The 141726-nt window shown below is 46.0% G+C and overlaps 9 protein-coding genes, 1 long non-coding RNA gene and 1 other non-coding gene across 11 annotated transcripts in view; 5 read left to right on the forward strand and 6 right to left on the reverse strand.

Moving 5' to 3' along the window:
* Window positions 1-2895: 2895 nt before the first annotated feature.
* vash2 (vasohibin 2) lies at window positions 2896-21303 on the reverse strand. The gene is made up of 9 exons (XM_068753745.1): window positions 21158-21303; window positions 16860-17185; window positions 12461-12549; window positions 12170-12226; window positions 9833-9907; window positions 8682-8919; window positions 8453-8596; window positions 6667-6785; window positions 2896-3388 (listed from the first exon to the last, which is right to left on the reverse strand). Exons 2-9 carry the CDS (start codon window positions 17178-17180, stop codon window positions 3319-3321), a joined length of 1113 nt encoding a protein of 370 aa, XP_068609846.1. The 5' UTR covers window positions 17181-17185; window positions 21158-21303; the 3' UTR covers window positions 2896-3318.
* Window positions 21304-27295: 5992 nt separating this feature from the next.
* Window positions 27296-31563, reverse strand: LOC137909565 (gap junction beta-7 protein-like). The gene is made up of 2 exons (XM_068754029.1): window positions 31458-31563; window positions 27296-28112 (listed from the first exon to the last, which is right to left on the reverse strand). The coding sequence occupies exon 2, from the start codon at window positions 28091-28093 to the stop codon at window positions 27296-27298; it is 798 nt and encodes a 265-aa protein (XP_068610130.1). The 5' UTR covers window positions 28094-28112; window positions 31458-31563.
* A 1475-nt stretch (window positions 31564-33038) lies between these two features.
* rad51 (RAD51 recombinase) lies at window positions 33039-38860 on the forward strand. The gene is made up of 10 exons (XM_068753525.1): window positions 33039-33178; window positions 33779-33873; window positions 35288-35425; window positions 35634-35751; window positions 35971-36062; window positions 36177-36271; window positions 37026-37139; window positions 37507-37636; window positions 38140-38261; window positions 38415-38860. The coding sequence occupies exons 2-10, from the start codon at window positions 33790-33792 to the stop codon at window positions 38536-38538; spliced, it is 1017 nt and encodes a 338-aa protein (XP_068609626.1). The 5' UTR covers window positions 33039-33178; window positions 33779-33789; the 3' UTR covers window positions 38539-38860.
* Window positions 38861-40294: 1434 nt separating this feature from the next.
* rmdn3 (regulator of microtubule dynamics 3) lies at window positions 40295-52592 on the reverse strand. The gene is made up of 12 exons (XM_068753714.1): window positions 52118-52592; window positions 48983-49148; window positions 46503-46646; window positions 45497-45821; window positions 44866-44968; window positions 42724-42784; window positions 42567-42642; window positions 42412-42489; window positions 42222-42320; window positions 41478-41531; window positions 40831-40905; window positions 40295-40716 (listed from the first exon to the last, which is right to left on the reverse strand). Exons 1-12 carry the CDS (start codon window positions 52308-52310, stop codon window positions 40645-40647), a joined length of 1446 nt encoding a protein of 481 aa, XP_068609815.1. The 5' UTR covers window positions 52311-52592; the 3' UTR covers window positions 40295-40644.
* Window positions 52593-53939: 1347 nt separating this feature from the next.
* Window positions 53940-55467, reverse strand: LOC137909707 (uncharacterized). Its single transcript, XR_011106005.1, has 3 exons — window positions 55275-55467; window positions 54716-54791; window positions 53940-54201 (listed from the first exon to the last, which is right to left on the reverse strand). It is a non-coding gene; the product is annotated as an uncharacterized lncRNA (long non-coding RNA).
* A 288-nt stretch (window positions 55468-55755) lies between these two features.
* On the reverse strand, window positions 55756-55946 carry LOC137909719 (U2 spliceosomal RNA). Its single transcript, XR_011106008.1, has one exon. It is a non-coding gene; the product is annotated as a U2 spliceosomal RNA (small nuclear RNA).
* Window positions 55947-56967: 1021 nt separating this feature from the next.
* Window positions 56968-65172, forward strand: cfap206 (cilia and flagella associated protein 206). Its single transcript, XM_068754031.1, has 12 exons — window positions 56968-57075; window positions 57147-57230; window positions 58624-58714; window positions 59608-59790; window positions 60286-60453; window positions 61550-61764; window positions 61860-61979; window positions 62591-62789; window positions 62867-63007; window positions 64404-64597; window positions 64670-64813; window positions 64904-65172. The coding sequence occupies exons 1-12, from the start codon at window positions 56968-56970 to the stop codon at window positions 65123-65125; spliced, it is 1869 nt and encodes a 622-aa protein (XP_068610132.1). The 3' UTR covers window positions 65126-65172.
* Window positions 65173-68405: 3233 nt separating this feature from the next.
* Window positions 68406-72724, reverse strand: LOC137909027 (gamma-aminobutyric acid receptor subunit rho-1-like). Its single transcript, XM_068753435.1, has 8 exons — window positions 72619-72724; window positions 71723-71790; window positions 71425-71648; window positions 70297-70379; window positions 70051-70191; window positions 69824-69976; window positions 68783-68979; window positions 68406-68693 (listed from the first exon to the last, which is right to left on the reverse strand). Exons 1-8 carry the CDS (start codon window positions 72716-72718, stop codon window positions 68406-68408), a joined length of 1254 nt encoding a protein of 417 aa, XP_068609536.1. The 5' UTR covers window positions 72719-72724.
* An 8751-nt stretch (window positions 72725-81475) lies between these two features.
* ube2j1 (ubiquitin-conjugating enzyme E2, J1) lies at window positions 81476-96772 on the forward strand. The gene is made up of 8 exons (XM_068753792.1): window positions 81476-81506; window positions 85311-85384; window positions 85709-85840; window positions 86937-87021; window positions 88000-88105; window positions 91251-91380; window positions 92699-92827; window positions 95285-96772. Exons 1-8 carry the CDS (start codon window positions 81476-81478, stop codon window positions 95561-95563), a joined length of 966 nt encoding a protein of 321 aa, XP_068609893.1. The 3' UTR covers window positions 95564-96772.
* Window positions 96773-97602: 830 nt separating this feature from the next.
* Window positions 97603-113668, forward strand: LOC137909718 (gamma-aminobutyric acid receptor subunit rho-2-like). Its single transcript, XM_068754177.1, has 9 exons — window positions 97603-97724; window positions 99847-99953; window positions 103469-103536; window positions 104624-104847; window positions 104973-105055; window positions 110139-110279; window positions 112297-112449; window positions 113054-113262; window positions 113354-113668. The coding sequence occupies exons 1-9, from the start codon at window positions 97603-97605 to the stop codon at window positions 113666-113668; spliced, it is 1422 nt and encodes a 473-aa protein (XP_068610278.1).
* A 20334-nt stretch (window positions 113669-134002) lies between these two features.
* ankrd6b (ankyrin repeat domain 6b) overlaps window positions 134003-141726 on the forward strand; it is a 13473-nt gene continuing 5749 nt past the window's right edge. Inside the window, 2 exon segments of the mRNA XM_068753827.1 lie at window positions 134003-134281; window positions 135458-135556. Of these exon segments, the coding sequence (XP_068609928.1) occupies window positions 134003-134281; window positions 135458-135556 (378 nt within the window).

The following is a 141726-nucleotide window of genomic DNA, read 5'->3' on the forward strand; positions in this document are numbered from 1 at the left end:
AGAGTTCCTCGGATGCTTCAGTTCAATGGTCTGTTTGATCAGCGCTCTCTCTCAGAAGTTATCAGAAATGGGGAAAAGAAATACACAAGACACTCTTTTTTTTTGCCACAGAGGTTCAAAAAGTCTGAACAGGGAAATAAGTTATAACTCAAACAAACATGGATGACAGCTGCAACAGGAAGTGTGAAGCTTGCTGCAGGAACTCCTTCAAACACACCGAAGACACACAGAGGTATTCTGCTCCGGTTCAGCTCCAGTGCCGAGGCGCTGGAATCACTGGACATTTCTCCAGCCACCTCTCGGGTCAACATCAAGATATGCTGTTCACATTTGGCTCTGATTTTATTCTTCAGCAGCAGCAGCAGCGCACAAATATAAAATGTAAAGCTTTGGGCCGTCATTTTAAATGGATCATGTGTCTAACTTGTTCCGGTTGTCTTCTTTACGGCTGACTTCAGAGTGGACTACGGTACATCTTACTAATGCACGAGTTTAGAAGCAGGGTGGAGCTGAAGATGGTATCACAGCACTTTTTTTCAAACAAATGCTTCTCATTCAAAATGAAGTGTACAATCAATGAATCATGTCATTTCTTAATCAACAGGTCAAAAACACGAGTCAAACAAACGTAAACGAACGTAGGTGATCTGTTTGTGTCTCACATTTGAGTCCATGCTGACCTGTCAGATAGGGTGTCTCTGTTGCTAGGTAACATAACAACCCCTTTTTGAATTGAGTGAGTCCACAATCCTGCCGCCATGCAGGATGTTAATACTCAGTTACACCTTCAGCATGGCAGCATTGGCCCACGTTAAGATGACTCTGTGCCAGAGTTTGAGATGTGTTCTGTCGCACCTCGAGCGATGATTGTCCAGGATTGACAGTGAAACCTGTGGTTTATAAGGCTACCATGAGAACTTGCTTACGGACCAGGTTTTGTTTCTCCACAGATTATCCGGCCTCTGATTTACCTAAAACGACCTCCTCCTATGGAATGAGGAAATGTGGAAGACCAGGATTTTCGTGTTCTTTCATAACCTCCTCTCGAACATAGTGCATAGCTTGTTGGAACACGAAGCCAGGTAAAAGTGTAAGCAAGAAAACAGACATGTTCTGTGAGTGACATCAAAAAACATTCAAATAAATTCAAGAGTACAATAATCGGTCCTGATTTTCACCCAGATGCGGGTCACCGAGGCACCCCTCCTGGAGCCAGGCCAGGGGGTGGGGCACGATGGCAACCACCTGGTGGCCTTCACCCATGGGGCGCGGTCCTGTTGGCTTCATCAGGCCGTGCCCTCCAGCTCTCACTGGATCGGTTCGCAGCCGCATGCGAAGTGGCCGGGATGAGAATCAGCACCTCCAAATCCGAGGCCATGGTTCTCAGCCGGAGAAGGGTGGAGTGCACCCTCCAGGTCGGGGAGGAGATCCTGCCCCAAGTGGAGGAGTTCAAGTACCTCGGGGTCTTGTTCAGGAGTGAGGGAAGGATGGAGCGAGAGATCGACAGACGGATCGGTGCAGCGTCTGCAGTGATGCGGACTCTGCACCGATCCGTCATGGTGAAGAGAGAGAGAGAGAGAGAGAGCTGAGCCCAAAGGAGAAGAGAGAGAGAGAGCTGAGCCCAAAGGTGAAGCTCTCGATTTACCGGTCGATCTCCGTTCCTACCCTCACCTGCCGGTCGGTCTCCGTTCCTACCCTCACCTGCCGGTCGATCTCCGTTCCTACCCTCACCTGCCGGTCGGTCTCCGTTCCTACCCTCACCTGCCGGTTGGTCGGTCTCCGTTCCTACCCTCACCTGCCGGTCGATCTCCGTTCCTACCCTCACCTGCCGGTCGGTCTCCGTTCCTACCCTCACCTGCCGGTCGGTCTCCGTTCCTACCCTCACCTGCCGGTCGATCTTCGTTCCTACCCTCACCTGCCGGTCGGTCTCCGTTCCTACCCTCACCTGCCGGTCGGTCTCCGTTCCTACCCTCACCTGCCGGTCGATCTTCGTTCCTACCCTCACCTGCCGGTCGGTCTCCGTTCCTACCCTCACCTGCCGGTCGATCTCCGTTCCTACCCTCACCTGCCGGTCGGTCTCCGTTCCTACCCTCACCTGCCGGTCGGTCTCCGTTCCTACCCTCACCTGCCGGTCGGTCTCCGTTCCTACCCTCACCTGTGGTCACGAGCTTTGGGTAGTGACCGAAAGAACGAGATCCCGGGTACAAGCGGCTGAAATGAGCTTCCTCCGTAGGGGGGGCGGGGCTCTCCCTTAGAGATGGGGTGAGAAGCTCACTCATCCGGGAGGAGCTCGGAGTAGAGCCGCTGCTCCTCTGCGTTGAGAGGAGCCAGATGAGGTGCATCTATTCAGGATGCCTCCTGAACGCCTCCCTGGTGAGGTGTTCAGGGCACGTCCCACCGGGAGGAGACCACGGGGAAGACCCAGGACACGCTGGAGAGACATCGTCTCTGGGATCCCCCCGGAAGAGCTGGAGGAAGAGGCCGGGGAGAGGGAAGTCTGGGCTTCCCTGCTTACTACGGTGTAAATGGAATTTCTTTGTTTGTAACAATGACAATAAAACTAATCTTAATCTTAGGCTGCCGCCCCAGTTAAGCGGTTGAAGATGGATGGATGACTTCATACAACAATCGAACAGAAATAATCTACGACTCAGAAACACTCCAGCTTCTGACTGATGGGACCAGAACACAGAGCTTTCATTCTTCCTCACTCATTTCTTGCATATAACATTTATCTGAGTGTCTGTGCACAACAGAAACTTCTAGTCCAGTATTTCTGCAGACTGTGTTTCTGTTTACAGCAGGAAGTGAGATAGCAGTGGGACCGTTCACCTTATCAGATATCAGGACGGTGATGGCTTCAGATATATTTGATGTTTTCAGGAACATACAGGATAAACTTTATCTTTTATTTCCGGGCCCTCAGACCCAAAACTATCTGACAGTTCCTTACGGTAATGGGACACCTTTTTCAAAAAAGGACTTGATTTGTCTTGTGATCACCAGAAACCTCTTTGCCACGTCCCTCCATGGGTCCCTTCTAAGGTGTGGATTGTTTCTAAAGGAGAACTTGTCGGCGTCATTAAGAGAAGGGTCAGCGATGCACAATATCAGCATGACTGAGATGTGTCAGCGCAAAACCGCCAGCGTCCACAGACAAACACAAAAATCAGAGGTTCCCATTTGTGTATTCACCATCCACATTTCTAGATCCTCCTGCAGCGACTCCTCTCCTGCAAACAAGCAGCACATGGAGAATCTTGAGCAGGGCGTGTCAGAGGAGGCTGGATGAACTCGTCGGGGGGAGGGGGGGGGGGGTCAGATGCGAATCTGGTAGCCATCACTGAGAGTGCTGAGCTCCGGGGGCTTCCTCTCCACCGAGGCCGGCCTGTCAGACACGAAGCAGATACACAGTCAGAGTCTACATTCTTCTGGACTCTAGAATCCAGAGATCCAGAGTCAGCTAACAGAACTTCACCCAAACAGCAACCTTCTAAAAAAAATAAAACTTCATTAATCAATTAAAACAGACATTTCTGCCAAAAAATAATCTCATTGAAAAACAATTAAATTGACCAATACATATTCAGCGGCGACATAATACGAGTTATTCTGACGAGCCTGTTTCAGAAGGAAACATTCAACTCTCTCAAAGCACCCCCCTGTGCTCCTCTCTTCCTCTCCTTTCCTCCCTTTCTCTTTTCATCATCGTATCTCAGTGCAACACTCGCAGACTCCGACACAAGTGTTGATGTTGCAGTGACAACCCTTTTGATCCTTCCCTCTCTCTCTCTCTCTCTCCTTCACATTTCCCTCATCCATTTGTTGTTTCTCTCTCCACCTTTTTCTTTTATCACCCTTTATTCTCTTTCTCCATATCTGTTGCTCCAGTTCTGCTTTACTTTCTTCCTTGTTACCCTCGCCGAAGAGGAGGCGAGGGTATTGCAATTGGGTCCGTTTGTCTGTTTGTCTGTCTGTTTGTCTGTCCGAGCGCATAACTCAAAAACTAGTAACCCAATCGACTTGAAATTTTTACACAAGCAAGGTTCTGTCCGTGGCTCGGTCCTCCCCGAGAATGGCGTTGATCCGGATCTGGATCCAGATTCTAGAATTATTTTTACATCTGGAATTGTGCCTGTGCTGTAAACTGTCACTTTAAGAGGGAGGGACACGAATGGCATGATGGGAAAAAGAGTCCAGAAGGAGTCTTGTAGTACGTTCCGGAGCAGCAAGCTAGAGCAGGTTTGGCCCCTCTGATCCGGAAGCCCTGTTTACTGACTCACGAGATCCAATAGTCTTTTGGAGGCGGGGTCTGCAGTCTCTGATTGTCTTTCTAGTTTTCATTGCTATAGTTCATGACTTTGTGTTTGATTGTCGTCTCCCTTCACTCTGTGTGTTTGGTTCGTGAAGGCAGCGACTCCCGCAGCTCTCAGCTGTTCGAGCCAGCAGCACATGACTCATGTCTCAGCTGCAGCTGTCTGGCGCAGCAGTGTGCCATTGAGTGTGAGAGCGCTCTGGTGATAACAGTAATTGCTTTCCAAGTACTACAGTCAAGTGGTTGAAGTAGTACAAGTTGCTCTGTGGTGTCCCGATCATTTCAACCACTTCTCTGAATTGATGAGAAGATTAGCATAATAATTCAACATTGAGAAAACATGCTCACATCATTTATATTATTGATTATGATTATTACTTTCAAACTTTGGCCGTGAATCCTTAACCCTCCAACTGACGGATGTAGATGCAGCGTGGCAAGAAAGTATTCGGCAGCCGCCAATTGTGCCAGTTATCCCACTTTCAAAGATGACAGGCCTGTAATTTTCATCATTCTACCTCTCACTTCAACTGTGAGAGGCAGAATGTGAAAAAGAATCCAGGAAATCAAATTGTATGATTTTTAAACAACTTTATTTGTAGATTTTTGCATAAAATAAGTATAAAATAATAAAAGAAGCACCTATAAACAAGAAATGAATTCTTGCCCCCACAGACTTGCTACTTCTTTAGAAGCTCTTCCTATCCTCCATGTGTTTCCTGTTTGAACTCGTTATCTGTATAAAAGACACCTGTCCACACCTTCAAACAGTCAGACTCCAATCTCTACCATGGCCAAGACCAGAGAGCTGTCCAAGGGGACACCAGGGACACTCTTGTAGATCTGCACAAGGCTGGGATGAGCCAATCTACAATAGGCAGGCAGCTTGGGGCTGCATGCAAGATCTCACCTGGTGGGGTACAAATGATTCAGCCCAGAACTACATGAACCGGTCAATGAGCTGGAGAGAGCTGGGCCCACAGTCACAAAGGCTACTATTAGTAACGGATTAAAATCCTACAAAGCCCCGAAGGTCCCCCTGCTTAAGGCAGCACATGTCCAGGCCTGTCTAAAGTTTGCCAGGGACCATCTGGATGATCCGGAGGAGGGTTGGGAGAATGTCATGTGGTCAGATGAGACCAAAATAGAGTTGAAGGTCTGTGTTGTCCAGCGACAACCACCAAAACATCACAGCTCTAGAGAAGAGTGGGTCAAAGCACCAGCTCCAGTGTCCAAACCGGGTCAGGACACGTTTGACCTCTGTCAGTAACACCCGAGGCTACGCTACAAAGTATTGAGTTGAACTTTCTTTATTGACCAAATATTTATTTTCTACAACATTATACAAATAAATAGTTTTTATAAAGTCATACGAGTTTCTGGTTATTTTTTTCACATTCTTTCTCTCACAGTTGAAGTGTACCTATAATGAAAATGACAAACCTCGTCTTTTTAAGTGGGATAAATTATGGCTACCAAATACCTTTAGCCCCGCTGTATGCTGCGGCTTTTCCTCAGTATGATCTTTCTGGAATATAACTTTGAAAATAATTGCTAGACATGATAAATAAATATAAACAAATAAATAAAAGCTTTGATTTATGTACAGAACTAAAACCTCTAGAATTGGAAAGAGAAAACATACCTTAGATGCGAAGTTTATGTTAATGGAGTGACATCGCTAAATAGTAACTTAAGAATCTACAGAAAATGGAAGGACGGATGGGTTTCAGAGTCTGAAAGAGATCAAGAAGTCTCCATTTTCTGATCCTGTGGGTTTTTATACACATCTGAATAATCAGCCCGTTTCTCATGGCAGCGGCTCGTCGAGATGCAAACGCAGGGAATGTCACTAATTCCGCTGTGGGTGTGTCGAGTCTGCAGCATGGCTCAGCTGCAGCTGTTAGCAAAGTCAGACTGTGTTACATCCTGACACAGCTGACAGCAAACACACACACACTTAGTATCCCGAGTGTGTGTGCAGTGGCGAGTCGCTAGGGCTGAATGGACTCGGTAGATGTCCTATAAGCATCAACGTTACTTTACTGGCTGCATCAGCGGCGTTGAACCCTCCATCTTTGTTACTCTGCTGCTGAGTGTCGGTGGCAACATGCACACACACACACACACACACACACACACACACACACACACACCGCTTTAACGCTGGCCTGAACGGGGCGAGGAAGAGGAAATGATTGATGAATACCTTCTCAATGTAAGCGTGGGTCGTATCATTAGTACGTTTAGAAACGGTTTGAAATTGTTCTTAAAAACCGGTTCAATGAGTTGTTAAAGAGAAAACAAGCCCACAAACACGTCATCTGCTCCAAGAGATGGAAAACACTCACGACTGGTCTCTGCGGTGTGTGAAGCGCCGCTGCGGACCGCTCTGTCGTCGCCGTGGTGACAAGGACTTCCCCCTTCTGCGCTCCTTGATTGGCGACTGAGCGCTGGATGATTTCAGGATCTGACAAAGAAAATCAATAGAGCATTTCTGATTAAATAGACGATTTAATGATCTTCAGATCAATTATTTAGTCAACAAATGATGATGTGATAAAATACCAATCAATCAATCGTTTCAGCTGCAGGCCAGAGTGCAACGTCGTGTCCAATGGAATGACAGGACAACCCAGCAGGGCACCAGACTCTGTCTGGTTTAATATTATATTTCTCCCACTCATGAAAGCGTAAGGCTACAAATGAGGCATTGTGTCAAACAGCAATCTGAAGCCATCGTTAAGAAGGATAAACAGCAGGATGATGGAAAAAGCAAAAGAGGAAGAGGCTCGTTTTCCACAGCTGGTCACAGTTGTCATGTGGTTTTAATAGATAAATGTGTGTGTCTGTGTGTACACATTTTCTGTCATCATAGGGTCAACATTCCTTTCGACATCATGGCATTTTATCTCTCTTCCTTGGTGACGCATCACTGTCCAAAACATTCAGTCTTCACCAACTAGCGGACGCTATCGGCATAAACGCGAGGTCAGAAGAGATGAAGACAAATAACCTGCCAAGGTGTAAAACTCAACTGGGTACCCCCCCCCCCCCCCACACACACACACATGTGTGTACCAGTACCCAACACACACATAAAAAAACAACAACATGAAGGTTCTTAAAACGTTTCACCTCTGAGTATTTCTGTGTCTCCCTCTATTCCTCATACACATTTCTCCTTTTTCCATCATGACCTAAATCTTTCCTCACAAATTATATTCCATGTTCAGGCCAATCTCTGGTCCCTTGGAAAAACATGTCAGAATGGCATTTCCTATGTTCAGCTTGAAAATGAAAAGTAGGATTTTGATCTGGACAGAAGCAGCGGCTAGAATAGATCGGCACCGATGGCATAAAAGTATATTAAAGGTGCAAGCGGCGTCAGACGGCCCTCGTGGGCCGAGCCGCCCCTTTTTGGACCGGCATGCGTGTCAGAATGCATGAGGCACATTTGGGACGTTTCCATGGCATGTAGGGAGTTTTCTACCAAATGTGATTACCGGTCATTTCTGGCAAACTAAATCCTTGACTACAAATACACTTTTGTTCTGCCGGGGCTCGCGCAGAGTGCTACACACTTATCTTCTTTGTTTTCTGCTCCAACAGGAGTATAAGTATCTAAACTGTGTACCAGTGCCTCAGAGCTGAAGAAGACTCCTGGATGAAGGTGAAATGTCTTCGATCTAACTTGAACAGTTTTCTCATTGTGATCTACAATGCCTGAGAACCGTGTCGAACTCGTCCTGTTCAGCTTTTACCATCCTGGTTCTTTTATTTAGTGGGTTGCTGTCGTACATTTTCCATCGGCTGCTGTTGTCCTGCAGCCATCAGAAGCCCAGAAATAAATGTTATTATTGATCCGGGAAGTTATTTAACTTTTAATTTACTCATTATATAAAAACAGCTAAAGATAGAAAAAGTTTTAAATTATTTTCTTTTTTAATTTAATGGAGATGAATCCTCAGTGTGTGCATTAGAGCGAATGTCTGGTTACCACGGAGACGGCGTGTTTATGCCTGAACTGAAAACAACCAATGTTTCAAGTGATTTTCATCGAGCGTGAGCAGCGACCTGCATAAATCAGCGCCGACACAGAACCCCAAGGGGTTAACGGGAGTCAGCCGCGTGTACCTTCATCCTCATATCCCGGCCATGTTTCTCCAGCTCCTTCCTCACATCCTGGGCTCCCAACCGGGCAGTATTCAGTACCAAATGCTTCCATTCAATTGGTTGGAAGACATGAGGGTCGTGGGGCACATACAGGCCGATCTTCACCTGGAAAACACAGGCGAGTACAAACGAAACACGCCGTCAGATCGTCTGAAGGCATCTCCGCCCTCAGCTTGCTCCCATTTCCTACCTTCTTTAGAGTGTGCTGGTATCTCTTATAGGAGCTCTCAAACTCTGCCACCAGTTCTCCAAGCGTGCGGTGGGTCAGCGGTTTGTCCATCAGGTCCTGGCGGCGGCTCATGCCCAGTGATCCATAGCGACCTTCGCAGTAAACACCCAGAACAACATGGTGGAAGTAGTGGCCAGAGAAATGGGTCTTAAAGCTGATGGGGAAACGCTCGAGAGACGTCAGGCCGTTGGTCAGGTAGCTGGACGACACGAGGGAATTATGGAAAACCGGCATGGGTGGATTTCTTGGCCCCGTTTATAATGTATGACATTAAATAAACTAATCTCTGACGGCAATGTTCAAATTAGGGCTGCACGATACGGCCGAAAACCAATGTATCGATATTTTTAGGCTTTATACACGATATATATCTTGATATTCTGATCTCTCCTCTAAATCACTATACATTTATTATTTAACCCTTCGATGCATAAAATGGCACGAGTCTAACGATTGAAGCAGACCCTTCAATTGGAAATTTGGAATGGATATTTGCATGCAGTCATGTTAAGTTCAGTAAACCTTTTATTTCAAACCGGCTGCTGCACTCACCAGCTTTAAAAGAAACGGAAAGAAATAAAGGCATGGTCGTCGTTTGCTTTGGGGCATCCTCTCATGTCTTTGACATTTTGTGTGGAGCAGGAGGAGACGTGGACAAGTTCAAATAAAAACAGGTAAATGATGACTTTGTGGTCGTCGACTGTCATTTGCCGACTTGGTCGTAAATCGGCCATGTTAAATTACCGTAAGAATATTATGCTGCGTGATGATACGATAAATATCGGCGAAGAGAGAGACCATTTCCTCTCGATAGACATCGTGGGTGAGACCGCAGATACCGATTCGCTCGCTCGTGTGTCATAAACAAACGTCGTAAACAGTTCAAACGGCAGATCTGTCAGGAGACGGAACAATTGAAGCTCCAGCAGAAACGACATTCTGCAGCTTTAAAAAAAATGGAAGCAGATGTGAAAATGCATGTGCGAATTTTTGGAGGCGGCTTGTTGCCCGGCAACGTGGTTCAGTAAGAGCTGGAAAAGGTGGTCAGGGTGTGGAGTTAGGACAGAGTAACCTTTTGACCCAGTGTTTTGCATACAAGCATGAAAGGATACGTTCCCAAGATGACGGCTTCAAGACATTTGATTGGCAAGGACTCCCTGATCATCTCTCGTGCTGTCTCCATCAGCCTGCAGAAGGAAGAGGAGGGGCAGGAGAAAACATGAATGAAGACATGGAAGAGGAGGATGAAGAGGGAAGGGAAGAGAGCAAAAGGAAGGCGAAAGAGGAGGAGAGAGAAATAAATAAGTGCAGAGGTTTCCATCTTTGAACTGTAACAACTGAAGACGAGAGCTGTGAACACGATCAATCACGAACGTGAAGGTTCTCTGAATCAGACGAGGAAAGCATTTATTCATCAGAAGAGATGAGGAGCTGATTGTCCAAAGATAAACCAGTGCCACCAGGAAGACACTGCAAATGAAGCCGATTCTACACAGAGGTTAAAGGTCATCTCCACCACAGCATGTTGCTCTTTAAAGGTCACAAGTTCTACACAAGTTAACGCAGTTCCCAGACAAAATAGCAAACAGATGCTGCAGGACAGCGTCCCTCATTTCTGTCTCAAACAGATGCTGCAGGACAGCGTCCCTCATTTCTGTCTCAAACAGATGCTGCAGGACAGCGTCCCTCATTTCTGTCTCAAACAGATGCTGCAGGACAGCGTCCCTCATTTCTGTCTCAAACAGATGCTGCAGGACAGCGTCCCTCATTTCTGTCTCAAACAGATGCTGCAGGACAGCGTCCCTCATTTCTGTCTCAAACAGATGCTGCAGGACAGCGTCCCTCATTTCTGTCTCAAACAGATGCTGCAGGACAGCGTCCCTCATTTCTGTCTCAAACAGATGCTGCAGGACAGCGTCCCTCATTTCTGCCTCAAACAGATGCTGCAGGACAGCGTCCCTCATTTCTGCCTCAAACAGATGCTGCAGGACAGCGTCCCTCATTTCTGTCTCAAACAGATGCTGCAGGACAGCGTCCCTCTTTTCTGTCTCAAACAGATGCTGCAGGACAGCGTCCCTCATTTCTGTCTCAAACAGATGCTGCAGGACAGCGTCCCTCATTTCTGTCTCAAACAGATGCTGCAGGACAGCGTCCCTCATTTCTGTCTCAAACAGATGCTGCAGGACAGCGTCCCTCATTTCTGTCTCAAACAGATGCTGCAGGACAGCGTCCCTCATTTCTGTCTCAAACAGATGCTGCAGGACAGCGTCCCTCATTTCTGTCTCAAACAGATGCTGCAGGACAGCGTCCCTCATTTCTGTATCAAACAGATGCTGCAGGACAGCGTCCCTCATTTCTGTCTCAAACAGATGCTGCAGGACAGCGTCCCTCATTTCTGTCTCAAACAGATGCTGCAGGACAGCGTCCCTCATTTCTGTCTCAAACAGATGCTGCAGGACAGCGTCCCTCATTTCTGTCTCAAACAGATGCTGCAGGACAGCGTCCCTCATTTCTGTCTCAAACAGATGCTGCAGGACAGCGTCCCTCATTTCTGTCTCAAACAGATGCTGCAGGACAGCGTCCCTCATTTCTGTCTCAAACAGATGCTGCAGGACAGCGTCCCTCATTTCTGTCTCAAACAGATGCTGCAGGACAGCGTCCATCATTTCTGTCTCAAACAGATGCTGCAGGACAGCGTCCCTCATTTCTGTCTCAAACAGATGCTGCAGGACAGCGTCCCTCATTTCTGTCTCAAACAGATGCTGCAGGACAGCGTCCCTCATTTCTGTCTCAAACAGATGCTGCAGGACAGCGTCCTTCATTTCTGTCTCAGACAGATGCTGCAGGACAGCGTCCTTCATTTCTGTCTCAAGCAGCTTTGTCAGAAATCCTCTGAAAACGAAACTGAAACTAATTTCATTACGTGCACGCACATCTCATGCACGGTCGCCCTCTGTGACATCACAGGGGTGAGATTTCTGCCAGACGCGTTTCAGTAGAATTACAGAACTACGCAAACTCTTCACACGTTTCCCAGCAGCCTCATCATCACTAGCAAAGAGCTCCTTTTACCATTCGTGGACAGAAGTGTGACGGTCTTTGCATGAGAGATCAACTTGCTCTGCTTTTCTTCCTTTTGTAACAAAATTGTTACAGAAATGACGTTTCCAGTTGCTGCATGTTAAATAGGTTGATAGTAATACTGAGCTACCAGTGCATGCTAATACTGAGCTACCAGTACATGCTAATACTGAGCTACCAGTGCATGCTAATACTGAGCTACCAGTGCATGCTAATATCGAGCCACCAGTGCATGCTAATATCGAGCTACCAGTACATGCTAACTGCTCACCAGACAAAAGGCCTTTAGATGAAGATTCTGATAAATATGATACAAATTGATCTTTTGTTATCAGATAGCATGTCCTTTGCTAATGCTGAATGCTTACCCAGACAGAGGACGGCTCTTCTTAACTTCAAAGAATTGGGTTCCTGTGTGGTTGTATCTGATGGAAGTGTTAGAGAACAGTCAATGAATACCTATCAGAGCTGGAAAGCTCTCGCTTCCATTGGTGGATGGCTTTTACCCACGGGGTACATCTGGTCAGACCATCCTCACACAGACGTCCCTTTTATCTTTATAAACATTAGAAGTAAAATTACTTTTGCCAGATGAGCGGACAGCTGCTCTCACCATGGCAGCTGTTGTCATGGCCACACGTGATTGTGTTGAAGGATACTGCAGAGCCTTCATGTAGTTCTGGATGGCCTCGAGCCACTCTGGGACTGGCGTGGATGGTTTGAAGGTCGGCACTGAGGGAACGGTGTGCTGGAAAAAAGTCAAGAGAAGAAACATCAGGAAGAGATCTGACTGATCTCTCTTGTGTCACATCACATCCAGAGGTTAACCCGGATCTGTGCATTAGCCCGGATGTGTTTAACCCAGATGTGTGCATTAACCCGGATCTGTGCATTAGCCCGGATGTGTTTAACCCAGATGTGTGCATTAACCCGGATCTGTGCATTAGCCCGGATGTGTTTAACCCAGATGTGTGCATTAACCCGGATCTGTGCATTAGCCCGGATGTGTTTAACCCAGATGTGTGCATTAACCCTGATGTGTGCATTAACCCGGATGTGTGCATTAACCCAGATCTGTGCATTAACCCAGATGTGTGCATTAACCCGGATCTGTACATTAGCCCGGATGTGTGCATTAACCCAGATGTGTGCATTAACCCGGATGTGTGCATTAACCCAGATCTGTACATTAGCCCGGATCTGTACATTAGCCCGGATGTGTGCATTAACCCAGATGTGTGCATTAACCCGGATGTGTGCATTAACCCGGATCTGTGCATTAACCCAGATCTGTACATTAGCCCGGATGTGTGCATTAACCCAGATGTGTGCATTAACCCGGATGTGTTTAACCCAGATGTGTGCATTAACCCGGATCTGTGCATTAACCCGGATCTGTGCATTAACCCGGATCTGTGCATTAACCCGGATGTGTGCATTAACCCAGATGTGTGCATTAGCCCGGATGTGTTTAACCCAGATGTGTGCATTAACCCGGATCTGTGCATTAACCCAGATGTGTGCATTAACCCGGATGTGTGCATTAGCCCAGATGTGTGCATTAACCCGGATGTGTGCATTAACCCGGATGTGTGCATTAACCCGGATGTGTGCATTAACCCGGATGTGTGCATTAACCCGGATGTGTGCATTAACCCAGATGTGTGCATTAACCCGGATGTGTGCATTAACCCGGATGTGTGCATTAACCCAGATGTGTGCGTTAACCCGGATGTGTGCATTAACCCGGATCTGTGCATTAGCCCGGATGTGTGCGTTAACCCGGATGTGTGCATTAACCCAGATGTGTGCATTAGCCTGGATGTGTGCATTAACCCGGATCTGTGCATTAACCCGGATGTGTGCATTAACCCAGATGTGTGCATTAACCCGGATGTGTGCATTAACCCAGATGTGTGCATTAACCCGGATGTGTGCATTAACCCAGATGTGTGCATTAACCCAGATGTGTGCATTAACCCGGATGTGTGCATTAACCCGGATGTGTGCATTAACCCGGATGTGTGCATTAACCCGGATGTGTGCATTAACCCGGATGTGTGCATTAACCCGGATGTGTGCATTAGCCCGGATGTGTGCATTAGCCCGGATGTGTGCATTAGCCCGGATGTGTGCATTAACCCAGATGTGTGCATTAACCCGGATGTGTGCATTAACCCGGATCTGTGCATTAACCCAGATGTGTGCATTAACCCAGATGTGTGCATTAACCCGGATGTGTGCATTAACCCGGATGTGTGCATTAACCCGGATCTGTGCATTAACCCGGATCTGTGCATTAACCCGGATCTGTGCATTAACAGGTTAACGGCTCCAGGTGCGCCGATCACGGCGGCGCCTTCACCCTTCTCCCTCTCCGTGTGCTAAGGTGAAAAAGCGATTTCATTGTGTGTGTCTGCAGATGATGATTAATAAAAGTATTTCATTTCAAGTGATCGTGGCCAACAAGAAACAGGCAGCAGAGTCAAAGGGGAGAGCTACTTATATATATATATATATATATATATATATTACGGTCCTCAAAGGAAAAAGGCTGTTACACAGTTACTACAACATGTTATAACCATCTGCTACCCTTGCATCAGTAACAAAATAGACAAAAATCTAAAATAGTGTAATAAATACAGTTAACATTTGTGATTTTGTGGTTCCTGATGACAAAGTTATTCTTGCCCGAGGTCAGAGTATTGGCAACTGTATCCGTAGTAACCACCTGCTTTCACACCTTAAATGCATAAAGCCTCTCAGATTGCACATCAACAATCCAGCAGTACTCTAGTACAGTAGTACAACGCAGTATTATCTGCAGCGCTCAGAATTACATGTTGGTGTTCCAGCAGAGCAAATCAAAGGAAGATCATTTAATATGGTTTCTGCACATATGATGGTCAAGTTTGAAATATACTTCTGAGTCATCAAGTAATATAAAAAGCACTGATGTGTTTTATCACAATATGATCTCATTTTGCGTTTCTTTCTGACTGATTCAGGTAGCTTAGCGATAACACGGCCCAAGACTCAGTCAGAGCTCCACAGCAGCACCGAGGAAACGTCAAAGTTCATTCGCTTTGCACCTCGTGATATTGCTGCCGCAATATTTTTTTACTTTAACCCAACATTGTTCAGCTGTTCGTTTTAACACCCATTCCCCCCATTTTCTCACTAAACTGTTTAAAATGTAATTGTCCACGTCTGTCCTCTCGCCGTGTTTGTTTTGGTTTGGAGTGCGCGCTGTACTTACACTTTCAAGTGGACCAGAGTTCGCTTGTTTGGTCCACACCAGAGTTAGGATTAGCCTTCACACCTGCCCAAACGAAGCGAACTATCCGATGAAACGAACTCTGGTCCATTTAAAGCGGACCAAACAGCCTAGTGTGAAAGCGACCTTAAGGACCTTAGGTCATTGTCACACTACAACAAAAGGACTCGGTTCGATTGGGAGCAAATTGCTGCATTTATAATTAGTTGAAAGGTCTGCTTTCACACTGAGGGAACTTTCTGAGCAGCGTCACGTGGCTGAAAGGGGCGCTCGTCCATTGGACAAATGTAGAAGGGGAAGTCCCGCCCTCTCCCATGTTTGTTTTGGTTTGGAGGGGGCCAGCGGCGGCGGCTGCTCATTCAAGGAGTGAAGCTCATTTAGTTCTGGTCTACATCATAAATGTTACACAACGCTAGTCGTTTCTAACAAACACAAAGAGTCTGGGGATCCGTAAAGTCTCCGGCTCAGTTCAGAACAACGGAGTAAAAAACTTGTAAAATGTTCGGGTATTTTATGCTTCAAGATCGCTGATTCGCGCCAATCATCATGCCCCAGTGATGCTCATGGGCAGGACAAAGCCCAGCATTTATCCAATGACTGTCCAGTTTCGACGCTCAGCATGACTGTTAAAGCGCCGTGGGGATAAGTCGTGTCATTTACCGGTGATAAGTAGCTGGTTCTGAACAAAAGATTAAAGTATTATAACGCATATTTAGTTAAAATCTACACACAGCGGTACATATTTCACCACTTTAGTTTTTCTGGTAACTGAGCTTCCCCTGCAGAGCAGCTTGGAGTACTCGCTGTACTTCCTCTACCGGAGACGCACCGTGTAGCGTCACTACGGACAGCTGATCCTGCGTTTGCTCCGGAGAGCTTTCACACTGCTCACAGAACGGAGCAGGGTTCTCTTGCAAAGGAACCGAGACCCACGTTTTCAGGCGGACTTGTTTGATCCTCAACAGAGTTCGGATGCGCTTTCACACCAGCCCAAACGGAGCGGATCATCCGAGGAAAGGAACTCCGGTCTGTTTAAAGGGGACCAAACAGCGACAGTGACAACGACTTTAGGGATAAGGTGAGGAGCTCAGTCACCAGGGGGGAACTCGGAGTAGAGCTGCTGCTCCTCCACACGGCTGAGGTCGCTGGGGCATCCATTTTGGATGCCTCCTGGACCCCTCCCTGGAGAGGTGTTCTGTGAATGTCCCAGTGGGAGGAGGCCTCGGGGAAGACCTCGGACACGCTGGAGGGACTATGTGTGTCCTGTGAACGCCTCGGGATCCCCCTGTAAGAGCTGGAGGAGGTGGCTGGGGACAGCGAAGTATCGAAGTCGCTGCCGAGACTGTTGCCTCCGCGACCCGGCCCCGGATAGGCGGTGGAAGATGGACGGATGGATACGACTTGAGAATTTATTGGTAATATATGTACCCTTCAACTGATATGGTCTGTAAATCACGATTGTCGATTGCTCTGATACTTTTTATGTCCCATATCCAGTGGACTAAACTGATCTTTCTTGCCATCGCTTCCAGCATATCACTGTCTGTTCCTAAAGAGGAATATAATAATCCATCAATAACAAGGATCATCGAACTACTGCCACGTGTCGCCAGTCGGTTATAGATTGTGCAGTTACTTCTTGAGATAACTTCTTCAGCCGTTCAACAACTGGAATTCCCAAAGAACAAGTGGTTTGGAACGTTAAAAAATATGTACTGCTAAACCTTAAAAAGGAGGTTTTCAAGCATGGAGAGAAGAACCCGCCATCGTTTGCTCACCTTGGGAAGATACGCAGTGTTTTGGATCCTGTCCACCATCGCCTGGCCCTCTGGATGAACAGCAGCCACATGGGACCACATCCTCCCCCAGGTGACACCATCAATGGGGAAACCAGTCCTGTTAACGTAGAACAGAACCCCTCCATCTTTCTCCTCTTCCTCACCGGGAGATCTGGAACTGTTGATTGGAGGAGAGGCGGAGGAATCTTCCCTGGTGCTGCAGCGGAGGAGACAGTGTGAGCTGGTACTCTTGGACCGGCTGTACCTGCTCAACTTGGCAGGGGATGTGCAGCTCCGGCTGGGGGGGTTGGGCCTCGTCATTGATCCTAAGAGGGCCAGGAAGAGAAGGAAATGTATTGGAGTTCCTCTTTTGTGCGTTAGTGTTGGACAGCACGAAACAGAACCATGAAATTATATCAGAATACATTTTGTTTGTTTTGGAGAGAGAAAAAATATTCATTTTGTGTATTTGTACAGCCAGCCAGGATCACGTCTAAAACATATTTCCATGTGTGGCCAAAAGCAGCACCTGCTTGCAAAATTTGACGTTTTGTGTCAATATCAGGCAAATGTGAGCGCACGAGACAGAGGTGCGTGTGGTACAGGTGGCACGCTGTGCAATCGAGCGCAGGTGAGGCCGGTTGGAGGGGAGGTGGAGCAGCACCCAACCTGCCACAAATAATAATGAAGTAGCTAATAATAATAATGAAAACATCACCGCCTTCATCGGCAGAGGATCAATCCATGACAACAAAACAACAAATCATTCAATTGAAGCTCAACAATGAATGTGAGGAGAAAACACAATCATGTCTACAAAATCTAAAAAGCTGTGTCTGAGTATAGATAATCCACAGAACGTTTTAAGACAATACACCAGGGAGACGAAGAGAAACCATAAACATGATAAAGAGAGATGAAGAGAAACCACAAACATGATAAAGAGAGACGAAGAGAAACCATAAACATGATAAAGAGAGATAAAGAGAAACCACAAACATGATAAAGAGAGACGAAGAAAAACCATAAACATGATAAAGAGAGACGAAGATAAATCATAAACATGATAAAGAGAGACGAAGAGAAACCATAAACATGATAAAGAGAGATGAAGAGAAACCACAAACATGATAAAGAGAGACGAAGAGAAACCACAAACATGATAAAGGGAGACGAAGAAAAATCATAAACATGATAAAGAGAGACGAAGAAAAACCATAAACATAATAAAGAGAGACGAAGATAAATCATAAACATGATAAAGAGAGACGAAGAGAAACCACAAACATGATAAAGAGAGACGAAGAGAAACCATAAACATGATAAAGAGAGATAAAGAGAAACCACAAACATGATAAAGAGAGACGAAAAGAAACCATAAACATGATAAAGGGAGACGAAGAAAAATCATAAACATGATAAAGAGAGACGAAGAGAAACCATAAACATGATAAAGGGAGACGAAGAAAAATCATAAACATGATAAAGAGAGACGAAGAGAAACCACAAACATGATAAAGAGAGACGAAGAGAAACCATAAACATAATAAAGAGAGACGAAGAAAAACCATAAACATGATAAAGAGAGACGAAGAGAAACCATAAACATGATAAAGAGAGACGAAGATAAATCATAAACATGATAAAGGGAGACGAAGAGAAACCATAAACATGATAAAGAGAGATGAAGAGAAATCATAAACATGATAAAGAGAGACGAAGAGAAACCATAAACATGATAAAGAGAGACGAAGAGAAACCATAAACATGATAAAGAGAGACGAAGAGAAACCACAAACATGATAAAGAGAGACGAAGAGAAACCATAAACATGATAAAGGGAGACGAAGAGAAACCATAAACATGATAAAGAGAGACGAAGAGAAACCATAAACATGATAAAGGGAGACGAAGAGAAATCATAAACATGATAAAGAGAGACGAAGAGAAACCATAAACATGATAAAGAGAGACGAAGAGAAACCATAAACATGATAAAGAGAGACGAAGAGAAACCATAAACATGATAAAGAGAGACGAAGAGAAACCATAAACATGATAAAGGGAGACGAAGATAAATCATAAACATGATAAAGAGAGATGAAGAGAAACCACAAACATGATAAAGGGAGACGAAGATAAATCATAAACATGATAAAAGGAGACGAAGATAAATCATAAACATGATAAAGAGAGACGAAGAGAAATCATAAACATGATAAAGAGAGACAAAGATAAATCATAAACATGATAAAGGGAGACGAAGATAAATCATAAACATGATAAAGAGAGACGAAGAGAAATCATAAACATGATAAAGAGAGACGAAGATAAATCATAAACATGATAAAGGGAGACGAAGATAAATCATAAACATGATAAAGAGAGACGAAGAGAAATCATAAACATGATAAAGAGAGACGAAGAGAAACCATAAACATGATAAAGAGAGACGAAGAGAAATCATAAACATGATAAAGAGAGACGAAGATAAATCATAAACATGATAAAAGGAGACGAAGATAAATCATAAACATGATAAAGAGAGACGAAGAGAAATCATAAACATGATAAAAGGAGACGAAGATAAATCATAAACATGATAAAGAGAGACGAAGAGAAATCATAAACATGATAAAGAGAGACAAAGATAAATCATAAACATGATAAAGGGAGACGAAGATAAATCATAAACATGATAAAGAGAGACGAAGAGAAATCATAAACATGATAAAGAGAGACGAAGAGAAATCATAAACATGATAAAGAGAGACGAAGAGAAACCATAAACATGATAAAGGGAGACGAAGATAAACCATAAACATGATAAAGGGAGACGAAGATAAACCATAAATATGATAAAGAGAGACGAAGATAAACCATGAACATGATAAAGAGAGACGAAGATAAACCATGAACATGATAAAGAGAGACGAAGAGAAACCATAAACATGATAAAGAGAGACGAAGAGAAACCATAAACATGATAAAGAGAGACGAAGAGAAACCATGAACATGATAAAGAGAGATGAAGAGAAACCATAAACATGATAAAGAGAGATGAAGAGAAACCATGAACATGATAAAGAGAGATGAAGAGAAACCATAAACATGATAAAGAGAGATGAAGAGAAACCATGAACATGATAAAGAGAGACGAAGAGAAACCATGAACATGATAAAGAGAGATGAAGAGAAACCATAAACATGATAAAGAGAGATGAAGAGAAACCATGAACATGATAAAGAGAGATGAAGAGAAACCATGAACATGATAAAGAGAGACGAAGAGAAACCATAAACATGATAAAGAGAGACGAAGAGAAACCATAAACATGATAAAGAGAGATGAAGAGAAACCATGAACATGATAAAGAGAGATGAAGAGAAACCATAAACATGATAAAGAGAGATGAAGAGAAACCATAAACATGATAAAGAGAGACGAAGAGAAACCATGAACATGATAAAGAGAGACGAAGAGAAACTATAAACATGATAAAGGAAGACGAAGAAAAATCATAAACATGATAAAGGAAGACGAAGAAAAATCATAAACATGATAAAGGGAGACGAAGATAAATCATAAACATGATAAAGAGAGACGAAGAGAAATCATAAACATGATAAAGAGAGACAAAGATAAATCATAAACATGATAAAGGGAGACGAAGATAAATCATAAACATGATAAAGAGAGACGAAGAGAAATCATAAACATGATAAAGAGAGACGAAGATAAATCATAAACATGATAAAGGGAGACGAAGATAAATCATAAACATGATAAAGAGAGACGAAGAGAAATCATAAACATGATAAAGAGAGACGAAGAGAAACCATAAACATGATAAAGAGAGACGAAGAGAAATCATAAACATGATAAAGAGAGACGAAGATAAATCATAAACATGATAAAAGGAGACGAAGATAAATCATAAACATGATAAAGAGAGACGAAGAGAAACCATAAACATGATAAAGGGAGACGAAGAAAAACCATAAACATGATAAAGAGAGACGAAGAGAAACTATAAACATGATAAAGGAAGACGAAGAAAAATCATGAACATGATAAAGAGAGACGAAGATAAATCATAAACATGATAAAGAGAGACGAAGAAAAATCATAAACATGATAAAGAGAGATGAAGAGAAACTATAAACATGATAAAGAGAGACGAAGATAAATCATAAACATGATAAAGAGAGACGAAGATAAATCATAAACATGATAAAGAGATGTATTCAGCAGAAGGAGACTTTAACATTAACAGCATGAGAGCTGCGGGACTCACTTGCGGGAGGCTCAGACAATCGTTCATTCCGACGGGAAGGGATTTGCGGGTTCGTTGGAACGTCTTCATTAACCCCGCGTAGATAGACAACGCGCACTGCCGGCTCCGGCGCGCGTCCAGGGAGGAACAGCTGCGCGCGTAATGAGGCGTCGTTGTTCTCACATCTGCGCGCCGCGTCGGCCGCTCTCCCGAGCATAAAGGCATAAAGAGCGAGCAACGAGTGTTCGGAGAAAACGGGTCGAAAGTAAAAGCAGTGCGTTCATTGATCGTGCGTACTTGGATAATACTATGAATTGTACCGTTATAGTCATATATACATCCGTTTTGTGCGGACACGAGGTCTAGTGTGCCAGTAAAACCAGTTCATATAAACACAAGCAAATACTTGTGTTCTTGTCAGAGCTCTTTTATTTTGAAATCGTCGCCCGGAAGTCTGTTTTGCTGCCCCTTGACTGTTGCGAGCGCCTCCTCTGCGCAATGTGCGCGTCGCTACCGTCAGCATCCGGCACGGCGCCGCGCCCGGTATCCGTTATCACTTCACACTGATAAAGAACGCGTCCCCCATCCATCCCATAATGATCAGCAGCGCTAACCGGTTCGCCACCGCTCTCCTGCATTTCTCGGATCCCCCGCAGCCATTGGCCATTCTGCATTGGTCATGTCAACAAAGGGGGCGGGCTAAAGACAGCACGTTACCATATTTGGACGTGCACTTCTCTCCGATTGGTGGGTTTAGACTAAAGGCGTCAACAAGCGACACCAAAAACAGACCTTTCTGCATTTGTTGCAATAGTAAAAAAAAAAAAAAAATGGTTTCACATTTTCCACATGTAGGATTATGGGTGCTCGACAATGTCCGTCAGAATAGAGTAGAAGAGAATAACGTATTTAATTTATTCATTTATATTCCCAACATGACTTGATGCAAACGACGCTTAAGAATTAAAAAACGAATGAAACGGCAGAAACGGAGATAGTCATCACGACTCTCTCCGGATCAACCCCCCCCTTTTTTTTTTGTCCACCTACGTTGCACATATTAATTGTCTTAGTAATTTATTGTAATTTATGTAATCTATTGTCATTCATTGTCATTTTGCATCAGTGGGGTAATTTATTTTAGATTAATTGTTAGTTTGCATCGGTGGTGTAAAATCATTTTATTTTTCTAATGTTACTTTGCATCAAAAGAGTTAATGAATATTTGTTTTATTTTTATTTGTATTGTTTTTTTGTGGATGATTTATGTACGAAGGACTTTCAACGGAAACAAGACCATAAGGGCTTTTTAGAAATGCTCCTCTTAGACAGGATGTTTGACTGTACTTGTACTGTAATACATGCTACTGTGTGACTGTACTTGTACTCTAACATTCTATCTAATAAATATATTCATCATCATCATCACCAAGTGACATTATCACACAATGATGAAGTTTGTGTAGGGAGGATGAGCTCGATGGATTTGTTGTCAGATTATTATTTTTTTATTATTTATTTATTCATTTGATAGGGACAGCGCATAATAAATGTAAATATGCCGGATTTTAGCAAAAATGCTCATTTACATCCGCAGTCCCGAGGCAGGTAAAAGAAAGACACAACAAGACATAAAAAAGAACAAGAGGTTACAATAAAAACACAACGCAGTACAGCAAATTACTAAAACGTTTAGAGCTAATGGTTACACGACTGCTTTACCTTCAACCACTGCTTGAGGTGAGTTTTGAAGGTTTGTAATGTGGGACGCCCCCTGATGGCGAGCGGAAGATTGTTCCAGAGCTCTCTCTCTCTCTGTGTGTGTGTGTGTGTCAAGTAAAAGTGGCAATCTATAGCCTGACTTTGATGCATTAAATCCACACGACCCACTGACAGACGTCTTCAGTGGCGTTGAACAATCGTCTCATTTACACTTTAAATAAATGCTGACGCCAAACAGAATAACATATATATATTTTTACACATCTGCGACATACAAGAGGACACGGTGATAACAACAGCAACAAGAATGAGCGGAGCACTGACCGCTGTCGCGCTGTGATCCACCCACAGAGGTTTCTTCATGCAGGAGCCCAGCAGCGTTTTCCCGTCACAGTTACTAGCGTGACCAAGCAACAAATAGACGCACACAAATACCTTCAGGCAGAGAGGTCCGCCGCCTCCCTGGTTCGAGTCCCAGCTCTGGCGAAATGTGGAGTGTGGGCTGGTGACTGGAGGGGGCCAGTCTGCCTCCAGAGCACTGCCGCGGTGCCCTTGAGCGAGGCACCGTCCCCCCCCCCCACCGTAATTTTTATACGACGTTCAGAGGAATCATTTGATTATTAATGTCGTCCACAAATGTTTTCAATCCAACGACTTTTAAACGGACAGAAATTCAACCGTAAACCTGCCCACATGTGTAACTATCGATAATCATTGTAACTCCCACCCATGATTCAGTGCGGTGTCCTTTAAATGGGACATTCTTACTGTCGGCAGCGGTTGACCAGAGACTCTTAAACCACTCTGTCAGGTTGGCCTTATCCTGAGAGGAGCGGCACACAGATCTGATGCAGACAGGACAGGACTGACTCCGCTGGAAGGCACAACTGGAACAAAGTTCAGATAAAACTATCGTTTCTTTTACAAGCAGATCAGCATTTCACCATTTGACAGACGCATGACGTCACGGAGCTCGTGTCAGTCACAGCAGAGGAACCCGGCTTAATATATGATTTGTACTTATGAACAAGGAACTTTATATATTAACTTCAAGTATAATTTAGCTGAAAAAACATACAACACTGCCACTGCTACTACTGCGATCAGTGTTTCAGATTGCATATGCCACACATCAAACGTTTTCTGCGATCTCTGCTCGTGTGCCCAATGCCAAAACACATCCTGTTTTCCTTCAAAACAGACATATTTTCCTCTTGTGTCCTTTTATCCAACAGAAGACAAACATCCAAATGATGTCCAGCAGCACAATACAAGCACGCCCTTTCAGGTAAGTTCTTTTCTCTTTTGTTCGCAGGCTCCACTTTCCTTTCAACAGGTGCTACCGTGATGGCAAAACTACTACCTCGAGGGTTTGTATCAGTCCGGGATGTTCCAGTTTTAGCCTCTTTTCTTTGATTTGTTTTAGGTTTCACAGCATCACAACCTAAAGACACAGTGTCCTCTATCCTCGATGGCTGGGTGGTGAATGCAGGTACAAACATTGAAGCATCCGCACTTAACTTGATGTTTGTGTTCTTATTTAAATTATACAATTTATTACAAACTACTTATTTCACAACTAAAATGAATTAATACTTACTGCTTTGAAATGTGTCCATTGAACTGGAGTTTCTGAGTGTCTACACGCTCCATCTTCGCCTCTTCTTTTTCTCCATAACGCTGTGCTTTCCACTGTCTGGACGTCTTCAATGGTCCATGTGCACTGAATTGAATGTCCAAATCTGCAACAAAGAAAAGCAACATCGTTTAACAAGGAAACAAATTCTACAACACAAACAACTGCACAAAATATGTTCTGTGTTTGAATATTTTTTTCCCAGTAAAACATTTGTTTGAGTCTCTTACCAATGCCTGGTGAAACACTGGGTGACTTTGTGGCAGGATGTAGGACATTTTCATTCGTATCCTAAAGCGTTAAACAGCATACGTACAACAATCTATCACATTTAAAGACATTACATCTTGCATGGTTGAAGAAGGGTACAGTTGTTGTTACCTTCTGGCTTTGTGACATTTTTTGTCTTGGGTGTCCTTCCTGTTGCAGACCGCTAGGTGGCTCACTCTTACCCTGACCAGAAAACTGCAGCAAAGTTCTTTTGGGAAGTAGGTCATCATCGCTACTATGGGAGGATGACTCTGAAAACAATAATTAAATATACAGTAGGTTATCGTAAAAAAAAAAAATGCAAATCAAACATTCAGAAATAATAAACTGAACTCACTCAAGTCATCAAACATCTTATCAATATCTCCCAATGACAGTGCTGGTTCTACTCCACGCCATTGAGTTGATGGACTGAAAGCACAAATGACCAATATAATAACTGAAAGAACAGCAATACTATTCTACATGAAAATTCCCATTAAGGAAATTACATAGTCAGAAAAATAATATATAATTATTATTTATACGTATGCGTATATAGTTTTTGTATGAACTGTGTATTCCAACGAAACCGGCTTAAACAGACGTACCATTCCTTTTTTCCTAAGTTAACGTAGCAGAGTTTCCTCTTGGGTCTCCTCTGTGAAAATATATAATTGAAGTTACGTCATTTTTGATTGGCTCAGTTTTTAATGGGCTGCAAGATTAGCCTGCATATAAAAGTATCTACAAAGTCGGACTCCAATTTCAGAGCAAAGGACTCAAGATTCTCACCCATGGAGCTATGATCTGTTATTTTTTATTTTTATCCACAGCCCATTACACGAATATCATAACACTGGAATATTAAAATACACTGGGGTAGCTCCTTCATTAGAACGGATCCAGAGGTGCTGAGAGTTGTTTGTTTTACGTTATTAAAGATTTTGAACGTTTCTTTGTCTCCGCATTTTGGGGTCCGCTTGCCTGCCAAAATTAAAAATGTTTCATAATGAGGCATCAATATTCACTGTGGATTTTGTAACTTTATTTAAAACTAACAAGTACTGCACAATCTATACAAGAAATATCAGCAGTATTAAAATGGTTTTAACAATCATTATTTTTTTAGCATTAATAATAATTAATAATTCAATTAAATTCAGTTTTATTTATATAGCTCCAGATCACAACAGGAAGTCATCTTAAGGCACTTTACAGGATTAGCAGGGAAACACAGAACCCAACTAGACCCACAAGAGCAAGAACTTTGGAGACGGAGGCAAGGAAAAACTTCCCAACGTAGATGGACAAAAAAAAGGACAAAAAAAAGGTGTATTTTTAGGGCCGTTTTGAAGGAGGCCAAAGAGGTGCATGTTTTGAGGGCAGGAGTCAAACAGTTCCACCCTTGGGGGGCAGTATTGTAAAAAGATGATTTACCCATGTTAGTCCTGTAGGAGGGGGTAATCAGGTTTCTGCTTCTGGTATAGTTTTCTATCCTTCTGTGCCAAATGTCAACAGAACTTTAAATTTAAGCTCAAATAACTCAGAGTTTCCTGCACCCTAAAGGAAATACCGTTAGAACAAAAACAAGAAAATACTAAGAACAATTCCTTTTATGTTCTCTTCTTCTGGGAGCACAAGTGGAAACAACAACTAAAGGCCCCGCGTATACATTCACAACACCATATTGACAACTTCCAAAAATAATTTGAGCTTTTAAATGTAGCTGCAGAACAGACTGGCTGTATATGAATAACAGTAACATAGCCTATTAATAACGCAAGAACAATATCAAACGTGGAACTTTGCATTTAGAAAACTTCCAACCCTTTATAGAAACATGAACAAAACATTTCGGTAATTGTCAACAGTTGTTTCAGTTGGTTCAGGGGACATCTTGCAGTCCTCTTGATGAGATGCGCTCTGGATGTGGATCCACGGTTCTGGCGCTGCCTCCTCGGCCCCTTCGGTGACCCTCTGGTCCCGGTGACGCCTGTCACGCAGCGTCCCCAGCGCTTTGCCGGGGTTCATGTAGTCGTGCCACATGTCGAAGCAGCCGCTGGCAGCGATTAGGGAGCTCGACGTTCCGACTGCTTTAGGAATTGTTGTCATTTTTGCGGAGAAAAGTTGGCACCGACTTTGAGCGCGTCGGAGGAACTTATATTTGTCGATGCCTGACGTGGATTTAAGGGGCTACAATGTTCGTGTCGGTGTTTCATGCTCGTGGCTAGACGCAGGTGTCAGTAAAAAACAAAAGACATCAGTTTTGAATGTTTTTTAAATGTTTTTTAATACCTGTAACCATCCTATTTTTGTAGCTATTGATTCTCGTTTCAATTTAGGCCCAAAGGTCGTTTGTCATAGCAAAAAGCAACCAGATCGGTTCTCTTAAATCCTGATTGGCGGGGGGGGGGGGGGGGGGGGGGTTATGGCTATGCATGCGGTAGGGGAGAACCCATTCATTTTTGCACAAAACAACAAAAGCGACTCCCACTTCCAGGTTGTGGGTGTCCCTGTAATCGTTTCCTGTCCTTTCGGAGTCTGAGCTCTCAGTCAGTGCGGGACTGGGTGGGCTGGTTGGCCGCCGCGGCGCAGTCAGACAGTCTGGCGCTCGCCTCCGTGTTTGCTGCAGGCTCAGTGAAGACGAGCCGGTTGACAGGGGAAGCAGGTGATGAAGGGTGGCGGAAGCACTTCTCCTCCGGAGTGTACCACCGAATGAAACATTTCACAACCTGCCTCCATGTGATATACACGAGCTCCACGGCATTCAAGGTGATGCACAGAGCCGAGGTGCAGACCATAATGTAGAGGAAGACCTTTTTCTCTGTGGCTTTGGCGATGTAGCAATCCACCGTGTTGGGACAGGGGCTCTGGCTGCACGGGAGGAGGGGGGGCATCCCAAAGCCGCCGTACAGGAAATAGAACGCAAGCAGGGAAGCCACTTCAAAGGCTGTCTTGAAGATGAGGCTGATGATGTAGGTGCAGAACAGACCTCCATCAATGCTCCCTTTATCCTGGTAGAGTTTCCGCTTGTGTTTGGCCTCGCGCTGCTCCCTGTAGGCCACGTGCAAAGCCACCAGTAGGGATGGCGTTGACACCATGATCAGCTGCAGAGCCCAGAGGCGCACCTGTGAAACGGGGTAGAAGTAGTCGAAGCACGCGTTCTCACAGCCGGGCTGCTGGGTGTTGCACACAAAATCCTTCTGCTCGTCCTTCCACACCTGCTCGGCCGCCGCGACGTACACCAGGATCCTGAGCAGGAAGAGCACCGACAGCCAGACACGCCCGACTGCAGTGGAGTATTTGTTCACCCCACTGAGGACGCTCTCCAGGAAGCCCCAGTTCATCCTCCTCTGAGGGGCCGAGCTGGGAACAGAGGGATGGGAGGAGTCCTCAAGCAGAACAGCGTTTATAGCATGCATCATCCATCATCCATCCATCATCCATCCGTCATCCATCCATCATCCATCCGTCATCCATCCATACATCCATCATCCATCATCCATCCGTCATCCATCATCCATCCATCATCCATCCATCATCCGTCCATCATCCATCCATACATCCATCATCCATCCATACATCCATCATCATCCATCCATCCATCCATCATCCATCATCCATCCATCCATCCATCCATCCATCATCCATCCATCATCCATCCATACATCCGTCCGTCATCCATCATCCATCATCCATCCATCCATCCATCATCCATCCATCATCCATCCATACATCCATCATCCATCCATCCATCCATCATCATCCATCCATCCATCCATCATCCATCATCCATCCATCCATCCATCCATCCATCATCCATCCATCATCCATCCATACATCCATCCATCATCCATCATCCATCCATCATCCATCCATCATCCATCATCCATCATGCATCAATCATCCATCCATCATCCATCCATACATCCATCATCCATCCGTCATCCATCCATCATCCATCCATCATCCATCCATACATCCATCATCATCCATCCATCCATCCATCATCCATCATCCATCCATCCATCCATCATCCATCATCCATCCATCATCCATCATCCATCCATCATCCATCCATCCATCCATCCATCCATCCATCCATCATCCATCATCCATCCATCATCCATCCATCCATCCATCCATCATCCATCCATCATCCATCCATCATCCATCATCCATCATCCATCCATACATCCATCCATCATCCATCCATCATCCATCCATCATCCATCCGTCATCCATCCATCATCCATCCATCATCCATCCATCATCCATCATCCATCATCCATCATCCATCATCCATCCATCATCCATCCATACATCATCCATCCATCATCCATCCATCATCCATCCATACATCCATCATCCATCATCCATCCATCATCCATCCATACATCATCCATCCATCATCCATCATCCATCATCCATCCATCATCCATCCATACATCCATCATCCATCCATCATCCATCCATACATCCATCATCATCCATCCATCCATCATCCATCATCCATCATCCATCCATCCATCCATCATCCATCATCCATCATCCATCCATCCATCCATCATCCATCATCCATCCATCCATCCATCATCCATCCATACATCCATCATCCATCCATCATCCATCCATCATCCGTCCGTCATCCATCCATCATCCATCCGTCATCCATCCATACATCCATCATCCATCCATCATCCATCCATACATCATCCATCCATCATCCATCATCCATCATGCATCAATCATCCATCCATCCATCATCCATCCATCATCCATCCATCATCCGTCTGTCATCCGTCCATCCATCATCCATCCATACATCCATCATCCATCCATCATCCATCATCCATCCATCATCCATCCATCATCCATCATGCATCAATCATCCATCCATCATCCATCCATCCATCCATCATCCATCATCCATCCATCATCCATCCATCATCCATCCGTCATCCATCCATCATCCATCCATCAATCATCCATCCATCATCCATCCATCCATCCATCATCCATCCATCATCCATCCATCATCCATCCATCATCCATCCGTCATCCATCCATCCATCATCCATCATCCATCCATCATCCATCCATCATCCATCCATACATCCATCATCCATCCATCATCCATCATCCATCCATCATCCATCATCCATCATCCATCATCCATCCATCATCCATCATCCATCCATCCATCAGCCATCCATCCATCCATCATCCATCATCCATCCATCATCCATCCATCATCCATCCATCATCCATCCATCCATCATCCATCATCCATCCGTCATCCATCCATCATCCATCCATACATCCATCATCCATCATCCATCCATCATCCATCCATACATCATCCATCCATCATCCATCATCCATCATGCATCATCCATCATCCATCCATCATCCATCCATCATCCATCCATCCATCATCCATCCATCATCCATCCATCATCCATCCATCCATCATCCATCCATCATCCATCCATCCATCATCCATCATCCATCATCCATCCATACATCATCCATCATCCATCATCCATCATCCATCATCCATCATCCATCCATCCATCATCCATCATCCATCCATCATCCATCCATACATCCATCATCCATCATCCATCATCCATCCATCATTCATCATCCATCATCCATCCATGATCCATCATCCATCCATCCATAATCCATCATCCATCATCCATCCATCCATCAGCCATCCATCATCCATCATCCATCCATCATCCATCCATCATCCATCCATCCATCATCCATCCGTCATCCATCCATCATCCATCATCCATCATCCATCCATCCATCATCCATCCATCATCCATCCATCCATCCATCATCCATCATCCATCCATCATCCATCCATCATCCATCATCCATCCATCATCCATCCATCCATCATCCATCATCCATCCATCCATAATCCATCATCCATCATCCATCAGCCATCCATCCATCCATCATCCATCATCCATCCATCATCCATCCATCCATCATCCATCATCCATCCATCATCCATCCATCCATCCATCATCCATCATCCATCATCCATCATCCATCCATCATCCATCCATCATCCATCCATCCACCCACCCATCCATCCATCATCCATCCATCCACCCATCCATCCATCCATTATCCATCCATCCATCATCCATCCACCCATCCATCCATCCATCATCCATCCATCCAACCTTTCATTCATTTTCTTGTAAAACAATTTTATATTATTTAGCCAGCACTAATGACCAGCAACAGGAGTAGAACTATTCTGGACCCTCCAACTGGAGTAGAAGTATCTGGACCCTCCCACAGGAGTAGAAGTATCTGGACTCTCTTACTGGAGTAGAAGTATCTAGACCCTCCAACTGGAGTAGAACTACTCTGGACCCTCTCCCCATCATTTAGAACTGAAGAAGACTCTTAGATAAAGGTGAAACCAAACTTGAACAAATCCAGCTGTTCATTTTTTCTCTTCATGATTTTCCACACAGATGGGAATCAAACCCGGAACCTTATTGCTGTTAGGTAACAGCGCGACCCACGGCCCCACCCGGCACTGTATTAAATCAATAATTCACTCAAATTAAAACTATAAAATGTGTAATGCAATGAACGCTTCTTAACTTAGCTCATTATCTCCTATTGAAATACAAAAGTCGTTCCAAAAGAGAGTGTGTCCCCGGTAGAACCTACCGGCGCCGGTCCGGAGCTTGTTCTGCTGCCCGTACCCTGCTGCTGACCTACAGGACATCCCTCTGACACGCCTTACCCAGCCGCTCTCATCGCGGCTGAATCACCTGTCGGCTTCCCTCCCTCAGAAAGCGTGTCTCAGGTTTCCAGCTGAATATGCAAATACACCCTGGAGGGTTTGTGTACACAGACATGAACACGGAGCAGTCGAATACAAATAGTACGCACCTCGGTTGTCAAGGAAAACCTGCATATGCACCAACACTGGCAACCTGTTGGTGCACTTGCAGAGACACATGGAATCATTTTACACTGCTGATCAATAGTAGATGCACTCCATGCATATGCCGCTTCAGGTTTCTACATGCACTGACCTCGAAGGCTCGGATATACACGCACCAAATTGTTGTTGTTGTGCTCAATAGTTACATTATTTATTTATCATATGATGATGTCATCCATTCATCAAGCCATTTTTCTTGAAGACGAGACCTCAAGTGTCTCGTGTGCAGCCGCTTGTCTGCCTTGCGGGTCACAAGTGTTGCTGGAGTACACCCCGGACGTGTCGCCAATGCATCAGGGGGTAACACATAGACAGACTCACACCTACAGACAATCTGGAGTGATCTATTCTCGTGAATTGATTGTTGTTGGAGGTGGGAGAACATACAAACCCCAAGCCTGATTCTGTAACAGTTTCAACACACCAATCATTAGAAATGAGCAGAACGCTGGAGCCCATTCTCCTTGTCTGATTTCACTTCTGGTATATAACTGATCGCTGACGACATTTTCACTGACTCGTTTTGACTTATTTTGTCTGGAAGTGGGTGACTGGACTTATTTGGGCAGTCCTATTCAGTTCACTGCCGGCCCCTGAGGTCTCGCTCACGAGCGCCCTCTAGTGACAGCTAGTTTTTATTTTCTTTGGGAGACGGTCCAAATGGCTCTGAGTATTTAAGGCTGCTGACCCCTGACCTATTTGAATACATAATGAATGAATGATGGTAGAGAGAGGCCCTATCTGGGGCCCTTTAAACTTACTTATTAGCTTGTATGCCCAGTGTTGGGAGTTAGAGCGCAGTTCTATTAACATGTCAGGTCTCTCTTATTTTAGCAAGCATTAAGTGACTACAACTTCCAATATGGTGCGCAAAATTGCCGTCGTTGCGAACAGAACAGCCTATCTGTTATTATGGGATGTCTATGGTAGAGAGCTTTTATTTTGCCATTTACTGCTTTGTTATTTTCAACGTTAACTTCTTATGAGTAGTTTTCGAATTTTATTGTTGTAGTACAGTAACAGGAAGCGTCTGACATTCCAAGGACCCCAAGATGAGCTGGCCACTTTTTGCCTGTTCAAAATCCCTTTGACGGATAAAGTTTAGAAAGAGACTTTCTATATTTTTCCCCCGTCATGAAAAAGGTCACATAGATAATGTAATAAGCCACGTCCTTACTCTGACCAATCAATGAACTTGTGAGTGGCGGGTCACGACGCTTCTGCCGCTTCCCTTCTTCTCTGACGTCATTGCGTCGTACCGCTACGTATTGGGCGGGAGCTTTGTTTGTCTCGCCATGAAGAAGAGGTTTGTCTCTTGAACAGCGAAGTTTCAGGAGAACAACCGGTCAGCAGGGAGTTTCGTTGTAGCGCGCAGGCCGACTCGAAGCCGCGGCGTCCATTTAGCAGGACGTGCTCCTGCAGCGGCGTCAAGCACCGACAGGTAACGGAAGCAAAGCTGCGCTAATGCTAAGATGCTAACAAGCTGATTGTGTCAACGTGACAGGACATAATATCAGTCTGGAGCGATACAGATCACCGTCTTTCGTTATTCTCGCCATATTGGTTATTGCTCAACTTCAGACTTGATGTTTGCCTCGGCGGCCCGGAGGACGAGCGTCTCCTCGAATGGACTCTTCTTTAACGAGTCCCGTTGGTTGTTCCTTGCTGCTCTTCGGGATTCGCCTCGGCCTGCATGTGCGTGGGTTTGTTCGTTTCCCCGTGTCCGTGGGTTTCCTCCCTCATCCCAAAAACACGCAATTTAGGTGAATTGATCACTCCAAACTGTCCGCAGTGTTCGAGCGTGTGCGTGTGCGTGTGCGTGTCTGCCTCCGTGGCGCGCTGGCGACGCGTCCGAAGTGTGAGACATCAGTGCAACAGGAACTGTTCGGTTTGCCCGCTTTGAACTTGTTGCTGTTTCGTGTTGATCACGTGACAACTCTGCATCAGACGAAGACGGAGCCCCAGAACTCGCTCAATAACGTTTGACTGTTTGTCCTCGTCCTCGTCCTCGTCCTCTTCCTCTTCCTCTCGCTGGACGCAGCGCTGGGAGCCATGGCGATGTTGAGCGAGGCCGGGGTGCAAGCTGAGGGAGAGGAGGAAGGAAACTTCGGCCCACAGCCTCTGTGCAGACTGGAGGTATCTCTCTCTCTCTCTCTCTCTCTCTAGATATATATATATATACACAGTGTGTATCAAATATTCTGAGTAAGGTGAGGCGTGAAGTCCAACAGCTCATTTGCATCTGCAGTCCCTCGGCGGGTAACAGACACGGCAAGACATAAGAACAAGAAGTCACAGTAAACACACCTCAGTGCAGTACTACTACTGCACTTTCAGCCTGTCCCCTGAGGGGTCGCCACAGCAACCCAACCGTCTCCACTTCACCCTGTCCTTTGCATCGTCCTCCCCAACACCAGCCACTCTCATGTCCTCCCTCACTACGTCCATGTCTCTTCTCCTGGGTTGTCCTCTAGTCCTGTTCCCTGGCAGTTCCATCCTCAGCATCCTTCTACCGATATAGTCCCTGTCTCTCCTCTGGACATGTCCAAACCATCAAAGTCTGGTCTCTCTGACCTTGTCTCCAAAACGTCTAACCTTCACTGTCCCTCTTAGTGTCTCATTTCTAATCCTGTCCAGTTTTTGATCTTATTTTTTGTCCCTGTCTTCAGTTGCGTTTGACCCCCCCCCCCCCCGTTACACCAAAATCAAATAATTTGCATTGTTTTTACATTTTAAAGAAAGTTCTCCTGTATTTAGTTTTGATTTAATTAAATATGTAATTAAATTGGGCAGTCTAGTATAAAAAGCTACAAACCGTAACCCATAATTAAATACACTTGTCTCTAATTGTAAAGCATATTTATTGATTTATTGGTAACAAACTGCGTTTAGTGTTTAGCAAACTCCCTCTCTCTCCGTCGGCATGGCGACGCAGACGCCACCAGATCTAGAGTTCTCCCGTCCATCTTCATCTCTGGCTTCTTCCTCACTGTGGTTCGGACTCTGAAGGCTGAACGGAGCAGCTGATCGCTGCTAACAGATCACTGCCATGCTAATCAATAGCAGTGAGCTGGGTGCTGCAGCCGTTTCATGTCACACCCAGAATGCCTTGCAACGTAAACAACATTGGCGACCCCCAAACAGAATGGATTTTATATCTTATAAGAAATGATTGTATATTTTTGTCTATGTATTTACGTAGTAGAAGTACATGCTGTCGGGGATCACATTTCTAATGTGGGTACCAAGAAACAAACTGGTAACCACCGTCATGGACATAATACCAATAAAGGCCCGCAGAACCAGCACGCCTCCCGTGGGCTTCAGTGAAACGGCGATGAAGCTGAGAATGTTCATGCGTGTTCCTCCTGTCCTACGGAGACGACTGCGTCTGCTGGTCGATGACTTCATCGGCTTTACGGAGATTTATCTTTGCCTTTACTCCTTCGTTTTCTAGAGGGAGCTTTAATCATGCTAGAAATCATTTGACCTTGTTGCTGTGATGGTACCCGGGACCGTGCCGCTGATCTCCGGCTGTCCGTGTACGCAGCAATGTGGAATCGGCGCCAGCGACATCAAGAAGCTGGAGGAGGCCGGGTTCCACACCATTGAGGCCGTGGCCTACGCGCCCAAGAAGGAGCTGCTCAACATCAAGGGCATCAGCGAGGCCAAAGCCGACAAGATTCTAGTGAGGAACGCCGGCTCGCCCGGGTGCTGCTGTATCTGCGTTCTTCTGAGAAGGAAGCAGCAGAACATTTGCCATTGTTGTGCTTTCTCTCGGGTGTGCGTGTTCTGATCGAGCAGCAGTGAAAGACGGTTTCTCTCCAAAGCCGCTCCGGAAACGCTCTGGCGACTTCCGATGAGTCTTTGTCTTTTTTGTGTTCCTGCACCACAAGGCTGAAGCGGCCAAAATCGTGCCCATGGGTTTCACGACGGCGACGGAGTTCCACCAGCGGCGGGCGGAGATCATCCAGCTCTCCACCGGGTCCAAGGAGCTGGACAAGCTCCTGCAGGGTTCGTCCCAGTACTGTTGAACTTTACTCCAGGGGGGGCTTTCTAGGTGCTTTCGTGAGGCTATACGCGCTGCATGTAGGTGGTGAGAGCTGCACGTGTTCACAGGTAATGCTCAGAAACATCCGCATGGGACGTGAGTAATAAGCGAATCAGGCCCCGTTGCTACACCCCGTTATCCTGTTACAACACCCTGATCCAATGTTGCTGCTCCCGCTGCAGGTGGGATTGAGACCGGCTCCATCACGGAGATGTTCGGGGAGTTCCGGACGGGGAAGACTCAGCTCTGCCACACGCTGGCTGTGACCTGCCAGGTAGGGGCGAGTGTTTTAGTAATGGGGGTGAATGCTGGGGGGGGCGGCCGGGCAGCAAACTGGTTGTTTAATCAGTAGATGGTGAGAATGTTAAAGACTTCCACATGTCCGCAGCTGCCCATTGATCAGGGGGGAGGTGAGGGTAAGTCCATGTACATCGATACGGAGGGAACCTTCCGACCAGAGAGACTCCTCGCCGTCGCAGAGAGGCAAGTTGGTGCGATCCCACGACGCCATGTGTCAAAGTCGAGTCCCGCGGGGCGCATGCGGGCCGGAGTACGGTTCCATCCGGCCCGCGAGGTCGTTTTATAGAGATCCATGATTGTCTGTGCGGGTTCTCAGTCACCGAGGTCGAGCTAAATCACAGCCAAAAACGAATCAGCTGCACGTTTCACCTTCATCCAAGAGTCTTCCTCAGTTCTGAATGACTGGTAGAGAGTCCAGATACTCGTACTCCTGTCTGAGGGTCCGGATACTCGTGCTCCTGTCTGAGGGTCCGGATACTCGTACTCCTGTCTGAGGGTCCGGATACTCGTACTCCTGTCTGAGGGTCCGGATACTCGTACTCCTGTCTGAGGGTCCGGATACTCGTACTCCTGTCTGAGGGTCCGGATACTCGTGCTCCTGTCTGAGGGTCCGGATACTCGTACTCCTGTCTGAGGGTCCGGATACTCGTGCTCCTGTCTGAGGGTCCGGATACTCGTGCTCCTGTGGTGAAACCCTGTTTCAGCCGGGTCGAGAACCCATGACGCGTGTGCGGCGGCTGCTTGGTCTCCGCCTCACTCACGAGGAGGTTTAGAAACGTCGCTGTGACGTCGCGTGTGAGACCAGCGTCTACCGTCACGGAATCGATGCCTAAATCTGTGTGCGATTTAAAAAGTCAGAACTGTGTCTTTCTGCGTGTTCCTTTGAAGTAATGTAGCGAAGCGGGCTCCGATGCCTCCCGTTTCTCTCTCCCATCAGGTACGGGCTGGTGGGCAGCGACGTTCTGGACAACGTGGCCTACGCTCGCGCCTTCAACACAGACCACCAGACGCAGCTGCTGTACCAGGCCTCTGCCATGATGGCCGAGTCCAGGTCGGTGTTCGGCATCCACCCTTCAGGAAGCTGGTGCTGCATTGCGTTCAAACTAAAACTAAAAAGGATCACGGTTCAGAGAAGTACCGGCACCGCCCTCTACTGCGGCGGTTAAATGTAGCAGAGTAATCAGAAAGCGTACTGCATACTGCAGAGTAACAACACGCGTACTTCCTGTGGCCTCTGGTTGGACTCACGGGGACAAAGTCATTCAAAATAAAGCGGCTTGTTTTGAGTTGCTATTGAGAGTCATCTTTATCTTTTCCAACGCTCGGTTGATTACTAATGTCTTTGCCCTGTCCGACCATGAACCCCTGGGACCGTAGCGGGTACTGTTGGTGCTGATTCTGTGGGCCCCCCATGCCAGGTATGCTCTGCTGATAGTGGACAGCGCCACAGCTCTGTACAGAACCGACTACTCGGGCAGAGGGGAACTGTCGGCCAGACAGGGACATCTGGGACGCTTCCTCCGCATGCTGCTCCGGCTGGCAGACGAGGTACGCGACCGGACTGCCCATCGGTGTGGGGGAGGGTCGAGACCCCCCCCCTCCGTCTATGTCCTGACGTGTCCTCTGAGACGAATGGAAGCTTTGTTCACGTCCTGTGGAGACTGGTATCTGCTCAGGCATATTGAAAGACATCTTGAGCTTACTTGCGTCGCCCCCGTTGTGGATCTGCTGGGTAGTGAGGTGATACGAGACCAAGAGAAGGATTGAAAGACTGGTCCGGTGAGCTTTCACACTGCATACGACCCGAACCAGGGTTCACTTGCAAGCGAACCGAGACCCACATTTTCAGGCGGACCAGAGTTCATTTCCTCGTATGGTCCGCTTCGTTTGGGCAGGTGTGAAAGCCCATCCGAACTCTGGTGCGGACCAGACAAGCAAACTCGGGTTGCACGCGAGACGAACTCATTAGCATGTCGTTAAAATGGGAGTGTATCACCGGATTGAGGCTTTACAGTGTGGCAGGTAAAGGCTCTGTCTTTCTCTCTCAACAGTTTGGTGTTGCCGTGGTGATAACCAACCAGGTGGTGGCACAAGTGGATGGGGCTGCGATGTTTTCTGCAGATCCCAAAAAACCAATTGGAGGCAACATCCTGGCTCATGCCTCCACCACGCGGTGAGTGAGGCTGCTGGCCTGGGGGGGGTTCATCCGTTCGTTTCCATTCGTAGCGTCTCTCCTGCAGCACGGATGTAGAGAAGATGTCAGGAAGCCGTGCTGAGAACGATACGGGCTTAAGAGTCGCTACCCAAGCTGCTCTTGTGTTTGCAGTCTGTACCTGAGGAAAGGTCGGGGAGAGACGAGGATCTGTAAGATCTACGACTCGCCTTGCCTGCCAGAGGCTGAAGCCATGTTCGCCATCAACGCCGACGGAGTCGGCGACGCCAAGGACTGAGCCGGCAGAGAGGAAGGGAGCGGTGCGTCCCGGACCCGATGGCCAATCAACAAAGAGCACCGGAGGCCGTGTGACTGGCGCGACTCTTGGTGAAAGGACCCAGGTGTGGCTTTCTGGAGCTCAGCAGCAAGACGGGCTGTTTGGTTCCTTCCCGCTGGAGCGCAGCAGACGCGACCGAGGGAAACGGACCTGCTGTGCTTTTATGATACTCAATAATAGACCGAGAGCTCGTCATTGTGTCTTACAGGTGTGTATCGTCCAAAGGAATGTAATCATCAGACATTTGTTAAAAAGTTACACAATAAATCATCCTTGTTTAGAAACGCAGATCATTGCTAGTTAGTTGAAACGTTTGGGGCTTCCTCGGGGCTTCCTCGGGGCTTCCTCGGAGCTTCCTCGGGGCTTCCTCGGAGCTTCCTCGGGGCTTCCTCGGGGCTTCCTCGGGGCCTCCTCGGGGCTTCCTCGGAGCTTCCTCGGGGCTTCCTCGGGGCTTCCTCGGGGCTTCCTCGGGGCTTCCTCGGGGCTTCCTCGGGGCTTCCTTGGGGCTTCCTCGGAGCTTCCTCGGGGCTTCCTCGGGGCCTCCTCTGGGCTTCCTCGGGGCTTCCACGGGGCTTCCTCGGGGCTTCCTCTGGGCTTCCTCGGGGCTTCCTCGGGGCTTCCTCTGGGCTTCCTCGGAGCTTCCTCGGGGCTTCCTCGGGGCTTCCTCGGAGCTTCCTCGGAGCTTCCTCGGGGCCTCCTCGGGGCTTCCTCGGGGCTTCCTCGGGGCTTCCTCGGAGCTTCCTCGGGGCTTCCTCGGGGCTTCCTCGGAGCTTCCTCTGGGCCTCCTCTGGGCTTCCTCGGGGCTTCCTCTGGGCTTCCACGGGGCTTCCTCGGGGCTTCCTCGGAGCTTCCTCGGGGCTTCCTCGGGGCTTCCTCGGGGCTTCCTCGGAGCTTCCTCTGGGCCTCCTCTGGGCTTCCTCGGGGCTTCCACGGGGCTTCCTCGGGGCTTCCTCTGGGCCTCCTCTGGGCTTCCTCGGAGCTGTGCCTTCAGTCTTTTGTTGAACAAAAGGCACGGAAAGGACGACCACCCCTGGGTCTCCCTTTTCCGTGCCCCTACCAGAACCTGCTGTGTATATCTTCAGAAGTAAATTAAATGTCCTTTTCTATCGGTGTTGTTGGAATGAGATGATTTGAAGCTGCTTGATTGCCGTGTTGTGCATCAGGATACTACGCGTGTGTGACTGAAGTTCAAGTCAGGAACACAAAAACACTATTTTGGGTTTGGGACACCTGATGGGACCCTTCCAAGGTGTTGTGGCGACCACAGGCAGCACGGTGGCGCTGTTGCCTCGCAGCATGAAGGTCTCCAGTTATAACCCGACAGAGCGGGGGCCATGACTGGATTCTCCCCGGGGCTCTGCAGCCACCAAAACCTTCCAAGTCTGGTGAATTTGAGAAATGTCCCCGAGTGACTGCAGGTGAAGCCGAAGCCGGACCCAGATCATTTTTTAAGAAATATATATATATATTTAAAAAAAACTCAGCTGTGTACCTATTTATCCTGATTGTCTGAAGGAGCTGCAAATTGAGGGTCGTGCAATAAAAGCATTCTGATGCTGCTTCTCTGCGCAAAGTAAAATGAAGACAACATGCAGTCATTTTTCATTACAAACGCCTCTAAACTACATAACTATCCATGGTTTATGCATATTACATGTAATATACATTACTACGGCAACAACACAACAATCTAATATAATCACATCTGAGAAGGTAACATTTTTAACAGAGCTTTTTATTTGTGGAATAGCCGATGCCGCCCGACCTCACCCGGTCTCTGCCCCCTGCGGCCGCCGGGTAATTTGAGTTCCAGACCCGTCATGTGAATCCAATTAGGAGGGGAATGAGCTGCTTGGCGAACGTTTACGCTCTCAAGAGTTATTTTAAAGTTTGAGTTTGAAGGGCAAACACTTAAAAATCTTAAATACTACATTATTGACAAACTATATTAAAAAGGTAGGCATCAATAAACTCATTTTCACAGCGACAGTAAGTCCACGCTATCCAAGGAAGGGGAAAAGGTGTGCCAGTCGCAGAACTCTTCAGCTCCCCCTGCTGGAAGACAGTTCACACACTTATGCCAGTTAAATCCAGAAGCTGAGCCTCCAGTTCAGACGCTTCTTCATACTTAAAAATAATCTGAGGAGGAAAAAAAAAAACATCAGGGCTACAGCCCAACTTGCATCAGAGAAACCGATCCCTTAGACAAAAACTCTAAACAGAAATTCTGAATGTTATGAAATGTGCTCTTACGTCATTTGTTTCTGTCTTCAGAGCCAGCTCAGTCCAGTTCATGGCCTCGGAGATGTTCCCCAGCTCCTTGTGACACTGCGGGTCAAACGTGGTTATTAGTGTGTGTAGTCCTCACAATCCCGACACACCGACAGGCTGAATACTCCGGGGGCCACTTTACAATAAACTCCAGCCCAGTGCAACACTTGCTACTTAAATCTCAGTTTCTGGATTTCTCTTCTCCTGTCGTGCATTTGGGTTCTTACCTGCCTTGGCCCGTGACAGTCTCGAAGGTGCTAATATCATTAGTGTGCTCCATTTCTTGTGCGGTGTTAAATATGATAAAATACAATATTTTTTGCCTCTAAATAATCTCTGCGTGTCAACATTAATGCCCACGCGTGTGAGCCGTGACACGCGTGTCTTAGGTTGCTGACCCCTGGTGGAGACAAAGCTAAAAACACACTTAGTGTGTCAGCTTTGAAACAGTCTGCCACACTCTGGTAGAACGAGGCAATTGTAAGGGTTTAAGTAAAACGTTTAATCGGAGTATGACAATGACTATTGATTCTCACACATTTGTTTTTATTCATAAGCACACAAACAGCCCTCTGCTACAGGGTGGGCAGGATATATGCCAACATGTTTGGAATCAGGGATTTGATTACCTTTGCGATGTAAAGCCTCACCATCTTGGAGAACCCTGGACTGAGTTCCTCTGCCTACAAATCAAACATAACACACTTCAATTCAATTCAGTTCAACTTTATTTATATAGCGCCAGATCACAGCAGGAAGTCATCTCAAGGCACTTTACAGGATTAGCAGGGAAACACAGAACCCAACTTGACCCACAAGAGCAACGGAGGCAAGGAAAAACTTCCCTTTAACAGGCAGAAACCTTGGACAGAACCTAGGCTCATGGTGGACCATTCTGAAATTACCATCATGCCCATGCAAGGAATGAAAGGTCACTCCTATGTATGATGGATACAGCGTAATCTGTGCGTTAAAGCAGCTACTTATCTAATGGCAAAGATTTACTGGGACTACACAAAACATGTGCCTTTTATTGATGTTACGTTGCAGAAAATCCGGTCGTTTTTCAAAATAAAACACCTTTTAGACACTAATAATCAATACAATGGAAATTGTATAAATGAGTTATTATTTCTGTGCGGCCCGGTAACAAATGCCTCACGGACCGGTACCGGGCCGTGGCCCGGTGGTTGGGGACCCCTGATCTAGAACACACAGGAATTTCCAGCCAGTGTTGAGCATGTTAACAGAGTTTGTGGAACTCTCAGGAGAACAAATAATATTTAGGTTTTATATATAAAACCTAAATATTATTTGTATATAAATATATATATATATATTTAACGTTCCTCCTACAATAAGCCATTTCGTACCTTGAGGAAGTTCTCCAAGGCATCGTGCAATGTGGGGTTTAGGGGGCTCTGGTTGAGGGCATCAACTGCCGTCTTCTCCAACCAGTCCAGACCGGCCATCTGCACACACACGAACTCCCTCAGTCTGTGCAGAATCAGGCCTTTCCAGAGAATGTAAAGCCGACACACGACGAGCGCAGACTCGCCTCACCTCATAGCACCATTTGCCAAGCAGGTAGAAGGACATGGGATCGTCATCTCTGAGAGCAATAGCCCGGTCCAAATGCTCCTGAGTACAGAACAAAGGAAGTCACTCACACACCAAACACACAATAATGTGTTCATCTACAACACGTGTTGTGTTACCTTTAGCATGAGGCTGCTCTTCAGTTTCCCATGCAGGCTCTCATGCCGGATCGTTAGTCCCGTCAGCAGAGCAAACCTGGAACCGGAGCAGGAACATCAAAGCACCACGATGAGCCCCCCGGGGGGAACCCTGCTGCGGTTACACGTCATCGCTTACCATTTGTGACACTCAGCATTCAGACCGGTCATCTTCAGGGCCAAGTCCGACTCCTCCCGACCTACAACAGCAGCTCACAGTTCAGTGTTAAAGCGGAAACCGTTTAGAGTCCATCCTTCTACACAGCACCTGTGTGTGTGCACACCTTGTGAATGGACAGAGTGGATAAAGTTTATTCATGGTGGTAATGTTCTGGAACTAAGAGCAGCAACGAACAGAGACCGAGAACGTGCACGAGGAATAATCCTGAGGCGGTTTAGTTCCGACTCTGAAGAAGATGACTTTAGTGGTTTTAGTGCACAGGAGGAAGATAAAAATAAATCAATCAATACAACAAATAACAAAAACGTTGTAAAGACATTAAGATGCAAATGAATCTGCAATTTTCATTTGCTGCCTCAGGAGCTCTATTTTTCAGTTTTACAATCAAGTAGGAGCCCCTGCAGGCTCCAGGAAAGGAGCCTGCAGGGGCTCCAGGCTACAGCCTCAGTAGAGCCTTCAGAGGCTGCAGCCTCAGTAGAGCCTGCAGGGGTTACAGCCTCAGTAGAGCCTGCAGAGGCTGCAGCCTCAGTAGAGCCTGCAGGGGTTACAGCCTCAGTAGAGCCTTCAGAGGCTACAGCCTCAGTAGAGCCTGCAGAGGCTACAGCCTCAGTAGAGCCTGCAGAGGCTACAGCCTCAGTAGAGCCTTCAGAGGCTACAGCCTCAGTAGAGCCTTCAGAGGCTGCAGCCTCAGTAGAGCCTGCAGGGGTTACAGCCTCAGTAGAGCCTGCAGAGGCTACAGCCTCAGTAGAGCCTGCAGGGGTTACAGCCTCAGTAGAGCCTTCAGAGGCTACAGCCTCAGTAGAGCCTTCAGAGGCTGCAGCCTCAGTAGAGCCTGCAGAGGCTGCAGCCTCAGTAGAGCCTGCAGAGGCTACAGCCTCAGTAGAGCCTGCAGGGGTTACAGCCTCAGTAGAGCCTGCAGAGGCTACAACCTCAGTAGAGCCTGCAGGGGTTACAGCCTCAGTAGAGCCTGCAGAGGCTACAGCCTCAGTAGAGCCTTCAGAGGCTACAGCCTCAGTAGAGCCTGCAGGGGTTACAGCCTCAGTAGAGCCTGCAGAGGCTGCAGCCTCAGTAGAGCCTGCAGGGGTTACAGCCTCAGTAGAGCCTTCAGAGGCTACAGCCTCAGTAGAGCCTGCAGAGGCTACAGCCTCAGTAGAGCCTTCAGAGGCTACAGCCTCAGTAGAGCCTGCAGGGGTTACAGCCTCAGTAGAGCCTGCAGAGGCTACAGCCTCAGTAGAGCCTTCAGAGGCTACAGCCTCAGTAGAGCCTTCAGAGGCTACAGCCTCAGTAGAGCCTTCAGAGGCTACAGCCTCAGTAGAGCCTGCAGGGGTTACAGCCTCAGTAGAGCCTGCAGAGGCTACAGCCTCAGTAGAGCCTTCAGAGGCTACAGCCTCAGTAGAGCCTTCAGAGGCTACAGCCTCAGTAGAGCCTTCAGAGGCTACAGCCTCAGTAGAGCCTGCAGAGGCTACAGCCTCAGTAGAGCCTTCAGAGGTTACAGCCTCAGTAGAGCCTGCAGAGGCTACAGCCTCAGTAGAGCCTGCAGAGGCTACAGCCTCAGTAGAGCCTTCAGAGGCTACAGCCTCAGTAGAGCCTGCAGAGGCTGTAGCCTCAGTAGAGCCTTCAGAGGCTACAGCCTCAGTAGAGCCTGCAGAGGCTACAGCCTCAGTAGAGCCTTCAGAGGTTACAGCCTCAGTAGAGCCTGCAGAGGCTACAGCCTCAGTAGAGCCTTCAGAGGCTACAGCCTCAGTAGAGCCTTCAGAGGCTACAGCCTCAGTAGAGCCTGCAGAGGCTACAGCCTCAGTAGAGCCTGCAGAGGCTACAGCCTCAGTAGAGCCTTCAGAGGCTACAGCCTCAGTAGAGCCTGCAGAGGCTACAGCCTCAGTAGAGCCTTCAGAGGCTGCAGCCTCAGTAGAGCCTTCAGAGGCTACAGCCTCAGTAGAGCCTAACAGTAGCATGGCGTGCATGATGGCCGTTTGGCGTTTCCCTGAGCAGCTCAAACCTTTGGAGCCCTTTTTCCACATTGGCCGATGGCCCGGGCTTCCATGGAGAGTTTCTCTTTGATTCAGTCTCGAGTTGGGGGGCGAGTTACGCTCATAATCTTACCTTGTTGTGCGTAAGCCGTTCTCTGTTGTCCTTCTGCAGTGGACTCGTACACGTCGCCGTAAGCTCGAGCCAATCGCCAAAGATACTCGCTGGCGTCGCCGTGCTGGCGGCACAAACGCCACGTCAACGCCATCAGTGACATTTCTACCCACTGTTAGACAAGGAGCTCGTTTCCTGAGGCTCATTCTGTACACTTTGAATGTCAGTGAGATTACACACATATATATATATATATATATATATACATATACACACACACACAGTGGAACCTCGGTTCTCGTACATAATTCGTTCCGTAATACTGTTTGAAAACAGAAACTTATGGCAAGCCGTTCAGGAACTTATTATATATATACAGAATATAAAAAGTGAAGTTTGAGAATATAGACCGAACTCCGATATATATATATATATGAAATGCTGATATATATATTTCAAACACATATATGAAACGCTGCACCGATATCAAGCTATCCTACTTTAAAAAATGAGGTCTGCAATTTTCTTGATAGAAACAGAATGTGAAAAATAAAATCCAGGAAATCGCATTGTACGAGTTTTAAACAATTTATCGTTAAATGATTGAAATGATCAGTTTTGGCACCTGCAAGCAAGACTTGCCGTCACTCACCTCTGCTCTGTTGTCCAGCAGCAGATGGAAGCCTTCTTCCTTTAAACTGGCGTCTCCCGTGTGGAGGACGTCACTCTGAGCCAACAGGAGCGCCAACTCTCCACTAGGAGCTTCCTTCGCCACCAGCAGCCTGCTCTCATCAACATTTTCCCGTTCTTCTTCCTCTTTCCACCCTCTCTCCTCCTCGTCTTCATCCTGATGGAAGTTAAGAACAGTGGCACAGCTCCTGTCTTCCTCTTCTGACTCCTGTCCGAGTTCCCACTCATCCTCCTCTTTATCTGAGTCACGATCTGTGTAGTCCGATTCAGCGTAGGCAGTTGTGTACCTGGGACACGGGGGGGGGGGGGGGGGGGGGGGATACTCACAATACTGGTAAAGTCACTTTCCAGATTCAATGTGACGAATCCACAGAACACAAGGATCTAATCTCAAACTGTCTGGAGTCTGCTTTGTGTTTGTGCTTTGAGTCAGTCAAAGTTAAAAATTATAATTATATTATGGCTGGATTGAAAAAATGACTTTTTCAACTTTGTGGAGATTTTTCCTTTCATTTCTTTATGAGTCATTTTGGGCTGAAACAATTCCATCGCGTGTTGTGGAGTTGGAGACCTGGAGACGTTCCCACTCCGCCTCGTGTCCAGTATTTATCCTGGTCAACGCGTCAAACTGACAGAGGACCATATTCAAATACTCCTACAGACTGATACATGTTGTACATGAACAGCTCATTTCAGATTATTTTACGATTTAGATTTGTAACCAGGTATGGAGTGAATGAATAATGCACAACGTATAGCGTTTGAAAAGCTCTATAAAACCAATGCGTTATTAATATTATTGATTTGCTCCACTGTGAGAACTCTTGGCATAGAAATCCAGATGAAGAGGTTTTGACAAATGACTGGACCAAAGTACAAACTGTGTATTTCCTGGTGGTAGGAAGAAGTACATGAGCAAAAACTGAAGTGACTAATGTACGTTTTAAGAACACCAATCCAAGACATACCCTCCTTCGCTGGTCTCTCCCGCCGTGCTCGCCCCCCCCTGACTCGCAGTGAAGTAGATGGAGCTGGAGCTGGCAGAGTCAGTGCGCTCTTTGTGGACAGCATGGCGGCGATGTCGTACGTGCTGACCGTCCTCCACGCCCTTTCTGAATGTTGAGATGGAGAAATAAACACACGTGACCAACAGTAGCTCCCGCAGACACGCATCCCATAATAGTTCAGCCCATTACTAGAAAAAGACAAAACCCACAGGAGACTTTTGGGAAATGTATAAACGATATTACGCTATCTCAGTATTTCCCTTCAAATCTTACCATTTCAAACGAAGTACTAAGGATTCCACACGGTTTGATCATGTTGATCAAGTCTCAGACCTGCATTTAGGACAACGGCCTGAGCCTGTGTGAGCGGCCGGACAGCGACACAACAACGATTCCACCCTAAAGCCGGACATCCGTGTTCAGTTTCTCACAACTGGGCTTTGGGGCCGGAAAATACAAAAACAAAACGTAATTCAACCTGCTGGGTAGAACACGACGGGCAGCACAACAAAGAACGATTGGACCTTTGTGGTGCCGGTGACTTTATAAATCCTCCCCAGTGCAGATTTTCTGGCTTAGGGTTGCTGAACACATGAACTTGTGGAAACTGTGGTTGTGAAGCTACAAGATGCTGCCACCTAGCTATAGCATTCTGAGGTAGACCTCGTATCTCGTATACTTTCATGTAAAAATCACTCGTAATTAGAAGTATTACTGTACTATGTGTGTGTCTTCTGGAAGGAGACCTGCTGGTGGAACCAGGAAGTGCAGAAGTGTAGACAGGAGAAGGGGTTAGCTAAGAAGAAGTGGGACATTGAGAGGACAGGAGAGAGTAAACAGGAGAACAGGGAGATGAGACGCAAGGCAAAGGTAGAGGTCAAAGGTCAAACAGAGGACATATGATGACCTGTATGCAGGTTAGATAGTAAAGAGGGAGAGAAGGATCTGAACAGGCTGGACAGACAGAGAGACGGAGACAGGAAGGATGTCCAGCATGTTAGAGTGATGAAGAGTAGAGACAGGAAGGATGTTCAGCATGTTAGTGATGAAGAGTAGAGACAGGAAGGATGTTCAGCATGTTAGAGTGATGAAGAGTAGAGACAGGAAGGATGTTCAGCATGTTAGTGATGAAGAGTAGAGACAGGAAGGATGTTCAGCATGTTAGAGTGATGAAGAGTAGAGACAGGAAGGATGTTCAGCATGTTAGTGATGAAGAGTAGAGACAGGAAGGATGTTCAGCATGTTAGTGATGAAGAGTAGAGACAGGAAGGATGTTCAGCATGTTAGAGTGATGAAGAGTAGAGACAGGAAGGATGTTCAGCATGTTAGAGTGATGAAGAGTAGAGACAGGAAGGATGTTCAGCATGTTAGTGATGAAGAGTAGAGACAGGAAGGATGTTCAGCATGTTAGTGATGAAGAGTAGAGACAGGAAGGATGTTCAGCATGTTAGAGTGATGAAGAGTAGAGACAGGAAGGATGTTCAGCATGTTAGTGATGAAGAGTAGAGACAGGAAGGATGTTCAGCATGTTAGAGTGATGAAGAGTAGAGACAGGAAGGATGTTCAGCATGTTAGAGTGATGAAGAGTAGAGACAGGAAGGATGTTCAGCATGTTAGAGTGATGAAGAGTAGAGACAGGAAGGATGTTCAGCATGTTAGAGTGATGAAGAGTAGAGACAGGAAGGATGTTCAGCATGTTAGAGTGATGAAGAGTAGAGACAGGAAGGATGTTCAGCATGTTAGAGTGATGAAGAGTAGAGACAGGAAGGATGTTCAGCATGTTAGAGTGATGAAGAGTAGAGACAGGAAGGATGTTCAGCATGTTAGAGTGATGAAGGACGGCTTAGAGACAGTGGTGAGGACAGCCAAGATGGACGGCTTAGAGACAGTGGTGAGGACGACCATGATGGACGGCTTAGAGACAGTGGTGAGGACAGACATGATGGACGGCTTAGAGACAGTGTCTCTGAGGAAAAGACAGGAGGCGGAGCTAGAAGTGGAGGAGATGAAGATGCTGAGGTTCTCCTTGGGAGTGATCAGGTTGGACAGGATTAGAAATGAGACACTAAGAGGGACAGTGAAGGTTAGACATTTTGGAGACAAGGTCAGAGAGGACAGACTTTGATGGTTTGGACATGTCCAGAGGAGAGACAGGGACTATATCGGTAGAAGGACGCTGAGGATGGAACTGCCAGGGAACAGGACTAGAGGACGACCCAGGAGAAGAGACATGGACGTAGTGAGGGAGGACATGAGAGTGGCTGGTGTTGGGGAGGACGATGCAAAGGACAGGGTGAAGTGGAGAACGTTGGGTTGCTGTGGCGACCCCCCAGGGGACAAGCCGAAAGAGAGAGAGTGTTTTTGAGAATCAATACAGCGTCACAAACTAGACGGTCGTCCTCGTGTACAGTGAAATGTCTTTCATCCCATCCGTCACTCACTTGACGTCCTGGACGATCTGCCGGGCGATGTCCTGCAGGCCGCCCCTCAGCTCGGCGACCTCAGAGCGCAGTGAAGACACGCAGGTCAGCACTTGGTCCAGCTGGTTCCTGAGGTCCAGCTGCTGCTCTGGGGACAGCGCATGCTGCTGGGCCTCCAGCTGCAGCTCTAGGGGGGAAGACACAAGGAGACTCAACATGGCAAATGTGACATTTGGTTGCTGCACTCTGAATTCTAAATCTTCTCCTACATTCCAAAAATTAACGTCGATCTATCCATCCTCTCACCACCCACTAAGATCCGGTTCAGTTCTAAACTTGTGGCAGAGGTAGCTGTCTGAACCAGCTGGGTTGATAGAGAGAGAGAGAGAGAGACAGCGGTAGAAAGACAGAGAGACAATGAGAGAGTGATAGAGACAGAGAGAATGACATGTAGAAGGATATTCAAAAACAAGGAGATGGATAGGGAAGCGATAGCGAGACAGAGCAGGAGCAGACAAAAACAAAATGCTAATGCTAGCGATATGGACAAGTGTCGAGGGCCACAGGTCCAGTGCTGATCCTGAAGGTGAACTTCAGCACTGGACAGCTCCATAGGTAGCCGGCTACATATGGATCAGGATCAGCACTGGACAGCTCCATAGGTAGCCGGCTACATATGGATCAGGATCAGCACTGGACAGCTCCATAGGTAGCCGGCTACATATGGATCAGGATCAGCACTGGACAGCTCCATAGGTAGTCGGCTACATATGGATCAGGATCAGCACTGGACAGCTCCATATGTAGCCGGCTACATACGGATCAGGATCAGCACTGGACAGCTCCATAGGTAGCCGGCTACATATGGATCAGGATCAGCACTGGACAGCTCCATAGGTAGCCGGCTACATATGGATCAGGATCAGCACTGGACAGCTCCATAGGTAGCCGGCTACATATGGATCAGGATCAGCACTGGACAGCTCCATAGGTAGCCGGCTACATATGGATCAGGATCAGCACTGGACAGCTCCATAGGTAGCCGGCTACATATGGATCAGGATCAGCACTGGACAGCTCCATAGGTAGCCGGCTACATATGGATCAGGATCAGCACTGGACAGCTCCATAGGTAGTCGGCTACATATGGAGCTGTCCAGTGCTGATCCTGAAAGTGACGTCTTTTCCATTGACTCTGGGAATGTTCTTTATCTTTCCCACTTCGGTTGTTTTTTTGGTTTCTGCATGTCCATAACAAGACAAGATGGTGGCTTTTTGGTTTTGCTTTGATTTTGTATCGATTATCTTTGTTCCTGCATGATGATTGCATTTGAATGGAACTTTTCCACATTATTAGATCTGTTAATTTATTCCCATCACAAACTTTGGTTCATACTTATGATTGTTCTCATTTACAGTTTGGCTTTATCTCTAACAATGTTTAAGTTACAACCTTTTAAAAAAGTGATATCAAACCTGAATATTTTATTGTAATTACTGTGGCGGCTAAAGAGTTAAATTAAATAGTCATCTAACAGCATGTTAATGAGTAGTTACATTTATTTTACATTAAATTACATTACATTTAGTTACTTTTTTACTGTGTTTTACGGTTTACATTTGGCCTTTGGAGAAAATGAGTTTGACACCGCTGATCTGTTGTGTCAAAGGCTGCACTGAGATCTAACAAAATAAGCACACAACAACTGGGCAGGACTCTGTGGTGACATCACTGTTCCAGAAACAGACAGGATTCTGCAGTGACATCACTGTTCCAGAAACAGACAGGATTCTGCAGTGACATCACTGTTCCAGAAACAGACAGGATTCTGTGGTGACATCACTGTTCCAGAAACAGACAGGATTCTGTGATGACATCACTGTTCCAGAAACAGACAGGATTCTGCAGTGACATCACTGTTCCAGAAACAGACAGGATTCTGTGATGACATCACTGTTCCAGAAACAGACAGGATTCTGCAGTGACATCACTGTTCCAGAAACAGACAGGATTCTGTGGTGACATCACTGTTCCAGAAACAGACAGGATTCTGTGGTGACATCACTGTTCCAGAAACAGACAGGATTCTGTGGTGACATCACTGTTCCAGAAACAGACAAGATTCTGTGGTGACATCACTGTTCCAGAAACAGACAGGATTCTGCAGTGACATCACTGTTCCAGAAACAGACAGGATTCTGCAGTGACATCACTGTTCCAGAAACAGACAGGATTCTGTGATGACATCACTGTTCCAGAAACAGACAGGATTCTGCAGTGACATCACTGTTCCAGAAACAGACGGGATTCTGTGGTGACATCACTGTTCCAGAAACAGACAGGATTCTGTGGTGACATCACTGTTCCAGAAACAGACAGGATTCTGTGGTGACATCACTGTTCCAGAAACAGACAAGATTCTGTGGTGACATCACTGTTCCAGAAACAGACAGGATTCTGCAGTGGCATCACTGTTCCAGAAACAGACAAGATTCTGTGGTGACATCACTGTTCCAGAAACAGACAGGATTCTGCAGTGGCATCACTGTTCCAGAAACAGACAAGATTCTGTGGTGACATCACTGTTCCAGAAACAGACAGGATTCTGCAGTGGCATCGCAGCTTTTCCTGCTCCACACGTTGAAACTCCCAATCCAGAAATGCTGGATCTGACTGGGCCTGAGCTCATTTGGGCTGAAGAACTGGTCTTCTCTGTTCCGGGTTCCTCCGGGTTCCTCAGAGAGGAGCAGACAAGCGACTAATACAAGCGATGAAGTGTGCAAACGTGTGAAAGACTTGAAAGACTTGTTGCTGCAGTCACAAAAGCACCGAGCAGAGACCAGATACGACATGAAGAAACAGACGTCTTCCTCAGCACGAAGGTTCTGGGTTTGATGCCCGTCTGGCCTGCAGACGATGGATGTCTGGATGGATGTCTGGATGGATGTCTGGATGGATGTCACTGCATCTCAATGCCCCGTAAAGCAGAGCAACATCAAAGCATCGATGGTCTGAAGACGTTTCACCTCCATCCAAGAAGTTCCTTCAGTTCTAAATCTGGTCCAGATACTTCTACTCCCGTTACAGTATCTGGTCCAGATACTTCTACTCCCGTTACAGTATCTGGACCCTCCAGCAGGGGACAGCCGACTCACCCCCTGCGTCCCGCGTCGCTCCATCCTCGCCGAGCAGCAGGCCGGGCTGCGGGGCCTCCCGCGGGGCCTCCCGCGGGGTCTTCCTGCTCCTCTCTCTGTGGATGATGAAGGTGATGAAGGTGATGAAGGCCAGGCCGGCCGCGGCTCCCACAGCGACACCGATGACGCCGTTCTTCCCGAGCGGCGTGTTCATTTGTCCGCACGGAGGGGGGCGGGGCTCATTTACAACTCCGCTCCATTATTTTCATTAATGAATCTCACAATGACGTCATCACTTCCTCATCTCCTGTACACAATATAAAACTCGTCATGCTCACTGCTAACGCGTTAGCCTGACGTCACTAACAGCGAATACGACGGTGGAGTCCGACGCCCTTTGATCAGAGTGACGTAACGCCGCTCCTCATCTGCGTGTCGACGACAACTAACCTAAACTAACCGAAACTAACCTAATCTAACCTAATCTAACCTGCTTCCATCGTTTTCTCGTCAGAAAGATGCTCCGGAAGATGCAAGCTAAGTAGCATCCCTCACGCGCAGAAACAACATCCGGTTCGAATTTACAAAATAAAAGCACTTCCTACTAGCAATATGAAATACTGTAAATGTTCATCAAAGCAGCTTAATTAACACATCTATGTATTTACATAACTGTTTGCTGACGTGTAGGGTGTGCAGGACTAGCCCCTTTGTAGTTGGGTGCTGACCTGGTACTCTGACCTGGTACACTGGTACTCTGACCTGGTACTCTGGTACTCTGACCTGGTATAATCCAAGGTGTTCCTGCTCATACCTGAAGAAGAGCATGCACCTTCATCTCAGGCGGAGCTGTTAACTCTGTGTGCAAACAGGGCCCCTGAGATTCTCTTCAAACCTGAGCTGACTGGAAGGGACCATTATGGGATGCACGAGAACATCTGCACGTCCATCCTCAGCGGAGACATTGCCATTGTCATGTGTGTGTACTTGTATGTTTTCTGTATTCTGTCATTACTGTTACATGTAGCACGACTTCGCCGAGAAACATTCCTACACTGTAAAAAAAAAAAACTCTTGTTTCAACTCAAAAAAACTATTCCAAGGGCTGCCTGGAAATGTTACGTTTAAACAATTGCACGCGTGCGGTTTAGCTGATTAGAATTTCTTAATTGATTCAACTCAAAGCAGCAGTTAGGTTAATGTAAGGATTTAAATCAACTTACCCTCTTTTCTCATTTGAAAGGATTCATATTTATTGTTTGATTTAAATTTGTCTTAAATTACAAAAGCTTGTTTACCTCAATGCTTACCAGCAATTAACTTAATTAACATATATTAATTGAGTAAACTCTTTGATTTGTGTTGTCTTAACCCTCTTTAATAATGAACTCAATGTCTATATATTAATTGAGACAATATTCTGTAGCAATTAACCCAATTTACTTACTTTCATTGATAAAACTCTTTAGAGCAGTTTAAAATATTTTTTGCATCATCTTAACCCTATTTATTAAGCAAGTAAGATTATTAATTGATTGTTTATATTAATACATCTGTCATTCCCTTTCATTTAATTCAAGTTAATTAGCATATCTTCAAGTGTTCTAAAATAGTCAGTTTAGTTTATTTATTTCTTTTATTTAAAGAACAGGCTGTAATTCTGTAAAAATAAATTCTCTAAATAAAACAAACTTTTACATTAAACTAACAAAAGGATGACATCGTGTTGATGAATCAGCAAAATTATATATTATGGAGCACAAATAAACAAAAGGAAATCCTGCTTTGACATTCAAATGGAAACACAAACCAGATGTAGAAAATCAAATGAGAACAGTCTTACAGTTTCTGGCGCAGGAGTTTGTTCCTCACCCCATGCAGGACAGAGGAGCACTGCCCACCTCCAATGTTCATGAACACCTTTTGAAAGAGACCCACAAGCATTGCAGCTCCGCTTGGAGTGTCCTTGAGAGCAGTCAGACTGCTTCCTCAAGGACGACCCACGCGTCAAGGATTTCAGTTCCATCTTTGACCAGGATCAGGCTGATCAGGCTGATCATGCTGATCAGGCTGTTTACCCCTGATGCCTGCTCAGCATCAGAGGCCTGCAAAACAAAGACAGAGTTTTAAAATGAGGTTTCAGGCAAGATATTGCTCTTTAGAATGATGTCATATCATGTCCATGCAACCTATACATATAGAAAAAGCTAGAATCAATTTGGAATATAATCAAAATTGTTGGATAAATGATTATAGTATTGTTATAGGTCTGAAGCAGAATAGGTCATATCTATGATGCAAACAATTACTAACTATGGGCTATTGAATATACTATTTGCATTCCCAAGTACTAGTACAGTCCATGTTCAGTCATAATTTGTCAATTAAACCAAAAGAAAAAGAAATTTCACAGATTGTATTAATTTAATGCTTTAAAGGGCTTAAATTTGGAATCATTGGAATCATAAACATAACTTTTTTATGATTTAGGACCCCACAGCCACCCTGGAAAGGAACAGACAATGCAACTTCAGTGTAATAAATAAATCACACTATTCTCGATTGTAAAATTAGATTTTGCAGTGGAGAATATGAGAGGAATGATAGATTTGTACTTACTTTCACGGTCTGTCCGAATGAAGAAATGAGGGAGGCCACGCAGAAGAATGGTTCTTTTATTATGGATGGAGTTCGCCTAATAAACAAAAAGAAAATGTAATTAAAGCCGCAAGTGGAACAGGAGAACACGGAAGTGAACACAAATGATTCCGGGTTGTTAATTAGCTCTTTTTAAAACCCGTAATTGCAGAATAGTATTCTGAACAATTAAAACTCGTCATTAGTATTTTCTGGCACTTTACTTGTGAAATTTAATTACTGTATACTACCATTTATCTCGATGCTTTTATTTTGTGGGACACCGGAAATGAATATATACATGTGTCAAGGGTGTTCTGTAACCGCGCTGCCCTCTTGTGGACATAGCAGGTAACTACAAATACATTGATGTGAAGTTAGACGCAGCTTCCGGTTACGGCTTTCGAAATAAGTATTTTTCTTTTTATCGACGGGACGTCCTCGATACACGCGGATTAAAAATTCTGTAAACAACGCAAATGTAAAAATGTAATTAAAACACACAAGTACTGCAGGTTCGAGCCCCGGTACGTTTTTATACTTTTGTGACGTCGGTCGAAAAACCCGACAAAAGACCGTCATGAAGCGCCTTCGGTTCGAATCTGTGCTCCGGACTCTCTCGTCAGCTCTTCCCACATTAGCAGTGAAACCCTCGTCATGTTCGCTCTTCTGGGCTTTGGCGTTTGGTTATCGTCCTCATTTGTCTTCGTTCTGGCTGTACCTGGAGGGATGTCTATTTTTACCCCCCCTGTGATGTATTTATCAATTATCCAGTCAGAAAGCACGCTTTAAATCCTAGTTTTGTTTATTGAGCAACCCCCAAATGAGTCCGAGTTGCCGGCTCGGACCTTCACATTAGTTCCGTTGCTCAGCAACAGCGCTGCCTTTCAGGTCTGCAGGAAGATTCGGACTCCGGAGCGCGCTGGAACCGCTTGAACTTCAGAAGAGGTGGAGCTCAGCGAGATGAAACAGAATGTTTCCCGCCCCGCCTCTAATAAAGGCTGTACTTCTGAATATCAAAGGGGGGGTGCACCGTTCCTGGAGGTGCTGCAGTACCAGGTCGATGCGTGGAGTGGACGGAGCAAGCCCCTGTTCCATCTCCCTGCTCCAAAAATCAATTTAATATTTGGCCCCCGGGTGGGGGACGTATCAGATATTAAACTGATAAGAACAGCTACTACACTTGATCTTAGCCAAAAGGCCGAGAAGCGATAACCGGAATAGGGTCCGAGGCGGGGGGGTCTTCCGCCGCCCCGTCCTTCTCGCTGACGGTCCGCAGAACCGAGTCACAACCGGGACCGGATCCGGGTCGGGTGGATCACATAAAACACAGCGCAGTGAAGAAAACGCCACAGAAGCGCGGGGAAAGAGACTTGTTTTCGTTAAGCGCACTCTGGGTGACACTTCCGGGTCACGTGTTTCATGCTGAACCAATGAAAGCTCAAAGCCGGAATATCTCCTTAGTTTTCGTGTTTTTGAAGGAGTTTGTTTTTATTGGAAATGTGCCAACGTGGAAAATTCTTCATCGTAACGTAGTTCAGCTACAGTTGGAAAAAAAACGAGCTTTTTAATGACATTAAACGTGTTTTTGTTTGAAATGCTCGGATCCGACCGCCTCTAGTGGACACAAGCCGTAACTGCAGCACGAGTTCCTGAATAAACACAACGAGCAGAATATTTTCCGGATAAAATCAATTATTCCTTCTTTAATTGAACTGCCTTCCTCTTTTCCTTTCCAGTAGTATTAATGAGGACTTTTCTTTTCTTTTCTTTTTTATCAAAGTAACACGAGAACCCCGAACCCAATCTCAAGTTTTAATATTATGAAGAAAAGCATTATTCCTTTTGTTTGGGACAATTTTAATGATGATCACATATGACCAGAAAGTTATTTAGTTATTATTTATTTTATTAATAGTTATGTGGCCCCCACAGGAACAGGTTTGGGGGCCCCTGCCTGGTCTTACTGTTGCTGTTTCACCTCAATCAGTCCTCTACATTTACAATAAATATTTCTAACCCGCTCGTCGCGTCCCTTTTTGTTCAGCCGTCTACAAATTGCGTCAATGTTATTAATGACGTCATTTAATTGCTTCGCCTTCCTAAACATGGACCGGAAGGCTCCTCGGCAGGAACGCTGCTGCAGCGCCACCTGGGGGTTATTATCGACTGTTTCTATGCCAACCGTTGTCAACAAGCCGGCGTGTAGCTCGACGCACCGACAACAGGCAGAAATGTCCGCGGCCGCCGCAGACCGCGTCATCCGGGAGGCGACCGACGAGCTGCTGCGGGAGTGTGCGCTGCGAGGCCCCGCACCGCCGGGCGCGCTGGTGCGCTTCATGGTCGGTGACCCGCAGCGCCGCCGAGCGTCACCGGAAGTGCGCTTGTTTACATGTTTGTTTATTCCCTGCAGGTGAAAGCTGTTCTGCTGGACCCAAGAAACGGGTTCCATGCCGATTGGGCGCTGACCAAAGGCAACGCTCACAAGCTCGAGAAGGTAAAGTGTCTTTAAATAAAAACTATTAGTAGTAGTAGTACTTACAGGAGTAACCCTGAGCCCAACAGAGTATTTGAGCTACACCAGTTATTGTTCATAGAAATGCTAATTTCTTTATTTGACTGTGTGAACATTGGGCCTTGAGGCGGGTTCTGGGGGGCCTTGAGGCGGGTTCTGGGGGGCCTTGAGGCGGGTTCTGAGGGGCCTTGAGGCGGGTTCTGAGGGGCCTTGAGGCGGGTTCTGAGGGGCCTTGAGGCGGGTTCTGGGGGGCCTTGAGGCGGGTTCTGGGGGGCCTTGAGGCGGGTTCTGAGGGGCCTTGAGGCGGGTTCTGGGGGGCCTTGAGGCGGGTTCTGGGGGGCCTTGAGGCGGGTTCTGAGGGGCCTTGAGGCGGGTTCTGAGGGGCCTTGAGGCGGGTTCTGGGGGGCCTTGAGGCGGGTTCTGAGGGGCCTTGAGGCGGGTTCTGAGGGGCCTTGAGGCGGGTTCTGGGGGGCCTTGAGGTGGGTTCTGGGGGGCCTTGAGGCGGGTTCTGAGGGGCCTTGAGGCGGGTTCTGGGGGGCCTTGAGGCGGGTTCTGGGGGGCCTTGAGGCGGGTTCTGAGGGGCCTTGAGGCGGGTTCTGGGGGGCCTTGAGGCGGGTTCTGAGGGGTCTTGAAGCGGGTTCTGGGGGGGCCTTGAGGCGGGTTCTGAGGGGCCTTGAGGCGGGTTCTGAGGGGTCTTGAGGCGGGTTCTGGGGGGCCTTGAGGCGGGTTCTGAGGGGCCTTGAGGCGGGTTCTGAGGGGCCTTGAGGCGGGTTCTGGGGGGCCTTGAGGCGGGTTCTGAGGGGCCTTGAGGCGGGTTCTGGGGGGCCTTGAGGCGGGTTCTGAGGGGCCTTGAGGCGGGTTCTGAGGGGCCTTGAGGCGGGTTCTGGGGGGCCTTGAGGCGGGTTCTGGGGGGCCTTGAGGCGGGTTCTGGGGGGCCTTGAGGCGGGTTCTGGGGGGCCTTGAGGCGGGTTCTGAGGGGCCTTGAGGCGGGTTCTGGGGGGCCTTGAGGCGGGTTCTGAGGGGTCTTGAGGCGGGTTCTGGGGGGCTTTGAGGCGGGTTCTGGGGGGCTTTGAGGCGGGTTCTGAGGGGTCTTGAAGCGGGTTCTGGGGGGGCCTTGAGGCGGGTTCTGAGGGGCCTTGAGGCGGGTTCTGGGGGGCTTTGAGGCGGGTACTGAGGGGTCTTGAAGCGGGTTCTGGGGGGCTTTGAGGCGGGTTCTGAGGGGTCTTGAAGCGGGTTCTGGGGGGCTTTGAGGCGGGTTCTGAGGGGTCTTGAGGCGGGTTCTGGGGGGCTTTGAGGCGGGTTCTGAGGGGTCTTGAAGCGGGTTCTGGGGGGCTTTGAGGCGGGTTCTGAGGCCCGGCTGCTTTGTTTCTTACAGCTGTGTCGACATAAACTCACAGAGGAACGCACGTTGTCTCTGGACACCGTCAGAATGCAGGTGCATTTTGAGATGAACTACGCCTGCAGACGTGAGTGTTGCTGAAATAAAGAGACGGGGGGGGGGGGGGGATAATCAGATATTCAGTTTCAGCACCAAAAAAAAACAAAATCTACACAAATGTAGTAAATAAAAACCAGTTCAAGTTTTTTTTTAATCTTCAGTTGATAAATAAGATATTCTATAAATAATGTGCTCTGAAAAATATTTGCCAGATATGAAGGCATGACGGAAGAAAGAAGGCTAGCTCTGAACATTTAGAAGTCGTCTCAGTAACAACAATATACACAGAGTATATTATACTCGTATATCACAGGTCAGAATGTCAGCTGACTGTTTTTATAGATATTATAAAATTATCCATTTGTTGTTGAAACCCCATTTCTGGACATAGAGCCGCCTCAGAATGGAATCATTCCCATTATTCCCATTCAGAGCGGCACGTTTCTGTAAAGAAAAGAATGAATCTGTTAACGACTGGCAAACGACACGGACGACCAGGAAGATAGGTGACAACATGAAGTAAGGTAGGGATGCCTGTCGCTAAGCAACAGGAAGCCTGTTGCTACGCAACGTGAAGCCTGTCGCTAAAACATGAAGCCTGTCGCTAAGCAACGTGAAGCCTGTCGCTACGCAACATGAAGCCTGTCGCTACAACATAAAGCCTGTCGCTAAGCAACGTGAAGCCTGTCGCTAAGCAACGTGACCCACCCCAGTGAACTCGTTCAGTGCTGTTATCAGCTGAGCTTCACTTTGATCCTCGCGCTGCTTCCTTCCCCTGGCCCAGATGAAAGGTGACTTGGGAAGCACGCTGCACACAGTTGAGCTGTTTTAGCTGATTTCTCTAGAGAAGGTGTTTTTGACTTTTAACATAACTTTCCTTTGAGGTTCAGTCACACAATGAAGACCTGTGTGTCGATGCAGGCGAGCTTCTCGACGGACTCCAGCGGCAGACAGAGCGGAGGCTGCGTGCCGTGAGCAGAGAGATCACCGACAGCAGGGGGCAGACTCCAGAAGAGCTGGATGCTCTGTACCAGAACATCATCTCGTACGTCCTGCTGAGCATGGGCGCGCCTCCAGATGGGACCGCCGAGCGAGAGACTAAAGGTTTCACGCTGACTTGTTACTGAATAAAATGCAGTGGCAGCGTTCATTCGTCTGGAGTTCAGGTTCAAAGTAGTTCTCCCTTTATTCGTCGTGAAGAAAAGAGAACTTGTATTTCTAACTATAAAGTAAAGCCACACGCTGGTGGAGCACATACAGGGAGCAAACTGGAGCCTCTCGCTCAATGGCTCGTCATGTAGAACCACCGAAACCTTTGATAAGTGGGTCACTGCGCTACTCACTGTCCAGCGCCGCCCCCCCAAACATGAGAAACGACAATAACAACAGTGATTTCTACGTGACTGGAATAAACCTGGAAGAGCTCTGACGAAGCCGCACCGTGATAATAGCAATATTATTAATTTAACCTGGTAATCAGTTCAATGGCAAGGTAACGCAAAGGGTTAAAACGTAGAGCGTTTACATCGTGATTCTGCTGCTGATAATGATCATGAGTGAACCTAATGCTGATCAATGATTTCTGCGGTCTTGTCCCAGCCGCCCTGCAGAGCGTCTTACCCCTGACTGCACTGGTGACCTTCATGCTGCTCCTAAAGGAGTCCAAGGAGCAGCGGCTGAGCGAACTCGCCACCATTGTTCCAGGGATCAGACTCCTGAACAGAGCCAGCAGGAAGGGAGGCGAGGAGCCCACGCTCTGTGACCTCGGTACAGCAACCCGTCATAAAGGGGTCCCATATGCACCGTCATGAAACACGCGTTCTGGTTCTGATCCAGAATGAGCTCAGGAACAAATATTACATTTTAACATTAAACCCCATTTATGCATTAAAAAAACAGTTAAAAATGGCTGGCCTATAAAGATACCAAGAACAATCTAGAACCTTCTGGTGCTGATCCAGATCACCGTGTGGACGGTGTAGATCCAGTTAGGAGGGGAACGAGCTGCTTGGGGGAGGTCTGTGCTCTCAGAGTGCTTTTCTAGTTGCTTCTGTGATTCTAATAAAAATATTTTAAAACAAGAGGATAATTATAAAATATTACACATCATAGTGATGTTCAAATTTAACAAAAGCTTATTACAGATTTTCAGCTCAGGTTCTGAATGGAACGTTTTACATATAACACCTGCTGAGTAGGTTTAGAGACGACTTGCAGCCCTGCTAAATCAGTCAATGCAGGTCAGCAGCATTCAATTCAATTCAGTTTTATTTCTATAGCGCCAGATCACAGCAGGAAGTCATCTCAAGGCTTTACAGGATTAGCAGGGAAACACAGAACCCAACTAGACCCACAAGAGCAACGGAGGCAAGGAAAAACTTCCCTTTAACGGGCAGAAACCTTGGACAGAACCTAGGCTCATGGTGGACGGCCATCTGTCTGACCGGCTGGGTTGAGAGAGAGAGAGATAGAGAGAGAGAGAGAGAGAGAGAGAGGTAGGAGATGGATAGAGAAGTGATAGAGAGACATTCACCATCAATCAAAATACAAATACAACAGCTGGATAATATCACATGTTGTGGAGAATTAGGGGTTAATTTAATTAAAAGAATACCATATATGTTTTGCAAGCTGCCCTGAGCCCCACACAACGAGGCACCGGGCCGATCTGACCCGTGGGCCGCAGGCTCTGTAACGTTGTGTAACCATATTTTAAATCTTCACATGCATCGTCATACAAGGTTCGATTCTCCAATAACTTGCAACAATGTAATGTCCCCATTGTGGGATCAATAAAGTTCTCGTCTCATCTTATCCTATCTTGTGCCAATGATGGCGGTTGCATTGTGGAACCTCCCCACAGTTCCCGGGGTCGCTGATGGAGCTCTTCCACTCACCACTGAAGGAATTGAGCGTGAGCTGAGCGCATCGCAGCGTTTGGCATGGAAGTACACGGCTTTGCTGGAGAAGCTGACGGGCGGTGACAGTTTACCTGGAGAGCGTGACGTGTCCGTCGCCCTGCTCAAACAGGCCCTCTACAATGTCAGGCAGCATGAAGCTCTGCTCAAGCGGCTGAAGGTGAGCTAACGGGAGCTGCAGTGTCAAACAGGAGAGGAGAAGATTTGAATAATGATTTCTAAATTGAAATATTTCTGTGTTCCCTTGACCACAAGGCGGACGCACATCAATGTGGCAAACAAATCGAACGCCTGCAGAAAGAGTTCTCGTCACAGAAGAAGCTCCTCAGAGGAGTAATGATGTCCAAGTCAGTCCTACACACTAGAGAAGTGTTCGTAAGTTCCATGCTCACAACGACCGTTAGGACGAAATATCGTAGGAAATGCTCGGAGTATCTCAGTACAGAGCAGCACTCTCACTGGAAGCAGCCCCCGAAAGATGGCTAATTAGCATATATCCATTCAGCCTGTACACAAACAGAAATTCATTTATGATTTTTAATCCTGTGCGTACTGGATCTGTTAATCACAAAACTTGTCCTGCGACAGTTTGTGTCTTTACAGAAAACGTTTTGCTACGCGGACATTAACCCTTTCTGGAGACGTAGCTCCAGTATTAACCCCTTGATGCCACGCAGTCCTGGTTTTCTGTTTGCATGTGGCCTAAATACATGCCCCAGACTGGCTGCTGGTCAGCGTGCTGTCTTTACTCGAGGCAGATGCTCCCTCCTGCCTCTGTGTGGCGCTGTGGCTGCTCAGTGGGAATGGAGAGGATAGCGACTGGACGAATCCCCATTAGCAGTCATTCATGCCAAGAAAAATGTGATTCTACTGAAGAATATTCACAACTAGAATTACTATGTAATGCTATTACTATGTACTATTACTGTGTAACTGTGTAATGCAGGACACACAATTTAACACTGTTAAAATGATCTCAATTGCAGCCATTGTTCAAAGTCCTGGCAAATGTGTGGTCTGGGGTTCTCAAAGAGGCTGAGATATTGAACATTCTCAACAACATAAGACTCGATCTGAAGCCCTTCATCGCCCACGAAGACAAAATCTCTTCTGGAGATTCTTTGGACGCTCTGCTGGAGGCTTCAGAGGTGACGACGGATGAACAGAGAACGACTCAGTCCTCAGGTAGGAGTGGTGTCACCAAAACAAACGGGAGGCCAATGTTTATTGAATTCATTGTTCCATTGTTTTATGCCTTTCAGATCAGCGGATCGTTCCAGCTGAGATGAAACCACAGGAATGGCTTCTGCCCGAAACGACGGCGAACCTGAACCAGATGCCGCTGCAATTTAATGGAGCTTGTGGCTATACGCTTCTTAAAAGAGACGGCCTGATACTTCCAGGTACTCGATACGCTTCTTAAAAGAGACGGCCTGATACTTCCAGGTACTCGATACGCTTCTTAAAAGAGACGGCCTGATACTTCCAGGTACTCGATACGCTTCTTAAAAGAGACGGCCTGATACTTCCAGGTACTCGATACGCTTCTTAAAAGAGACGGCCTGATACTTCCAGGTACTCGATACGCTTCTTAAAAGAGACGGCCTGATACTTCCAGGTACTCGATACGCTTCTTAAAAGAGACGGCCTGATACTTCCAGGTACTCGATACGCTTCTTAAAAGAGACGGCCTGATACTTCCAGGTACTCGATACGCTTCTTAAAAGAGACGGCCTGATACTTCCAGGTACTCGATACGCTTCTTAAAAGAGACGGCCTGATACTTCCAGGTACTCGATACGCTTCTTAAAAGAGACGGCCTGATACTTCCAGGTACTCGATACGCTTCTTAAAAGAGACGGCCTGATACTTCCAGGTACTCGATACGCTTCTTAAAAGAGACGGCCTGATACTTCCAGGTACTCGATACGCTTCTTAAAAGAGACGGCCTGATACTTCCAGGTACTCGATACGCTCGTGAAAAGAGACGGCCTGATACTTCCAGGTACTCGATACGCTTCTTAAAAGAGACGGCCTGATACTTCCAGGTACTCGATACGCTTCTTAAAAGAGACGGCCTGATACTTCCAGGTACTCGATACGCTCGTGAAAAGAGACGGCCTGATACTTCCAGGTACTCGATACGCTTCTTAAAAGAGACGGCCTGATACTTCCAGGTACTCGATACGCTTCTTAAAAGAGACGGCCTGATACTTCCAGGTACTCCTCTACACGCTTGTGAAACTCATCACATGATGCAGAACTGTGCTTGCAGAAAGAGCATTTGAATAATCCCACCTTATAAAATTCAGTCATGAGGGTCCCTGCCTCAGTATGCTGTAAGTAATTCCCATCTGAACATGAATAAAGGTCTCACCAATCGACACTACCTGACGTACAGCTGATAAATACATACATACACTCGTGTTTCCATTTATTATACCTGATTTATAATATCGATAATAAAGATAATATTTCATAGCTTAAGCAACTACTCCGAGGTCAGCACAGTGGCACAAAGGGTAGCGCTGTTGCCTCGCATCAGGAAGGTCCCAGGTTCGAGCCCCTGGAGCCTTTCTTTGCTGAGTTTGCATGTTCTCCGGCTTCCTTCCATCAGAATCATGCATCTTAGGTGAAGTCATTTTCCAATTACCCGAAGCAGCAAAGCCACCGAGGGTAACGTCAGTGCGTTAGACGACACAAGCTTTAAACAAAAGCGCTAACCCTTTGAAGATAAGCATTCTCATTGTAGTCTGCTGTGTTTGAAGTTCGCTCTAATATGTGCCGCTCCTTTTGCAGGTAATCCCCACATTGGAGTCCTGAAACAGAAGGACAAGTTCTACGCCTTCACCTCCAAAGATGCTGCCGTGAAGTTTGCCGCAAATTCTAATGACTTCATAGCAGAGATTGAAGAGAAAGCCAAGCTCTCTCCTGAGCTCATTCATCTCCTCAATCTCCAGCAGCAGCTGTCCTGTGTCATTCCCTACTCTGAGGTCAGGCCTGTGTTCCACATATTTCAGCTCGGGATCTTATTTTATATCAGCTGTTGACTTGTGGCTTTTCAGAAGCAGGCAGAAGACGTCGTACCGATGAAGCCGACCGCCACACGTGAGGGCTGTACACAGACTGACACTCACCCAGCAGAGACAAACATTGACAAGTCGTATGAGTGGAATGAGTGGCAGCTGCGAAGAGAGGCTATTAAACTGGTGAGCTAGAATTCACTAGAAGAATGGATTATAGAAAACAACTCCATCATGTAAATGTGTTACATCTTGTTTTGTATTTCAACATTTTAGGCAAACCTCAGGACCAAAATAACACACTCAACACAGACTGATCTGAGCCACATGAGACGAGAAAATGTCACTCAGACCTGGCTGCCCAAAACCGTTGCCTGTCAGACCAAGAGAGACGGCGAAAGCACCATGCCCAAACCTCAGGACTACGTGACGGGTCTGAGGGCACAAAGAAAGGGACCTGTGGTGAAAACAATCCTGACCAGACCTATTGATGAATAATCAACACGTCCACAAAGCCCTATCTGAAAGACGTGAAAAATAAAGTCTGAGCATGGTATTAGTTTGTATTTGTCTTACTTGATGAGGCCTGGAGAGGTTTCCAAGCAGGGGCCGACTCAGAACACAGCTATGGAATACACTTTAGTGCAGCCTCATGGTAGCTCCTGGAGCATTGCTAGTTCCTCCCTTGTGCCGGTTTCAGGCCAAGATAAATGCAGAGAGTTGATTCAGGAATGGCATCCGACGTAAAGATTTGCCAAACTGCAACATGCAAATCACATTAAATAAGAAAGACATACCGGATCGGTCGAGACCCGGGTCAACAACGACCAGCAGCAGCGTTGTTAACCCACGGGACGCTGCTGGACACTGGATTACTGTGGGACAGAGACAGAGACAAAGAAGAGGAGGAAGACGAGTGCATCAACAACGAGAGAAGAGGGAATGGAAGAGTTTAGGACTGAGAGAAGAGACTTTGAATGTTGGGACGATGACGGGAAAAGCTAGAGAGCTGGTGGACATGATGAGGAGGAGGAAAGGAAGCAAGGAAAGAAGCTGAGGAGCAGGATTCAAGTTGTTTTATAATGGAGGAGAGGAAAGAGGAATGGAGGAGGAGTTATCTTGAAGGAGAAGTTCTTACGCTCCACAGGTAGGAGGTGAGTTAGAGGAGAAGGAGAAGTTCTTACGCTCCACAGGTAGGAGGTGAGTTAGAGGAGAAGGAGAAGTTCTTACGCTCCACAGGTAGGAGGTGAGTTAGAGGAGGAGGAGAAGTTCTTACGCTCCACAGGTAGGAGGTGAGTTAGAGGAGGAGGAGAAGTTCTTATGCTCCACAGGTAGGAGGTGAGTTAGAGGAGAAGGAGAAGTTCTTACGCTCCACAGGTAGGAGGTGAGTTAGAGGAGAAGGAGAAGTTCTTACGCTCCACAGGTAGGAGGTGAGTTAGAGGAGGAGAAGTTCTGGACTGACTTAGATGAAGTGGTTCAGAGCATCCTAGCAGTGAGAGAGTCCTGATTGGAGCAGACCTCAATGGGCGTGTTGGTGAAGGAAACAGAGGAGATGAAGAAGTGATGAACAAGTTTAGTATTCAGGAAGGAACCTAGAAGGACAGATGGAGGTGGACTTTACCAAAAGGATGGAGATAGCAGGAGTTAACACTTATTTCCAGAAGAGACTAGAACATACGGTGACCTACAAGAGTGGAGGGAGGAGCACCAGGTGGACGACATCAAGTGTAGACGGAGCAGTTTAAAGGAGGTCGGTGACTGTGAGGTCGCGGTAGGAGAGAGTAGCCAGCCAGCATAGGCTGGTGGTGAGGAAGAGGAAGAGGACGAAGGCAGAGCAGAGGACAAAGTGGTGGAGGCTGAAGAATGAAGAGTGTTGTGTGGCTTCCAGGGAAGAGGTGAGACAGACCTAGTTAGACGTTTTGGAGACAAGGTCAGAGAGACCAGACTTTGATGGTTTGGACATGTCCAGAGGAGAGACGGGGACTATATCGGTAGAAGGATGCTGAGGATGGAACTGCCAGGGAACAGGACTAGAGGACGACCCAGGAGAAGAGACATGGACGTAGTGAGGGAGGACATGAGAGTGGCTGGTGTTGGGGAGGACGATGCAAAGGACAGGGTGAAGTGGAGACGGTTGATTTGCCTCATGGGACAAGAAGAAAGTACAGGAGAAGTAGTTGTCGTCGCTGTTGAACCCTGATGAGCAGCCCTTACAGAACATGAGGAGAAAGTTGGTGTTCTTGCTCGGGGATAGATTGGCATGTGGACTTTGGGCGGACTAAGACTTGAACCAACAACCTGATAGGTGGACGATGCTCTTAACAGTCTTGCCTTTGAAGTATTCTCATTGATTTTTTGCTTGAACTGCAATAAATACATCATATTACTGTTTCGTTTCACATAGAATTCACATAGGTACTAGTAATAAACTGCATTTTATCGTTTTATCTATTCAGTAGAAATCAGTAACAAATACTGTTGAAGCAGCATCGTTATGCACTGATGATGGAATAACTTGATGTGCAGATGGCAGATTGTCTGCTAAATGTCAGGAGTGAAATAAGTTCCCATTTACATAATTTATTTTGGAATCATTTATTAAGGGTAGAAACATACGCCTCTATCATTAAAGCCTAATCAGCACAATCTGGCTAATTCTCTAAATACAAGATTATGCATTCAAATTAAACGTGAAACAAGACAGGAACTAAAATGATCACAAAAACAAAACACCCACAGTGTACCTGCTATACCTGAGCCGACTGCCGTGACTGTGTTCAGCCTGTGGCTGTCGATCGCTGTGATTCTGAGTGGCAGTAAACAAAGAACAATGGAATTCAGAACAGTGCACAAAGACTGCGTGCTCACTAATGTCTGCATTGAGGTTCAAACAGGGACCAGATGAAACGATCAGCCCTGACAATGACCTAACAGCTGCTGTGTAACTGCGAATCTCCACTGACTCTCTTTGCCATGCGTTGTTTTAGGTCTGAGGCTCACAGTCAGACAGTCAGACATATCCGTCTCACTTTGTGTCCCATTCACAATGCACAACCCGGCACATGTTGGGTCTGTGGAAAGTGCTTCTCAAGTGAATGAGGTCTGCTTGATTGGCACAGCGTTGGTGTGAACTGTACTGAACAGGGACTGTCCTGCTGTGGGGGAACAAAGAGTAGAACTCCTACAGTCTGGTATTTATCTCATCTTGAAATTACCTTTGTCCATCTGTGTGTCCTTTTGGTGCCCAGCTGTGAAGAGGCACAAAGATGAGGGAGGTTCACAAGGATGAGACAATACAAGAGGGTTTACGATACTTTGGTTGCAAATTGCATTTCATACTAAGAGTTTCCTTTTAGTATAGTCTCTGTCTCTCGACAGGGACTATGTCGGTAGAAGGATGCTGAGGATGGAACTGCCAGGGAACAGGACTAGAGGACGACCCAGAAGAAGAGACATGGACGTAGTGAGGGAGGACATGAGAGTGGCTGGTGTTGGGGAGGACGATGCAAAGGACAGGACTAGAGGACGACCCAGGAGAAGAGACATGGACGTAGTGAGGGAGGACATGAGAGTGGCTGGTGTTGGGGAGGACGATGCAAAGGACAGGGTGAAGTGGAGAACAATGATTTGCTGTGGCGGTGCTGATTTGTCTTTTTGGGACTGCATTTTTCTTCTTTACAAGACAGAAAAGCCTGAATATATGAATTTCTCCACCTGGAGATGTGTACTGTTAGAGTTCAGGTTCACCAAGGTGAGGTCTGTCGGAGTCCTGCATGTGCTAGGAGTACATACACCAGTATACAATGTTGAAGAGGATGTAGGAGCCGGGGAAGAGGACCCGGGAGTATTTGTCTATGGCGTGTGTTTCGATCCAGACACTGCTGTAGGAGCTGGAGCCCACATGGCCAGTGACCTGGTCACTCTCCATGGCCAGCTGCGCCAGCATCCGCCCCTCTTTCAGCCGGTTCTCTTCCGACATGCCGTAGGCCCCTGTTGTGTTGGGGTCCGCCTCACTGTAGCTGCTCGACATCATGCCGGGATGGGCCAAACCGCAGGTACATGGAACCTACAAGGAGAAGCTTCATTATATGGCGGGGTATTACTGCATTGCGCTTCAGCAAATGTAGAAGTACCTGGTTGGAGTTGAGCGCTTACCCTCCCTATGAGTTTTCTCTCCTTTCGCTCCTGTAAATTCGACAGGTAGTTGACGGCAGCATACTCGATGACGGACAGGAAGACAAAGACGAAGCTAACCCAGAGGTAAATGTCCACAGCTTTGATGTAGGACACCCTGGGCATGGAGGCGTTGACTCCAGTGATGATGGTGGACATGGTGAGCACTGTCGTTATACCTGAAGCAAGTTCAGAGCAGCTGAAACAGTCTCATATCGGCAGTTCAGGAACAGCAATAAGTTATATCGGTCTGATAGAAGTGTTCTTTGTGCCGTTCTTATTTAGATGCTGCAACTCTCAGACATATCCTGGAATAAAAACCTGCTGGACTCAGCCACACGTGATCTTTGTTGGAAGTGGAATACTGCTAATATTAACATATTCACATGATACATTTAGGTGATAATCAAGTGCAACTTTAGTTTTTAATAAATAAAAAGCAATAGCTCAATAAAATAAAATCAAACACCTTTTCTCGATAATTGTTCATCTCGATGCCTGATAAGTGGACGGCAGCTTGATGCCCCATGGAGCCCCATCGCCATGGAGATTATCCCGTACATGCTGATTGTTCCCTTTATTGGGGGGTTGTCATGGTTCAGTATTTAGTACATTTCCTGCAGAGTTTTCTGCTTTGCATTTGTTATTTATTTGTCTGTTTCTCTTGCCTGGTTCATTGTTTGCAGCTCATTCCCTCTTTCTATGTTCAACTTGAGTTTGTTGTCTTTTGGAATAGAACCTTACACACACTGCTAAGTATTTTAGAAATAATTCACTCATCAAACACAATCTCATTTTATTTCAGAAAACAATATCTACATTTTAAGAAATAGTTCAACTCCACTGAAGATTGATTTCCAATTTTCCAGTCATTGACAGTGTTTTAATGACAACGCCATTGGAGGAATGTCATCTTGGAATGCTTTCAAGTTCATATTCTGCACTCTTTGGTAAATGTGCACAATCTATACCAAACGGAACGTTCTCGATCCACCCTGACTTCTGCTCTGGATGAACTCTTACCCAGTGGCACTCTGGCAGGGACGGCCCTGCGGTCGATCCAGAAGGACACCCAGGACAACATGACCATCAGCGTGGCAGGAAAGTAGGTCTGCAGCAGGAAAAAGAAAACGTGCCGCCGAAGAGTGAAGGAGATGTACAGACGGTTGTACCAGCCTGCAAGAGGGTGGAAGTTACAAGCTGCAGAAGGTACCTTCATCAAAGGACAGCCCTGCACTTCCTGTCCGTACCTGTGCTGCTGTAGAAGGCCAGCCTGGTGGTGGTGTGGAATTCCTGGATTAGGAACTGGGAGAGAGAAATTTGTTCATCTGTGTTTAAAGACCTGTTGCCTTCTTTCCAGTACAGCATGAGGTCGTCATCGGTGTACGCATCTGGAGAGACAACGATTATGTAACTAACTAATCTGAAGGTGGCGCTCTATACTGGATAGAATAGAATGGAATGAAGGCAATTGGTTGATCACATGAGTCACTTACAGCTCTCTATTTCCAAAAAACACGTCTGAGTATCCAGAGGAAATCGACTCAGGTCCATACTGCACATGGATGTCACTGTCACCCTGCAATAACACAACATCAAAAGAAACGACCTCGGCCACGCTTCACAGACAATCTTCATGTGAATTTGGACAAAGATCAAAGATGTATTTTTTAAACTCAATCACACAAAACATTGTTTTACCCAGAGCAGTACCGTATAGTACCCAGAGCAGTACCTGATAATACCCAGAGCAGTACCGTATAGTACCCAGAGCAGTACCTGATAATACCCAGAGCAGTACCTGATAGTACCCAGAGCAGTACCTGATAATACCCAGAGCAGTACCTGATAGTATCCAGAGCAGTATCTGATAGTATCCAGTGCAACACATGATAATACCCAGAGCAGTACCTTATAGTACCCAGAGCAGTACCTGATAGTATCCAGTGCAACACTTGATAATACCCAGAGCAGTACCTTATAGTACCCAGAGCAGTACCTTATAGTACCCAGAGCAGTACCGTATAGTACCCAGAGCAGTACCGTATAGTACCCAGAGCAGTACCGTATAGTACCCAGAGCAGTACCGTATAGTACCCAGAGCAGTACCGTATAGTACCCAGAGCAGTACCTTATAATACCCAGAGCAGTACCTTATAATACCCAGAGCAGTACCGTATAGTACCCAGAGCAGTACCTTATAATACCCAGAGCAGTACCGTATAGTACCCAGAGCAGTACCGTATAGTACCCAGAGCAGTACCGTATAGTACCCAGAGCAGTACCGTATAGTACCCAGAGCAGTACCTTATAGTACCCAGAGCAGTACCGTATAGTACCCAGAGCAGTACCGTATAGTACCCAGAGCAGTACCTTATAGTACCCAGAGCAGTACCGTATAGTACGCAGTTTGCTTGGTAGCAGTTACCGCTTACACTGTGTAAAATGGTGCGTGTTGCTCCTCCCACTCCCGTCTGCTAACCACACTGGCAGTACTACCATGAGGTAGATATCTTCAGGTTTTAAGGTTTTGGGACATTTTAATGTGCAAATGCCACTATACTATATTTGAATGGCCACGTTCGGTTGTTTTCCTATTGGGCCCTGCTGACAGGTGGACTTACCTGAGGCTGTAGAGGACTTTGCCGTCGGGGTAAAGCCGAAGCATGACATTGTCAGTGGTGGTGTCATGAGTAAAGGATCTCTTAGAGTGGACGAAAAACATGTCAGGCACCCAGATCTTCTTCACCAGACGACTATCAAAAGTCATGCTCTGGTTGGTGTTGCTTCTGTAGGACAGACGTTCATCTTTCCAGTAGTGCCTCAGATACAGGGTCATGGTGAAGTCCTGAAAGATGGAAAAACTGATCCGTGACACGACACGTAATCTTCGCTGATGATACTTGCAGTTTGCCGACATACCATATCCACCTCTGATATGGCATCCAAACTTTCAACCTGAACATCCACTCCTACTGGTACTGCAGGTCCTAGAGAAATATGAAGCAGCTTCAGGAGACGCAGTTCAGCCAAAGCAGCACGACCACATTCTGCTTCACGGCAGACAACGGGGAGCTTCTTAGAAATAGCCAAACCCAAGAACTGAATCTGTGCAGATCTTACAGCAGCAGTCAGAGATCCCAAACGCACCTGAAAGCATTTCATTCACCCTTCTCAGGGTGAAATCTTCACTGTAGTTCATTCACGCTTTGATCTTGTACCGCTTAGCGGGTTGCTGGAGCCTATCCCGCCTTGCTACGGGATTCTGGATCACTTTGAACATTTCAGTAACATTGCAGTCAATGGAGCTTCAAAATGTGTTCCTCAATATCCCAGTTAATTATTGCCCGATGTTTATGGAATATGACACAGTCATGTAGGGGGGGGGGGGGGGGGGGGTCTCTATCTCACCACCAAATTTAATCCGGATCAGATCCGAAATAAAAGGAGTCCGTAAAAAAAATATTACATTTTAACATTAAACCCATTTATGGATTCAAGAATCGACTCTGATTGTATAAAGATACCAGGAACAATCTAGAACCATCTGGTGCTGATCCAGATCACCATGTGGACGGTTTAGATCCAGTTAGGAGGGGAACGAGCTGCTTGGGGGAGGTCTGGTCTCTCTGAGTGCTTTTCTAGTCATGTTATGTGATTTCAACAAGCTGGATACTCATTTTCCCACGTGAGCATATAAACTGGGATATGTGGCTTTAGGTTTTGTGTAAGGACTGAATGATGATGTCACTAATGACCCGCCTGGACTAACATTCTCCTACTCGGCTGCACGGTGAGATAAAAATGACCCGACTTACCCCCGAATCCGGGCCGCATTGTGAAGTCATGGTCGTTGATTCTCAGCAGCTGATCTGGCTTGGCAGCCCGGGCCTTGGTGATATCAGGGCTCCTCTTCATTATGGGACTGATAATAAAACAATGTTCAATTTGAATTTTAAGAATTCACTCTCATGACAATGTCTTTGTTCTATCAATCCTTCCGTACATTAACCGAACAACATCTCGCACCATTTCCTTCACAAGCTCGTCCAGTAACTGTCAACGTTTTGCACAGACAAACCAACTGAATAAATGGGGACATTTAAAATGAATAGACAAGCAGCACAGCATGGGGGTGATGCTACAGGGAAGCTAACCGCTACAACACAAGCAAGGCATGATAAATGATCTTAGAGTATCGACTTTTGTTCATATCATTGATGAATGTCAAAAGCTTCCCAATAGCCCAGAGACTTCTACGATTTTTGTCCGACTCATTATTTACTCGCACAAATGTCAGGAGAGCGACGGCAAATGTTCTCAGTGAAGCTGGAATGAGCAAAGACTGTTAGTTAGTCAGTTAGTGCATGTACCGTAATGTAGTACTAATGTACTGCAATACTCATGTACTGTAATACTCATGTACTGTAATATTCATGTACAGTAATACTAATGTACGGTAATACTCATGTACTGTAATACTAATGTACTGCAATACTCATGTACTGTAATACTCATGTACTGTAATACTCATGTACTGTAATGCTCATGTACTGTAATACGAATGTACTGTAATACTCATGTACTGTAATACTCATGTACTGTAATACTCATGTACTGTAATACTCATGTACTGTAATACTAATGTACTGTAATACTCATGTACAGTAATACTAATGTACGGTAATACTCATGTACTGTAATACTCATGTACTGTAATACGAATGCACTGTAATACTCATGTACTGTAATACTCATGTACTGTAATACTCATGTACTGTAATACGAATGCACTGTAATACTCATGTACTGTAATACGAATGTACTGTAATACAAATGCACTGTAATACTCATGTACTGTAATACGAATGCACTGTAATACTCATGTACTGTAATACTAATGTACTGCAATACTCATGTACTGTAATACTCATGTACTGTAATACTAATGTACGGTAATACTCATGTACTGTAATACTAATGTACTGCAATACTCATGTACTGTAATACTCATGTACTGTAATACTCATGTACTGTAATGCTCATGTACTGTAATACTCATGTACTGTAATACTCATGTACTGTAATGCTCATGTACTGTAATACGAATGCACTGTAATACTCATGTACTGTAATGCTCATGTACTGTAATACGAATGCACTGTAATACTCATGTACTGTAATACTCATGTACTGTAATACAAATGCACTGTAATACGCATGTACTGTAATACGAATGCACTGTAATACTCATGTACTGTAATACTAATGTACTGTAATACAAATGCACTGTAATACTCATGTACTGTAATGCTCATGTACTGTAATACGAATGCACTGTAATACTCATGTACTGTAATACTAATGTACTGTAATACAAATGCACTGTAATACTCATGTACTGTAATGCTCATGTACTGTAATACGAATGCACTGTAATACTCATGTACTGTAATACTCATGTACTGTAATGCTCATGTACTGTAATGCTCATGTACAGTAATACTAATGTACTGCAATACTCATGTACTGTAATACTCATGTACTGTAATACTCATGTACTGTAATGCTCATGTACTGTAATACTAATGTACAGTAATACTAATGTACGGTAATACTCATGTACTGTAATACTCATGTACTGTAATACTAATGTACTGTAATACAAATGCACTGTAATACTCATGTACTGTAATGCTCATGTACTGTAATACTCATGTACTGTAATACTCATGTACGGTAATACTAATGTACGGTAATGCTCATGTACTGTAATGCTCATGTACTGTAATACTCATGTACGGTAATACTCATGTATGGTAATACGCATGTACTGTAATGCTCATGTACTGTAATACTAATGTACAGTAATACTAATGTACGGTAATACTCATGTACTGTAATACTCATGTACTGTAATACTAATGTACTGTAATACAAATGCACTGTAATACTCATGTACTGTAATGCTCATGTACTGTAATACTCATGTACTGTAATACTCATGTACGGTAATACTAATGTACGGTAATGCTCATGTACTGTAATGCTCATGTACTGTAATACTCATGTACGGTAATACTCATGTATGGTAATACGCATGTACTGTAATACTCATGTACTGTAATACTCATGTACGGTAATACTAATGTATGGTAATACACATGTACTGTAATACTCATGTACTGTAATACTAATGTACTGTAATACAAATGCACTGTAATGCTCATGTACTGTAATGCTCATGTACTGTAATACTCATGTACGGTAATACTCATGTACGGTAATACTAATGTATGGTAATACGCATGTACTGTAATACTCATGTACTGTAATACTCATGTACGGTAATACTAATGTATGGTAATATGCATGTACTGTAATACTCATGTACTGTAATACTGTAATACTAATGTACTAATGTACTAATGTACTGTAATACTCATGTACTGTAATACTAATGTACTAATGTACTAATGTACTGTAATACTAATACACTCTAATACTAATGTACATTAATACTCATGTACTGTAATACTAATGTATGGTAATATGCATGTACTGTAATACTCATGTACTGTAATACTAATGTACTAATGTACTGTAATACTCATGTACTGTAATACTAATGTACTAATGTACATTAATACTCATGTACTGTAATACTAATGTATGGTAATACTCATGTACTGTAATACTCATGTACTGTAATACTAATGTACTAATGTACTGTAATACTCATGTACTGTAATACTAATGTACTAATGTACTGTAATACTCATGTACTGTAATACTCATTTACGGTAATACTCATGTACTGTAAAACTGATGTACTGTAATACTCATTTACTGTAATACTCAGGCACTGTAATGCTCTATTCAAAAATGATAACAAACATTGTTTTAATAATTATAGACCGATTTCCTTGTTGCCTCAATTCTGGTAAATTCTGGAGAAACGTTTCAACTCTCGACTTGATAACTTCCTCGAGAAACATCACATAATAAATGAAGGTCAATATGGATTTCAAACAAATAGATCGACTTCTATGGCGATAGTTGAGGCACTTGAAGAAATCACTCCTGCAATGGATCTGAAAAAGTATGCAACTGGTATCTTTATAGATCTAAAAAAAGCTTTTGATACTATTAATCACCCATTGTTACTCAATAAGCTGGATAAATATGGGATAAGAGGGGTGGTTAAAAGGTTATTTAACAGGAAGGGTGCAGTTTGTGCAAATGGGGCAGTGCTTGTCACATACACCTGACATTGCTTGTGGTGTCCCCCAGGGGTCGGTTTTGGGTCCAGAGTTGTTCAATATATTTATAAATGATATTTTTAATGTATCTCAAACATTAAAACTCTTCCTGTTTGCAGATGACACAAACATATTCTATAGTAGTGATAATTATAAGGAGCTTGTAAATACAGTGAACAAGGAGCTAAATGCAATAAAGAAGTGGATGGACACAAATAAAACTAAAGTAATGATGTTTAGGCGTCTAAAAATGGATTCAGAACTGCAAATAACTATTGAAGGTATCCCAATTGAAAGGGTTTTTGGGTGTTATTATTGATAACAAATTGTCATGGAAACCTCACGTCAGACATATAAAAACTAAGATCTCCAAAAGTCTCTCCATAATGAACAAAGTAAAGCCATACCTAGATGAGAATGCTCTCCGTACCTTGTATTGCACTCTGGTACTTCCATACTTTACATACTGCATTGAAGTATGGGGGAATACTTATCAGAACACAACAAATCCATTATGCATATTACAGAAATGAGCAGTACGGATCATTCACAAGGTTGGATTTCGGAATCATACTCATAACTTATTTATTCAGTCAAAGTTGCTTAAATTTATGGATCTGGTGAAATACCACACTCTAGTAGTTCTGTTCAAGGCATTTAACAAATCATTACCCATTAACCTACAACGTTTTTTTACTGTTCGAGCAGTTTTTAAACTTCCTCAAGTTCGAACCACGCTCAAAAGTCTTTGTTTGTCTGTACGTTTCCTCTTAATAAGCTTCCTCCTGTTTGCAGGTTTTTCCCATTGGATTGAGTTTATGCAGCACAAACACATAATCTCATGACCTCCCTCATTCTGAAGGATAAGAAGGGATTATTTAGGATTTAGTGAAATACGCTTAAACTGCCCATCCACCTCCACAGATACGGCTAACAATAGCGTGATTCCAGTGTTGTCTTCTCAGTCCAGTTATGATGCTGTAATCTCCAATGGATAATTCAAAACGCTGTATTTGTCCCCGAGGGGCAATTTAAAGCAAGTTAGAGCAGCTTAGTGAAATAGAGCCAGGACTCAGCAAAGTGCTGTGTGCATTACAAGGTCAGCTAGGGGGGTGCAACAGGACTACACAGCAGTGTGTTATGTTATGAAGGGGGGGGCACAGCAGCACTACACTTCTTAGGCAGGGGGCATGTTGTCTCTGAGGATCTCCTCAACGTTAGAGGCAAACCTCAGGTGGCTGGTTTAAAGCGTGCCCAGGTATCTCCTCCACCTCCACAGCCCCCCCTCGGATGGGGGCAGAGATAGCCTCTGCCTGCTGGCTCAGCTTGGTGGAGAATATCACAATCACCTCCTTTGCTTTGGAGGAGTTCGGCTGGAGACAGGCGTCCTCACACCAGCTGGTAAAGTCCTGCAGACAGAGCAGCGGTGTAGATTTGGGGACCGGGTCATCATCAAATGTAACCAGACAGTCCGGCTGATTGGACCTGCAGCCCAGCAGGGAGCCGGCGGAGTCGGAGCCGTTCACCAGCACCCTCTGTAACCGGTTGGTTAAAAGGTGGATGATCCACAAGGTGAGCTGGTGATCCAAGTTTTAGAGGTTCATCAGTTTCTCAGCGAGGACATGAGGCTTCGTGGGGTTTAATGCAGAGGAGAAGCCCGCAGACAGGAGCCTGGCGCTGGTGTTGGGGGGTGTCCAAGTGTGTGTGGATGGTCTCCAGTCCACTCCCCTCCCCTGTAGTGGGTCCATCAGGAGATCCACAGTCTTGGTGATGGAGCTTTTAACGAGAGCCACAGGCCCCAGGTCATTCGGTGTCTTGATGTGGCCCTTCTTGGGGATGACAATGGCCGTGGAATCTTTCCACTTCTGGGGCACTGTGCTGCAGTTCATGGAGGCCTGGAGCAGCTACTGGAATACACCCCCCCAGCCGCTCAGCACAGAGACTCAGGGTCCGCCCCCAGAGGGGGTGCTGTGTTCACCACCTCTTCCCTGCTAAAGGTGATGGTTGAGTCGTCTGGATGGAGTGAGGAGGTGAAGACCTGCAGCTCTGCACTGTTATCTCTGACCTGGATGTGTTTACGGCTGGGTGTTGGACAGGTCACAGCAGCCATGTTCTTCAGGCCCTGCCAGGCAGCGTACCCGTTCGGGTACCTGAACCAGCATAAGAGACATGCTGGCCGGATTTGAAATCCCTAAATCAGGGTCAGTAATAGCATTATATCATCATAACACAAGCTCCCCCCCCAGGAGAGGGGAAATCCCTTTTCTTCATGGAAACCGAACCCAACATGTTCCTTCGTTACCTTCCATTGTTGAGCTCTATGTTGACTCGAAGGTCAAACCTGACATTTTACTTTTCAGCAATCATCCCGAGCCCGTCACGGCGATCCTAACTCAACCCAGCTTACGTTCTTTATCAGTCCCTCTAGCGCTTCACCTTTCATAACCTGACTCCACCATCAACAACAGGTGATGAAAAGCATCTGCAGCTCGCTGGCTTCAGCCTCTTCATCATCAGCATCACCTGCTTTACTTCTGTTAAACACGTGGCCAGTCCCTGACTCCTCCCCAGAATGCCATCTGGTACCCGAAATGCTACGTCTGGATGTGGCCCCAAACGATGTAAGGGGCCACATCACAGACGGTCCTGGTGCAAGCCACTGGCCCTCCCCTGTAATCCTGCTGACTGTAGAGTCACCTGAAGGCTTCAGCGCCCTGAGGAACAACAGCTTCCCGTTTCATTCACAATTACAACAGGATCCACTTTGAGATCCATCCCGTCTCCTTCACGTCATGCAGTGTTTGGTACCGGACAGACCTGTTGCGGCGGTCGGCTTGACGTGCTGGGCCTTTGGCAGACGGCTGTCCCGACGCAGCGACAACCCAAACCAGCAGCAGGTTCAGCAGGACCACGTCCGGATCCATGACGTCCAGCGTCCTAAGAGTTGTAAAAAGTCCCACTACTCTTCCCGGACAGAGCGCACGTCCCATGCGAGTTGCGATGCGTCGCGTCGCGTCGTAGTAAAAATCTGGATGCCACCGTACTTAATCTCACAGAGGAGGGGGAAGGAGTTTCTCCTAAATCTACAAATCCTCTGCATCAGCTGGCTCGGATGGACGCAGCGCGCCTCTTCCCGGGCGGCGCCGGCAGGCTGCTGCGCTTCTGCTCATCCAGGCAGAAGCCGCCGGCGGTGCAGCTCACCAGAACGCCGGACCCGATCTGAGGACGCACAGCCCCGCCCGAAAGGGAGCAAAATCCCCCCCCTCGTCTGGCAATATTTCAATTTGTCTCTTTTTTCAAGTTGTGAAGATCAAGATTGATGATAATAGTCTGATCAATTATAATGATACTGACAGTCATTTGATAAACTTACAGGGAGTATCTGAAATACTCTGAAACACATTGTATATTTGAAAGCACACCAACTAGTACCAATACAGGCCTTTATGTAACAGAGTTAATCCATGGTGAAAGCTCAGTACACTAATACTGCACTCTGTCATTGAGGACATGTACATGCAGGACTCATCAATATGTCCTTCAGCCTGTCCATCGCTGGTGGATTTTATACTAAAGTATAAAAATGCTGCCTTCAAAGTGCCCTTTCGGATGCCCTCCAGGGCAGCTCTCATTTCTTCCAGTGGGTAATATGTGATTAAATGCCCTGCGAGTAGTTTTAGAATGGACAATAGATGGGGGGACAGAAATTCCTAAAGTGTCCTCAAGAGTGCCCCTCCAGTGGACAAGAAATGTGACCGACCGCCTCCTGGTGCCGTTCCAGGGTGTCCTTCCTGGGGACAAAAGGTAAAAACGGTCTTCCAGGCAGAACATGTGATAAAGTGTCTTCTGGGAAGGCGTTCCAGATTAAAACTTTGTCTCGGTGTCTTTCCAGTGGACAGAAAGAGACCTTTTTAACGGGGTCACCTTTCCACTGAAAGACCTGCTCAGATTTCTGCTCACCTGGAAGAGCTCTGGATCGACTGCTGCGATTTATCCATGCAAGCAGTAGAGGGAAGCAAAGGCTCATCAGTAATACCCTTTTATTCCTGCTCACCTTCATTCCTCTCTTTTCTAGAGCAGACCTCCACTTCTCTAGATTCTCCTCCACAAACACAGCTTCTTCCCCTCTGCTGTAAGACTCATGAACATTTAATAACTCTGTATCAGACTCATGAACATTTAATAACTCTGTATCAGACTCATGAACATTTAATAACTCTGTATCAGACTCATGAACATTTAATAACTCTGTATCAGACTCATGAACATTTAATAACTCTGTATCAGACTCATGAACATTTAATAACTCTGTATCAGACTCATGAACATTTAATAACTCTGTATCAGACTCATGAACATTTAATAACTCTGTATCAGACTCATGAACATTTAATAACTCTGTATCAGACTCATGAACATTTAATAACTCTGTATCAGACTCATGAACATTTAATAACTCTGTATCAGACTCATGAACATTTAATAACTCTGTATCAGACTCATGAACATTTAATAACTCTGTATCAGACTCATGAACATTTAATAACTCTGTATCAGACTCATGAATTCTCTATTACCGGTTCCTGCCATTTGCGCTGCTGTACTTGCACTGTGTGATCAGGGCCACAGTTTGCTGCTAGTGAATGTCTGTAAATCCGCCCTTGATGCTGCTGTTTTGTGTTAAACTCTTATATCCCCAGATTTCTTTATCTTAGTTTATTCTTATTGTGATTTAATGTTTCATGTTACACGTTGGCATCGAAAAAAAATTATAGTTTGAGAATTATTTTCACTGACTATGCCAATAAATCTATTCTGATATTGGCTGCATAGCATTAAGGCAATACAGTTATTGAAGGGGGAAAAAACCCACAGTATTCCACTTCTGTTATTCCAGTTTTTAGTTAGAAAATAGCATACCGAAATCGACTAAGAAAATTAGTGAACCATAATTCAATTGAATGTAAAAATATTTAAGAATGTTAAAAAAAAAAGTTTGCCATTCAGGATAAAAAAGGATCTGTAGCGACTATCTAGAATAGATAACAAAAATAAAAACCTCACACCTGGCGCTGCAACAAATCCCCAGAATGCAACTCGCCAGTCGTCACTCACTTCCTGTTTACGTTTCCACAAATTACGTCATGAAGGAAACATTTAAGCAAACATTTCAAAGCCGAAACGGAGGAAGCGACACTTAGGAAACAACTCTAAGTATTATTTAAACAGATTTCAGCGGATATTTTACCCCATTTGCGCGTCCGGCCACCGGGGAGCGTGAGGAATCACAGTTACATCTGTCTTGCTCAGAGAAGCTAGCCGGGCTAAGGTATTCTAAGCTAGCTCCGGCTAGATCGATAGGAGAGACTCGAGAGCAGCTGATCCTCCAGCCGGGTGCTAAACCCCCGTCAGAATGGAGAATAAATATAACCTGAAGAGTCCAGGTAAGCTGCTGATGGAGGTTTCTCACCACTGATCCTTTCCGCTTGCGAGCGTAGCTGATACGGTGTTGACACTTTAACACGCAATAACTGAGAACAAACTGTTGTATTTGACTCACGGACACATTATGACTTAGCCGATATCTAGCTAGTGGATTATTTGTGTTCGCCGGCTTTTTGCGGGGGGGGGGGGGGTCCACGTCAGAGGCTCTCATCAATAAAGAGTTCCTCTTCCGGGCCCGAGAGGCGACGTGGAGCGTTTCACGTTGTCGGGACGTGTTCGTGTAGCTTCAGTCATCCAGGTCGGGGGCATGGTGGTTGGTTGGTTGAAGGTTGGTTGAAGACCAACCAACCATAACCCAGTCACTTGCTTTCTGTTGTATGGGGTCAGCAGGTCGATGGTTGTCAGTGCGTGGACGATGTTTCTGTGATGTTCACATGAGCTGTTATTTCCCTCGAGACAAGTGAGTTTCAAAACGAGTGAAATACACCAGAAAGCTGAACTCTAAATGTGCTGATGCTGCACATCTGGAATAATCAGACCTGCTGGTTTCTCCCGGTGCGTTTAGTGCCATGCTCTGAATTAGGGCTGCAACTGATTTATTTTTTTAAATACATTTTCAGTAGTCTGTAGTTACATTTGTAACATGAATTGCTGTATGTTGTGTGGACTATGATTAACTTCAGTGCCAATTTTAGTAATTCATGGTCATTTATTTTTTTTAATTTTCACACAATGAAGAGGAATAGAAACACGAAGGCCAAAGACTGAGCTGACTGGGCGGAGTTCTGGTGCATGACCCCCTGAAAAGATTCCCTGATTTTCATTTTAAAACATTTTGGAGGGCAGATAACTTGTACACCATGTCAGCGGGGCGGGGGGGGGCGACGACACATAATGAAGCAGTAATGCGTAAGAGTCAGCTTAAATTTTGCTTGTCAAGTTTTCTGAAGTATTCTGAAGTGGATGAGAGAAACCTGGCGATTGAGCTGCTGCTCAGTTTATTTTAAATATTCATATTTAATATTTCCTGCTGCACTAGTCCAAGTCCAAAGTGAAAAAAGTACTTTATTTATTACCTGAATGTTCAAGATACGCCACAGAAGTTAAATGTTGAAATAAGATGATAAAATAAAAAATAAGGGACATCCTGGATCCGTTTCTTCACTCCTCTTTTTATTTTTTTATGTATTATAAAAGTATCGGTAATGTAAACTGTAAAGAAGTGTCGGATCGGGACTCTATCGGTTCAAAAGGTATTTGGCAGCCACCGATTGTGCAACTTATAACACTTAGAAAGATGAGAGGTCTGTAATATTCATCAAAGTTACACTCAACTGTGAGAGACACAATGTGCAAAAGAAAAAAACACATCCGGGAAATCACATTGTATGATTTTTAAACAATTTATTTGTATAAATAATAAATATTTGGTCAATAGCAAAATGTCATCTCAATACTTTGTAACCTGATTATTTTCTCCTGGATTCTGGATCACTTTGAACATTTCAGTAACATTGCAGTCAATGGAGCTTCAAAATGTGTTCCTCAATATCCCAGTTGATTATTGCCCGATGTTGATGGAATATGACACAGTCATGTAGGGGGGGGGTCTCTATCTCACCACCAAATTTAATCCGGATCAGATCCGAAATAAAAGGAGTCAGTAAAAAAAATATTACATTTTAATATTAAACCCATTTATGGATTCAAGAATCGACTCTGATTGTATAAAGATACCAGGAACAATCTAGAACCATCTGGTGCTGATCCAGATCACCATGTGGACGGTTTAGATCCAGTTAGGAGGGGAACGAGCTGCTTGGGGGAGGTCTGGTCTCTCAGAGTGCTTTTCTAGTTATGCAACTGTGTTTCCTGTCCTCTGGCCCACTTTGAATCATTCCCGGTGCCAAACACTCACAAATATGTGTTTCGTAATATGATTTTGCTTGCAAGGATGATCACCTTATTGCCTTCGGGCTGTGACCAGACCTCTGAGAACCTAATAGAGGCCAGAGGGTCCTGGGTGGGGAGGGCTTTCCCAGGCCATGGCTGCTTAGAATTGGAGCTCAAATGATCGTAGGACACCAAATTCTGCAGAATTGTGTGCAGGCTCCGGCAGTGGTGTTACGAGAAGATGTGTCGATCAGGAATACAGTTATGGGTTCATGGTTTATTGGTTACCTTACCCGCAACAGGAGAGCATAGGCACACACAAGCAGGTTTCCATTTCACAGCAAAGCTAATGCTAGCCAGGTGCTAATTATGCAAAAGTAGTTTCTGACATGCAACCAACTCCTGTTGTATTTGCTGATCTGTATTTTATGGCATTGCATAAACTTTCAGAATCATTTGTTTTTATTTCTGATAGATTTATAGCATTTAAAGTGATGTGATTTCATTTTGCAGCATATATTGCATAAAACATTAATTTCTTTTACAGTATTATATAACTCTAGCTCGTATTTGTTGCTGTCTGTCTCTAAATATTGCATTGTATTCCAGTATTCCACTCTGTGAGCAGCACAACTACAACATCCTACCAAATAATCAATGAAACAACAAAATACCGTACGTGGTACACATTTCAGTTCCGTTCAGTTCAGTTTTATTTGAGCACTGCAACAAAAACAAGCAAATCAACAGATCAACAGCAAACACAAAACGCCGTTCAAAATAATATTTGTTCCAACATCATCTAGCAACGGGTTTCACAGAAATAGCGCAAATATACGTTACATACTAAAAGTCATGCTCATAATAGAGCAAGTGCTGAAGGAGTGTGTTGATTGTAGAGAAAAGAGATTTGGGATTATCGGAGCCAGAGTGGGTGAGATTAGGGTGGGAGTTCCTCTGAGCAGAAGTTAAGCTTTTGCTGTAGGAAGTCTGTGTATGCTGAAGCGAGCCTGATTGGTCGACATGACAAAATGGCCCTTCTGAGCTGTGACTCATGCAGCTGGTTGTCAGCATTAAAGCAGGGAGCTTCGTTCTGTCCTTCGCTGTCAGGACGGATCAACCCTGCAGGCCTGGGTGTGACGCAGGCTGCCTTATAACACAAGGGCCGATGCCAGCGGAGCGTTTCCTGGGGCCTCGGTCATGTATGAGCAGAGACGAGTCAATGCTGCCATGGGTGGGAGAGAGCCCCACACACACAGCGCTAACGCTAACGCTAACCTCAGCAGTCCAGCTCCTGCTCGGTGTCTGCTCGTCATCAATATGCGACTAACAGGCCCTGTTTTAATCTGATCACAGGACAAAACGCACCGCCAGGATCGCTACGGGACAAATGTCCTCTTTGCAAGTTTTGACATTCCTGCTAAAACAATTCTTGAAATGATTAACGTAGTCATTCTTCAAATTGTTGTGGAGTATTTTCATGCTGAAGAACTATTTAAGGAGTAGACCCCTCGTTTCAGCTCCGTGACCTTTGACACTGTAGGAGTTTCCTCCTGGTTTCCTGAACGAGGGCGTCGGTGTGAGCTTTTGCAGAGCCTCTCTGTACTGCGTTTGCATCGAGCCCAGTCCATCGGCATGCATTATGCTCCTCAGGTGTAGCTCTCTGCTTCTGAAAAGCAGGAAGAGTTGATTTCTCCTGGTCAAAATGGGGTTTTCGTGTTTTTCACCAAGGCACGGTGATTGCTTCACGCGAGCGGTGAGGTTGTAAACGGTGGTGATAATGGGGTGAACCCGGCACCTGACCGGTGCCATGGAGGGCCGAGACGCTCCAGGAGAACCTGCAGCGTCTCGGCGCCCCGCGGCGCCCCGCGGCTCATGTCTAACTCCTTTTTTTCTCTTTGAATAACCAGCGGTGAAGAGGTTGATGAAAGAGGCTGCTGAACTGAGGGAGCCCACGGAGCACTATCACGCACAACCACTGGAGGTACATCGGCCGTTTCTGAGTGTTGGAACGATGACGGAAAGCAGAAGAGCCTCTTTATGCTCCCTTTCCCCCAACTTTTCTCTGATTCCCTTTAAGCTGCAAAATGACTTCTGTGGTGGCGCTGGTGCTAACGGTGCTAACGGTGCTAACATCCAATTCAGGAACCTTTAATTCAAGTAGAGTGTATTTACAGCCTTTGATGGGGTCAGGATTGAATATGTCTTTGTGCCAGGGCTTAACAGATGGAAACATGCTTTTATTTCACAACGCAGATGTTTGTGGAGGTTTTGCGGGTTGAATTTGTCGTCTTTCTTCTTTTTACAGGACAACCTCTTTGAATGGCACTTCTCTGTGCGCGGCCCCCCCGACTCTGAGTTTGATGAAGGGGTTTACCATGGAAGGATTGTGCTTCCTCCAGAGTACCCCATGAAGCCGCCCAGCATTATCCTCCTCACGGTGAGACGCAGAACGAGGAAAAAACTTCTGCTGAAGAAGAACCTAATATTTGTCAAATGATTTGAGCGAAGAGCGAAAAATGAACCGCATCTTTCTTCTGTCAGAAGTTTCAGTTATTTTACACGTAAAGTGTCCGTTATCAGGACGAAGCCTCTGCTGTCCTCCCACTATAAATGATATTTACAGTAGTCCCTCATTTTCCCCGGGGGTTACGTTCCAAAAACAACCCGCAATAAGTGAAATCTGCAATGTAGTAATTTTTATTTATTGTACATAAATGTTTTAAGGCTGTAAAACCCCTCACCACACACTTTATACACGTTTAACAGGCAGGCATTAATCTAAATAGATTGTTTCAGTATTATAGAATGAAACCAAAGATCAAAACCTTTTCAGAACTAAACATTTGTTTGAGGAATATAAATATATAGTACGTACAGTAAACGTTTTCCTGTTAATAATGTTAAGGCGTGCAGGTCGAGGAAAGAGCCGCTTGGAGTGCAGAAAAACAAATATTCTACTCGTGCTGTCTTTAGCCTCTCATGCTGCTTTATTGGATAGCTTAGCACAGCGGAACGGCAGCGGCTACATGTATCAACAGGAAGAAACAAAACCCAAAAGGGACGTGACGTTTATGCTCCTACAAAATAAAAGCCTCTTTTTACACAGAATAAGAGCGCTATTAACAAACGCTTAACAAATAAACATGATAGCTTTTAGAAATAACGAATTTAATTTTAATGATCAGTCTACGAGGTTGAACACACAGGAAGTTATTAATAGCGACTTGCGCGTATTTCACAGTTCTTCCGACCGCGCCTCTTCGTCCTTGCGCCGTTTCAAGGCGCGTTCAAGTGCAAAAGATAAAATCTGAAAAATTGCGTTAAAACTCCGCGAAGCAGCGAAGTCATTGCCATGACTTGTCTTTCTGCTCCTTTGCATTGCTCAGTTTGCCTTCATTGTCTGAACACTCGTTTCCCCTTTCAAAGCTCGCTCCTGTTCCGATCAGCTGTTTCCAGACTGCTTGTCCTAAAAGTGTTTTCTTATTCCTTCAACCACTGACCAACCGCACCTTCGTTTCTTCCTTTCCTCCCAGCCGAATGGAAGATTTGAAGTTGGGAAGAAGATTTGTTTGAGCATCTCTGGACACCACCCAGAAAGCTGGCAGCCCTCGTGGAGCAGTAAGTATCCTGGGAGAAGTCCCAGCTTCTGTGCATGCAGCCCGTTCTCTTGTCTTCATTCACCAACTAAAGGTGGGTGTTTTTTTGGGGGGGGGGGGGGGGTGTTGTTCCTGGGGCAGTGCTGTTAAAACGGTTCCTGTCCTTGTTTGGTTCTCTCTGCAGCATTTTCAGCCAGTATTTGTTACACATCTGACCGTGTTTGGTCCCACGATGTGCCCGGGGTGCACCCCGCCTCTCACCTGTGCTCAGCGGGGGTCGGGCTGGGGCAGATAAAGCGGCTGTAGGCGAGACGAGGAATGGATGGGTGGACTTTATGAAAGGCATGCACTCACAATTAGTGGAAAATCTGACATTTCCAACATATTCTCCTGGAGCTACATCCAACTGACACGTCAGCGAAGTCCACACATTCAGACAGAATCCGGACTCACAATAACGGTTCCTTACTGTAACCCAAAACGGCTGAAATCAGTATTAGGATCAGATCAAAGACTCTGAGCAGCGGCTGCACCTGCCTGGTGAGGCTGGGGATTTCACTTTGTCCACACCACATGCCGGAAGACGAGTTTTAGCTCGGGTTTCATCATGCACACACACACACACACACACACACACACAGTTCCATACAAGCGTTACGAATGTTTTCAGGGTCAGTGTTCATATTTCGGTGTTGATGACCGGACTAAAGACGAACGCTGCCTGGCTAGACGCAGATAAAGCCCCCCCCCCCCCCCCCCCGGCCCCGGCCGTATTGTAGAAGGCATCCCAGCCAGCTGGAGAACGTGTGACTATATACGCATGGCGGATGTCCTCGCAGAGGCCGGGGCAAATCCAGGCTTAAGCTCCGGAAATAAAGCATCATCCCCATTTACGTAACGCCGGCATGCAGCCTGTCGGCTTATTTAACCGTCTCTGTTTTACCCAACAACAGTGAGCGTTCTGCTTCCAAGTATTTCAGGTGTCTGTTTTTTCTTCCAGTTCGAACTGCCCTGATAGCTATCATTGGATTCATGCCAACAAAAGGAGAGGGGGCAATAGGATCTCTGGATTACACCCCGGAAGAGAGGCGGGCCCTTGCCAAAAGGTAAGATGTGCTAAGCGGAGTCTGAGCTGCTCAACAGCTGCATTTACACAAACGCTCATAATGGTGGTGGCGCCTGCTCTTTAGCACGGGTAACCGTTCACATCAGCCACTGGGGGCAGTTTGGGGGGCAGATGACTTTCTGCTGCTGAGCCACAGCCGCCCAAAATCAAAATCCCTCTCGCGTTCATTCCGCGGGGCGCGTGTGGCGTTCCCTGTCGTGGTAATAAAATGGAACGCCACTAGCGTGGTGTGAAACTTGTAGCACCCGAAGTTATGATATTGTGTTTTGGGGTGGTAAATATGCAGCTTAAAATTTCAGACATAATTTCTAATTCAATTCATATTTATTTATATAGGACCAAATCATAAAAGAAAAATCTTCCCTTGAACAGAACCCAAGACTCATAGAGAGAGAGAGAGAGAGAGGGGGGGGGGGGGGGGGGGGGGGGTAAAAATCATGGCCCAAGAAGAATTCAGACCACTTCAACACAGGGGACCCTAACATCAAGTTCACCGTGAAGACGTTCAGGACAACGTCCTGCATTTCTCGGACGGTGCTGGACACCTTGAAATAGATGAAAAATGAACATGAGGTGAACAGACCCCCCCCCCCCACACACACACACACACACACCGACCAGTATCTTCTCTTTGGTTCCCATCACCCACTGCAGCACAAGTTAGGGGTCATGAGAACCCTGAACCACCGGGCCCAAAACACCCCCCCAGAGTGGAAGGAAGGGCCAAAGAGCAGAAACACATCCGGAACGCGCTGAAGACATGTGTCTGTCCAACCTGGACATTTGTCAAGACCAACAAAATCAACAAGAACAACCAGGAACAGGAGAGGAAGACTAAAGGAAACCCGTTGTTGTCCCCTACATTGCTGCTGGTCCACCCGAAAGACAAAACACCCTGAGACAGATGCTGGTCCACCCGAAAGACAAAACACCCAGAGACAGATGCTGGTCCACCCGAAAGACAAAACACCCTGAGACAGATGCTGGTCCACCCGAAAGACAAAACACCCAGAGACAGATGCTGGTCCACCCGAAAGACAAAACACAGAGAGACAGATGCTGGTCCACCAGAAAGACAAAACACCCAGAGACAGATGCTGGTCCACCCGAAAGACAAAACACCCAGAGACAGATGCTGGTCCACCCGAAAGACAAAACACAGAGAGACAGATGCTGGTCCACCCGAAAGACAAAACACCCAGAGACAGATGCTGGTCCACCCGAAAGACAAAACACCCAGAGACAGATGCTGTTCCACCAGAAAGACAAAACACCCAGAGACCGATGCTGGTCCACCAGAAAGACAAAACACCCAGAGACCGATGCTGGTCCACCCGAAAGACAAAACACCCAGAGACAGATGCTGGTCCACCAGAAAGACAAGACACCCAGAGACAGATGCTGGTCCACCCGAAAGACAAAACACCCAGAGACCGATGCTGGTCCACCCGAAAGACAAGACACCCAGAGACAGATGCTGGTCCACCAGAAAGACAAGACACCCAGAGACAGATGCTGGTCCACCAGAAAGACAAGACACCCAGAGACAGATGCTGGTCCACCAGAAAGACAAGACACCCAGAGACAGATGCTGGTCCACCAGAAAGACAAAACACCCAGAGACCGATGCTGGTCCACCCGAAAGACAAGACACCCAGAGACAGATGCTGGTCTACCCGAAAGACAAAACACCCAGAGACAGATGCTGGTCCACCAGAAAGACAAAACACCCAGAGACAGATGCTGGTCTACCCGAAAGACAAAACACCCAGAGACAGATGCTGGTCTACCCGAAAGACAAAACACCCAGAGACAGATGCTGGTCCACCTGAAAGACGAAACACCCAGAGACAGATACTGGTCCACCAGAAAGACAAAACACCCAGAGACAGATGCTGGTCCACCTGAAAGACGAAACACCCAGAGACAGATGCTGGTTCTCAGTGTAGCTGGCTCGGCTGTATTTGTGGGCGTCGCTCTCGTGGTGGATGCAGGATTAACCCTTAGCAGGGATGTCGTTGGGACAGAAACTCCACCTGCTACTTGAAGACGCAGCGAGCCACGGCAAACAAGCCCTCAGTGCCAAGGACAGACGGGTGAGACGCACGATGGCTCAGAAGATGAAGCCAATCTGTTCAGCCCTGACAGGTCTTGGCAGCTTAATCTGAAAGTCTTCATGGCTTCATAATCAAGATGCCAAATTACAGCCGCTGTGCAGCAGACGACAGCGTTTTTCTGTGGCGGCTAAATCGATGCGAGACCCTCCCTGTGCACAGGCGGTTAACTTCCAGACGCTGTGGACACGGCCACTTTGTCTTCACGCTTTCTCCCACTTCATCGACCGCGACGAGTCCAAGCTGCGAAACCAGGATTTAGTTGCTGCTTCTTCCTGCTACAGCTAAAAGAAATACTTCAAGTTAAAGTTTGTTTAACGACGGGCTTTTTGAAATGTAAAAGTATTTAAATGTCACCATTTTTAGTGTTTAGCGAGAAGGAATGACTGTTCCGACAAGCGGAGTGTGCTGGCTGCATGTATGCATGTACACGTGTGCAGTATAAATGGTCTCTACGTATGCAAATATAAAAACATTTTGAGCACCCGGGTTGTGGGCCAACGGGGGCTCTTCTTACGTAGCTCCATCATGGCGTGAGGAGAGGACCAGCCGCACTTGTTTGCTCTGGATACTGTAGAAGGCGTTTTATCGTAAATGTAATTACGCTCCATGATGAGCCAAACGTATAACACGTCGTAGAGAAAAACACCGACGGGCTCATTTGTCCTGAACCTTACGCCAGTCATAACCAATAATCAATAATCATTACTGTATTCATGGTCGTATCTTCGTTTGTGAGGCAGGTTATTGGTGTATAGATGTGGTGATTGATTGAATGTCTTCATGCTGCACAAGTAAAGACAAATGTCTCTGAACACTGTAGAATGACAGTGTCTCTGCAGGCACAGTGTCCTCGTTGTTGTCTGTCCTCGTTTTCTGTCCTCGCTGTTTTCTGACTCTTTTCTGTCCTCGCTGTTTTCTGACCGTTTTCTGTCCTCACTGTTTTCTGACTGTTTTCTGCCCTCACTGTTTTCTGACTGTTTTCTGCCCTCACTGTCTGCCGCCTGCTAGATCTCTGGACTTCTGCTGCGAGACGTGTGGCTGCGCCCTGCGCTCGGCCCTCCTGGCTCTGACACCCAACAGCAACCCCAGTGCGGAGGACCACCAAGCTAAAGAACTGGCCCAGCAGATCAGCTTCAAGGTGAGTAACCGTCGTGCTGCTGTGCCCGATCAGCGCACAGAGCCAACGAGGGCTCCTGCCACTGATGACAGATTTTAAACTCGCCTTTTAAAATTTCACCTAAAAGTCCCGATGAAGAGACGAGCTGGGACGATCCCGTCTCCCAACCGTTTCTTTGCTTTTAGCCTTTGCTTTAGCTGTTTTTAATTTTAAAGCAGTACTAAACAAAGTTGTTGCATGTACATTTTAACATTGAGTTTAAATTGAATCAATATTCTTATTTTTTTTATCGAGATTGTTTTAGTGAGAGAGAATAAAATGCAACTCAGTTTCGGTGACGCTTGTCTCGCTGCTTCAGTCAGTCAGAGAGTTGAGATGAAGGCCAGAGTCTGGATTATTTATGGATTATGTCTGTGGCAATGCAAATTATACAGTCGTCCTTCGCTCTATCGCGGTTCACGTTCCCGGATTCACTATCGCAGATTTTCTTCCCAAACATATTTATTCATATATCGTAGATTTTGCGTGGTATGTATAGATTTTTAAATGTCCATTATTTTCATAATAAATGAAGCATTTTGCAGTAACTTTTTTTTTTTTTTAAATACGTATTCCAACACATATACAGTATTTCAACATATAAAATACCGTACCGGTACTGTCCATATTGAACAAGATCCTCGTTGGTATGACACAGAGAGCCACAGTCCTCCAAGCAGCTCGTTCCCCTCCTAACTGGGTCTACACCGTCCACATGGTGATCTGGATCAGCACCAAAAGGTTCTAGATTGTTCTTGGTATCTTTACACACCAACCATTCATTGCTGGGAATTCAACATGGCAGCTAAAATAACCAGTCACCAAAGAATCAGCTCACAGTCCAGTCTGGAAGGGTTAACTCAGGCATGGGCAAACCCAGGCCCGGGGGCCATATGCGGCCCGTTGGTCTTTTTAATCCGGCCCGCCAAACTTGTCCAAATTATATCATTAAATAAAATTGTATTATAATTAAACGTCATTCATTTGACCTTTTCCCTGTAATGCTACCTGTAAAAGGCCAAATCCTTTCATGCAATAGCTTTCATGTGTCATTTGTATTAGCTCACACAAATACTCCATCCATCTGTTCTTGGTCCGGCCCCTCTGTCAAATTTTAGAACCTATTGTGGCCCGCGAGTCAAAAAGTTTGCCCACCCCTGGGTTAACTAGTGGCATCTCAGGATCAACTTGTACAATAAAACATACTTGATGTGTTGTTTAGTTAGTCATGATGTTTATTAGTTCAGCCCTGAGACGTGAGCCAGTAGACAGTGGAGATGACTAATATCATGTGTTACAGGCAGAGTCCACGTTATCCAGGCAGCCCAGTGAGAGCAATGCTCCAGAACGCAAGACACCCACGCTCCCCCAGGGAGACATGTCCACGTCTCCACGCCAGGAAACCCCTGAAAGTAATCAGGCTCAGCCGGTAGGTGTTGAACTGTCGCTCTGGTGTCACGCCAGCAGGCCAGACGATGATGTAGCCATTAACTACTAGTGTCCAGTCGTTTCACAAACTCACAGGACACAGTGATATTTATCATCTATCTATCTTTTTTTCAGCATTCTGATTGTTGTCGATGTGATGATGCAGCAGATAGCAGCTAGGACTGTGCTATTCTGGATGACAGAAACACCCAGGGCACAGCACCAGGGTGACCCGTGTCCATGGGAACTTGTTTCTGTCACTTTTTTGTTACCGTATATTTCGGACCACAGGGCGCACTTAAAATCCTTTAATTTTCTCAAACATTGACCGCGCACCTTATAACCCGGTGCGCCTAATGGATTCATTCTGGTAGTGCTTACTGAGCTCGAACCGATTTTATGTGGTACACGGCTCTCGTATCTTCCTTTACTTCACATTTACACCCCTCCGCCCCCCAACAAGTCGTAGGAGTTTTCTTTCAGAGTGTGCTCAATAAAAATTGGTGGTAAAGACCGATAAAGATACTTCCATCAGGATCTATCGGATCATTCTCAAATAGGCAGGGAAAAGCCAAATAGATTCAGGGTTCTAGCTTTGGCATGGCTGCACCCACTCGCCCTCGCGCCCCCTTCCTGTGTACTCGCATGCACTCAATGGCCCTAAATGACCATCAACAGGAGAACCGGTCATCTATTCTGTAAGCCCTGTATTCGGCTGAGGGTAGCTGCGTCAGTCGGTGAGTCCAGAGCTGAAGTCCAACAGGTGGATCCACTCTGAGGGAAGGCCAGCATCTCTCTTCACCCCCGTCCCTCACCAAGCTGCTGGGGGCCGAAAGGCCGCTCATCACTGCAGTGTATGCACACAACTCTGGTTTTCTCTGAACTTCAGTACGCTTACCAAGTATAGGTCTAGAAGGGGGCTAGAGCCAGTCCCAGCTGTGTTTGGCCATGCGGCAGGACACATCCTGGGAATGTCATGCTAGAATTATGGGAAGACATTCAGGTCAAACATGGATGACCAGAAGGACTGGCGAAAGGAAACACGAGCCGGACTAAGATGCAGACTGAGGTCGCCACGCACGGCTAATGGGTGGGAGGGATTACTCCTCTCTGGGTCTTCAAGAGGAGCATGTTGCTCAGGATCCGGATCAGTGGTGCCCAAAGTGGCTGCTGCTGCACCCGAGGCTGCCCGGGAGATGGTTCATCATAACTTTTACATCAGTTAGGATTCATGTTTTTCAATGTATCCAAACAGAATAACAAGCTAAACAACAAAGTTGGCATGATTAAATGTCTAGTTCCTTTGATCCATTCACATTTAACTGATCCTCTCTCCAGATGTTGAGCAAAGTTCAAACGGATCTGTCGGCGATGTCCAGGGCTCCTGCGTATTGGTCAGAGCTCCATGATGGAGATGAGCAGCTGCTGTAGTGTGGCCGTTAGCTCGCTGGTTTCTCTGGCCAGCTGAGGGACGGTGTGCAGCGCAGCCGCTCTCGGCATCATCCCAGATGTGCTGCGGCAGCTTAGAGCCTGTGGTTCCAGACACTCTTTAGTGGCTCGGATGTTGCAGACGGGCTTTGTTGCATAACAGAATGGATTTTTTGGAACAATCTGCTACCGACAAATTAAGAGACACGTTCTGAAGGTGCAGAAGGGAAGGTCACCTTAGATTAGGGACTCTGGATGAAGCGAGGTAAGCCGCACCATCTGCTGCTCAAGTTGGGAGTATTTGGATGGTCAGATCTATATCTTTGACAGTTTGTCAGAGCTTCTCATAGTATATCACACTGCCTTAAGGATGTTTATCCAGTACCGACCAGAATACCACTATCATTCTATGAGTAGTGAAATGTGTTCTCTGTAAAAGCCTGTCGAACTCTGAACACTGGTTCGTCTCCAGCCAAGTGCTCTCAGGTCAGGGTAGGCTGGTAGAAGTAAAAGGTGGGCAACATGAGCCATTGGTAGCCCAGAGTTTAGAGAACTGGACTAGCCTAGCCCAGTAAGCAGCACTGGTTTCCAGCAGGGCTTGAGACAGTTTCCACTAACACTGTTCACCTTTGTCTAAAGGAAATGAAAGTGCAGATGAATACTCTCGTTCATCTAAAGCAGGGTACCCAACCCTAAGGCGCAGTGCACCTTAGCTTTTAGCCTTCTTACTGGGTTGCAAGTCTACATGTATATGTAGTCCTTTAAAAAAAAAATATATATTTAAGCTGTGCTTCCAGAAGCGAGACGGGGGAGAGACAAAGTAGAGACTTGAGACAAAGGTTAAGTCCGTGTTCTGTCACTGTCTGACGGGTCCGGTGTCTGCAGACGGTAGAGGAGAAGGCACTGATGTCAGCGGTACCTGGGGACTTGTTGATCTGGTACCGCCAGTACACACTAGTGTATTCTGACTTTGCAGTAGTCACCGTTAATGGTATTGCACTGATCTTCTTGATGCCATCCTCCCCCATAGGAGGAACCTCCAGTCACTGAAGTAGCGGCACCTCGGACCCCTGTGGCCACGGCCGGTCACCCCATCAGCCCCCGGCAGCGGCGCAGCCAGCAGCACAACCAGAGAGAGGGGCGAGAGGCAGCCAGCAGGCCGACCTTCCCCCCAGCGCCGCGCCAAGCTAACGAGGAAAGCCGCGCCGGCTCAGCACTTGTCATCATGGTGCTCGCTCTGGCTCTGGCGGTTCTCATCTTCCGCAGAATCTATCTTGCTCAAGAATACAAGTTTGACTATGAGCTGTGACCGACCGGCTGTGGCCCTTCTGCCTCATGCCATCAAACAGACGTCTGAGCCCAGGCAGCGTCCAGGGCTAACGCTGCGCTCCCTGCTCATCAGCAGAGGGATCAACGGCAGGGACTATCCACCCACCACCACCACCAGGGTGTCTATTAATCAGTTTTACTTTTGTTTCATCAGTTTTAGTTTAAACAGGAAGCTTTGTTGCATTGATATTTGATCAGCAGCCAGACCCCCCCCCATTTAATTAATGTGTACTCTAATACTGGCATTTGTTCACATGATTTAATTAGAATTGTAATATGACGCTGCAACACAAAGTTATGAAGAAATGCAGTTCATTTTACTGTCGATGTACTGAATGTACAATGAATGGTTACTTATGTCCGGTTAGAGGTCGGGTTGGTCTTGTCCTACGCACACGCACACACACACACACACATTACGATTGTGCGATCAGCCTGTAGTGACTCAGTTGTCCTTGCATCATCCTCTACCTGGGCCGTCTCCTCGCGCTTGCTGATTGGTTGGCTCGTGAGACCAATGTTTGTCAGATGCAATTATCGCTAACTTCTCATCATCCTCACAGATAATGAATGAAAAGCTCCTACTTTGTGTTTTTTACAATGACTTCTGACTTCTTCATTGGACCACATCAATATTTATACCTCGTCGCTTCTTTCCAAGTGACTCCGAAACCTTTTTTTTTACTTTACTGGTCTTCTGTTTGTCTTTCTTTGAGTTGAATACTTGATTCTTTCTCGCTCTCTCTCTTTATATAGCCTGATGTGAATCAAATTCTGTCCAGCAATGCAAAAGGAAAATGCCACGGCGGGTTCTGGCTGGTGTCCATGGTGTGTTACCGTCCAGGGAAAGAGTCCAGCAGGCCTCCTGAGGAGCATCAGGAGGCCACTGTTCTCTGAGATATTACCAACGTCAGCATTGAATGGGAACATGTGATACATGTGATGAGGGACCGAGTCCACCAGGAGACACCACTGTGGTCTGCAGAACATCGCTTCACCACGACCAGAGTTCTTGCTCTGGTTCTGCTTCCACGTCTGCTCAGAAAGTCATTTAAACTGCAGATGCTGTAGATTCATTCATTTGCATTGTGTTTCATCCTGGTGAATGAATCCCCCCATCCCCCGTCTCTATAATTAGGTCTTATTTAATTTGGGAGGGGGGGGGGGGGGTGATGTCTGTGATGGGGTTCCGGTTAGAGATGAATGTGGATATAAAATAAATGGCTTGAAAGAAAGAACTGTTTCCATGTGTGTGTCTTTATTACACCTTCGTGCACGCACACACACACACACACGCACACACACCTGATAACTGCCAGCTGTCTGTGTGTGAAGAATATTTAGTTACATCACCCATCTCAGCTTTTCTATAGGTGGACCTACATAGATGAAAAGACGAAGGTAAAAACACAGAAACCTCAGCGGTGGTTGAAGGTGTGAGTATTACAGCTACTACTACTCAGTAGTACGCCTGAGTAGTAGCTACTACTACTACTACACTTGTAATGTAGATATGAGGGTACATTTTAGTTCACATGCCAAGTTGTCCAATTTACTGAAAACCAAACGATTCTGATCTGTGTCGGGATTCTGATTCCTCATTAGCAGCTCAAGGTCTCACTTGGCTGGGGGGGGGGGGCGGGGGGGGGTGCTAATGATCGTTATCGTGATATTGATCACTTTATTTGTTTGCTTTACTGTTTGTGAAGTTCCGTGACAAACTGTTTGTGTGTTGTAAGAAAGGAAAAGGTAAAACGCGGTTCTGCTCTGGGGCCCAGCTGCCCCCCCCTGAACATCTGGTCCAGAGGGACGGGGTCGCTGCGTGTGGTGCTGATGCTGCGCGCTCCTGTCGTCTAAAGACCAATCAGAGCGCGTAGCACGCTTCTGCCTCCCGACCTTCCGGCGCTCCGGTCTTTATTTCACCCCCTTCGTGCAGGAAGATGGTGCCTCGCACGCAGCGTCGTGCACGTGGACCCGCGGCGGCTCCGATCGACTGCCGGTGGGACTTTTAAATGCATCATGCCTTCCTACGTTCGCTTTCTGCTGCTGCTTCTGTGCTTGGTCCCGATCCTGGAGTGCAGCAAACGCAAAAGCAGGAAGAAGCGCTGGTCTGCGCCGGCGGAGACGCGCAAGGCGGGCACGTAAGTACCGAAAGCTTCTCTGCTGTTCGGGTGCAGCAGGTGGGAGGAAGCGTCGCAGGTCGCAGATCAGCTGGGCGGAAAGGACCTCGTTGGTCCGGAACAGGCGCGTCGCCCCCTTTTCACACCAAACCGTCCAGGAACGCTGCGTTACGGGGTCGTCCCCCCCCCCCCCCCCCCACACACACACACACCGACACTTCTCCGTCATGTCCAAGAACAGCCAGAATGCCAGCATCGGCCGAACCCCCCCCCCCCCATGTCGATGCCACGCCGTCTCAACCATCAAGGGGGGGGGGGGGGGGGGGAGGGGGGGGAGGGATCAAAATATTTATTAATTCTCAAGGAAATCTATAAAACAATCTGCAAATACCTTCATGAATTTGTGCCTCGTTTTAATTAGTATCTTAAGATTATGTGAAATATTCTCTCAATAAATATCCTGAGGGCATCATGACTAATTTAGAGTAGAATAGAACAGAATAAAATAGAATAGAATAGAATAGAATAGTGCTTAGCGGTAGCTGGTTCGAATTCTATCTGTGCGGTGCGGTGCGGGGTCACCGGCGTGGGTGTTGGTACTTGGTGCGCCCAGGGGGGACAGTGAAGCTACAAGGAATAGACGTAAAGAAGGGAGAGGACTTCAGGTACCTCGGGTCAACAGAGCAGAGTGATGGAGAGAATGTGGAAAGGAGGTGAAGAATCGTGTGCAGGCAGGCTGGAACGGGGGGAGGAAAGTATCAGGTGTGCTCTGTGATAGGACGAAGGGACAGGTCTACAAGACAGTGGTGAGGACAGCCATGATGGACGGCTGAGAGACAGTGGTGAGGACAGCCATGAAGGACGGATTAGAGACAGTGGTGAGGACAGACATGATGGACGGCTTAGAGACAGTGGTGAGGACAGCCATGAAGGACGGATTAGAGACAGTGGTGAGGACAGCCATGATGGACGGCTGAGAGACAGTGGTGAGGACAGACATGATGGACGGCTTAGAGACAGTGGTGAGGACAGCCATGATGGACGGCTCAGAGACAGTGGTGAGGACAGCCATGATGGACGGCTCAGAGACAGTGGTGAGGACAGCCATGATGGACGGCTTAGAGACAGTGGTGAGGACAGACATGATGGACGGCTTAGAGACAGTGTCTCTGAGGAAAAGACAGGAGGCGGAGCTAGAAGTGGAGGAGATGAAGATGCTGAGGTTCTCCTTGGGAGTGTCCAGGTTGGACAGGATTAGAAATGAGACAATAAGAGGGACAGTGAAGGTTAGACGTTTTGGAGACGAGGTCAGAGAGACCAGACTTTGATGGTTTGGACATGTCCAGAGGAGAGACGGGGACTATATCGGTAGAAGGATGCTGAGGATGGAGCGGCCAGGGAACAGGACTAGAGGACGAACCAGGAGAAGAGACATGGACGTAGTGAGGGAGGACATGAGAGGGGCTGATGTTGGGGAGGACGATGCAAAGGACAGGGCTGGGATTCGAACCACCGACTCTCTGATCACTAGACGTCCAACTCTACCAACTGAGCCACAGCTGCTACTTCATTATCCTTGTGACGCAATGAGCAAACACGTTGTAGCGTCAGAACCCTGCAGTGATGCTGCTGGAGACGGGCCTCCATACACCGATGCAGATGTTGCACCAAGAAACAGACATCTGCAGCTGGAATAGTCGTTTACCACGTTAGCAATGCAGAGAGAGTGTTTCTGATTAGTTTAAAATTATCATTGAAAGAAACTGTGACCCCAAACTTTTAAACGGTAGTGAAGAGTATATATATATAATATATATATGGCAAAACTGTTTCAATAGTGAATGACCCATAAAAAAAAGTTATTCTGCTGCTTCAGTTACCATGGAAATCTGACTTTGGTGTAACAGCCAGCAAGCTAAAGTAAGAGTCAGATAAACTGCAGGTTCTATTAGACTGGCTCACTGAACCACTCGCCTTTTAGTTTCGTAGTAATCCAGACTTAAAAAGCCACTGCTCTTGTTTTCCCTTCAAACAGCTGAGGAAGTATCGTGGCTTCCTAACACATTAGTAAAATACAATCAGAATAACACTGGCTGTGTCCTCTCATCCCACTCATTCCTTCTGTCTGCTCCCATTTCGGCAGCCCCCTCTCCAGGAAGGTCGTAGATGGGACTAAAGCTCGGCAGGTGAAGACCAGCCACCTGCTCAGCATCGACGAGCATGACTTCACCATGAGGCCCGCCTTCGCAGGTAAGCTCTGCTTCCAGACGGCGTTGGTGTTGCCATGTCTGTGTCGTTTCTCCGTCATTCAGGTCAAAGTAAATCAAGCAAAGCAAAGGTTGGTTCAGGCTGATTGAAGACCTTTGACCTCTCGTCCAGGAGTCTTCCTCAGTTCTGCAGGAGCCTCTCGTGTAACATACGTGTAACATTCGTGCAACATACGTGCAACATTCGTGCAACATACGTGCAGCATACGTGTAACATACGTGTAACATTCGTGCAACATACGTGCAACATTCGTGCAACATACGTGCAGCATACGTGTAACATTCGTGCAACATACGTGAAACATACATGTAACATACGCGTAACATACGCGTAACGTACGTGTAACATACGTGCAACATACCTGTAACATACATGTAACATACGTGCAACATACGTGCAGCATACGTGTAACATACGTGTAACATACGTGCAACATTCGCGTAACATACGTGTAACATACGTGTAACATACGTGTAACATACGTGTAACATACATGTAACATACGCGTAACATACGCGTAACATACGTGTAGCATACGTGTAACATACGTGTAGCATACGTGTAACATACGTGTAGCATACGTGTAACATACGTGTAGCATACATGTAACATACGTGTAACATACGCGTAACATACGCGTAGCATACGTGTAACATACGTGTAACATACGTGTAACATACGCGTAACATACGTGTAACATATGTGTAACATATGTGTAACATACGTGTAACATATGTGTAACATACGTGTAACATACGTGTAGCATACGTGTAACATACGTGTAACATACGTGTAACATACGTGTAACACACGTGTAGCATACGTGTAACATACGTGTAGCATACGTGTAACATACGTGTAACATACGTGTAACATACGTGTAGCATACGTGTAGCATACGTGTAACATACGTGTAGCATACGTGTAACATACGTGTAGCATACGTGTAACATACGTGTAACATACGTGTAGCATACGTGTAACATACGTGTAACATACGTGTAACATACGCGTAACATACGTGTAACATATGTGTAACATACGTGTAACATACGTGTAGCATACGTGTAACATACGTGTAACATACGTGTAGCATACGTGTAACATACGTGTAGCATACGTGTAACATACGTGTAGCATACGTGTAACATACGTGTAACATACGTGTAACATACGTGTAGCATACGTGTAGCATACGTGTAACATACGTGTAGCATACGTGTAACATACGTGTAACATACGTGTAGCATACGTGTAACATACGTGTAACATACGTGTAGCATACGTGTAACATACGTGTAACATACGTGTAACATACGCGTAACATACGTGTAACATATGTGTAACATACGTGTAACATACGTGTAGCATACGTGTAACATACGTGTAACATACGTGTAGCATACGTGTAACATACGTGTAACATACGTGTAGCATACGTGTAACATACGTGTAGCATACGTGTAACATACGTGTAGCATACGTGTATTCACCGATGGTCCGCACATAACGTTGCATCCGTAGAACGACGCCTCAGAGTTACGATGGGCTTTCAGTAAAAGTATGTGTTTAGTGACAAGGAATCACTGTTACGTCTAGCGGAATGCACTGGCTGCGTAGTTGTGTGTACGCACACGTGTACAGTATACATCGCCTACATGTATGCAAATATATATATATCGGCCGGGGGTTAACGGGGGTTTCGCTTAACAGCAAAATTGTTTGGTGACGTAACTCTGTCGTTACACACACACACACACGCACACCTACACACACACACACACACACGCACACCTACACACACACCTACACACACACACACACACACACGCACACACACACACACACACACACACATAAACGCACTGATCAGCCATAACATAACCGTGGCCAGGTGACCTTTTTTGTTTTAATAACTGTCAGGAACTATATAATACAGATATTTCAATATTCTCTCCGGGTTCTTCTGCTGTCTGTTGCTGCTTCCTCCCCAGAGTCTGCAAATACGCTTCGAACAGGATCCTGCGGTGAAGGAGGTTCTGGTTCTGATGGGGTTTTCAAGCCTTCTGTTATGGAGTCTCTACCAGAGTTGTTTCCTTTTAGAGCCTTTTCTTCAGGGGGAAGGGTGACGGCCTTGAGCCTGCTGTTGTTGTTGTTGTTGTTGTTGTTGTTGCGTTGTTCTGCTTGACGTCTCTGAGAGGTTAATTGGTGGGCGGTGCCTGAACTCTGGCTGACTGGATTCACCTGGGCCCGGTTCTCCAGCAGATATATCCTCGCTCCTCCTTCAGTCCAGCTGAGACTCTGGTCCCCCTTAGACGTCGTCCTACTATGCTTTATGTCTTTGTTTACTGTCGCTCGACATGTTTTTATATAGTTTTGTACATATTTTGTTCTTAAAACACTTTTTCACTGCAAGTCTGATGTCTATTCCTTGTCGTTTGTCATGGCTTTGAGCCGGTCATGACAAGTAGTATTAGTATTATTAGTAGTAGTAGTAAGAGTAGCAGCAGCAGTAACAATTGTAGTTGTAGTAATAACTGTAGTAGTAGTAATAGTAGTAATAACTGTAATAGTAGTAGCAGTAATAATTCTAGTAGTAGTAACTGTAGTAGTAGTAGTAGTAGTAGTAGTCATAACTCTAGTAGTATAGTAATAACTGTAGTGGTAGTAATAACTGTAGTAATAGTAATCGTAGTAGTAATAATGAGTAGTAGTAGCAGTAACAATAGTAGTAGAAATAGTAGTAACTGCAGTAGTAGTAGTAGTAGTAATAACTGTAGTAATAGTAGTAGTAGTAGTAGTAGTAGTATGTAGTACTACATGTAGTAGTGGCAGTAACAATTGTAGTAATAGTAGTAATAACTGTAGTTGTTGTAGTAGTTGCAGTAACAATACTAGTAGTAATAGTAATAATAGTAATGACTGTTGTTGTAATAGTAGTAGTTGTAACTGTAGTAGTAATAGTAGTAGTTGTAAATGTAGTAGTAATAGTAGTAGTAGTAATAACTGTAGTAATAGTAGTAGTAGTACTAATAATAACATGTAGTAGTGGCAGTAACAATTGTAGTAATAGTAGTAATAACTGTAGTTGTACTAGTAGTTGCAATAACAATAGTAGTAGTATTTGTAATAGTAGTAGTTATGACTCACTTTCCCATGTTTCTACACTATTATGGTGATTTTGGGTCAATATCAACCCAAAAACAGCAAAAACAAACCATCCAGCCAATCCTGCGTAGTGTGTGTAGTTTGTGTAGTTTGTGTAGTTCTGTAATCAAGTATAGAAACGCTTCTGGAAGAAATCTCTCTTTCTGTGATGTCACAGTACGAAAACCTGCGCAAGATGTGTGTGCACATGCATGCACATTTAATGAATTTAGAATTTAGAATTTAAAAATGAAGTCCTCCAACCTGAACTAGCCTGTTCACCTATAGCAGAGTTGTTTTTCTGTTAGATACATAAATGCATATCTAACCGGTTTGATATTACTCTGCAGGTCCAGCTGTCCCTGTTGGGGTGGACGTTCAGGTGGAGAGCCTGGACAGTATATCAGAGGTAGACATGGTAAGTGGCTTAAATGTCATGCAACACAAGCAATACCAGAAAACCGTCGTGGATAATGTCATCACATACAGTTGAGTGGAAAATATAGGATTCCTGAGATCTCTCTCTCTCTCTCTAACTTTTTAGCTAACTTGTGGTTAGCTAAAAAGAAATGGGATTCGTTTTTAATGCGACTCACGCTACTGCAACATACGGGGAAGAAAATGCATGGTCCTTGCTCTTAATTCTGTCATAGGGGTTTTTGAACTCCTCTTAGAGTCTGACCCATCACCCAGGGCCTTTTTGCCCTGGGCGGTGGGTCTCCCCCAGCACGATAAGGTGGCAGTTCAAGGGGGAGTTAATTGAACTGAATATATTTTGGTTAAAAAAACAAATACCAACTTTATTTTGAAGTGTGTCTATGAGAAATCTCACAGCTCTTCCAAACTACATAGATTATTGTCTAAATGTAAACATATTAACACCCAAGACTAAAACAACAACAACAACAACAACACTGCTTAACTTTACAAAGAAGTATCCAAAGAGGAATGACATGTATTCTAGTTCTTTTTGTTTCCCCTTTGTTACTTCTTTCTTCAGAAGCTACTTATTTAAGTAGATTCAGCTCTCACAATCCATTTAAATATTCATGGGACAGGCTTGCCTTACTAACGTTAGCATTCTTACAACGCATTACAGTTATTAGGCAATGGAGAGATTCAGACATGCCTCTGGACTGGCCTGATGCATCATCAGACACTTTCATCTTAGTGTTGCTGGAGCATCACTCCAAACTGATTTTATGGTTTTATGTAATGTCATGAGGCAAGTGAGATGAACGCTGATCACGTTTGGCAGGTCCAGCCCTACTTGCATAGCAACAGGAGGACAGAGGCAAGAAGGCAGTGATAATCTAGGACCGATAGAAGGTGTGGACCACACTTAACTTATCTTTAACATTCCTCTTGTCTCTCGTCATAAATAAACCATATATTCCAGAAATCCCTGTGGAGTTCAATTAAGCAGGGGCAGCAAGTAAGTCGATGTGGTGAGCATTAATGGAGAGCATGTTTGTCCTTCTCCTAACCTGACCCCATTCCTCCAGGACTTCACCATGACCCTGTATCTGAGACACTACTGGAAGGATGAGAGGCTGGCATTCCCAAGCTCCACCAACAAGAGTATGACCTTCGACGGGCGCCTAGTGAAGAAGATCTGGGTGCCCGATGTGTTCTTTGTCCACTCCAAGAGATCTTTCATCCATGACACTACCACTGACAACATCATGCTGCGAGTCTTCCCTGACGGTCATGTCCTGTACAGCCTGAGGTGAGGACGAGATGCTCCTCTCGTGCACAGATAACTGCCTTGGGTATTTGAAACCCAGCAAAATGAGATCCTGCTGGTACAGTATCATATACCTACTAAAGTTCTACCCTGCTTTCAATTCCCAGGGTTACCGTTACTGCTGCATGCAACATGGACTTCAGCCGTTTCCCTTTGGACTCGCAGACGTGCACACTAGAGCTGGAGAGCTGTAAGTATGCAATGGAGCCGGATCCTCGGTGGAAGCCATTCTAGAACGTAAAACATGTTTTGCAAATTACTACACATCTTTGACAATCACAGTATAGTTTGCAGATTCTAAGTGATAAACATGCTAAGCGGGCTACACTGACACTTCTCAGCTTGTGTGTGTTGCAGAAACTCACAGCTTGATCTGCATTCGCTTAGTTTATCACATGCTGTGTGTGTATCCGTGTGTTAAGCTTGTGAGCAGTACTAGTGTTGTTTCTTTACACTATGCTGTGTGTGTATCCGTGTGTTAAGCTTGTGAGCAGTACTAGCGTTGTTTCTTTACACTATGCTGTGTGTGTATCCGTGTGTTAAGCTTGTGAACAGTACTAGCGTTGTTTCTTTACACTATGCTGTGTGTGTATCCGTGTGTTAAGCTTGTGAGCAGTACTAGTGTTGTTTCTTTACACTATGCTGTGTGTGTATCCGTGTGTTAAGCTTGTGAGCAGTACTAGTGTTGTTTCTTTACACTATGCTGTGTGTGTATCCGTGTGTTAAGCTTGTGAGCAGTACTAGCGTTGTTTCTTTACACTATGCTGTGTGTGTGTCCGTGTGTTAAGCTTGTGAGCAGTACTAGCGTTGTTTCTTTACACTATGCTGTGTGTGTATCCGTGTGTTAAGCTTGTGCGCAGTACTAGTGTTGTTTCTTTACACTATGCTGTGTGTGTATCCGTGTGTTAAGCTTGTGAGCAGTACTAGTGTTGTTTCTTTACACTATGCTGTGTGTGTATCCGTGTGTTAAGCTTGTGAGCAGTACTCGCGTTGTTTCTTTACACTATGCTGTGTGTGTATCCGTGTGTTAAGCTTGTGAGCAGTACTAGCGTTGTTTCTTTACACTATGCTGTGTGTGTATCCGTGTGTTAAGCTTGTGAGCAGTACTAGTGTTGTTTCTTTACACTATGCTGTGTGTGTATCCGTGTGTTAAGCTTGTGAGCAGTACTAGCGCTGTTTCTTTACACTATGCTGTGTGTGTATCCGTGTGTTAAGCTTGTGAGCAGTACTAGCGCTGTTTCTTTACACTATGCTGTGTGTGTATCCGTGTGTTAAGCTTGTGAGCAGTACTAGCGCTGTTTCTTTACACTATGCTGTGTGTGTATCCGTGTGTTAAGCTTGTGAGCAGTACTAGCGTTGTTTCTTTACACTATGCTGTGTGTGTATCCGTGTGTTAAGCTTGTGAGCAGTACTAGTTTTGTTTCTTTACACTATGCTGTGTGTGTATCCGTGTGTTAAGCTTGTGAGCAGTACTAGCGTTGTTTCTTTACACTATGCTGTGTGTGTATCCGTGTGTTAAGCTTGTGAGCAGTACTAGCGCTGTTTCTTTACACTATGCTGTGTGTGTATCCGTGTGTTAAGCTTGTGAACAGTACTAGCGTTGTTTCTTTACACTATGCTGTGTGTGTATCCGTGTGTTAAGCTTGTGAACAGTACTAGCGTTGTTTCTTTACACTATGCTGTGTGTGTATCCGTGTGTTAAGCTTGTGAGCAGTACTAGCGTTGTTTCTTTACACTATGCTGTGTGTGTATCCGTGTGTTAAGCTTGTGAGCAGTACTAGCGCTGTTTCTTTACACTATGCTGTGTGTGTATCCATGTGTTAAGCTTGTGAACAGTACTAGCGCTGTTTCTTTACACTATGCTGTGTGTGTATCCGTGTGTTAAGCTTGTGAACAGTACTAGCGCTGTTTCTTTACACTATGCTGTGTGTGTATCCGTGTGTTAAGCTTGTGAACAGTACTAGCGCTGTTTCTTTACACTATGCTGTGTGTGTATCCGTGTGTTAAGCTTGTGAGCAGTACTAGCGCTGTTTCTTTACACTATGCTGTGTGTGTATCCGTGTGTTAAGCTTGTGAGCAGTACTAGCGCTGTTTCTTTACACTATGCTGTGTGTGTATCCGTGTGTTAAGCTTGTGAGCAGTACTAGCGTTGTTTCTTTACACTATGCTGTGTGTGTATCCGTGTGTTAAGCTTGTGAACAGTACTAGCGTTGTTTCTTTACACTATGCTGTGTGTGTATCCGTGTGTTAAGCTTGTGAGCAGTACTAGTGTTGTTTCTTTACACTATGCTGTGTGTGTATCCATGTGTTAAGCTTGTGAGCAGTACTAGCGCTGTTTCTTTACACTATGCTGTGTGTGTATCCGTGTGTTAAGCTTGTGAGCAGTACTAGCGCTGTTTCTTTACACTATGCTGTGTGTGTATCCGTGTGTTAAGCTTGTGAGCAGTACTAGTGTTGTTTCTTTACACTATGCTGTGTGTGTATCCGTGTGTTAAGCTTGTGAACAGTACTAGCGTTGTTTCTTTACACTATGCTGTGTGTGTATCCGTGTGTTAAGCTTGTGAACAGTACTAGCGTTGTTTCTTTACACTATGCTGTGTGTGTATCCGTGTGTTAAGCTTGTGAGCAGTACTAGTTTTGTTTCTTTACACTATGCTGTGTGTGTATCCGTGTGTTAAGCTTGTGCGCAGTACTAGCGTTGTTTCTTTACACTATGCTGTGTGTGTATCCGTGTGTTAAGCTTCTGAGCAGTACTAGCGTTGTTTCTTTACACTATGCTGTGTGTGTATCCGTGTGTTAAGCTTGTGAGCAGTACTAGCGTTGTTTCTTTACACTATGCTGTGTGTGTATCCGTGTGTTAAGCTTGTGAACAGTACTAGCGTTGTTTCTTTACACTATGCTGTGTGTGTATCCGTGTGTTAAGCTTGTGAGCAGTACTAGTGTTGTTTCTTTACACTATGCTGTGTGTGTATCCGTGTGTTAAGCTTGTGAACAGTACTAGTGTTGTTTCTTTACACTATGCTGTGTGTGTATCCGTGTGTTAAGCTTGTGAGCAGTACTAGCGTTGTTTCTTTACACTATGCTGTGTGTGTATCCGTGTGTTAAGCTTGTGAACAGTACTAGTGTTGTTTCTTTACACTATGCTGTGTGTGTATCCATGTGTTAAGCTTGTGAGCAGTACTAGTGTTGTTTCTTTACACTATGCTGTGTGTGTGTCCGTGTGTTAAGCTTGTGAGCAGTACTAGTGTTGTTTCTTTACACTATGCTGTGTGTGTGTCCGTGTGTTAAGCTTGTGAGCCAAGCCATGCAGGGGCGTGTCCTTCCATGATAGCCCCTCTGGCTCCTACTTCTCCTTACTGGGCTTCTGTTGCCTGAGGGATTCACTCAGCAGGTTGTCACTGGGGGCCATTTTATTGATGTGTTCTTGGAGGGATGTCGTTTCCTTGATGCTCAGTAGTCCTCGGCCTGCCACTTTCCAGTTCGTGTGCAGCCTCAGAATACTGGACTTAGGGTGAAACCCTCCATGCATTGTGAGGAGCTTTCTTGTCTTGATATCGGTAGCTTGTATCGCTTCCATTGGCTATGATATTATGCCAGCAAGGTATCAGATTACTGGTAGGGCATAGCTGCTGGATCTGCTTCTTGCCATTCAGCTGACTCTTGAGAACCTGCCTCACACTCTGTAGCTATTTGGCTGTGGCTGACCACCTAGCTGCCTCCTCATGGTTATAATTTACCTGTGGGTTTACATGTTGTATGTTCACTGCGGTGTGCACAGCCCTCTACGGCGGTAAGCAGGTAATAAAACTAATAAAATATGAATAGGCTAGTCTGCCAAGAGGGCAGGTGACGGTCACAATCACTATAAGAATAAAAAGCATAGAACTCTAACAGAGACTGACGTTGTGTTTGTTGTCACTGTTGAGCACGAATGCAGACAAGGTATAGGAAAAAAATAATAATAATAATAATAATAATTTACCTGTGGGATCCCCAGGTGTTTGTAGCTGTCCTGCACTTATCTTAAGTTGCATTCAGGTATAGTTCAACCCCTTCAGTTGTGATCACCTTCCTTCTTCTAGATACCATTCACCCACACTTATCAAGTCTGAATGACATCCCGATGTCATTGCTGTATATCCTCGTGAGGTGACTCAGAGAGTCGATATTACGCTCGTTCTTGGCACACAGCTTGATGTCATCCATGAAGAGGAGGTGGCTGATAGTCGTTCCACTTCGGAACCGGTACCTGAAACCACTCTGGGCGATGATCTGGCTGGGGTTTAGGCCTATGCAGAACAGCAGGGGCGATAGAGCATCTCATTGTTAGATGCCGCACTTGATGCTCACCCGTGCAACTGGCTTTGAGCTAGCTTCTAGAGTTGTCTTCCATAGCCTCATTGCGTTCTGGAGGAAGGTTCTTATTGTCCTGTTCATGTTCTACAGTTTCAGGCATTGCAGTGCGGCATCGAGTCAGAGGCTTTCTTGTAGGCAGTCCAGGCAGTGCACAGGTTGGTGCTCCTGGCCTTGCAGTCTCTGGCGACTGTCCTGTCAACCAGTAGCTGGTGTTTGGCTGCCCTGGTGTTATTACCAATCCCTTTCTGTGCCCTACTCATGTATTGATCCAGGTGCCTGCTCATTTTGTTTGCGATGATGCCTGATAGGAGCTTCCATGTGGTGCTGAGGCAGATTATAGGCCTCACACATCCTAGATCTGAATGAATGAAATATTCTTATTAAATACTTTGTTGTGTACGTAGTTGTTGAATGTGCTGACAACAGAATTTATAATTTTACACAAATGTCCCACATATCTCGTAAACTTGTAAACCCGTTAACGACATCGTTCTAGCTTCACATTATCTGCTCCTCTTGATTAAAGAACCAATAATCTGTCATCAATGATGCCTATTAGCTGTACAATGTTTTGGAGAAGGTTGTGGGATAGGTCAAATGGCTGCTGTTGCTGTAAGGTTCATTTGTGTTTTGTGGCCAGGCATTCCAATTCATTCCGTTTCAAAGAATTTCATGGAATTCACTTTCAATTCCAGGCATTCCATTCCACTGTATTCCTTTTTGTGAAAATATGACAGCACCCCTCCCGTGTAGAATACCCTGTAGTGATTATTTTTGATGTGTGTCACAGCTAGTGTGAGATTGTTAAAATAGTAAAAAATAATATTCATAAAAATGTATACAATTCCATAATAGCGATCAAATTGGTGCTGACATCAGAAAAAGCCTTGACTTATGTCATCCTGTCTGTGCTTCAGATGCTTACACAGACGAAGACCTAATGCTGTATTGGAAAAGTGGGGATGCGTCCCTGAGCACTGATGACAGGATTTCGCTGTCTCAGTTCCTCATCCAGAAGTTTCACACGACCTCCAGACTGGCTTTCTACAGCAGCACAGGTAGACAACACAACACTTTCACCAGCATTTCACAAATGTTTTCTGCAATACCAGATGACCCAAAATGTCTCTCCTACGGGTACAGCCCTGGACTAAGAGCTGATGCTTGGACAACTTATTCCCTCTTTACATATGCATCAACCTTTTTGTGTACTTTCTGCATCTTTAGCTTGCTAAACTAACACCAGCATTCCATCTCAAATCAAAGACTGATTTAGAGAATACTACAATGCACAACAAGGTCTACAACCACCACCAATGGGCAATTGTGGGACAGTGGCAGAGCGAACCAAGCTCTGACTTCGATCAAACAGAGACCGGACAGCGCTCAGGAAAGGGTCCCCGACTCCATATTACTGGGCCCAGTGATTGATAGCCAGCTGCCGTTGGGCAGAACACATTGATACCAGAGTGAAGAACATGGGTAGTGGTATCTCCATGGTGAGGAGATGTCTTTCTTCTGTTCCTACACACATTGTGGGGCAGGTGACTAAATCTTTAATGTTATGTCACCTGGATTATTGTGCACCTGTATGGTCCTCTGGTCCAACAGAGCTGCCAGGTTGGTCTCACACTGTCCCATAAGAACAAACACTGTTCGATTGCACCGACAACTCTCATGGTTAACGGTTGAGAAGAGGCTGGCTTTCAATACGGCTAGATTGTTCTGGAACACCGTTTTCTCTTCTCAACCTGATTTCCGACAAGAACAAATTGTCAGGTTTATTCTCATTTTACTCGGTCAGCTAATGATGGACAGATTATTTTACCACGTCCAAAGACAAATGCCTTGAAGAGGGCAGTTGTCTATCCTGCTATCAAGCTTTGGAATAATTGCCAACTGAATATACGTGATTTGAATAGTAAAGTCTCTTTTAAGTACCAACTAAGGATGCACTATTTAGATATGTGAGTAGGTAATTAAAAGAGCTCATGTATGAATGTAATAATGAAATATTAACCATGAATGTAATTAGTTTTCCTAAAATGCTACGCTATTTATAATTTTGTATTGCTTTTAGATTATAATAATGATGTGTTGATTTTATATAGCGCTTTTCTGGACACTCAAAGATGCTTTACACGCACACGCCACCACCGGCATTCACTCGCTCACTGCATTCACACAAGCAATGTGGGTGAAGTGTCCTGCCCAAGGACACAACGACAGTGTACACATGTTCCAGAATCGAACCGCCAGCCTCTCGATCGTAGGACGACCCATTCAACCACCTGCACCACCGTCGTCTCAAGTGATCACGATGAAGTGACTTGTGATCATATGTATCGTGTGTCGTGTGTTTTGTGTTGTCTTTCTGTGTGGACCCCAGGAAGACTAGCTCGTCACTTTGGTGGCAGCTAATGGGGATCCTTTTAAACAATAAACAATGAACGCGCACTCACACAATGAGCTACCTATCCTAACACAGGAGGGAGACACATCTCACAACACTGTCTTTCTCATATTAAACTGAAATTTTGCTATTTCGTGTACAATCTTGTTAAAGCTTTCCTATTCTTTCCCTTTCATTTGTAAGTTTGACAGTAGCATGTATTTAGTGATACGTTTTAATTGCTGATGCAGGTTTCTTGATTTTTAAATGCCCATGTTGTACAAGATTGAGGTAATGCAACACCCAGTACTGCGTGAGTGTATTTCTGTATATTATTTATCCAGCAGTGGTGTCATACATGATGGTAGTATGAGGGGTATTTATTCAAGTCGGACTAAGTAATACTGAAGGCCTCGGTGTGAAATGCACGGCCGCCACTGGATGGCGGTGAGAAGTGCTTTTGCTTTTACTGAAGCAATGGAGGTTCCTCTGAAAAGGTTTTACGATGTCAGGAAGGAGCCGAAACACTGACATTGACTGTTCTCATATTTTTATGCTTGACACATTTTGCTGTCAACGATTATCTCTGTTGTGTTCGGTTGTTGCTTTGCTCCTAATGTCGTGTTTCTCTGTGCATCACGGCAGCTTAGCAGACCAATGCTGTTTTATTTCTCCCCTTCTAGGCTGGTACAACCGTCTGTTCATAAACTTCACCCTGCGGCGCCACATCTTCTTCTTCCTGCTGCAGACCTACTTTCCTGCCACTCTAATGGTCATGCTGTCCTGGGTGTCCTTCTGGATCGACCGCAGGGCCGTCCCTGCCAGAGTCTCTCTAGGCAAGAAGATTTCAGATTTACTGTGTAGCTCCACAAGAGAGCCTCAGAGAAAACCGAAAACCACTGAATGCTGTTCATTCTGAGAGTGATATGAGGAGATCAATGTCAAACTGATCTGTTTCAAGGAGCAGGAATCAGGATTAGCTTGCTGTCGGCACTGGAAGCAGCGGCAACAGCTGAGCGTGCGCCACAAACAAATCTGTACTGGGGAGGCAGTGGCTCAGCAGGTTGGGCCTTGGGGTGGGAACCGAAGGGTCGCCGGCTCAAGTCCCAGCCTGGACTAGCTATGGAGTGTGCGCTGGAGAGGGGCCAGTCTACCTCCAGGGCACTGCCAAGGTGCCGCCCCCTCCAGCTGCTCCAGGTGTGCCAATCATGGCGGCACATTCACCCTATGTCCTCTCTGCATGCTGCGGGATGCTACATGCTATGCATGTGTGTGATTGTTTTCAGGGCCCCCTCTACTGGGGCGTACATGACATTTCCTTGTTGTGTTTGTAGTGGCCATCATTTACATTTCTTTCTTTTTAGATTATTTTCAGATGTTTTCTTATGCTCTTCCTTTATCGCCCTTCCAACACAAGGCCGAATGCGTTCTGTGCTTCAGGTATAACGACAGTGCTCACCATGTCCACCATCATCACTGGAGTCAACGCCTCCATGCCCAGGGTCTCCTACATCAAAGCTGTGGACATTTACCTCTGGGTGAGCTTCGTCTTTGTCTTCCTGTCCGTGCTCGAATATGCTGCCGTCAACTACCTGACAACAGTGAGAGATGGGAAGGACCGCAAGCTCAGAGAAAAAGTCAGGCAACAGGTACGGAGAGCATTTCTGACATTTACAACACCTACAAAGGATACTGTCGACTTTCTATTGAGCCTTGAATGCTTTCCTTCCTTCTGACTAGTCCCAGACTCTGGCCTGCACATGTGGCATGTCCCACAGTAAGACCATGATGCTGGATGGTACATACAGCGAAGCAGACACGAGCAGCCTGGCAGGGTACACAAGGGCCTCCATGGCAGCTGAGGAGCCACCAGAAAAACAGGAGCAGATGGTGGTGCATCTGTCCCTGGACAATGAGTCTACCGGAGCCAGAAAGAAGGGCCTCCGCAGCTTCCGGATCATCCAGAACACCCATGCCATTGACACCTATTCCCGCATGATCTTCCCCGGCTCCTACATTCTGTTTAACCTGGTCTACTGGTGCGTGTACTGCTGAAAGTCGGCACCAAAGCACAAAGTCTCTGGCCTGCGAGGAGAGACGTTTCCATTCAGGATGAAGATCAGAGTTTTCTGGATGCGACTATCGGGAACGCGATACGAATTCTGGAGCGCTACGAGCTTTTGTCTGCTCCGTCACATCACACCTCGCATTTGCCCGGCCTTTTTGCTGCTGGTTGCACACGTCTTGCTCTGTGACTTAATTAAAGTGTTGCTGCGCATCGTCAGGAACTTGGTACTATGATGATGGTTTTATTGCTGCACTGCATTGTGTGTGAGGCGGTTTTGTGTTTCAGGGCACTGCACTGCGCATACTTCCCATCTCTGCTGACTGTGCGGCGTTGCAGAGGAAGCCTGCCTGATGACAACAGACCGATGTTGTTATCGAGAGCCTCAACCATTCATGCGGGTCGCGGGGGCAGCAGCCTAAGCAGGGAAGCCCAGACTTCCCTCTCCCCGGCCTCTTCCTCTAGCTCTTCCGGGGGGACCCCGAGGCGTTCCCAGGCCAGCCGAGAGACATAGTCTCTCCAGCGTGTCCTGGGTCTTCCCCGTGGTCTCCTCCCGGTGGGACGTGCCCTGAACACCTCACCAGGGAGGCGTTCAGGAGGCATCCTGAATAGATGCACCTCATCTGGCTCCTCTCAACGCAGAGGAGCAGCGGCTCTACTCCGAGCTCCTCCCGGATGAGTGAGCTTCTCACCCCATCTCTAAGGGAGAGCCCCGCCCCCCCTACGGAGGAAGCTCATTTCAGCCGCTTGTACCCGCGACCTCGTTCTTTCGGTCACTACCCAAAGCTCGTGACCACAGGTGAGGGTAGGAACGGAGACCGACCGGCAGGTGAGGGTAGGAACGGAGACCGACCGGCAGGTGAGGGTAGGAACGGAGATCGACCGGTAAATCGAGAGCTTCACCTTTGGGCTCAGCTCTCTCTCTCTCTTCACCTTTGGGCTCAGCTCTCTCTCTCTCTTCACCTTTGGGCTCAGCTCTCTCTCTCTCTTCACCTTTGGGCTCAGCTCTCTCTCTCTCTCTCTCTCTTCACCATGACGGATCGGTGCAGAGTCCGCATCACTGCAGACGCTGCACCGATCCGTCTGTCGATCTCCCGCTCCATCCTTCCCTCACTCCTGAACAAGACCCCGAGGTACTTGAACTCCTCCTGGAGGGTGCACACCAAGAGAGTCCAACCCCTCTCAAGGGGTTCATTCATTTATTCATTCACACTCACACTCAGACCTATGGACAACTTTAGCGCTCGCAGTTCACTTGAGCTGCAAGTTTGTGGAGGTGGAGGTGAAAGGAACCCGGAGGGAACCCACGCAGACACGGGGAGAACATAGAAACTACGCACAGATAGGAATCAAACCTGGAACCTGCTTGGTGTGAGGCGACAGCACGACTCACTGCGCCACCGTGCCAACGCCGAGATGATGTAATGTAATGTACTTGGTACTATTGTTGTGTAGTTTTGTGCAGGGCATCCGAGGTCAGTCAGTAGAACATAGCTGCACCAATACGGCTCGTGTGAGATGACTTCACGATGAACCTCCAGGCTGAAAGATGACGCCACTCAGGTTTCACTGGTGTCTCTACACGCTCTGGAGCTGAATGACAAAGGCACCCAGAAGCTCCTCCCCCGGTTGCTCTTTGAGCTGCTCTAGATTTAGATTTAGATTTCTAGAAAAGCGCTATATAAAATCAATGCATTATTATTATTATTAATAAAAATGCTCTACTGTTCACAAAGGTTTCCTGTCTCTGCCATCATCATCATCATCGTCGTCAGGTCCATCCTGCTACCTCTTAGAACCACGCAGCACTATTTCTTTAGCCCATTTATGATGCCAATGGAAAGTTTAGTCAATTAAATCTGAGAAATGCAGGACGCTCTGACCCTAAATGCGTTATTTAATGAGTGAAACATTAAATTAAACTCTGATCCAAGAACAGGAACTAACTAAATAACGAAAATAAAACTGCATTTTAAATGCAGATTTTAGAAATAAAACAATTAAAAATAACAAATGGAAATTTGATAAACCTGTTGAATGATTATACCATAATATCAGATTCACTGTTTCTTTATCATTTCCAGATTTATATTGGCCTCATTTCAACGTCTTGTAAGCCGTTAACCTTAAACGTGAACAGAACTGTGTGTGTCAACTGAGCATTGAGGGGTTAATCGATGCTGCGGCATTAAAGTTTGGACTCTGGATTGAGGTGCGCGAGCTCTTTTCGCCTGCTTCCAGTCTTCATGCTAAGCTAGGCTAACTCTAACTAACATGAGGTGATTGCTATTTCTATCCGTGGTGTGTGACTGACCTGCAAAGGTATGACGGACAGCCTGACCTGCAGGGGTCTTCAACGAGTGGAAGGCAGATCACTGGCCATAAAAGGATGACCTCTGCATGACCTCTGTAGGAAGCCCGGGGGTGGAACATCTGCGTGCCATAAATGATCTATCTGCTGTTGGGATCTGAGCCATCTGTCTCCTTAATATTTACATTATACTTAAAGTATCGTGTCTTATCTTAAAACGAGCTTCTTCTGTGCATGGTAGTAGAATGCCAATGAATTACAAACAAACTGTAACAAACAATCATGCTACTTTAAACACGGGAAGTATCTGTAATAAATACTACAGCGTACTACTGTACATTAAGCAGGCCCTGGATTCCTACAGTAGGTCAAAGAAGCCCCCCCACCCTTAAATGCTTTATTCGCCCAGTATGAACCCAACCCTGGTAACTCCCCGCATAGACCTTTGTGTGAAGTTGTACCTTGCTGCATTGTGGATGGATCAAAACAAGCCCTGAGGTTGATTCGGATGGGCCGGGTTGCCCCCCCCCCCCCCCCCCCTGCTCTGACTCACTGCACGAGACAATGCTGAGTGTCTGTACCTGATGGCATCGACTGTTCCATAGCATACAGCCGGTCCTTCTCCAGTGTCTGGTTTCTTTCAGGAAACAGGTGAAACAGTATAAAGAAAAGCAAATGGTAGAATCCAGTTTGAACCTGGATGGTGCTCATTTGAAATAGAAAGCTTTTGCTCCTCCTCCTCCTCCTCAGCTTTCCGGACATTATGAACTCACATATATTTTTCAATCACCATACATTGGGTTTAGCAATGGCTTATGCAGAGTTTATAGTCCAAAATAGGTGCTCTGCAGCGCCATAAAAGGGATGCATCTGAGTTTACACTTGTGAGTTGCTGTGAGCCATGTGACTTTTTTAATGACCTACCTTTGCGAATCAGAACTCAGAAATATTCTGAACTAGTATCTGTATAAGGTCACTTAAATTCAAGGGTTAGGGTACAGTATTGGACCCCAAGCCATGAAGACCAAGGCAGTATCCCTGCTGCTGCCCCAAAGCTAAAGAGGCTCTTTATTGTTCTCCGTCGCTCCGGGGCAGCTCTCAACCAGACCGAGAAAACAACCCAGATGACGTCACTCGGTCATCGGGGGTTATGTGAGGCAGGTTTTGGCAGGGAGGAATGTGGAGTTTGAAAGACCTGAGCTCTGTTCAAAATTCCCACAGCACTCTCGTAACAAGCATTTCAGCCTGCGTTACTGGAGAAGCAACAAGTCACGTGATGTATCGCTGCGAGGCCTGTCCAAACGGGGGGGGGGGGGGGGGGGGGGGCACACGGACCACCCCTGAAATCTGATGGCTTACGGCTCCCTGCCACTAGTTCACATTCAATCGTTATTTGACCATTTGAGAGATTAATAAAGTACTTAGAAGCGTGTAACCTGTGTATTATCGACATTTACTGTTAGTAGAGATATTTAAAGTACCTTGCTCTGATACTAAGAGTGAACATTGTGAACATGATAAATACTTTATTGTACGGATGGATGGCTGTAATAAAGTTTAACATTTATGCATGTCTCTCGTACATCTTTTGTTACCGTAATCAATAGAAACTCAAAGTATAAATACCTGAGATACTACAGCATGAAATCTGTCTGGTAGTTTTTATCAAACTTCATCTGTTTTTCTTTTTAAAGTCATTCTTCAGCGTTCTAGACACATTTATGAGAGTTTAATGTTGGAGCCTCGTCCGTCTAACGGGGGGGGGGGGGGGGGGCTTATTTGAGGCAGGTTAGGGTTAAACTGGGGGCCGGAAGAGACTCCACCGGAGGATGAGCCCTGCACCGACCGTCTGGCAGCGCGTCCTCTGCGGTGAGTTTTGTCTGTGCGCTGGACAACGTGGAACAGCTGGAACAGCTGGAACAGCCGGATCAGCTGCTCTTCCAGGTCAGCGTCTTCATCGATCCGTTCTGTGATTTGCGTTTTTTACGCGCGCTGCGTGGCTTTGTTTGGGTCGCGCCGCGCTGCGCTGCGCACGGAGAGCGTGACGCGCTCGGAGTGAATCCTTTGACTCGGATCGCGTCTCAACCCTCAAAGAACAAACCGAACTAAAAAAAAAAAAGTCTCCAGATAATCACAACTATCGATCACCCACGGAGCCGTTAAGAGACGACGGAACGGCCAGCCTCTCTGCCCCCCCCCCCCCCCCCGCGCGCATTAGAGAACCTGTCCCCGCTTTATTTTGCGTTGAGATCCATTTGGGTTATTCTGTCTTCCTGTTACGCGCCTCCAATCTGGGGAGTCTCTGCGTCATGTTCTCACAGAGTGTCCCTGATTGACTGGCTGTTGTTCTGGACTGATATGACTGTTGTTCTGGACTGATATGACTGTTGCTCTGGACTGAGATGGCTGTTGCTCTGGACTGAGATGACTGTTGCTCTGGACTGAGATGGCTGTTGTTCTGGACTAAGATGGCTGTTGTTCTGGACTGATATGACTGTTGCTCTGGACTGAGATGACTGTTGCTCTGGACTGAGATGACTGTTGCTCTGGACTGAGATGACTGTTGCTCTGGACTGAGATGGCTGTTGCTCTGGACTGAGATGACTGTTGCTCTGGACTGATATGACTGTTGCTCTGGACTGAGATGACTGTTGCTCTGGACTGAGATGGCTGTTGCTCTGGACTGAGATGACTGTTGCTCTGGACTGAGATGGCTGTTGCTCTGGACTGAGATGGCTGTTGTTCTGGACTGAGATGGCTGTTGCTCTGGACTGAGATGACTGTTGCTCTGGACTGATATGACTGTTGTTCTGGACTGAGATGGCTGTTGTTCTGGACTGATATGACTGTTGCTCTGGACTGAGATGACTGTTGCTCTGGACTGAGATGGCTGTTGCTCTGGACTGATATGACTGTTGTTCTGGACTGAGATGGCTGTTGTTCTGGACTGATATGACTGTTGCTCTGGACTGAGATGACTGTTGCTCTGGACTGAGATGACTGTTGTTCTGGACTGAGATGGCTGTTCTGGACTGAGATGACTGTTGCTCTGGACTGAGATGGCTGTTGCTCTGGACTGAGATGGCTGTTGTTCTGGACTGAGATGGCTGTTGCTCTGGACTGAGATGACTGTTGTTCTGGACTGAGATGGCTGTTGCTCTGGACTGAGATGGCTGTTGTTCTGGACTGAGATGGCTGTTGCTCTGGACTGAGATGACTGTTGCTCTGGACTGATATGACTGTTGTTCTGGACTGAGATGGCTGTTGCTCTGGACTGAGATGACTGTTGCTCTGGACTGAGATTACTGTTGCTCTGGACTGAGATGGCTGTTGCTCTGGACTGAGATGGCTGTTGTTCTGGACTGAGATGGTTGTTGCTCTGGACTGAGATGACTGTTGCTCTGGACTGAGATGGCTGTTGTTCTGGACTGAGATGGCTGTTGCTCTGGACTGAGATGACTGTTGCTCTGGACTGAGATGACTGTTGTTCTGGACTGAGATGACTGTTGCTCTGGACTGAGATGACTGTTGTTCTGGACTGATATTACTGTTGCTCTGGACTGAGATGGCTGTTGTTCTGGACTGAGATGACTGTTGTTCTGGACTGATATGACTGTTGTTCTGGACAGATATTACTGTTGTTCTGGACTGAGATGACTGTTGCTCTGGACTGAGATGGCTGTTGTTCTGGACTGAGGTGGCTGTTCTGGACTAAGATGGCTGTTGCTCTGGACTGAGATGACTGTTGCTCTGGACTAAGATGGCTGTTGTTCTGGACTGATATGACTGTTGTTCTGGACTGATATGACTGTTGCTCTGGACTAAGATGGCTGTTGTTCTGGACTGATATGACTGTTGCTCTGGACTGATATGACTGTTGCTCTGGACTAAGATGACTGTTGCTCTGGACTGAGATGACTGTTGCTCTGGACTAAGATGGCTGTTGCTCTGGACTAAGATGACTGTTGCTCTGGACTGATATGACTGTTGCTCTGGACTAAGATGACTGTTGCTCTGGACTGATATGACTGTTGTTCTGGACTAAGATGGCTGTTGCTCTGGACTGATATGACTGTTGCTCTGGACTAAGATGGCTGTTGTTCTGGACTGATATGACTGTTGTTCTGGACTAAGATGGCTGTTGCTCTGGACTGATATGACTGTTGCTCTGGACTAAGATGGCTGTTGCTCTGGACTGATATGACTGTTGTTCTGGACTGAGATGGCTGTTGTTCTGGACTGATATGACTGTTGCTCTGGACTGATATGACTGTTGCTCTGGACTAAGATGGCTGTTGCTCTGGACTAAGATGGCTGTTGTTCTGGACTGATATGACTGTTGCTCTGGACTGATATGACTGTTGCTCTGGACTAAGATGGCTGTTGCTCTGGACTGATATGACTGTTGCTCTGGACTAAGATGGCTGTTGTTCTGGACTGATATGACTGTTGCTCTGGACTGATATGACTGTTGCTCTGGACTAAGATGGCTGTTGCTCTGGACTAAGATGGCTGTTGCTCTGGACTGAGATGACTGTTGCTCTGGACTAAGATGGCTGTTGTTCTGGACTGATATGACTGTTGTTCTGGACTGATATGACTGTTGCTCTGGACTAAGATGGCTGTTGTTCTGGACTGATATGACTGTTGCTCTGGACTGATATGACTGTTGCTCTGGACTAAGATGACTGTTGCTCTGGACTGAGATGACTGTTGCTCTGGAATAAGATGGCTGTTGCTCTGGACTAAGATGACTGTTGCTCTGGACTGATATGACTGTTGCTCTGGACTAAGATGACTGTTGCTCTGGACTGATATGACTGTTGTTCTGGACTAAGATGGCTGTTGCTCTGGACTGATATGACTGTTGCTCTGGACTAAGATGGCTGTTGTTCTGGACTGATATGACTGTTGTTCTGGACTAAGATGGCTGTTGCTCTGGACTGATATGACTGTTGCTCTGGACTAAGATGGCTGTTGCTCTGGACTGATATGACTGTTGTTCTGGACTGAGATGGCTGTTGTTCTGGACTGATATGACTGTTGCTCTGGACTGATATGACTGTTGCTCTGGACTAAGATGGCTGTTGCTCTGGACTAAGATGGCTGTTGTTCTGGACTGATATGACTGTTGCTCTGGACTGATATGACTGTTGCTCTGGACTAAGATGGCTGTTGCTCTGGACTGATATGACTGTTGCTCTGGACTAAGATGGCTGTTGTTCTGGACTGATATGACTGTTGCTCTGGACTGATATGACTGTTGCTCTGGACTAAGATGGCTGTTGCTCTGGACTAAGATGGCTGTTGCTCTGGACTGATATGACTGTTGCTCTGGACTGAGATGGCTGTTGTTCTGGACTGAGATGACTGTTGTTCTGGACTGAGATGGCTGTTGCTCTGGACTGAGATGACTGTTGTTCTGGACTGAGATGGCTGTTGCTCTGGACTGAGATGACTGTTGTGCTGGACTGAGATGGCTGTTGTTCTGGACTAAGATGACTGTTGTGCTGGACTGAGATGGCTGTTGTTCTGGACTAAGATGACTGTTGTTCTGGACTGAGATGACTGTTGTTCTGGACTGAGATGGCTGTTGCTCTGGACTGAGATGACTGTTGTGCTGGACTGAGATGGCTGTTGTTCTGGACTAAGATGACTGTTGTTCTGGACAGATATTACTGTTGTTCTGGACTGAGATGACTGTTGCTCTGGACTAAGATGACTGTTGTTCTGGACTGATATGACTGTTGTTCTGGACTGAGATGGCTGTTGCTCTGGACTGAGATGACTGTTGTTCTGGACTGATATGACTGTTGTTCTGGACTGAGATGGCTGTTGCTCTGGACTGAGATGACTGTTGTGCTGGACTGAGATGGCTGTTGTTCTGGACTAAGATGACTGTTGTTCTGGACAGATATTACTGTTGTTCTGGACTGAGATGAATGTTGTCTGGGCCATAAAATATTACATCATTTCTCAGTATCATGAAGTACTTTATAACCTGACCCATACACACGGAAGTGTACTACGCAGTGATACTTGTATTTGAATGAGATTTGTTTACAAGGCATTGCGCTCTCTCCAGGTTGACAGGGAGCCTGGAGCGTTAGCTCTGGTTGGCCTCCCTCACTCAGAGTCGAACCTTCACACACTGTAAAGCTTAACCCTTCACTTTCTGCCTGCTGTTTGTTGTGTAGGCTGGTGAGAGAAGGAAGCCTTTTGGATACATGCTGGTCTCGTTGCATCCATGTATTGTTACTCTGATAATAATACTGCCTATGGTAATATTCAAGCAAGAGATGCAGATCAAAGTAGAATACAACTAGTAGTACTGCAGTCCTCCCCCAAGCAGCTCATTCCCCTCCTAACTGGATCTACACCATCTACATAATGATCTGAATCAGCACCAAAAGGTTCTAGATTGTTCTTGGTATCTTTATACACCAACATGAAAAGTCAAAGTGAATCAGAGTTTGTATGGGTTTAAATGGGTTTAATGTTAAAATGTAATATTTGTTCCTGATCTCATTCTGGATCCAATCCGGATGAAATTCGGTGGTGAGATAGAGCCCCCCCCCCCCCACATGACTGTGTCAAATTCCATAAACATCAATCAATAATCAAACGAGATATTGAGGAACAAAATTTGAAGCTCCATTGCCTGTAATGTTAATGAAAATGTCAAAGTGATCCAGAATCCAGGATCTCTTCTGGATCATCACCAAAATGTATGATCACCTGTTCCTGATAACATTTCCAACACTTCCTGAAAATGAAATCAAGATCCGGCTTGCTAACTGACAAACAAACAAACAAACAATCCAGTGCCGGTGATTGAATAACCGCCGCGTTGTTGGAGGTAAAAATAGGTTCAAATAAAGATTAAAATTAAATATCTAACAATTATTAAAATGAATTGTGGTAGAATGTACAACACAGTGTTCTAGAAATAATGCAGCTGTTTTCGTATTTGCTGTGGTCCCAGTTGTCGGCGATGTTTTCCATTGCTCTGCACCGTTGCTGCATCCATTCCTCTCTTACTGGGAACCCCCCAATAAACCAGCAATGGATGGCTGACGACACATAATGGCTTTGTCTGTCAGGAGGATGTGTTGAAGAAGCTCAAACTGGACTGGTGTCTTCATCCTCCGGGTTCTGGTTTGAGCTGCACAGGTTGGAATGAGCTCAGTTTTCCTGCCGGGGAGACGAGAAGCAGCAATTTAGTAATCGCCGCCTGGTTTCATGCTACATTTACAGGCTTGTAGCTCCGAAAGTTCCAAAACAGGAAAACATACGGACTTATAGCCATGAAATAACTGCAGGAAGTTGGTGAATGAGCTGCTGATTTCAGGAGCCCATGTGAAAGCCAGGCTACTGATGAAGGCCAGACATGCTGCTTTGGCTCTACCGTCCGGACGCTGATGCTGTTCTGGAGGCTGCGGCGTCATTTAGCATTGCACTCTGCAGCCTTGTGAAAAGGGTTAGTGCAGTCAGCCACACCCGTCTCCCCGTCTGCTAATGTCCCAGGGGCTACAGTGCTGGCAGGGTCAAAGGTCACCACGTGTAGCATGGAACCATAATGAGCCTTAATGGCCCACTGGGCACTGGGGTTTTGTCGGATTGTGATATTTGACACTGCATGAGAGCAGATGATCGTATTTGTCGGTCAGAAGGTGGAATCTTTCCCAGCAGAATGCAGAATCTGAGCTCTGAAAACAGGAGCTTTTTACAGTGCATTTTGAACACAAAACATATTAAAGTTGTGATAATAGTGTTTAAAAATGAAGCAAATCACTTTAAAATATTTCCTCAGCACATTTCTAACCCAACAGGAGGTGATATAATAGGACGGACTCTGGGATTAGCTCATTGTTGGTCGGTGCTGCTTCCTGGTGAGGCACTGGGGTGCAAGCCAAAAGCTCGCTGGCATATGAAAAGGAGATTTCTGAGGTCCTTTTCCTTGCAGGGGCTTTGAATCCCACTCAGGCCTTTCTCGATAGTGAAACAATGAACTGTACGGTCGTGCACGGAGACACTGCATCTGATGTAATGCAGCTCTCCCAGTGCAGAGGACTAGAGAGGTGGGGGACAGGTGGGGTGTACAGTGACTTCAGAGGCTCTCTGAGAAGAGATGAAAGGCTCGAGTCTGTCTTTATACGTGTGTGTGAGTGTGTGTGTGTGTGGAGTGGGGTTGTGTTTATGTGGGAGTTGATGGACACTCTGCCCAACAGCTGACAGTCACATCTCCTCTGCTGAGGATGAGGCAGCTGGCGCTCCTTCTCCCTGTCCACCGGCAACATATGTGTTTACATGTGTGCACATGTACAGAGGCTGAAAGCATTATATCTGTGTGTGGCAGACAAGCAGTGCGTTTGTGTGGATAGTGTGTATTTTTATACGTATTTATGCTGTCAGAATTGGTACCATCTGCCAGTACTTAGATGAAGTGGTTCAGAGCATCCTAGCAGTGAGAGAGTCCTGATTGGAGCAGACCTCAATGGGCGTGTTGGTGAAGGAAATAGAGGAGATGAAGAAGTGATGAACAAGTTTAGTATTCAGGAAGGAACCTAGAAGGACAGATGCTGGTGGACACTTATTTCCAGAAGAGACTAGAACATATGGTGGCTGACGAGGCCAATCACCGATGTGTCATCTGCAAACTTGATGATGGAGTTAGATCCATGCACAGGTCTGCAGTCGTGGAGGAATGGGCTCAGCACACAGCCCTGAGGTACGCCTGTGTTGAGTGGAAGTAACGGGCATGAAGATGCTGAGGTTCTCCTTGGGAGTGACCAGGTTGGACAGGACTAGAAATGAGACAATAAGAGGGACGCTTCTGATGATTTGTTCATGCGGCCTCTGCTTGGAGAGGTATGAGATCGGAACTTGTGAATCAGAGTCAAATCATTTAAGATATTGGGTTATATAAAAACCTCTGAAACTAAAAATGTACTACTTGATAATCCTTTCTAGAACACTTCATATATTAAGAAACAAGTACACATCCAGTTAAACTGTGTCGTGTAAGTTTCTTTTCTTTTCCCTGATATACAGTACTTTATTAAAAACAATGGGAAGCAGCGGCTGTTTTCCTGGAGGATTTCCCGAGGTTGCCTCTGAGAATAATGTGAAAAGCAGGCCTTGCTATTCCAGTTTTTGAATTCCAGACGTTTGCAGCAAAGCCCCGTTGCCTAGCTGCGCCGGAGCCTTACAGCGGCTGCCAGGCCGGCTTTGTGTGCGTGGCTCAGCGAGGGAGAGGACCCCCCCCTCAATGTCGCTCACTTTTCAGCCGTTACCATGGCGTAGGATCACGCTTTTCAGCTCCCTGACGCTTCAGAGCGAGGTTTTTCATTTGTGCCTTGGCCTTCCACTTTGTGTGGTACAAGTATTTATTTTGTCAAATGCAATATACCGTATAGCAAAATTTCATCCTGCAGGTAAAATCATTTTCGCTTTGGCAAATAATACAAAACACAGGTCTGAGTTTAGTTTTTTACTTTCAGGTTCATGAATTAAATTCCCAGAGTCTATGTGCCTTTACATTACATTCTCTGGTGGCAGTAACAAATAACATTCTCTAAATTGATTGTAACTTTTTTTTAATCATTAGGACTAATGAACACTTAATAATTCTGTCCCGGACTCCTGAATACAACTTGCACTTTTCCATTTGCACCGCGTGATGACGATAGTTTACTGCTGCTAGTACACATCTGTGTATCCACTCCGGCTGCTGTTGATATCTGTACCTGTATGGTCTTTGTATTTTGTCCTTAATGTTAGATGTAGCACGACTTCACCGAGCAACGTTCCTAGTCTGTGAACCCTCACTGACAACGGCAATAAACCACTTCTGATTCTGATTCTGATTCTCATTCTCATTCTCATTCTAGATGTAATTCCTATTTTCAGTGAAGCTGTTGATCATTGACATCCTGCTATTGCCTTCTTCCTGAAGGCAGCACGGTCCAGACTTTCCTTTTCCTGTGGCGCTGCTGGCTGCCTCGCCGTTTTACGAGCTGTTCATCCGTGCATTCAGGATGTTCTTTGTTCATGACAGCGTCTCCGGCTGACGGTCGCCTGTGGGCCAGGCCGTGCTGCCGGTGTGGAGAACGAGCTGCGTCCTTGTGCAGCTGGGTGTGTTTGTGGAGACGAGAGTCCACGGCTGTGCGTCTCCCTGATGGCAGGTCTGCAGTGAAGGTAACACAAAGGCTGGAGCAGCAGCAACACCTCAGAAGCTGCGCTGACCTCTAAGCTTCAGTTGCATTGATTAGTGCCGGTTTACTGATTTGACTGATAGATCCTTCAGATACATGAGTGAATTTAAGTATTTGTTTCTGAAGTCCTGCAGCTTTATCTTTATCCAGGATTCAGGACTTCTTCCTGTGCAGCAACAAAGAGTAAAAACCGGCTGGAGCCACACAGAATGGTGTAAACGAATACCGGTACTTGTGAGAATACCTTCTGTCTTTGTAGTGAAGTTCTGGCTTGAACATTCTGACGCCTCTCAAACGGGAGCATCATATTGTGATGATTGTAAACGTATCAGTATTGGATCCTGTGACTTTTTGCTTAGCATCAGTCGTATTACCGTGAAAAGTCGAAGAAGAATGTCTGAAGGCCCGAGAGGTGACACTAGAACCAGCTTCCTCTCAGCAACAGGCACGCCCAGATTTAATGTCGATTCATTCGGTAGCAAAGACTAACGAGAGGCTAGTCACGGTTCTCTCCGGGTTCTCCCCGTGCCTGCGTGGGTTCTCTCCGGGTTCTCCCCGTGTCTGCGTGGGTTCTCTCCGGGTTCTCCCCGTGTCTGCGTGGGTTCTCTCCGTGTTCTCCCCGTGTCTGCGTGGGTTCTCTCCGTGTTCTCCCCGTGTCTGCATGGGTTCTCTCCGGGTTCTCTCCGTGTCTGCGTGGGTTCTCTCCGGGTTCTCCCCGTGCCTGCGTGGGTTCTCTCCGGGTTCTCCCCGTGTCTGCGTGGGTTCTCTCCGTGTTCTCCCCGTGTCTGCGTGGGTTCTCTCCGGGTTCTCCCCGTGTCTGCGTGGGTTCTCTCCGGGTTCTCCCCGTGCCTGCGTGGGTTCTCTCCGTGTTCTCCCCGTGTCTGCGTGGGTTCTCTCCGTGTTCTCCCCGTGTCTGCGTGGGTTCTCTCCGTGTTCTCCCCGTGTCTGCGTGGGTTCTCTCCGGGTTCTCCCCGTGTCTGCGTGGGTTCTTTCCGTGTTCTCCCCGTGTCTGCGTGGGTTCTCTCCGGGTTCTCCCCGTGTCTGCGTGGGTTCTCTCCGTGTTCTCCCCGTGTCTGCGTGGGTTCTCTCCGTGTTCTCCCCGTGTCTGCGTGGGTTCTCTCCGTGTTCTCCCCGTGTCTGCGTGGGTTCTCTCCGTGTTCTCCCCGTGTCTGCGTGGGTTCTCTCCGTGTTCTCCCCGTGTCTGCGTGGGTTCTCTCCGTGTTCTCCCCGTGTCTGCGTGGGTTCTCTCCGGGTTCTCCCCGTGTCTGCGTGGGTTCTCTCCGTGTTCTCCCCGTGTCTGCGTGGGTTCTCTCCGTGTTCTCCCCGTGTCTGCGTGGGTTCTCTCCGTGTTCTCCCCGTGTCTGCGTGGGTTCTCTCCGTGTTCTCCCCGTGTCTGCGTGGGTTCTCTCCGTGTTCTCCCCGTGTCTGCGTGGGTTCTCTCCGTGTTCTCCCCGTGTCTGCGTGGGTTCTCTCCGTGTTCTCCCCGTGTCTGCGTGGGTTCTCTCCGTGTTCTCCCCGTGTCTGCGTGGGTTCTCTCCGTGTTCTCCCCGTGTCTGCGTGGGTTCTCTCCGTGTTCTCCCCGTGTCTGCGTGGGTTCTCTCCGTGTTCTCCCCGTGTCTGCGTGGGTTCTCTCCGGGTTCTCCCCGTGTCTGCGTGGGTTCTCTCTGGGTTCTCCATCTTCCTCCCACCACCAAAAACATGCAGCTTAGGTGAATCGGTTACACTAAATTGCCCGTAGGTGTGAGTGTGTGTGAATGATTGTCTGTCTATGTGTGGATGAACTGGCGGCTTGTCCAGGGTATGCAGGGTGTGTGTGTGTGTGTGTGTGTGTGTGTGTGTGTGTGTGCGTGCGTGCGTGTGTGTGGCTGGGCTGGGTCTGTGGTGTCGTAATTATGGTAAATACCACTTGTCGAGTTGAAAGTTGCACATGAGTCATATTTTCTCCCGGAGAACTGGGAATGTATTATGATACCCGGGTTTCCGAGATGAGATAACCTTTGACCTTTCAAAATGGCGGAGCGCGTACAATATTAATAATGGAATTTATTGATCACCTTCCGTTTGTATTTTTGATGCATCCTCTTCTTGTAGCAGACGCATTAATAGGTCTGAAACGGTTTCACGGAGGCGACAGACCGGTGAAGTCCGTGTCTGCCATGTTTGAGCAGGAAGCGAAATTCCACCGTGCATAAATGTACTATATCCATGTACTGTAAGTGTAGCCACTTCTCGGTTTTCTGTGGCGGCTACACCCTGATCAGTCACGGGCCGGTGACGGGAATGAGACCGGTCGTCTCCTCATCATGTCCCTGAGTGGAACATTGGGTCCAACGCTGTAGGTCTGCAGGGGTCAGTACTTCCCTACCCGGGCTGTCCTCTCAGATTCCACCTCTTTCAGTTGATTAACAGGTTAAATATTGTTTAGATAAACCTTTTATCAGACATTCGTGATGCCTAAATCAGCCCAGGCCCACAGGGCCTCTGGCTTTGCACGACTCTGATGCAAACCCTGCTGGATCAGCTCTTCCTTGGCCTGAGGTACATCCCTGTCATCAAAACCTTCTAATGACACCATTAAATCTCATGCACATGTACACACATGGTTGTACAACTCAGCTTTGCTGGAAGAGGTAATAAATCCCAAAATAAATGATGGCATACTTGAAATATTTCTAATTACATGCACCGATACGCTTAGTTTACTGCAGTGAAAGAGAGGCCCAGGGGGGCATCTACTCCTCCTCAAGGAGGACTATGCTGCTTACTCAATGAAACACGCATGAAAGTCTGATCCACACAGACTGATGGATGCTTTTGGTTTGGACATGTCCAGAGGAGAGACGGGGACTATATCAGTAGAAGGATGCTGAGGATGGAACTGCCAGGGAACGGGACGAGAGGACGACCCAGGAGAAGAGACATGGACGTAGTGAGGGAGGACATGAGAGTGGCTGGTGTTGGGGAGGACGATGCAAAGGACAGGGTGAAGTGGCGAACGTTGGGTTGCTGTGGCGACCCCTCATGGGACAAGAAGAAGAAGACGAGACGATTGCGATAGAACCTTTTGTTCTGGTCTTTTTCAACTCTTAAACTGGACTCAGCCAGGAGAACCGCTGCTCACTAAGCTCCGAGGCAAGGGAAGACAGGATCCATCGCACAGATGGTCTTTGTTCGTTGAGAAGCTCGTTGTAGGACTTTTGAATCATAACTGGCCCCCCACCCTGACGGACCATTTCTTGTTTGTTTGTCCCAGATTTAAGGGGATTTATTTCAGAATGTTCATCCATCCATATCCTTGTAGATGAGACAATTATCTCGTCTTCAGCCACTTTATCTACCTGTCCTGGTGAGTCACGGGTGTTGCTGGAGCCTAGCCCAGCGGAGTACACCCCATATGAGTCGCCAGTGAGTCGCGATGTCACTCAGAGAAAGACTACGCACACTCGCATACCTACAGGCGATTTTAGAGCGACCAGCTCGCGTACATTACATGTTTTTAAAGAAAACCGGAGAAGTCATTGATTATTCTGTTGATTATCATGACGATTAATCAAGTAGTTTAAAAAGAAACATTGAATGTGCAGTAACAGTAAAACACATGAACGTGGGACTGATATCAAACAATGAGGAAACACACGACAGGGAGGGAGGCTGACGGACTCACAACACCTGCTCTCCCTGCTGCCGTCTCTAGGAGACACTCAGGACACGCTGCCGTCGCACCCCTGTCACTAGCCACCTCTGTCACTAGCCACCCCTGTCACTAGCCACCCCTGTCACTAGCCACCTCTGTCACTAGCCACCCCTGTCACTAGCCACCCCTGTCACTAGCCACCTCTGTCACTAGCCACCCCTGTCACTAGCCACCTCTGTCACTAGCCACCCCTGTCACTAGCCACCTCTGTCACTAGCCACCCATGTCACTAGCCACCCCTGTCACTAGCCACCCCTGTCACTAGCCACCTCTGTCACTAGCCACCCCTGTCACTAGCCACCTCTGTCACTAGCCACCCCTGTCACTAGCCACCTCTGTCACTAGCCACCCCTGTCACTAGCCACCCCTGTCACTAGCCACCTCTGTCACTAGCCACCCCTGTCACTAGCCACCTCTGTCACTAGCCACCCCTGTCACTAGCCACCTCTGTCACTAGCCACCCCTGTCACTAGCCACCCCTGTCACTAGCCACCTCTGTCACTAGCCACCCCTGTCACTAGCCACCTCTGTCACTAGCCACCCCTGTCACTAGCCACCTCTGTCATTAGCCACCCATGTCACTAGCCACCCCTGTCACTAGCCACCCCTGTCACTAGCCACCTCTGTCACTAGCCACCCCTGTCACTAGCCACCTCTGTCACTAGCCACCCATGTCACTAGCCACCCCTGTCACTAGCCACCCCTGTCACTAGCCACCTCTGTCACTAGCCACCCCTGTCACTAGCCACCTCTGTCACTAGCCACCCCTGTCACTAGCCACCTCTGTCACTAGCCACCCCTGTCACTAGCCACCCCTGTCACTAGCCACCTCTGTCACTAGCCACCCCTGTCACTAGCCACCTCTGTCACTAGCCACCCCTGTCACTAGCCACCCCTGTCACTAGCCACCCCTGTCACTAGCCACCTCTGTCACTAGCCACCCCTGTCACTAGCCACCCCTGTCACTAGCCACCTCTGTCACTAGCCACCCCTGTCACTAGCCACCTCTGTCACTAGCCACCCCTGTCACTAGCCACCCCTGTCACTAGCCACCTCTGTCACTAGCCACCCCTGTCACTAGCCACCTCTGTCACTAGCCACCCCTGTCACTAGCCACCTCTGTCACTAGCCACCCCTGTCACTAGCCACCCCTGTCACTAGCCACCTCTGTCACTAGCCACCCCTGTCACTAGCCACCTCTGTCATTAGCCACCTCTGTCACTAGCCACCCCTGTCACTAGCCACCCCTGTCACTAGCCACCCCTGTCACTAGCCACCTCTGTCACTAGCCACCTCTGTCACTAGCCACCCTGTCACCACCTGCTCTCCGTGCTGCCCTCTGGGAGGCGCTACAGGGTACTCAGAGCCCCCACCTCCAGACTGAAGAACGATTTCCTTCAAACTGAACATACAGTCAGCATAGAAGACAAAACAAAAGCAGGGCACAGTGCATTGTGGGAAATGTGTGCAAAAATAAATTTGACTGTTTTACTGTTTTATTCTAAGGATGTCGTGGTGTGTACATGTATGACTGTGTGTGTGAGTGTGTATTGAGCTGTCATTCGGGGCTGTCTCAGTGTAATTCCGTTGTACATTGTGCAATGACAGTAAAGTCTGTTCTATTCTTAAAGTGTCTGCTTCCGGGTTCCGGTCGTCCTCGTGACGATTCAGACTTTCTTCTTTGACGACTTGTGGCATGAGCAGCGAGGCTCCATGACTTTCACTGCGCCACCGAGGCTGGAGATTGTTTCGGACTCCTTCGTCTCTGGCTCCTCTGAGGGGAGCGGCCTTGGCGTGTTTTCACTCCGTGTGTTCTGTTCTCTTCGCAGCAGATGAGAGAATGAAGAGGAGGAGGAGTTCTTAGCGGCAGAAGACACAGCAGCACCGGCAGCCCGTCCATCTCCGGTTCGACACGCCCATCTGCAGCAGAGCGCACCATGAGTTAGAAGGCCTCTGTAGCGACCAGTGCAGCGCCCCCCCCTCCCCCCACCGTCTCACTGCATCAGCAGCATCACCTGCCCCGCTTCATGAGCCAGCAGGATGAGGCTGAGGTTCTCGCACTGTCCGAGCGCCTCCTCGTAGCGTCACACAAGGGACAAACGGACAACGTGGTCCAGCTCATTAACAAGGGCGCCAAAGTAGCCGTGACCAAGGTGAGTAGTGCTGCTACCTGGGGTGGCGCAGCGGTCGTGCTGTGGCCTCACAACAACAAGGTCACAGGTTCAAATCCAACTTGGGTCCTTTCTGGGAGGAGTTTGGGTCGGGCCCCAGCATCTTGTAGCCCCTGCAGTGGGCTGGCATGTTGCCCGACGCCGTGCACTCGCTCGCCGTGCTTTGCCCTCTCTCTCTCCTGGACCTCCTCCTCCATTCGATCCTCCCCATACACTGTATGGGCCTGGATACACACTCACATACATAACTACACGACGTACACTCTGGGTATGGGTGTCGTACACAATCGTTTATTAAGAGTATGACTTGTAGTACGTAATGTGTATTTTCTCTCTTCCTGTGTAACATATTTGCTGGAAGTTTGTGTTTGCTGTTGGTCACTTGAAATTTGAAGTGCTCAAACAAAATAAAAATAAAGAAAGTAATGTAAAAACTACCGCGTAGATCCAGTGGGACAGTCGGAGCTGCAGTTTACCTGAGCTGAGTAACTCAATCTGAGGGCCTCGAGAACGGAGCCACGCCCAAGCAAAGCAGGAAGCTTCCGACATGATGCAGGAGGAGCAGCGTGGCTGGTGCAGCTGAGCAGCAGCGTGGCTGGTGCAGCTGAGGAGCAGCGTGGCTGGTGCAGCTGAGCAGCAGCGTGGCTGGTGCAGCTGAGGAGCAGCGTGGCTCGTGCAGCTGAGCAGCAGCGTGGCTGGTGCAGCTGAGCAGCAGCGTGGCTGGTGCAGCTGAGGAGCAGCGTGGCTCGTGCAGCTGAGCAGCAGCGTGGCTCGTGCAGCTGAGCAGCAGCGTGGCTGGTGCAGCTGAGCAGCAGCGTGGCTGGTGCAGCTGAGCAGCAGCGTGGCTGGTGCAGCTGAGGAGCAGCGTGGCTGGTGCAGCTGAGCAGCAGCGTGGCTGGTGCAGCTGAGGAGCAGCGTGGCTGGTGCAGCTGAGCAGCAGCGTGGCTAGTGCAGCTGAGCAGCAGCGTGGCTGGTGCAGCTGAGCAGCAGCGTGGCTGGTGCAGCTGAGCAGCAGCGTGGCTGGTGCAGCTGAGCAGCAGCGTGGCTGGTGCAGCTGAGCAGCAGCGTGGCTGGTGCAGCTGAGCAGCAGCGTGGTCACTAATCTGCTCTAATCTCCTGGAGACTTGTTTCGATGCTTTCGTTATTCCCCGTTCTGCCTTTGTTGCTGCTTCGCTGACGTTTCAGCGAGTTTCTCTGTGGTTCCGGTCGTGGAGGCCTTGGTTTGGAGACATCGGAACGTTCCTCACCCACGAGGAACGGTTTCCCTCTCTGGCGCTGAAGCATCCCTAAATGTAAAGGGGCCGTGCCGTTCTCTCCGGAGGGTAATCTGTGGCCCTGCTGTTAGCAGGTTTCATGGGGATTATTTCTTGGGTAGAAAATCCAGTCGATGATATTCTGAGTGCTTTAAGTGTTCCCAGTGAAAAGTGGACGAGAACTAAGCCGTATGATTCCGGGCCAACCCGTTTGCTGTTGCATGAGCATGAACATCTGTGCACGTTGTCTGCCGCCCTCCCAAAGCATGGATTACGGATGTTTTAGTGTTTTCTGCAGCTTTGTTTCTGAGCTGGGTCCGACTCCAGCAGCAGCAGCCGTGGGTAGTGGCTCACTGTGTGGGGAGTGGCTTCTGGGCGGGGGGGGGGGGTGCTTCCATGCTTCCTGGCTGAGCTGTGTGTGTCTTGTGTCCACAGTATGGCAGGAGCCCCTTGCACTTGGCTGCTTACAAAGGCCACATCGAGGTTGTCCGTGTCCTGCTCAAAGCCGGCTGCGACTTGGACATCCAAGACGACGTGAGTACATTTACCGTTCGGTCCGTCCCCACTTTCTCACCACGCTCAGATTGTCTTCGTGATTGCTGATCTTTTTACCCCCATCTTTCTCTCCGGGGCCAGTGGACGGACCTGTCACATTTTGGCACAACTAACTGTAGTCTCATGACCTCCAATGACCTTGAGTGGGACTCTTTGGACGTTCCACTTGTGGGTTTGTCCACAGGATGCAGGTCCGTTTTCCACTCGGATCATCGTGACACGCATCTCAGGCTCTGCCAAATTCATTCTTTGTGGTCGATGAGTTCCGCAACAGGCTGCAATGCGTCCTCCACAACTGAAGAGGGCAGGAGGTGCAATCTGAAGCAGGAGGAGGAGAAGGAGGAGGGGAGAAGACAGTGGAGCAGGGCTGGGAACGCGCCTGGATCGGGGGGAGAGACGGAGGTTAGCCTAAAATCCTCTCCCCCATCCTTCCCCCCCTGGTGTCCACTCCTCCATCCACCTCTTATCAAGCCTCCCCCGCCTCCTCTTCCTCCTCCTCCCTCAGGGTAACGGTTGCTTGCTGTTCTTCCTGCTCTCTCATCACTCATCTGTGTGTTCAGCTGCCCTTTATGATAGGAGCTTTACCCTTTTCCCGGCTTCACACAACAATTGGACTAATTTAGGACGTCTGTAATATGGAGACAAATATTCCTGCCTGGTAAAGATTCTGCTAAATGTGGAGACATGCTGGCTTTACTTTAGGAACACTCTGCTCACCTCTCACATCTAAAGCAGCTACTCTGTGCAGTGAGAGGGAAAACAGAGGCCGGGGTCATGTCATCGTTGGGGGGTGGGGGGGGGGTCTCTATGTCACCATCGGATCCAGAATGCAGTCAGGAACAAATATTTCATTTTAACATTAAACCCATTTATAGATCCAAAAATCAGTTAAAAATACACAAACTCTGATTCACTTTGACTTTTCATGGTTGGTGTATAAAGATACCAAGAACAATCTAGAACCTTTTGGTGCTGATCCAGATCACCGTGTGGACGGTGTAGATCCAGTTAGGAGGAGAACGAGCTGATTTTGTGTGTATGTCGGAAAAAAAATTCTTGCACTAAAAAAAGAGAATAAAAATCAAAGTCAAAGAGAAAAAAAGCATCAGGTCTCTGAATGCAGCAGAACACGCATGAAACATGTGACTTTTTGCATCCTCCTGCATTAGTTCTTAAAGGCCGGCTGGAAAATGGTAATGCTGACTGCTAAGTCATTTAATAGCAGTGGATGCAAATGCACATTAATTTGTCTTTTATTTGCCTCATTTTCCAGAAATAAACAGGACATTTGAATACGTTTGGACAGGAAATCAACTGCTGTTGGGCAAATAATCTCATGATGTCAGACTATTCCTTTAGGTCTAAATTTGGACTTGAAAACACTGCTGTAAATCAGAGGTGTGTGTCTTTTTAACTGACCCATTCACAGTTTGCTCTTTATTATTATTTAGACTCCAGTTTTCTCCAGTTTCCACTGAGACTCCTGGATCAGCTTGATATTGAACATGGAGTTCAATCTTTTTTTCTGTAGATGGATGCCGGTTGTCTCGTTTGCGATGTGCTCATTTCTGTTGGCAGGGGGAGCAGGCGGCGTTGCACCGGGCTGCCGTGGCGGGGAACAATGATGTCATCAGTGCGCTCATCCAGGAAGGATGTGCCCTGGACAGACAGGACAAGGTGCACATTAAAAAGACACACGTGCACACATATCAGCTGGAGGGTGGGCGGTTTCAACTCCATCATAATGACATGAAAGGACCGGATTTGATGATCACAGAGAAACCAGCTTGTCTATAATCTGTTTAGTTTCACAGTGTTTAGAGTCGCTGTGTCGAGAGACATTGCCTACGTAGCCTGAATGCGTGCTGTATGCATGTTGTATACTTGTTGTATACTTGTATGCTTGTTGTATACTTGTATGCTTGTTGTATACTTGTTGTATGCTTGTTGTATACTTGTTGTATACATGTTGTATGCTTGTTGTATACTTGTTGTATGCTTGTTGTATGCTTGTTGTATACTTGTTGTATACTTGTTGTATACTTGGTGTATGCATGTTGTATGCTTGTTGTATACTTCAGTGGCGGGCGGTCAGGGCATGCAAGGCCTTCTCTGCTTGCCTAACATAACCAGAAATCAAGAATACATGATCATATTTATGATAAAATCAATTTAATTTTATGTATATATATATATATATATTCTTCACATTCATGTTATATTATATTACAGTGATGTATTTTTAGGTGAATTCAGCTAGCTTGTGTTGCCAGGCGGATTTCATAGTACCAGTGGCAAGTACTATCCGTCCGAGACCTTCAGAATCAGCGCTGCTTGCCGTCTGTGTTGTGTGAGTGAACGGGCTCGTAGAGTTGAGTTGATAGACAGTTGCGATAGCCAATCAGATCACGAGTTGGTGAAAGTAAGGCCTTCCTGCCTGTGATTGGATACTCCGTGTGAGAGGGCAGCCCTAGGCGTATTGCGTCATCAGCTAATGGCACCGGTACGGCGTGACCGACCGAAGATAAGACCACAATTATTCCTGCGCTTTTAACCCACAATGGCCGAAGGAGGGGAAAGTGTGTATTTGGTTGTGGATATTCTTGAAAGGCCATTTTCAAGACGGACCTTTACAGAGAAGCTACTAGCTTCGGCTCACGAGAGCTAGCTTCAAGCTAGCTCCGGAGCTAGCTAACCTGTCCCGGGTGGGGAAAGGATTGGTACGCCGCTTCCAGGCTTCAAACTTTTGGCTTACAGCTTCTGAGGGTCGCTGCAAATTGTTCTGCTGGGAATGCCTTTTGTTTGCAAGGGATCGATTTAATGTTTGGAGCAACACTGGATTTAGGAACTTTAAGGAAGGAGAATGGATTTTGTTTTCAAACGGGACAGCCGTTTTGGTGAGTACCAACATTTTATTTATTTAACATGATAACGAAATAAAATCAAAGATATACCGTAAATGCAATGTGTGTAAATAATGTGGTGCGCCGGTGCAGCTGTGTGATTGTAGTGGAAGTACAACACGTTGTATTGCAGTCTTTCTTATATTAAACTGCAAGTTTGCAATTTAAAGCTTCATGGACTTTAAAACGTTTTGGAAAAATAATGTTAAATTCCCTTTTATTTCTAACTCTGATAGTACCACGTATAGTGGTAAGCTTTAATTGCTGATGCAGTTTATTGATTTTTAAATGCTCCGGAAAAAATATCCTGTGTTGTACACGATTGAGGTGATGCAGCACCCAGTAGTGCGTAAGTGTGTGTTTGTACATTATTTCTAAAGCCGTGGTGTCATAAATGATGGTATTATGAGGGGTATTTATTCAACTTCACTGAAGGCCTCCACTGGTAGGAAGGAGAGGCTACAAAGCCTACCAGCTGTACGCGCTGTACCTACTGGTTTAGGACTTCACTGAAGGCCTCGGTGTAAAATGCACCGCCCGCCACTGGTATACTTGTTGTATACTTGTTGTATACTTGTTGTATGCTTGTTGTATGCTTGTTGTATACTTGTTGTATACTTGTATGCATGTTGTATGCTTGTTGTATACTTGTTGTATGCATGTTGTATACTTGTTGTATGCTTGTTGTATGCTTGTTGTATACTTGTTGTATGCATGTTGGATGCTTGTTGTATACTTGTTGTATGCTTGTTGTATGCTTGTTGTATGCTTGTATGCTTGTTGTATACATGTTGTATGCATGCTGTATACTTGTTGTATGCTTGTTGTATGCTTGTTGTATGCTTGTTGTATACTTGTTGTATACTTGCTGTATGCTTGTTGTATACTTGTATGCTTGCTGTATGCTTGTTGTATGCTTGTTGTATACTTGTTGTATGCTTGTTGTATGCTTGTTGTATGCTTGTTGTATACTTGTTGTATACTTGTTGTATGCTTGTTGTATACATGTTGTATGCATGCTGTATACTTGTTGTATGCTTGTTGTATACTTGTTGTATGCTTGTTGTATGCATGTTGGATGCTTGTTGTATGCTTGTTGTATACTTGTTGTATACTTGTTGTATGCTTGTTGTATGCTTGTTGTATGCTTGTTGTATACTTGTCGTATACTTGTTGTATGCTTGTTGTATACATGTTGTATGCATGCTGTATACTTGTTGTATGCTTGTTGTATGCATGTTGGATGCTTGTTGTATGCATGTTGGATGCTTGTTGTATGCTTGTTGTATACTTGTTGTATACTTGTTGTATACTTGTTGTATAGTTGTATGCTTGTTGTATGCTTGTTGTATGCTTGTTGTATGCTTGTTGTATACTTGTTGTATACTTGGTGTATACTTGTTGTATGCTTGTTGTATGCATGTTGGATGCTTGTTGTATGCATGTTGGATGCTTGTTGTATGCTTGTTGTATACTTGTTGTATACTTGTTGTATACTTGTTGTATAGTTGTATGCTTGTTGTATGCTTGCTGTATGCTTGTTGTATACTTGTATGCTTGTTGTATGCTTGTTGTATACTTGTTGTATACTTGCTGTATGCTTGTTGTATACTTGTATGCTTGCTGTATGCTTGTTGTATACTTGTTGTATGCTTGTTGTATACTTGTTGTATACTTGCTGTATGCTGGTTGTATACTTGTATGCTTGTTGTATACTTGTTGTATGCTTGTTGTATACTTGTTGTGTGCTTGTTGTATACTTGTTGTATACTTGCTGTATGCTTGTTGTATACTTGTATGCTTGTTGTATACTTGTTGTATGCTTGTTGTATACTTGTTGTGTGCTTGTTGTATACTTGTTGTATACTTGCTGTATGCTTGTTGTATACTTGTATGCTTGTTGTATGCTTGTTGTATGCTTGTTGTATACTTGTTGTATGCTTGTTGTATACTTGTTGTGTGCTTGTTGTATACTTGTTGTATACTTGCTGTATGCTTGTTGTATACTTGTATGCTTGTTGTATACTTGTTGTATGCTTGTTGTATACTTGTTGTGTGCTTGTTGTATACTTGTTGTATACTTGCTGTATGCTGGTTGTATACTTGTATGCTTGTTGTATACTTGTTGTGTGCTTGTTGTATACTTGTATACTTGCTGTATGCTTGTTGTATACTTGTATGCTTGTTGTATACTTGTTGTATGCTTGTTGTATACATGTTGTATGCATGCTGTATACTTGTTGTATGCTTGTTGTATACTTGTTGTATGCTTGTTGTATGCATGTTGGATGCTTGTTGTATGCTTGTTGTATACTTGTTGTATACTTGTTGTATGCTTGTTGTATGCTTGTTGTATGCTTGTTGTATACTTGTTGTATACTTGTTGTATGCTTGTTGTATACATGTTGTATGCATGCTGTATACTTGTTGTATGCTTGTTGTATGCATGTTGGATGCTTGTTGTATGCATGTTGGATGCTTGTTGTATGCTTGTTGTATACTTGTTGTATACTTGTTGTATACTTGTTGTATAGTTGTATGCTTGTTGTATGCTTGTTGTATGCTTGTTGTATGCTTGTTGTATACTTGTTGTATGCTTGTTGTATGCATGTTGGATGCTTGTTGTATGCATGTTGGATGCTTGTTGTATGCTTGTTGTATACTTGTTGTATACTTGTTGTATACTTGTTGTATAGTTGTATGCTTGTTGTATGCTTGCTGTATGCTTGTTGTATACTTGTATGCTTGTTGTATGCTTGTTGTATACTTGTTGTATACTTGCTGTATGCTTGTTGTATACTTGTATGCTTGCTGTATGCTTGTTGTATACTTGTTGTATGCTTGTTGTATACTTGTTGTATACTTGCTGTATGCTGGTTGTATACTTGTATGCTTGTTGTATACTTGTTGTATGCTTGTTGTATACTTGTTGTGTGCTTGTTGTATACTTGTTGTATACTTGCTGTATGCTTGTTGTATACTTGTATGCTTGTTGTATACTTGTTGTATGCTTGTTGTATACTTGTTGTGTGCTTGTTGTATACTTGTTGTATACTTGCTGTATGCTTGTTGTATACTTGTATGCTTGTTGTATGCTTGTTGTATGCTTGTTGTATACTTGTTGTATGCTTGTTGTATACTTGTTGTGTGCTTGTTGTATACTTGTTGTATACTTGCTGTATGCTTGTTGTATACTTGTATGCTTGTTGTATACTTGTTGTATGCTTGTTGTATACTTGTTGTGTGCTTGTTGTATACTTGTTGTATACTTGCTGTATGCTGGTTGTATACTTGTATGCTTGTTGTATACTTGTTGTATGCTTGTTGTATACTTGTTGTGTGCTTGTTGTATACTTGTATACTTGCTGTATGCTTGTTGTATACTTGTATGCTTGTTGTATACTTGTTGTATGCTTGTTGTATACTTGTTGTGTGCTTGTTGTATACTTGTTGTATACTTGCTGTATGCTTGTTGTATACTTGTATGCTTGTTGTATACTTGTTGTATGCTTGTTGTATACTTGTTGTGTGCTTGTTGTATACTTGTTGTATGCTTGTTGTATAGTTGTATGCTTGTTGTATGCTTGTCGTATGCTTGTTGTATGCTTGTTGTATGCTTGTTGTATACTTGTTGTATGCTTGTTGTATACTTGTTGTATGCTTGTTGTATACTTGTTGTATACTTGCTGTATGCTTGTTGTATACTTGTATGCTTGTTGTATACTTGTTGTATGCTTGTTGTATGCTTGTTGTATGCTTGTTGTATGCTTGTTGTATAGTTGTATGCTTGTTGTATGCTTGTTGTATGCTTGTTGTATGCTTGTTGTATACTTGTTGTATGCTTGTTGTATGCTTGTTGTATACTTGTTGTATGCTTGTTGTATGCTTGTTGTATGCTTGTTGTATGCTTGTTGTATGCTTGTTGTATACTTGTTGTATGCTTGTTGTATGCTTGTTGTATACTTGTTGTATAGTTGTATGCTTGTTGTATGCTTGTTGTATGCTTGTTGTATGCTTGTTGTATGCTTGTATGCTTGTTGTATACTTGTTGTATACTTGTTGTATGCTTGTTGTATACTTGTTGTATACTTGCTGTATGCTTGTTGTATACTTGTTGTATGCTTGTTGTATACTTGTTGTATGCTTGTTGTATGCTTGTTGTATAGTTGTATGCTTGTTGTATGCTTGTTGTATGCTTGTTGTATACTTGTTGTATGCTTGTTGTATACTTGTTGTATACTTGGTGTATACTTGTTGTATACTTGTTGTATGCTTGTTGTATACTTGTTGTATGCTTGTTGTATACTTGTTGTATACTTGCTGTATGCTTGTTGTATACTTGTATGCTTGTTGTATACTTGTTGTATGCTTGTTGTATACTTGTTGTATACTTGCTGTATGCTTGTTGTATACTTGTATGCTTGTTGTATACTTGTTGTATGCTTGTTGTATGCTTGTTGTATGCTTGTTGTATAGTTGTATGCTTGTTGTATGCTTGTTGTATGCTTGTTGTATGCTTGTTGTATACTTGTTGTGTGCTTGTTGTATACTTGTTGTATGCTTGTTGTATACTTGTTGTATAGTTGTATGCTTGTTGTATGCTTGTTGTATGCTTGTTGTATGCTTGTTGTATGCTTGTTGTATACTTGTTGTATGCTTGTTGTATGCTTGTTGTATACTTGTTGTATAGTTGTATGCTTGTTGTATGCTTGTTGTATGCTTGTTGTATGCTTGTTGTATACTTGTTGTATGCTTGTTGTATGCTTGTTGTATACTTGTTGTATAGTTGTATGCTTGTTGTATGCTTGTTGTATGCTTGTTGTATGCTTGTTGTATGCTTGTTGTATACTTGTTGTATACTTGTTGTATGCTTGTTGTATACTTGTTGTATACTTGCTGTATGCTTGTTGTATACTTGTATGCTTGTTGTATACTTGTTGTATG

This window comes from Brachionichthys hirsutus, chromosome 20, assembly GCF_040956055.1.
Source record: "Brachionichthys hirsutus isolate HB-005 chromosome 20, CSIRO-AGI_Bhir_v1, whole genome shotgun sequence".
Classification (NCBI taxonomy): Eukaryota; Metazoa; Chordata; class Actinopteri; order Lophiiformes; family Brachionichthyidae; genus Brachionichthys; species Brachionichthys hirsutus.

Excerpts from the sequence above, each read along its gene's own strand:
- vash2 (XM_068753745.1), bottom strand. The coding sequence starts at position 17,180 with ATGACGAGGCCCAACCCCCCCAGCCGGAGCTGCACATCCCCTGCCAAG. Across the intron at positions 9,908-12,169 it reads AAGAGCCGTCCTCTGTCTGG|GCTGATGGAGACAGCACGAG; the intron begins GTAAGCATTCAG and ends TTCCTTCTGCAG. Across the intron at positions 3,389-6,666 it reads ACACACCGCAGAGACCAGTC|GCCGGCCTCGGTGGAGAGGA; the intron begins GTGAGTGTTTTC and ends CGTGTCTGACAG.
- rad51 (XM_068753525.1), top strand. The coding sequence starts at position 33,790 with ATGGCGATGTTGAGCGAGGCCGGGGTGCAAGCTGAGGGAGAGGAGGAA. Across the intron at positions 36,063-36,176 it reads CGCTGGCTGTGACCTGCCAG|CTGCCCATTGATCAGGGGGG; the intron begins GTAGGGGCGAGT and ends ACATGTCCGCAG. Across the intron at positions 37,140-37,506 it reads GCCATGATGGCCGAGTCCAG|GTATGCTCTGCTGATAGTGG; the intron begins GTCGGTGTTCGG and ends CCCCCATGCCAG.
- LOC137909718 (XM_068754177.1), top strand. The coding sequence starts at position 97,603 with ATGCCTTCCTACGTTCGCTTTCTGCTGCTGCTTCTGTGCTTGGTCCCG. Across the intron at positions 110,280-112,296 it reads GGCTTTCTACAGCAGCACAG|GCTGGTACAACCGTCTGTTC; the intron begins GTAGACAACACA and ends CTCCCCTTCTAG. Across the intron at positions 112,450-113,053 it reads CCCTGCCAGAGTCTCTCTAG|GTATAACGACAGTGCTCACC; the intron begins GCAAGAAGATTT and ends TCTGTGCTTCAG.
- rmdn3 (XM_068753714.1), bottom strand. The coding sequence starts at position 52,310 with ATGAACACGCCGCTCGGGAAGAACGGCGTCATCGGTGTCGCTGTGGGA. Across the intron at positions 42,785-44,865 it reads AACGGCTTACGCACAACAAG|GTCGGGAGGAGTCGGACTTG; the intron begins GTAAGATTATGA and ends CTGCTGTTGTAG. Across the intron at positions 40,717-40,830 it reads TGAAGACAGAAACAAATGAC|ATTATTTTTAAGTATGAAGA; the intron begins GTAAGAGCACAT and ends TTTCCTCCTCAG.
- cfap206 (XM_068754031.1), top strand. The coding sequence starts at position 56,968 with ATGTCCGCGGCCGCCGCAGACCGCGTCATCCGGGAGGCGACCGACGAG. Across the intron at positions 61,765-61,859 it reads CTCTGCTCAAGCGGCTGAAG|GCGGACGCACATCAATGTGG; the intron begins GTGAGCTAACGG and ends CTTGACCACAAG. Across the intron at positions 64,598-64,669 it reads GTGTCATTCCCTACTCTGAG|AAGCAGGCAGAAGACGTCGT; the intron begins GTCAGGCCTGTG and ends GTGGCTTTTCAG.
- LOC137909565 (XM_068754029.1), bottom strand. The coding sequence starts at position 28,093 with ATGAACTGGGGCTTCCTGGAGAGCGTCCTCAGTGGGGTGAACAAATAC.
- LOC137909027 (XM_068753435.1), bottom strand. The coding sequence starts at position 72,718 with ATGAAGAGGAGCCCTGATATCACCAAGGCCCGGGCTGCCAAGCCAGAT. Across the intron at positions 69,977-70,050 it reads GGCCTTCTACAGCAGCACAG|GCTGGTACAACCGTCTGTAC; the intron begins GTACGGACAGGA and ends ACCCTCTTGCAG. Across the intron at positions 68,694-68,782 it reads AGAGAAAACTCATAGGGAGG|GTTCCATGTACCTGCGGTTT; the intron begins GTAAGCGCTCAA and ends TTCTCCTTGTAG.
- ube2j1 (XM_068753792.1), top strand. The coding sequence starts at position 81,476 with ATGGAGAATAAATATAACCTGAAGAGTCCAG. Across the intron at positions 91,381-92,698 it reads CCCAGCAGATCAGCTTCAAG|GCAGAGTCCACGTTATCCAG; the intron begins GTGAGTAACCGT and ends CATGTGTTACAG. Across the intron at positions 92,828-95,284 it reads AAAGTAATCAGGCTCAGCCG|GAGGAACCTCCAGTCACTGA; the intron begins GTAGGTGTTGAA and ends CCTCCCCCATAG.